The sequence below is a fragment of the Falco biarmicus genome, chromosome 9, assembly GCF_023638135.1.
Source record: "Falco biarmicus isolate bFalBia1 chromosome 9, bFalBia1.pri, whole genome shotgun sequence".
Taxonomy (NCBI): Eukaryota; Metazoa; Chordata; class Aves; order Falconiformes; family Falconidae; genus Falco; species Falco biarmicus.
Window position 1 is genome coordinate 28,037,978 of NC_079296.1, and position 117,479 is coordinate 28,155,456.

The window sequence follows — 117,479 nt, forward strand, 5'->3', positions numbered from 1 at the left end:
GGGCACCTGGCTCAAGGAAAGAAGGTCAACACGACTAGGTGATAACTTCAGTGCTCAGTACAAACCCAGCGAGGATGGCTCACAGGTCCAGGTTCCCTAAACGAAGTCAGTATCTAGACAGATATTAACATGTACAAAAACAAGCTATTCTATTAATGTGATTAGAAAAAAATTAGATTGGACAAAAACACTAGCACCTTGAGCAAGTGTGTTGGTAGAATTTTAAGATGTTCATTGAGCATCAAACTAGTTTAATTACTCAAAATCAGGGGGCAAAATCTCTGCTGAACCCCAAATTCCCTGTGTGAGGTGCAAAGCCCTCCAGCCTGACCTAACACCAAAATTCCTGTTCTGTTCCTGACACACACAACCCAGGACCCTCCTGCCAACACCTGTTTGGAGCAGTTTGGAAGCATCCTCAGGATTCCTGGTAAGACTGAGGGTGCAGGACTGCCTGGCCAAGGAGCATGAACCTCAGCTTCTCCGGTGCGGTCACAACTCACGCCAGCAGCAAGCAATGGGCCACAAGCCAAAGGGGATGGGGACCACCTTCCTCCCTGCAGATGGCCAGGGTGGCTGAGCCAGGCAGGCCCTCTCCTCCCACCGCCACCCCCAGACGCCGCTTCCCTTCACCCCCTGGCACCTATCAGCTCAGCACTGGGCCCAGTCAGAAAGGCGCAGTGCTGGGAGCTGGGCCATGTGGGATAAGAAAGGGCCATGAGGATAGAGCAGAACTGTTTTTATTGGAAGTGTCAAGAGCAGGAACAAAACCAAACCTACAGTCTCCCCTCAAGTGCCATCCTCCCCTCCCCTCCCCACCACCACCGGGGCAGTCAGCATCACGTGTGCGTGCTACAAGACAACGGCAAGGCTTACGCTTTGCTTCAGCCAAGAGCCAGACAAAGCCCCCAGCATACCAGCCAGTGCCACCTCCCTGCCCCCTCCTTGGTGGCTGTGAGCTCAGCTTGGCCCTGCCAGAGGCAAGGTAGGACATTCACCTTCTCCTCAGAGGAGGGGCAATTTGCATGAGAGGAGGCTTTGGTTAAGGGAAGGACAGGAGCACAGCTCCACTGAAGTGCCAGGGGATGTGACCGGGGCTGCAGCTCCCAGCAGGACATCTTGGACTACCCTGGGAGAGAACAAGCCGCGCTGCCTGAGCAGAACTGCAGCAGCCACAGGCAAAAACTGGCATCACTAAACCCCAAAGGGCTTCGCTGCCCCCTCTTGTCAACACAAACCAAACCAAAAGGGAGAGGGGTCAGAAGACAAACCAGGGGGGGAGTTGAAGCAGGTCTGGAACAGCATTTGGCTCTGGATCACTTCCCAGCCCGCCGCTCCTCCTGGCGCTTGGTGAGGATGTATTTGAAGAACTCGTACACGGACCAGGCAATTGCTGTTGAGGGCATCTGATAAATGACTCTTGCCTGGACCCCTCTGAAGTAGGCGGTCACGCCGCCCACTTGGTACACCGTCCTGAAGGCATTGGCCATGCCTGTGATGTGTCCGCTGATGTTGGAGCTCAAGGCCAGGGACTCCTGGGTGTTGAGCAGTGTTTTGCAAACGTCCAAAGGTGTAGTGGCAGCAGCAGCAACAGCCCCTGCGCAGGCTCCAGAGACCACATGGGAGCCTGGGTTGTACTGTCTGTGGGGGTTGAGCTGCTCTTGCAAGAACTCGTAGGTCATGAAGTGAATGGCTTGGAAGGGGATGTTCATGGTGAGCTGGGTGGTGTAGCTGCGGTAGAAAGCTCCAGCCCCTTCGTTGCGCCACACAGCCCGCACACAGTCCGTCACACGCTGGTAAGGCGAGTTGTACATCTGCATCCTCTGCTTGACCACTTGGGACAGACGGCAGCAGCCAACAGCAGCAGCCCGGACCCAGGCACGGAGGGGAAAAGGGGAGAGAAGGGTAAGTGCACAGCCAGGTTTCCTCCCAGGTGCCCGGAGTTTGGTCACGCTGGCTTAAGAGCTAATGATGGACAACTCAGACCAGCAGTGCCCTACATGTCCTGCAGGCAGGACTGCAGCCGTTTATATCTGCTGGACCACCTGCAAGCCCCACAGCTGCGGCAACCCCAGCAAACATCCCAATACCCAGGCACTTATTGTACACATCCACCCTCGCTCCCAAATGACCGATGTCTCCCCATCCACCACTGCAGAGCTACTGTGCAGTCAGAAGCACCCCCTTCCATCTATTATCTTCCAGACAGCCCTCAATTTGGACAAGCCTGTCCCTCCCCAACCACCCCCAATGTAGCCCAGAATAACCACAGCACATCGCAGAGCCCACCAGCCAGTGATCATTAGCAGCTGCTGCTGAAATGCAGCCACTCCGGGGCAACAACCAGATGCCCTCAACACATCCAAAAGTAGGGCGGGAGAGCCCAGAGTGCAGTCTGCTGCTGTCCTGCCTCCCTCTATTTCTACAGGGCCACAAGAAGCTAAAAATGATACAACAGCTACAGCTGTGATAAGAAGCCGGGCTCCAGGGAAGGAATGATAACAATCTGGCCATGCAGCTGCCTGCTCCTCAGGGCCCCAGCCAGGCAGTGGGCTGGCAGAAGCCTTGCTGGGCCCAGATCAGCTGGAACCTGCACTGTCACAAGCCCTCGTTTTAAGAAGAAAAAATGTGTTCATGACTGGCCTTTCCTTGTTATTCCTCCTTCTCCCACCATGTTCACAGAAGTTGTAATAATTACAAACTCCCTCTGCCTTTTTCATACATACCAGGCTCAAGAAAATAGGTACCTTCCAGACCCAGACATTCCACAAGAAAAGATCTCCCTTCTCCTGACATCTCAAGCATGCTTCTCATACCCCATTCTTTTCACTTCCTTCTTGAACACAGGCCCAGAACTATACCACATCTTTCTGAGATCTCACCACAGTAATGCCAAATTCCCACACACTGAGAATAACTTCAGTGGTACAGATCACACCTCTCTTCCCTTTTCTCCTGCTCAGCCAAACCCCTAGGTGAAAGGCTGGTGCCCTCCTGGCTCCTCAGAAACTGGGGTTTGCTGTGGTCCCCAGAATTAATCTCTTCTACCTACCCCCACCATAATGGGCAGCCACAGGGCTCCCTAACCAGAGCCACAGCCCCCAGCGGTTCCTTGCAGTTGGGTAAGCACTGAGGAAAGCACCCTCCATGCCGCAGAGGGGACCCAAGCGGCCTGGGCAGACCCTGATCCTCCCCTCCCTGGCAGGCCAGGACCATCGTTACCTTCGGCAGGGTTCATGGCTGCATCGTGGAGCAACGTTGCTACACACCCGGCTGCACCTGCAAAACAAGAACTGCCACATGTGAGGGGGGGTGTGCGTGTGTGAGGGACCCCGAGGCTCCACCACAGCCCCGAGTCCCCTGCCGAGGGACAGGAGGAGGCCCCTGGAAGAGGGCGAGATATGAAAGCGGCTTCCGTCTCCCCTCCAAGAGGCTGGCCAGTCCTCAGCAGTTCCCACCCGGAGAGAGCTCAAGAAAGAGAGGGAGAGGATTGTGACAGGCTGTCAAGTCCTGTGGGCTGACCGGGACTTACTCGGGCCCAGCCCTTGGGGGACAGGCCAATGCCACCTGCTGGCAGGGGCCCCGAGGATGGCCAGTGTCCCCAAGCCCCACAGCAGAGACACGCGCCGGCACTCCGGCACACGCCTGCCGAGGGCATGCTGTGCCCCGCTCCCCTCAGCCCCACGCCTTCCCCACCGTGGCGGCTCCATGAGACGAGTGACGGGCACCGAGGCGCGATGGGCTCCAAAACCATGTGGCACTCCTGGGGCGAGCTTGGGCACGACCAACCCATGGGGCCGCGGCCGGTCCCAGCTCATCTGCGGGCAGCTCCCGTCCACCGGTACCCTTCCGAGCCGGGGCCACTGACCTGCTTCGAGCCAGACACCTGGAAGCGGCCACAGCAGGTGCGGGACCAGCACATCCCCCTGCCCGGTGCCAGGCCAGCAGGCACCGTGCAGCCAGCTGGCAGATAGGGAGAGCGCAGGGCTTCGGCGGGGCCGTGGCACCCCGGCCCCGCAGGGGCTGATGCCCCGCGGCCCAGTGGGACGGGCCCAGCCCTCCCTGCCGCTCCCCACCCCGCTCCCCGGCCCGGCCCGGCGGGGGGCGGCCCCCGGTAGCCCCCACGGCCCGGCGGGGCGTCGGGAGCAGTACCGTTGGCCACATGGCTATTGCCCCCCGCGTGGATAACGTTGCTCAGCGTCTTTTTTAACTTTTCGTAGCAGGCGAAGTAGAGGGCGTGGGCTGGGCCGGCGCCGGTGGCGGTGATGTTCAGGCCCCGCATGGGTCGCCAGACCCCCTCGGTGCGGGCGATGCGCCACAGGGCCTCCAGCACGTTCCGGTAGCGGGCGGCGGGCTCCGGCCGCAGGCTCTGCATCCGCGTCTGCAACACAAGGCCCCGGCGGACGGCCGTCACCCCCGCGGGCCCGGCGCGGCCTAGCCGGGGCAGCCCCCGCCTCCCTCCCCCGCCAGGCCCCAGTCCACCGCCCCCTTCGCGGCCCCGCCGCGCCCCCCACCGGTGCCGGCACCTTGACGCAGTCGACGGGGTACATCACGCAGTGCTCCATAACGCCCGCCACGGCGCCCGCCAGCATGTGCGTAGAGACGGCGGCGCCCTGCGGCAGCGCCTCGTAGTCGGGGGCGGGTGGGGAGCGCGGCTCGGGACTCCGCGCCGCCTCGGGCCCTCCCGGGCCGGCACCGGGACCCGGCTCTGCCTCCGTCTCCGCGCCGCCCCGCCGCGCCCGGCCCGCGCCGCCGCCGCCCATCAGCAGCAGCAGGACGCGGCCCGACTCCGCACCACCCCGCGCGCCGGGGCCCGCGCCCGCCCCCGCGCCCGCCCCCAGCTCCATGGCGCCGCCGCCGCCGCTGCCGCCGCCGCCGCCCCGGCCCCGCGCAGCGCCGCCCCGCCCCGCGCCAGCAGCTCCGCCCCGCCCTGCCGCACCCATTGGCCGCCACCGCCCGTCGCCCACCCCCGCCGCACGCCCATTGGCTCGGCCCGCCGCCCACCGCTCCCGGGCACCACGCTCATTGGCCGCCGCCGCCGCGGCTCGAACGCCGCCACTGGCGGCCGCTCCCTCCGGCGCGCTCGGGCGGGCTGCCAGTTGGCTGCCCGTAGTCCCCGCCCCGCCGACGCGCGCCGCCCATTGGGTACCTCAACTTCTCGCCCCGCCCCGCCGCGCAGCCCATTGGGCGACGGGCCCGCGACCTTTGCCCGCTCTCGGTGCCTCTCTGCAGGGCCGGGGAGCCGCCATTGGCCGCCGCTCCCGCCGCTCCGGCTCTCGGCGCGTGTTGTTTATTTGGGCGCTCCGGATTGGCTGGGCACTGGCGGTAGGCGGTCTCTAGGTGACGTCGTCCGGCGAAGGTCGGACCAGGGAGCAAGAACGAAGCCAGGCGCGCCCTCGGCCGCCTGGGGGCGCCTTCCCGCCCCGAGCCGATTGGGCGCCGCTGCCTCGGGGGGCGGAGCGCCGCCCGGCGGGGCTCGGCTGCGGGGGGCCTCTATTGGCCGCGCCGGCGGCTCCTGGTGACGTGGCCGCCGGTGCGGGCGGCGGGTGCCGGCAGCGGGGCGATGCGCGGGCGGGCAGCGGCAGACGCGCATGGCCAGGTGAGCGGGGCCGGCCCGGGGGGCTGGGGCCGGGGCCGACCCGGGGCCGGTGCTGGTGCTGAGCAGTGGCCTCTACCCGTAGGATCGGCGTTTCCTGCCCGTCGTGGCGGTCGGCGGGACCCTGCCCGTGCCCGGGGCCGCGGCAGCGCCTGGCCGCGCTGGGAGCGGCCCTCGCCGTGGGGCTGCTGCTGCTGCTGGCGGCTGCCGCCCCCCGCCGCTGGGCCGCGCCGCCCCGCGCTGCCCGGCGCGACGAGAGGTGAGCGGGGACCGGGGGCTGCCGGGGGACCGGGACTCAGCGTTGCTCGCCGGGTCTGAGGCGCCCTGTCCCGTGTCCCCCCCCGCTCCCCCGGGCCGCAGGTATCTGGCGCGGGCAGAGGAGCTGACGGCCACCGACACGGAGGACCCGGCCCTTAACTACGGGGTGGTCGTCGACTGCGGGAGCAGCGGGTCCCGGGTCTTCGTCTACTTCTGGCCCCCGCACAACGGGAACCCCCACGACCTGCTGGACATCAGGCAGATGAGGGACCGGAGCAGCCGCCCCGTCGTCAAGAAAATTAAGCCAGGTCGGTGCCGCCGGTCTCTGCTGCAGCCCGCGGTGGGGCTGGCCGGCTCACCGCCCCCCTTCCCCGGGCAGGCATCTCGGCAGCGGCCCCCACGCAAGCTACGCCCTACCTGCGCCCGCTGCTTCAGTTCGCCGCAGCCCACATCCCTGCGCAGAAGCACAAGGAAACGCCGCTCTACATCCTGTGCACGGCGGGCATGCGGCTGCTGCCCGAGGGGTGAGCTCCTCTGGCCTCGTCCGGGGTGGCCAGGGACCTGCTGGGATCCCTCAGCCGTGAGAAGCAGGGGGACAGCTTCCCCGTCTTGATCCTTGTGGGAGAATTAGGAATCCGGGGGGGGGATGTTGGAGAAAGGAAAGGGTGCGTTTTTGGGGCAAGCGGCAAGGGCTGCGGGAGGAGAGTCTGAACACGCTGGGAGGGAGCTGAGAGGAGACGCATTTTACTGAAGCCTCAGATGAATAGATCTAGTTCCTCGTGTCCAAAGTGCAGTGGGTGCAGCAGCAGGACTTGTGGGGCTGGACATGGGGTGTATTGCAGAGGGATTCCTGCTGTCTCTTGTGCTCCCCCAAAGGAGTGTCACTGGTGAAGGTCCTTCAGTGTGTGCCCCTCTCCTGTGCTCTTGCAGGCACCAAGCTGCAATCCTGGAGAACTTGGTGAGAAACGTGCCCCTGGAGTTTGATTTCCTCTTCTCCAAATCACACGCAGAAGTGATCTCGGGGAAACAGGAAGGTAGGAGCTGCCACAAAGCACTGCTTGGTTCCGTTTAGTCTATTGCTGTAATGACCCTTTCTGTCTCATGCAGGTGTCTATGCTTGGATCGGCATCAACTTTGTCCTGGGCCGGTTTGATCATGAGGATGGTGAGTCTGGCTGCTCATAGAGCAGCTGGGAAGGTCTGAGTGCCCCAGCACTGGAGCTAAGAGCAAGCTCTGGAGCAGGCAGTGTCTGCCCCTCTGGTCAGGCAATACCTGATCCAGCCACATGTGTGAAACTCTCCTGAACCTGGAGGGGCACCTGCTCCTGTCACAGGAACAAGTCCCTGTGTCAGGGGAGCACCTGCAGCATTTTGGGAGAAGAACCTGGGAGAGAGGGTTTGTAGCGGTGTTCCTGTGGTGGCTTCCAACAGTGGATGCTTTGGGGGAACCTACAAAGCCGGGGGGCAGCCAGCTCCAAGTGCCAGAACGTGCTGCCCTGCAAGTGGTCCCTGGGGGCTGCTTGCAGGGGTGGAGGAGTCCCATGAGGCTGCTGGGGGGCGTAACGGTGGAAGGGAGGAGATACTGCCCCAGGTCCTACCCATCGCTGACATGCTGCTGTGGGTTGCAGAGGAGGATGTGGTGGTCACTGTAGCGCTGGGGGACCAGGGAGAGTCCCTGGTTCGGAAACGAACGGTTGGGATCCTGGACATGGGGGGTGCCTCCCTGCAGATTGCCTATGAAGTGCCCAACTCTGGAGCCTTCTCCCTGCAGCAGGTGCGTGTCTGGCTGGCCAGCCTTAAGAGCAGCCCCTGCCTTCCCTGGGTCGTTGCTGATCAGGGACCTCTCTGTGTTCCCAGGAGGAGGCTGCGAAGAGCTTGCTGGCAGAATTCAACCTGGGCTGTGATGTGCAGCATACTGGCCACATGTACCGTGTCTATGTCAACACCTTTCTCGGCTTTGGGGGCAATTTTGCTCGGCAGCGCTATGAGGAGCTTGTGCTGAACCAGACCTATGTGCACAACCGGTATTGCTGCCTCACCTAGTGGTGCCCCTGCTGCAGCATTGCAAAATGGGGTGCTGGTTCCTTCAGGCCACCCTCTCCCCCTTGGATTTGCCCCAAGAGCCGCCCGTGGCGATAACAGCTTCTTAGTCACAGTGGCAGCAGCAGATGCCTGGGCTGGCACAGGGTGTGCGGGTGCTGCCCTTCTCCAAGCCCAGCACGCATTATCAGCACTGCAGCTCCCTGCATTCCTCTTCCTTCCCTCGTGGCAGGCTGCGGAGGGGCCCCTCTGGTGGCTTTTGGCTTTTCCTGCTCTGACTTTTCCTGCTCTGACTTTCCCCCTCCTTCTTCAGCACTACTGATTCACTCAGCACATCTTTCCATTGCATCCCAACCTCGAGCTCTCCGTCTCCTGTCTCTCCTTCCCTTCCCAGAGTGCTACGTGAAGCTGTCGCCAGAGGTGGAGAGGTTTGGTGCTCAGGTACTCCTGTGCCAGGAGCAAACCCTGCCTCCAGATCCACAGGGGCTGCACAGGGGCACAGATCCCCGTGAGCTGGGTGGGGTGGGCTGTGCCTTGTTACACCTCGCAGGTGCTTGGGGCACATGGCCACCGGTCAGTGTGACAGCTTTGGCAAGTTTGGCCTTGGCAGGAGGTGGCAGGGTGGGTGCCAGCACTGCTGGGATACAAAGGGGCGCAGCCTGGTCTGGTGCAGGGGGTATATGGATGCAGGGCAGTGCTAGACTGGGCTTCTGGGGGGTGGTACAGGACCTCTTGTGCAATCATCTTTCTTTCCTGGCCTGTTTTCCAGCCTGCATGGCCAGCAGACAGGGCTGAGCCCTGAGACACCCTTCCTGGACCCCTGCCTGCCTGTAGGGTTGGAGGACACGGTGGTGAGGGGCGGGCGAACCCTGTACGTGCGGGGGCGAGGGGACTGGTCAGCCTGTGCAGAGCTGCTGCAGCCCCTCCTGGCTGGGCCCAACAGCAGCCAGGCCTCCCTGGTGGGGGCCTACAAAGCGCCCATCGACTTCAGCAACAGTGAGTTTTATGGCTTCTCTGAGTTCTTCTACTGCACCGAGGACGTGCTGCGCCTGGGCGGCCACTACAGTGCCCCCACCTTCACATCTGCTGCCCAGGTGGGTGCTGCCCCAGCCTGGGGCTGGGGAGCTGCTGTGCTTGCAGCTGGGAGGGAGCAGGGGCTGTTTCACTGCTGAGCCCCAACTCCTTCCCCCAGGAGTACTGCAGCCAGCGATGGCAGGTGTTGACCCAGCGCTTCCGTGGCGGCCTCTACTCTGCGCACGCTGATGAGCACCGGCTGAAGTGAGCAGCTTTGCTGGGCGAGTGCCATGGCTCAACCTCCTGTGGGGGGCTTTCACTGGGGTAAGGGACCACGGTGTAGGTGGCAACATCTGGCTGATGCTCCCGCGTGCCGTGCCTGCAGGTATCAGTGCTTCAAATCGGCCTGGATGTACCAAGTCCTTCACCAGGGCTTCCGCTTCCCCCTGGACTACCCCAGCCTACGCACGGCCCAGCTGGTGTATGACCGGGAGGTGCAGTGGACGCTGGGAGCCATCCTCTACAAGACACGGTTTCTGCCACTCAGGTACCATGGGCTCGCCGATGGCATTGCTTGGATGGAAGGGTGCTTGGGGAGGAGCTGGAGTTACCGTGCTGGGTGAGGGCTTTGCCACCCCCAGTAAGGGGAGTGGGAGTGGCGGTGCAGACCCTGGTAGTACCCCATGGCATCTCACAGCCGGTCCTGACTTTCCACAGGGATCTCCGACAGGAGAGCATCCGGCAAGCACATGCCTCCTGGCTGCGACTCTCTTTTGTCTACAACCATTATCTCTTCTTCGCCTGCATCCTGGTTGTAGTGCTGGCCATAGTCCTCTACCTCCTGCGGCTGCGCCGCATCCACCGCCGGCAGCTGCGCTCGGCCCAGCTCTCCCTGCTCTGGCTGGACAAGGTGGTGGTGCCCCTGGGCCAGGGCAATGGGCCGTGATGCCGGTGAAACCCACCATGCAGTTGCACCAGCAGAACTAGGACTGGCTGACAGCTGGGGCTCTGAGGGCTTGGACTCTTCCCATCTCGACTGCGCTCCATCTCCACATCAGAACCAGAGCCTGTGGGCTGAGGCAGCTACAGACACCAGGGCTTTCCCTCTCTGCCTCACCCCAGTGCTAATCTTTGCATTCCCTGGCCTCTGGCCTTTGCCTCAATATGCGGTGTAGAGCAAAGTCCTCTGCTGCCAGCAGGCTCAAGGCTGCAGCCCTGGCAGGTCCCTCAGATAAGCAGGACACTATCATAGATGCGGCCAGCCCACGACTGTGGCCTGAAGCACTGGGCCACCCCATGACTCAGCCACCAGCTGGCAGAGCCAACCTGGTGGGTTGTGCTGTAGCTCATCACCTGGGACGGCCTTTCTGCGGTCCCTCACAAGCCCAAAGACTGGGAATGGCAGTCAGCTGCGAAGTTACTGCAGGAACCAGGTGAGCTGAGTCCCACCAAGCTGTTCTGCCCAGCCGGGCCCCTCTCTGAGCATTCCCTGGGACACGTCCTGCTCTTTGCCATGTCTTCCTGTCCTAGTCAATGTCCCAGGCACAGTCCTGAGGGCTCAGAGGTTGGTTCCTAAGGTACCACCTAACTGAGCTGCCTTTCCTTTCACGCATTTCCTCCTGGGCATGTCTGCCCTGTGGCATCCCATGTTAATCGGGCACTACCACCAAGACATGTCGTTCTCTCCCGTGAGTGCGGGCTGGGCCTGCCCATGGGGGAAGCACCTCACTCCAGCCCAGCTCACTGCCCCAGGGCAGGTCTAGGCTGTGGCTGTACACACAGGCACAAGCCTTCCTCCCCTGGGGCTGAAGCCCACCAATGACCCAATGAAGTTTGTCACTTTTTACTTGAACTCAGCTGTTCTCACTCCTGTTGCAATAAAACAACCCCCTTGAGCCATCCAGCACTAGTCTCGTTTTCTAGCAAGTACCTCCCCAGCAGTGACAGCTCCCACCCGGTGGCATGACTGGGGTCCAGTCTGTCTTCACAGCATTGCTTTGTACCACCACAGTGGGACGATGGAGCTGCTTTCTTGCCAGCAGACTGACAGCTGAGCTCAGCTGCAAAGCTAATAGTGGCAAGGGAAGCTCTGATCCAAACTGAACTGTTTGATCCCTGGAGATGGCATCCTTTACTGCCCTCCTCCCTTCTCTTAAGTGGAAAAGCCAGGAGCCCCGGAAGATGTTGCTCTCTGCCATTTTACCTTATTCCTCATCCCAGTCTTGTGGAGCTGCCTGGGAAAGTGACCACTAAGCTTCCCCAGCTGCTGCATGGCCATGGGGATGGCCTCAGCACAGCTGCCTATCACAAGAGAGGCTGGGCAGGTACCCAATTCTCCCTCTAGCACATGCAGTTGCCTACCTGTGATCCTGGTCCGACAGGACAAGTGCACAGGTGGCATCAAGGATAAAACCTTCCATGCACCACTGTGCTGCCAACCACCTGCTCAACAGCTGAGGATGCCAGCCTTGTTCTCATGGTGCAAGAGCACGGTTAGGGGGAAGGGAAGAAGACTGAATAAAGCCAAGACTGTTCCCCAGCCTCAAAGCAGCAATTAACTCAGTCTCCAGCATCACTTACTAGAAAAAGGATTTATTTCCACAACACAAATTTAACACAGACAAATAAATACATACAGGCGAATTGTCTAATAAATAAGGGGAAACATAAAACACAACGCCCTATTCTGTTCTCAGAACCTGAACACAGATTGGGAGGTGGTGGTGATACCTAGACACTACCGCAGCTCCCTCGCTGCTGGGAGGGATGGGAGGAGACATAGCACCTCCCTAATCCCCTCCAGCAGGCTGCCAAACAGAACCCCCTGCCCTGTACCCCAGCACCTCCCTCATCACACCCAGGGGGATCTGCATGCTCCTCTGGTGTCAGCCCTCCCTTCTCCCACTCACAGCTAGAACCTGTCTTAGCAAGGACCACCCCTACTGCAGGGAACTCATCATACTACAGAGGATGCAATGGGCTCCTGCCTTCTCAGAGAGGCAGCCAGTGCCTGAAATGACCACGGATATGGTAACCAGTTGGGCAGCTTGGGCTACGAGCAGGGGGTTCACTCGAGGGGATAGGACTGAGTGTACTGGAGGGAGCAGGGCAAGCACTGCAGGGACAGGATCTGGTGGCACTACACACAGATCTCTCTCAGGATGGTGCTCAGCGTCAGTGACTGCAGCACTCTGACAGCTGAGGGGATCTCTCCCTGGTAGCGTGGCTGCTCCCAGGGCAGGGCTTACTAGGACCTTGTCCCAGGGGCACTGCCTGCCATGCTCAGGGCCCCAGCCATCACTGGTCCAGGTTGCAGTGTTCAGGGTACACTGGGGCAGCGGGTCCAGCCTCTGTCCCAGCACCTCTGGGGGCTGCCAGGTACAGGAGGGTAGAGGCTGGAACAGCAGCAAGAGCTGGGGAAGGGAGAAAGGAGAAGTTAGCACTAAACTGCACCCACAAGGGAGCCTCCACAAGTCTAGAGAACCCCCGGGGCAAGTGCTCAGTTTGCTCAGGCCCAGCACAGAGCCAGCCGCTCCACATGGAGACCAGCTGCCCACAACCGCAATGTGCAAAGGCCAAAGCATCTCCCACCCAGCAAAAGCCAGGCTGTAGCTCCCACCCCAGCCAGATATGAGCAGGCAAGCAAGGCCATCTCTGCCACCCCAGCCCTCTGCCCACTCACGGTGACAATTCTGGTGGTGGGGGGTCTCTGTTCAGGTGCCGGCCACCGGGGACTGCTCACTCCCAGAGGAATCGCACATACCAGATGGTTTCGTTCTTCAGTTGCGGCCCGAACAGGGGGTTGGCCTGGGCCAGGATGGCGATGAGCCAGCTGCAAAGGGACCCAACCTGCCATCAGCCCGGTAGCATGGGGGCAGGGCCTAGGATGCCCAGACGCTGCCGCCTCAAGGGGGGGGGCTGGCAGAGGGCCTGCTGCCCCGGGGGGTGAATACCCGGGAGGGAAGCAGGCCACGGCCCGGGGGCAGCCCCATTAATTTACGGGCAGGAAGCTAAGCGGCAGCCACCGGTCCCGGCAGGGGGGGTGTACCGAGGCCCGGTCCGCAGTACTCACAAGAGGTAGCAGCACACGGCGGTGGTGATCAGCATCGTGATGATCACCCTGCGGAGACACCGACGTCAGGCCGGGGAGGCCCGGTCCCGGCCCCGCCCCCCCCGCATCCCTCCGAGTCCCTCACTTACCCACGGTTCGGCCCCTTGGGCACGAACCAGGGGGCGGCGATGCCCACCAGGCCCCAGAAGGCGGAGAAGAGGACGAGCGGCAGCGCGAAGCTGTGCGCCGTCATGGCCGCCGCGCACCGCCAGGCCCCGCCGCCGCCGCCGCACCGGAAGCCGCTGTGCCCACTGCCGCGCGCGCCGCCGAATCCACGGCGCCCTGACGCCACGCCGCCTCCCATTGGCGGAGCCGCGCAGCCGCGCGTACGCCGGCCCGCCGGCAGGGGGCGCCACGGGGAGCCTGCCGCCGCCCGCAACCCGCCCCCCCGCCGCCGCCGGGGCTCCCGTACCCCTCCTCGCCTCACCCCGGAAGGAGGCACCCAGCCAGACACCAGCCGCTCCGTAAAAACGCCTTTATGTTACAAAGTTCGCACTCACACCTGCCGCCGCCGCCTCCCTGCGCGCAGCCCGGCCGGGCGCGCAGCCCACCGTGCACCCGGGGTGTGTGGGGTCTCTGCCGGCTCCGGACCCAGCAGCGCAGCTCCCCCGGGGGTCTCTCCCTCTGTCCGGTTACTTGGGGACCCGCCGGAGCTCGCTCATGAGCCAGAGCGCCATGCTGAGCAGCGCCAGGGAGCCTGACTGGTGTGTGGCGGCCAGTGGCGTGGGGACATACAGCAGCAGGGTGCTGATGCCCAGGCCCACCTGCCGAGAAGGAAGAAGGGGTAAGAGCTGCCGTGGGTGCATCACCGACACACAGCCCTGGCCACAGCCAGGCCTCCCACCCTGGTGTTCAGACTGCACGCAGCTCTCGGCAGCTCCACCCTCACAGCTCCAGGACCCTGCAGCCAGCACAGAGCCAAGCTGGGGACAGCTCTGTCTTGCAAATATGCTACAAAGGACTATGGGGAGAAAAGTAAAATAGATAGGGGGGAGGAAAAAACAAACCAAACCAAAAGAGAGACAGTACCTGCATATAAGCCACAACCAATAAGGAAGTCACTGCCATTCTGGTCCTGCGAGGGAGTGGGATCTTCCTCGAGAAGAGGTACAGCGCTGTGACAGCAGTGACTGAGGTGATTCCCTACAGAAGGGAAGAGAAACAACCACTCTTCGAGAAAAGTTCAAAGAAAGTGTGTGCAGTGGCCTTTGGCTGCACCTTCCATGCAGCACTCTTTCTTCCACTCTTCATTCTGTGAGCAATATTTAACTGTAGAAATGTGTTAAGGGCCATGACCAAGTCCTGGAATTTCCACACCCACCAGGTTAATGACCCAGAAATGTAACTAGTTATAGAGAGCTCTGTTTTTCTCCAAATTAATGCTTCACCTTCCAACAGCTTTTCCTCATTTCTTCAAGTCATTAGGGATTATTTCTGCTCTCTCCCTATCTGTCACCTTGACAACTGAAGGTGGAAGATGTCATCTAGAAAACTGATCTCATTTTCACCACTTGGCTGTAGTTCGCCAGCATAATCTTGCTGTGCAGGGTCACCCCAGGTGATGCCTCTTCTAAGCCACCTAATCTTCCTTTGCAGTCTTAGCGATGGCTTAGTCCACAGCAGTGCCGACAGTGGTATTTAGTATCTGGATTGCTCTAACTAACCAAGATATTTTCACAGGGTGCTATGGGTGTAAACCAAGTTCAGAAATGCTGGAGGAAGCATTCAATATTGGGATTTCCAAGTTTTATTTCACACAACTTTCCCACACATTTCAATAGCAAGGGCTACCCTGGTCTGTAGCTCACGTTACGGAAAGAGAAGTCACGAAGAAACAAGGTCTGTAACTTGTGCAGGAAGATGTCCTTAAGGAAGGAGACCACATTGAAACTAAGAGTGCTAAACTTCCTCTTTTCTGCAGAAGCAAACTGGTAACATGCTCTCAGGACCTCTGGACACCCTGGATATCACTCAAGCTGACAGAATTACAGCCAAAAGAGAACACCCTGGCTGCAGGAGGCAACAGAGAAGCTGCACAGACATAGCAGGAAGACAGCACTTACCAAGATCCTGTGATCAAACTGTACAGTTGTAGGATTCTCAAAGATATTTCTCAGCACAGGGGAGAAGGCAAGGAGATCATCTGGGATCCAGCGCTCCCCCATTTTGGGGAAGGAATTGTACACAAGGCCAGCATCTAGCCCTGCCACAAAGGCACCTGCAATTCCAGAGCAGAAAATGACTACTAGAGTAGGCAAAGGTGGCACTCCGGGTTGCGCAACTCTGACTCAAGAGCTCAGCTTGACCCTTTCTTTCAGAAACACATACAGAGATCAAACAGCAACAGGCAGGCTGGAAGATGCACCTCTGCTTGCTCAGGAAAGACTGGTAAGGGATGTTCTCAACTGTAAGCTTCCTGGCAGCAACAAAGATTTCCCACAGAACATGATCGGGTTGTTCACAGACCCTGCCAGACTAGGGGAGGAGGGGGAAGGCAGAGAGGAATGAGCTGCAGATGTGACAGCAGAAACAGTCTTACCTGAAAGAGCAGTAAGAAAAATAAGAGCCGTAGTGCCGTGAGCATATTGTCTCAAGCGAAGGAGCTGATGGGTTTCAGGTAACTGTAAAAGTAAGAAGAAAAAAAAAAAAAAGAAAAAGAAAAAAACCAAGGCAAAGCATTTCCAGTGCTGTCTGCAGCAGGTAAGAAAAGCCTTCACTGCATATATAGGCTAAGGTGTTGGCCTGTATTTTACAGGAGAAATCTGGACACCACCACACAGCAGTCACACTTCAGTGGTTGCTCAAAACCACGACTATTCAAGTCCAGCCCTGTGCAGAAACTGAAGTGGCCACTGGACAGTTGCTGCCACAAGCCATTTAGCCCAGTCAGACACACCCCTGCCCGAGCTTGCAGAGGCTCTGAGACTCGTCACTTTTGAGCAGAACCACCAAGTCAAAGGAAACGTCCCATAACCATGAAGTTTACAGAAACGGTATTTTGTAGCACAGTATTAGACCAGAGTCAGGAACAAAGACTAAAACAGAAGTACCATCACCCTCACCTCAGCCCTCTGAATTGACACTACCCTGTGCTTTTGACTCCTGACATGTCATCTGTACCTTGTGTCGTGGAAGCAGCAATGACAGCCCTGTCCACAGGCTAGCAGAGTACAGAACCAGTGCGGAACCGAGATGTGCTGCGAGACGGTACTGACTGACCCTAGGAATGTCGTAGGAGTCTGGCTTCTCTTCCAGCCCGCTCTTTACCATATACCATCCCAGCAGCCCCTGACAAAACAGGAGAGGTGTTATAGCCAGACAGGGCAGCAGCAACTGCATAGACCAGATAAACATTAGGGGCAAAGCAACTTGCTTCTTCCACTTTCAACCAGCTACTAGCACCAACACCCCCCAAGCTTTCACAAATCTCACAGTCTCAACTACACTTAATCAGAAGATATTCACAGAAGATGCTGCTGCTAACCCCTGTGGCTGCAGAGCTTGCTCACCTGGAAGCACACCAGCCCGCAGAGTGCAAGGACGCAGCCCTTCATGGGGCGGCTGAGCCAGCCCTTTCGCCAAAAGTAGCTGGCAGGCAGAATGTATGCCAAACCCACAACACGGCCCCACATACGGTGCGAATACTCCATGTACCAAATGAACTTGAACTCTGTCAGTGTCATGTCATGATTCAGGCTGTTAAAGACAGCAAAAAGAAAGAACTGTTTTATGTAATGCATAGTCCTGTACTGTACTTTACACGACACAGGATCACCTTCCTCAGAGAAAGGAAGCGACAGCAGATGAGCCACAGCCAGACAGGCTTAGCGTGCCTTCCCAGTGATGTTAGAAAACATTTTCCTTCTTACTAGAGGTCCTTGAGTGGTTCAGTCACAGGAGAGATGCTCCCAGCCCACCCTTCTTCCACTTTTGCACGCTCACATTTTAAATTCTGGGAACTTCTGGTACTTCTGGAACTCGGCTTCCCACTCCTGCTGCGTTCTCGGGGGTTTCATCTCTTTCACCAGGTGCCAGTCAACCATTGAAAGGCCTGATTCTGTCAGCCTGAGAGCAGAGACACAATCAGGCACAATTCACTCCCTGACAGTGTGCAAATCTACCAAACTGCAGCAAGAGCTGTTGGCTGCACCAGTCAGCTCTTATGCTCAGTCAGGAACAGGATGGAGCACACGGAGCGAGTGACCAAACAGGCCGAAAGTTACCAGGAACGTGTAAGAGTTACTGCCAGCTGGCACCAACGCGCCATGGCCAGTCTCCCCAGTACTCCCAGCCCTGCCCTACGGTGCCCCTTTGCAGCCAAAAGGTCGCTAAAGGAGCTCTCGCAGCCGTACTCGGGCGGGCTCCGAGCGTGGGGCAGCTGCAGGCCACAGGGGGGGCCTAAGCGGGTCACCAGCGGCGGGGACCGCTGCGTCCTCACGGCCAGAACTGTGAGCCCCCGCAGGGGCCGCGGCTCGGTGCCGCCGGGCTGGGGGTGCCGCGCTCACCTGGTGACGCCGCCCAGCACCACGGCACCGGCCACGGCGCCGCTGCAGACCAGGAGCCATCGCCCCACGGCGGGCGGGGCGGCGGGCGGCGGCGCCTGCTGCAGGAGCCGCCGCTGGAGGCACCGCTGCGTAGGGAGGCGGGAGTGGGCCGGCGGGGCGGCCGCAGGGCCCAGGCCCCGTGCCGGCACCCCCCACCCCCCCGCAGCGCCGCCGGACAGCAGGAGCCGGACACTGCCGCCCGCCGCACGCAGCATCCCGAGTGACCCCGGAAGTGGCGTGCGCCGCCGGAAGCAGGGCGAACACTTCCGGACACACCTGGGCGTCACCATGACAATCCCCGGCACGTGACCGAGAGCCAGCAGCGACCCCCGCGCGCCGCCAGCGCAGGTGAGGGCGCGTGCGAGGCGGGGGCGGGGCCCGGGCAGCGGCGGGGGCGGGGCCGCGGCGGCGGGGGCGGGGCTTGCGCCGCAGCGCGCGAGCGAGGCGCGCCGGCTCTGCCCCCCGCCTCCATCCTCCTGCGCCCGCCCTCGCGCCCGCGGGCGGTGCGGGCCCGGGCCGCGAGAGGCGAGGCCGGAAGCAGGAGCGAGGGGGCGGGGCCCGCGCCGGAAGTGGGGCGGGGCCGCGGCGGAGCGGAGCGGGGTGGCCGCCATGGGCGTCGGTTGGCTGACGGTGCCGCTCTCCGCCAGGTATGGACGATGGCTTCCTCATGGAGGTGTGCGTGGACTCGGTGGAGTCCGCCGTCAACGCAGAGCGCGGAGGTAAGGCGCGGGGGAGCGGGCGGCGTGGCGGCGGGCCCCGGCGGGGCCGGTTCTAACGTGTGTCTCCCCAGGTGCCGGCCGGATCGAGCTGTGCGCGGGCCTCGTGGAAGGAGGGACCACGCCGAGCATGGGTGAGCCTCGTCCGCCCGTCCGGGGGCCGCCTGCCCGCCGCCCTTCCCGGGCTCCCTTCCCTTCGCCGCCTCCTGCCAGCCTCGCTTCCCCCTGTCCCGCGTACCCCGCCCCGCTGCCTCGCCGCGGCTGGGTGCTGGGGTGCCGCAGCTGAGTGCTGAGGTGCCTCTTTCCCTGCCCTGCCCAGGACTCCTGCAGGTGGTGAAGCAGTGCGTGCGGGTCCCCGTGTTCGTGATGATCCGACCCCGCGGCGGCGATTTCCTCTACTCGGACCGGGAGGTGGAAGTGATGAAGGCTGATATCCGCCTGGCCAAGCTGCATGGGGCTGACGGGCTGGTGTTTGGAGCCCTCACCGAGGATGGGCGCATCGACACGGAGCTCTGCACGGCGTTGCTGGGTAAGGGTGTCTCTGGTCAGCGGTGCTCTGCTGAGCTCGGTGCCATATCTGTGCTGTGACTGTGGGCATGAGTTCAGTGCTGCTCAGGCTGATGAGGTGGAAAGAACTGTGCAGGGTGTTTTGGTCTGCATGTCTTGTCGTCTCTCTCCACCATCTTCGCTTTCATTTATTGTGATACCTGTGAGACATTAAATCGGTAAAAAGCTTTGCAGACTAAGGGCTGCTACCACCTGGGATGCAATAGCAAAGTCTAAGAACGGTACAAGGTGAGCTGCTTTAGGGGCATCAGTATATTAAGCTTTTGGATTTTCTTTCTCTTTCATTTTCTTTGCCCTTTGTTCTTTTCGTTACATCCTTGCCATAGGTGTCTAGGATATGTCTTTCATGGGCTTTGGCCTCGTGAGTAGCTGGCAGCTCATCTTCGTTTTTTCCTCTAACACACTCAGGAAAGTTAATGGGAGAGAGGTGGAAATATATAAAAGGCTACTGAAGCTGCACTGGAAAATTGTTAGCCCAGACCTCTAATAGGTAGAAAGAAAGACAATTTGTTTCCACATCTTTTCTGTGAGCTACAGCTAAAGCAGGCTGAGCCTTTTCCTGGTGGTGTGGTGCTGAGGTTCTCTCATGAAGATGAATGTGCAGCAGAGAGTGCAGCAAAAGAGAGGGGTCTTGTCAGGATTTGCCTCCAGAGGCAGAAGGATTTCTTTTCATAGAAAAAACTGAGCTTTGCACAGTCAGTCAATAGAGCACCTCTGCTAAAGTTTGCTGTGGTCTGAGAGCAGAAGTTCTAGGTAGCTAAATAAATCACGAAAATCAGCTCTACTGTTTTCAGAGAGCACTGGTCCTGTCCCTTCTCCAGGTAGATGATACAAATTCCCTGTTTCCTTCCTGCAGAGAAAGACGTTTCTGGTGGGAATGAGGGTTCTGCATGATCTAGATGAGGTGGGGGATTTTGGTGTTTCTCATAAAAACAAAGATTTGTTGTTTTGTCAAAGGGCAGAAGAACTCTCTCGCAACAACGAGCAGCAGCTGTGTTGTTCCAGCAAGTACCGCAACTCTTTTGAGCTCCCCAGGAATGGCCTGAGAAGCCTTTGTCCTCTTTCATCTCGTGTGCTTTTCTGGTTCTAGCACAAGGGACTCTCTGTGCCAGCCCTGACTGACCGTATGTCTTCTTATTGCAGCGGTGTGTCGTCCCCTGCCAGTTACATTTCACCGAGGTGAGTCACCTGGGACACTGGCCCTGGCAGAGACCAGCCTCTGCCCCGCTGCCAGGGGAAGGTGGGACGGGAAGGGAGCTGATCGTAATGTACTTTGGTGTTTTTCTGGAGGGGGGAAAGCTCTGTGTGCTGTGCAAGAGCAGGCTGTGGCTGTGCTGTTCCCCCAGGAGGGGAAGGGTCCAGGCTTGGTCACTGCCCTGGGTGGAGAGGAGGTGTCTGAGGGCTGAGCATCGTGGCCCTGCCACTGCTGCAAGGGGGACGTTATAGTCAGGAGCTGTGGCTCCCTGTGGGGTTGGCCAGCTGTGAGAAGTAGCCTTCCTATTGTTGTCTCCTGGGCTCCTGAGCCGGCTGGGGGACAGAGCTTGAGCACGATTAGTTGAGTGATTTCTGAGTTGTTGTGTTGGTCTCCCAGCTTTCGACATGGTGCACGACCCTCTGGTGGCACTGGAGACCCTGATTTCTCTGGGGTTTGAGCGGGTATTGACGAGTGGCTGTGACAGCTCAGCACTGGAAGGATTGTCCTTAATTAAGAGGCTTGCGGAACAGGTAAGTGTTCCCAGTGCTCCTCTGGGTTGCTATGGCTGCTTCTGGGCATTGCCTGGGGGCAGCTCCTCTATGATAAACCTATTTCCATAAGGGAACTTCTGTCAAGGAGCGATTGCCCTCCCTCTCTGGCTTGGCCTTAATGTGTATTCTCAAGGCCATGTGGACTAGACCCCAGAGTCTCTTACAGCAAAGACTGATTGGCTTGTTCTTGCCCTCAGTGGGAGGAGGGCATAGGAATTGGTTTCAGCAGCTGGTGTGATTAACCCACACAAACAGCAAAGTGAAGTCCCTGCTGGGGGGGTCTCACAGTTCCTGTTTAGAAAATGCAACGGATATACCTAAGAGGTAGTCAGATGGGATAGAAAGATAGGAGGAAATGGTGTCAAGTTTTCTTAGCTGTAACTGCAAATTCTTTTCCACTTTTTCTTGTAAAACTTGAGTAGTACAAAACAGATGGGTAAGAATGCACGAACTGTAAGCCATGGTGACATCCATGGCTTACGGAAGGCAATGCACATAAGGTTTCTTTGCTGCTCCACAAATGCACGTGTGGCTGTAGTGCTGAGCAATATCACCAACATGTTATTCTTCTTTCAGGCGAAGGGCAGAATTGTGGTGGTGCCAGGTAATGCTTTTTTGTCATCTGTAACAGCTCCTGTAGTCCCTAGCCCCTGCTTCCTGGGCTCTTGCCCTGGGTTACACTGTTTTGATGCACCCGGATCTCCATTGTCCCAAGGGCTGTCTTTTTTTCCCTTCAGTGTAGATACTGTGTTTGTCCCTTAGGGTATAGGGCCCGGGTGATGTCAGGTCTGGGACAGTGCCATCTGGGCTGTGTGTGACATCGGGATTCTTCCCGCCAGGGGGTGGCATCACAGAGCGGAACCTGCAGAGGATTCTGGAAGGCTCTACTGCTTCTGAGTTTCACTGCTCTGCTCGCTCAGCCCGTGACTCAGGGATGAAGTTCAGGTAACTGATTATGTTTTAGCAGAACTGTGAAAGAAAAGCTGGATTAATGTGGACATGAGTTTGTGGAACAGGCATAAATTTCAAACAGCTTCGTGGGTGCTAATTGCACTGTTGTGGTTGGGATCATGATGCCTGGCTCTGTGTTCTGCAGTGTATGAATCTAGCGGCGCTCATCATCTGGACATGAGCTCCGTGCAGAACTGGGTTCTTGGGGCGTTTCTACTGCTACTGCTGCCCCAGGACTTGTGAGTGTACTGGTGTGGCACTTGGGAAGGCAGGTTGAGGTGTAGTTCCTTAGGCGTTTAACACAAGCATGTAGGATTTGGGATGCCTGCAGGATGTGCCAGAGGAGTGAGGGAGGAATGGCTTACATTTGTCCACAGGTCTGCGCTTCGGTTCTGTTGATGCTGTTGTTTCTTTGGATTATTCTTGTATTACTGTCTCACCTTTGGTTTGGGTGGCACCAGGAGGTTCTCTGGCTGCTGCTGAGATTAGGGAAGACAGTGGGTTTTTCTTTGTGTGTCTTACTTATCTGTATCACCTGCAGATAGTAACCTGTGGTTTTCCTGACAGAAATCCGAACGTTGCCATGGGAGCGTCCTTCTCGGCCCCTGAATACTCCATAAAGGTGGCAGATGTGGCCAAAGTGCGGACCCTGAATGCAATCGCAAAGAACATTCTGTAGTGGAAGGCACTGTGCTGGGACAAGAGCACTGAGACTCCAGGGTCTTCCCTGCCACATGGACAGATGGGTACTGCTTCCATCCTCAGGCTGCAGAGGATGTGAACTAGGTGATGAAGCCTGACACCTCTTCCCTTGGCTTCCCCTGAATGACCAGTCCCTGGCCTGGAAACTTACGTTGGCCATTTTAAATAAAAGGACTTATTCCCAGGTGTTGCGGCAGCAAGCTGTTCAGCAGTATTTGGGAGGAAGGGAGCTGAGCAAGTAGGGGGACTGAATTGTGTAGCACTGCATGTGATTGTCAAATAAACACTGCAGCTGCCTCCCTCTGCTGTGCTTTTGAAAAAATTATTTATATTTTACAGGTAAGACCATGATCTGTGTTGCATAGCCTGAATTAATTGGGCCCCTACTGCACCAGAGGAAAATGCCATCACATCCAGAATGCCAAGGAGGGAAACATCATAGCCACAGCTGGAAAACAAGGCCTGCTGTGGTCAGCCAGGAGGATAGCTGGGCGTTAGCAGCACAGCAGCTGCTGGGTGGAGAGAAGTGCATTGATACACAGAGGTTTTAAGACCTCTCTACTATTAAGACAACTTAATGAACACATTAAGTTCTAATGGGAAGGAGCTTATAACTGCCTGACTGATGAGGTGAGGAAGTTGTGAGGCATCCTGGGCTGTGGGTGGTGAGTGCTTGAGGTGGGGTGATTGTATGATGAGATTCCTTGGGGGAGGCTAAGGCGCTTTTTTTAAGGAAGTTTCCAGGTCTTTCAACGTGAAGCACAAACTGTTTGTTCTCCAGACATTTCTCAGGGGAATGTGCCTGTTGGGTTATGCTGCCTAACAGAATTGAAGCCTTAGGCTCATCTCAGTTACCCTGCAAAATATCTAACAAAAGATCTGAGCAGCATCTGGGTGGTCCATTAAAAGAGTAGATACCCAGAGATAAAGCACCTTTGTTCTTGCTGCCTGCTCCTCTAAAAGGTCCGCAAAGCTGAAGAGAAATCCCCTTGACAGCAGAGATAGCAGACCTTAGGAAGCAAAGTACAGGGTTCAGATTTATCTGCCTGTCTGCAGTAGTGTACAGCCTGTGAGGATGTACAGGAAAATGTACTGTTTGACAAGGTGGCAGCATCTTTTGTCACCTTAAGCAGAATCAGGTCACTGAAAACCTATCACCAAGACTAACGACATATCATCAGCTCAGAGGGTACATCCACCTTTTCACATGGATCCGTCAGAGGTATTGCAGTTTCCCAAAACACACCTCGGGAACATATGTATTAGTTCTCAACATTGAGCTGGGAAGGAGATGGCTGCTTAGTGCTGGTGTCAGACCCTGCTTCAGTGCTGACGTGCAGGCAGTAGTAAGGATCCAAACTTGGAAGACAAAATGATTAAATTTGTGGTTATAGTCAGTATAGTTCAGAATACCTGATCTAAGAGTTCATGGCTTATGTTGTGAGTTTTCATGAGTCATGGTGATGATTAAGATATTGGTAGCTCAACATGAATATTCTGCTGACCCAGCTCCCCCACCCCTCATAAACAGAGAATTTGGTTGTCTCTTTTTGTGTAAAGATTAAAAAAACAAAACAACAACAAAAAAAAGGCTTTTGAACTCATGGGGTTACAGCGTAACAAAGCAGAGAAACAAACCCTTCAGAAACAGAGATGAGCAGTGAGGGTGGGACTGATCTGTAGATTGCCTTGCAGAAGCCTCTGTCCTGGACCAGGCTGTGCGTAAGATGGACAGTTGAAAACTTACATTTCCAACAAGATGATGGACAACAGATGGGTAAAGGCAGGGGAGCACGGGGAAATGCTGTGGTATTGTTGGCCAAAGGTGCCGAACTGCTTTGATTAGCTTGGTCCCAGTCAACATCATCTGGGTATTGTAGTGAAGGAAGCTTTATGTAAGGAGCTGAAGGACAATGTGGTAGCTTGGTGGGTTTTTAGGAGTAGAATATCGCAGGTATGAGGGTAGAGAAAGTGGGGGTGTGCCTGCTTTGAACATTAAAGATAGCTGGGGTCTGGTGCTGAGCAAAGCACTTGTGCTCTGCTTGAGACCAAAGATGGGGTGAGGATGGGGCTGTGACATCTACTGAAAACAGACCAGCGTATGGGACAGAGCATTAAATAGGAAGGTGTCATGAGCAAGTGGTCCCCTTGGCAGAAGCGCTCCAGGTGGGTACAAGCAAGGCCAGAGGGCACCTGTGCCAGTGAAAAGAAAGAAGACATGTCACCACTCTGGATGGAGAAGGACTGAGGAAGTGACTGCTCCATTCATTTTCTTATCAGTTACATCAAATTGCTGCTCTCACCTCAGTGTATTGGTTCCAGCCCGGAGGACCTAGCACTACGAGTAACTTTTACAAAAACAAGTGGATTTAATCAGACAAGCCAATAATAATTAACCAGTGAGCTGGACGTTGAACCTTTCTTTGCTGTTGATGGTGAGGGGGTTGTTCCTGAGCAATTATTCATTGTGTCACCCTTGACTTCTGAGCTGTCAACTAACTCCATGAACAATGAGACAGCAGAATCCTTGTGGTCACCCTGCTGTCCCCTTCTACCTAGTGCTCCTCAAGAGCATGCGTGATAAAGCAAATTCAGTTCCAGCCTTAGAGCAGCACCATTCTCACCTGCCCCCACACCACCTTTCTAAGCAGCAGGGTGATGATTTAGTGGCAGTCACGCTTTCTGGGGATGGTCCTCTGGCTGTCTCAGATGTTGGGGGTTGCTTTAGAATGAAAATGCAAAGTCTCTTTTAGGTTTTGTGGTCAGCTAGTTGCCAGAACATGCAGACCACACTGACATGGGAAAGGGAGAGCTGGGAAAGTCTCCAGGCTCTGCAGCCCAGAATAAATTGCTAAAAGGAACACGGATCCTGGGGACTCGGACCACTGCAGCATGCGGTCTGCTGGGCTTCCAGATGTTGCAAGTTCTCAGGCCTGTAGCACTGCTGGTGTCCTGGGCTTCCTTGCTGGATGGCACGTGAGGAAAAGGGTGCTGTCATCTTTGACTCCTGAGAGACCAGCCTTTGCTGGACCTTTTGGCAACGTTAAGCAGGCTTGTTCTGGCAGGAGAGATCTGCTGCACTGAAGTAGCATCTGTAGTGGGTCCATATGAGCTTGTCTCTGCTGGTATGCACTGTTGAAGGCTGTGATTTCTGAGCAACGGCTGTGATGTCCTGCAGTGACTCCACAACAGCAGCTTCCCTGCATCTCCCCTTTGGCCTCTTCCTTGGATCTTCCTCTCCTCCCTTCCCCAGAGCCCGTGCAGTTTCCAAAGCCCTCGTGGTCACTGCTGTGGTCTGTAGTGTTGTGCAATAGCATCAAGTTAACAATTAACTGTGTGTCATCGGGGATTTTGTCCCAACACCACTTGAGGGTGTGTGGGGACTTTTGTCCTAAACATCCACCCAGGACATTCACAGCCAGGCAGAGTGAGGGGAAGAAGCTGCTGTCTCTTCTGCCCTGAGCCATGTCGGCAGCCCTGGAGGAGTTCTGCGGCTCCGTCTTTTGGGTGAGTGGCTGCATCACCCCCACTGCCTGTTCTTGGGGTAGGAGGCTTAGTGGAAGGGGAGAGCAGTAGTTCCCAAGACTCACGGTTTGTTCAGCCAGGGAGACCCAACTGGCAGTGGTCAGCAGAGGTTCTGCTATTTATCCAGGACTGCCATGGCACTGAGCGCTGTGCACAGCCTGCGTAGTATCTGCGAGCTAAAGATGAGTGACAGCTTCTGGAGTGAGCCCTGTCCTATTTTAGACCTGCAGCCCAGCTGGGAACATGGGACATCCTGCATGGACCTCTCAGGGAATGATCTGGGTCCAGCTTGGGGTGGTTGTGGGCGAGGCCCTCCCAAGTTCAGGCAGATACATGGGTAGGGGCACATCACCTGGGACCTTGGCTGAGTGCTGCAATGCTCAGCCAGGGAGGTGGTTGTTGAGGAAAGGGGGTGTGATGGGGTGGAGCAGGGTGGGCAGGAGCTGTGGGACTGCTGGCTTTTGTGCTGTGAACCAGGTGAGGGTCAAGTCATACCAAGTGACTTGGTTGTCTGTCCTTGCTGCCCCCAGAATGCCTCCTACCTTGCTCGTCCAGATGCCGACCTGCCTGTGTGCTTCCAGCAGACTGTGCTGGTCTGGGTCCCCCTTGGCTTCTTCTGGATTTTGGCTCCTTGGCAGCTCTTGCCCATGTGCAAATCCAGAACTAAGAAATCTTCTGTGACCAAACTCTACATCATCAAACAGGTAGAGTGGGACTGAGGGGGCGTGGAGGGCAGGCTGGAGCAGCCTGGGCTGGAGGGGTGGTGAGTGGAAAAGCCTCTGGGCTGGAGTCAGGTGTGGGCTGGGGAGATGAGAAGCGTATGGGCTGGGGCACCATCTGGGACAGAAATGTAAAGAGGAACCCAGAACTAAGGTGTATCTGGGACAGAGGGATTAGCAGGGCTGGGATGCACTGGGAGGGAGGGCAGAGGTGTGTACTGGGGCCTCTCACCTTGTGGGCTGTTTTCCTCAAAGCTTAAAATGATGGCAGTGCTCCTGTGGAAGTGCTGCAGCTTCACAGGGCCCTAGAAAGCTCTCCCAAGCCAGGTTTGTGTGGAAAGGGTATAATGCTGTACGGGGAACAGTGCTTTTATGCCCAGCTGTGTTGTCTCCCAGTGGTTTCCAGTGCCCACAATAGGCTGGGTCTCCCCTCACGGCTGCCCCGCTGTCCCATAGGTGCTGGCTACCTTGCTGATGCTGACGGCAGTGGTGGAGTTGGCCCTGACGTTCGTAGAGGACACAGAGCAGGACCCCCTGCCAGCTGTCCAGTACACAAACCCCAGCCTGTACATCGCCACCTGGGTAAGGGATCAGTGGGTAAATGTGCTGTGTGTCACCAAAGAGACAGGTGTGAGACTGTGGGGTCAAGCAGCAGAAAACTTTCCTAGCACAGAGATTAGCAGGAAGCCGTGTCCATGAGGGAAGCATAGCCTGGAAAATGGGTAGGGACCAGCCCTGAACACGTGCAGGTGGTGCACAAGGGCGACAGGTTGCAGGCAGGTGTCTGGTTGTACAGTGCTCCCTCCCTTTGTCCTTAAGACTGGGAGAGGTATTATGCCTGCGTATGTGTGTATATATACACATATGTGTACATGTGTACGAGTGTAGCTGAGCTTTCTGGCAGGAGCCTCAGCAGCAGCAGTGTGGGCTTTGCAGGACTGATTGCACAGCGTGAACATCAGACCATGGCTCGCTGCTCTGATGTCTCACAGCTTCCCATGGGTTGCTGCTCAGTTTTGTGCAGTCGGGAAGTGCCACAGGATTCCCAGGCAGAGGAGAAAGCTGAGGATGTAGAGGCTGTTAGCTTGATGGAATATGTGCGTGGAAGCTGCAGATATCTTGTGTGAGACATGGGATATTCTAGCAATCTTAATAAAGCCAAAATGCTCAGCAGCTACAAGCAAAAGCAGCACCCCCGTTTGCTATCCTCCGTATTTTGTCATGTTGTTTAGTTACATGTGCAGAGTTCACGTGAAATTCTAAGCAAGAGGACTGCCCAGAGAGGTGCGCTGCTGGCACTCTGACCTGGCTTTAGTTCCAGGTCTGGAGGCAATACACAGGAGGCAGGGTGTGACCCCTCACAGCTGGGCACATCTGAGAATTTAAGGTGAGAACAGCTAAAAAGAGAAACAGTGCCCTGCTGCGTTGTCGGGGTGCCTTCAGACCTTGCTTTTCTGATGAGGATCCTGATATGTCTTCCTGAAATAAACCTTTGCCCTATGCAATTAACTCTGAAGTTTCTTTAGGGTTGGCAGTAAGCTCAGTGTCTTCAAGGCAGTGAATCCCAGCAGAACACGTGTGCTGGCATCCCAGGAGACATGTCCCAAAGGCACGTTTAGAGCCCAGACCTAGTCCTGCAGCCCTACCTGAACCTCTGACTGATCTTTCTTCCCCCAGCTCCTGGTCCTGTTGATCCATGATGTGCGGCGCTTCTGCTTGTGCAGAGACTCAGGGATACTTTTCTGCTTCTGGACACTCTCCCTCCTCTGTGGGATATTGCCGTTCCAGTCGCTCCTCCGGAGAGCCCTGCAGGTTGGGTTTGTTCAGCAGGAAGCTTTGTGCTTCCCCACAGTCTTGTTCTGTCCTCAAAGAAAGTCCCTTCAGACTTCATCTCTTGACAAGCTCTCAGTGGTATCACTGAGGTCCCAGCTGCTCTAGGAACCAGAAGAGACCTGAGAAGTAACTGCTGTTTGAATTCATCCTGTTTCTTTGAGGGAGGCATAAGCTTTCCAGGACAAATTTCTCCCCTTACAGACCTATGAGAGGAGGGCAGGGAGGGGTGGCAAAGGGAAGCTGAGTCAGGACCCAGAGCAAGTTTTGCATGGCCCTGTTGGGCTCAGCCACATTCACTGTCCTGGGGATGGATCTTGTCTCTAAGCACCAGATGGCCTTGAGACAAACCCCCAGCAGTCTCTCTGGGCTCTCCATTCCTGCAGGCATCAATCTCCGATGTGCCACGGTTTGTCCTTTTCTTCATCTCCTACGGGCTCCAGCTGCTGCTCTTCCTTGTCTCAGGCTTCTCAGATATTGCCCCAGAAACAAAGGAAATCAGGAAGAAGGTGTGACATCCATGCGGGACTGTGCTTGGGGCTCGGGTACCACATCCTGGCTCGTGTGGCATGGGGGTAGGGTGAGCTCCATGCAAAGACTCCTGGCCCCTGTGGGAAGGAAGACCTGAGAGCTTCAGCGAGAGCCACGGCAAGAGCTGGAGCTTGCAGCCTGGGGCATCTGCTTGTATGTCCAAGGGGTGATGCTTCTGGGTGTGAGGTGGGGTTCCTGGGGCTGGAGCTGGCACAGTTTGAAATTTCTGGGGTCCTTAATGGCAGGGGGTGCTGAGTCAATTCTTGTCAACGCTACCCCTCATCATCTCTTGGTACCCATTTTGTTTTGTACCCTAGAACCCGGAGGTGACAGCCTCCTTCCTGAGCTCCATCACCTTTGAATGGTACACCAGGTGAGCTGGGCTCTGTGGGAGGTTGGGCTGGCGAAATGTAGGGGTGCTTTTGGGCTGGCCCATCCCTTTTTGGGGAAGCCTGCAGCACAGGCTGCTTGGAGTTAGTCATGAGAGGCACTGCATTCGGTGCAGCCCGAACTCAGGGCCAGGCTGGGTGTGAAGGCTCTGCGTTTGCAGCAAGGACTTGCCAACAGGTGTAGTGTGGGAAGCTTGCTGAGAGGAGATTTCTCTGCTCCACAGCATGGTTTTCAAGGGCTATCGCAAACCCTTGGAGATAGAGGATATCTGGGAATTGAAAGATAAAGACAAGACGCAGGCTATTTATGCTGGTTTGGAGAAGAACATGAAGACTGCTGTGAGGAAGGCCCAAGCAGAACTGGAGAAACGGAAACGCAAGAAAAGATCCCGGGAAGGTGACCCGGACCACGGGAACAACATAAGCAAGGCACAGAGCCAAGACATCCTGGTGCTGGTAAATCCCTTCCTACTCTTGGCCTTGCATGGGACTGAGAGATCCAGGTCCAGCCCTGGGCAGTAGGGTCATCTTGCCTCCCTGCAGCTCCCTTTGCTGGGTTTTCCCCTCTGATTCTGCAGGGCTGTGGGCAAGGATGGAGGAACTCATGACAGGGTACATGACATGCCCTGTACTTGGCAGATCCCCATGTTTTGAGAGACCAAGAGAGTCTTCATCCTTCTGCCCTGCAGAAGGACAGCAACCACCCTCAAGTCTGCAGTACAAGCAGCTCCCTTATTTCTGTCAGAAATAAGGCCAGATACCTCCAAGCAATGAGGTCAGAGTGAACATCACTCTGTGATCACCCCCGGTCTCAGATTCTTCCTGGGATGTCTGATTTTTGGAGAGATTCAGACTGGTCTGGGGTTTGCAACAATTGTCTTTGACAGACAAGAGAGGTGTTACTGCTGGGGGTGTATGACCTGAGCAGAGATCAGCGAGAGGGAACACAACAGGAGATAAATCTAAGGCTTCATTTGGGATGCCTGACCTGGGGGGTCTGTGGTGCTGCCCTGGAAGCATCCTTCCAAGTGCAGGAAGCCTGCACGACCAGCTCCTTTACTTCTGTGTGGGGTTCCCTCTAGGAGGAGAAGCAGCCCAAGAGGAAGAAGAAGGGAGACAAAGGGGACTCTGCCCCTCGCAAGGATTTCCCCAGGGGCTGGTTGATAAAAACTCTGGGCAAGACCTTCTGGCAGAACCTCCTGCTAGCAGTGGCTTTCAAGCTGGTGCATGATGGACTTGTGTTTGTCAGCCCCCAGCTGCTGAAGTGAGTCCTTTCTCTCTGCCCCTGTCCGTTCCCTGCCTTGGCTTTGCACCCAGCCCCACCACCTCTCTATGTGCACTGCATCCAACCCCACCATCTCCATAGGGGTATTTCTCCCAGCCCCACACTCTGGGGACTTCTTGTGTCCTCACCAAAGGCGTGAGAACGTGTTGGGTTAGTATAGTGAAGAACTGATCTGAGCTGGCTGCCAGCTCTTGCAGGGGATATCTTGCTCCCTGCTCCCAACATCGTTCATTATGCAGTCCTACTCCCTCCCTGGAGACAGTTCTGGCTCTTCTTTGGGGCCCTTCATGAGTCAGTCCAGCTCAGCCCTGGATTTGTTTTGCAGAGCTGCACAGTTTCTGTGGATGATCTGACCTTAGTGACCCATTGCTGTATGTGAGATGCAGGTCCCTGGCAGAACAGGGACACCCAGCAAAACAGGGGTCCCCAGCTGGCTGAGCACTGAGCCAGCTGTCTGGCACAGGGTCTCTGTCACTGCTCTTGTGAGGGTGCTCTCCCTGTGTTTTTTTGGGGCATCTTGCTTAGGTCTGTCTCAGTAGGGTGGGGGTCTCATGGGCTCCTTTATTCTCCAGGCTGCTGATTGCCTTTGTGTCGGATGAGGAGTCCTTTCCCTGGCAGGGCTATCTGTACTCCATCCTACTCTTCCTGACAGCGCTGATCCAGTCCCTCTGCCTGCAGCAGTACTTCAGCTTGTGCTTCCATCTTGGCATAAATGTGCGTGCCGGTCTCATTGCTGCCATCTACAAGAAGGTTGGTATGGCCCTGTCATCACCCCTGCTGGCTTTCCTCCAGCTGGGGATACCGGCATCCGTTGCCTGCCCCATCAACCTGGGACCACTGGAGTGTGCGCCCTTCACTTCCCAGGAAGGCGCAGGGAGAACTCTGCTTGTGGGACACTGTGGGTGCTAGTTCTGCCTGGGACCTGCGTGCTGCAGCCATGTGTTTGATAGCGACCAGGGGCTGAGGGAGGTTTCTCTTCAAAGCAGCGCAACACCTGGGGCAGCAGCCACTAGCATCCCTGCCTGGGAATGTGTTTCTTTCCTCCAGCATCCAGTGGTTCCTGGTGTGCAGGCAGTAATGACAGCACCTGTGGCCAGCAGAGAGGCACCAGGAGCAAACTCTGTGACCCAGCCTGGCCTGCTAATTCCCTGCTCTATGCCATGCTGCTAGCAGCCAGGCTGCTCCCAGATTGGCTTGCAGCGACTATGCTTTCTCTCTCCAGGCACTCACCATGTCCAGTGCCACCCGCAAGGAGTCCACAGTGGGAGAGACTGTGAATCTGATGTCAGCTGATGCCCAGAGATTCATGGACATGGCCAACTTTGTTCACCAGCTGTGGTCATCCCCCCTGCAAATTATCCTGTCCATCGTCTTCCTCTGGGGAGAGCTGGGCCCCTCTGTCCTAGCTGGCATTGCAGTCATGGTGCTGCTCATCCCCATAAATGGGTTCCTGGTTGCCAAGGCCAAAGCCATCCAGGTCAGTGGTGGGTGCAGGATCCTCCTTGGCCTCCCACTCCTGAGGCCCACTGTTAATCCCCTCACTTGTTTTCCACACTCCCCAACCCTTTCCTGATATGCTGTGGATCTTCTCCAGCCTGGGAAGCTCATCTGACTTGGGCTGGGGGTGCCTCTAGCCTGAGCCAAGGGGTGATCAGCTGAGATGAACAGGAGGCAGGTGAGACCTGTTATACCATCACAGCTGAACTTGAACAGGGCTGGGTGCAGCCTTGAGGACTGAAAATGAGATTTTGCCAACCATCAAATAAAGCTTTAGCTTCTACCTGATAACAGGTTGCTGTTTTTCCCAGGTTGTCCAGAGCCCCAGGGGCCAAGGTCCAGCCCACCCTTCCCATTCCTGTGGCAGCCCAGACGTATTTCCAAGGGTGAGTTGCTATCTGGTTTAGGTGATCTCTGGCTCTTCTGTTTGTAGGTGAGAAATATGAAGAACAAGGATGAACGCATGAAAATAATGAGTGAAATCCTCAATGGAATCAAGGTGAGCTGTGGAGTGGAGACCCCCTGGGAAGTTGCTGCACTGCTTTTCTTGGTGTACTCTACCTGGAGGCAGCACATCTGTATAACCCTGTAGCACCAGCGTTACAGTGTAGTTTGGGGCCCCTGTGTCTGGGATAGCCAAGCCTCAGTCTCTGCAGCTCCCTTGGCTTCCGTGCCTTCCTCACCTTTTGAAAGGTTGGCTGGGGAGGAGCTCTGGGTACCTGGACCAAGACTTGGGAGCCAAAAGAAGGTTTTCTGGGGGTTTCCTGCATTGCTGTGGTGGTGAGCAGGCTGCCGTGGTGGCAGAGGGGCTGGCAGTGACAAGTAAGCCGAGGATGAGGGAATGGGAATGCTGTGGAGAAGTGCTGTAAGCCATGGGGCAGGACAGGAGGGAGGAAATGCAGTAACCAAGCAAGGTTCCGATCGAGCCAGGAGCTGGAGATATGGATGTGCTGGCCACCAGTGAGCTGAGTGTGCAGATGGGCATTCCTGTGAGGCTGGCACCTGCTCACCCTGCTCATCCCACAGATTCTGAAGCTTTTTGCCTGGGAGCCCTCCTTTGAGAAGCAAGTCAGTGAGATCCGGGCACAAGAGCTCAAGAACTTGGTGAAATTCAGTTACTTGCAGTCAATCTCTATCTTCGTGTTTACGTGTGCCCCCTTCCTGGTGAGTGCCAGCAGGCCTGGGGAGGGCTGCATCTTCCTCAGAGCTGGGGATGGGAAAGATTGGGAACCTCAGCTGGAGTGCTCCTGCAGCGAGGAAGGGGCTGGCTGGCAGATGCCTGGGATGCAGAGTATGGTCCTAGTTGCTGGCAGGAGAGCTGTGGTGGAAAGGGATCCCATCAGGGTGGTGAGGCGGGACTCAGTGGAGAAGGGAAGCAGGAGGGGAAAAGGTCCCCAGTGGGAAGGCACTGCTGAGGGCTTAGGGGAGCATGAGGGGCTGGGCTGTGCACAACCATATTGATGGTGGCTTTCCCTGCTGTCTGTCCTAGGTCTCCTTGGCCAGCTTTGCTGTCTACGTGCTAGTGGATGAGAACAACATCCTGGATGCACAGAAGGCCTTTACTGCCATTTCCCTTTTCAATGTGCTGCGCTTCCCCATGGCCATGCTGCCCTTGGTCCTCTCTTCCCTGGTGCAGGTCAGCCCTTACATAGGGCAGGGGGTGCAGGGAGATCTTATGATACTTCTGTCCAATCCAGCACATGGGGCTCAGGTGTGTGATGGACCTGGGCCTTGGACACCCAGGGGCCAGTGCACGGGACTCTGCTGGCAGTGGGGTGGGACAGGACTCATACGTGACACAGGCTTGGTGCTCAGAGGTTGGGGTGGGGGCTGTGTGTATGGGGTGCTCTGCTTAGGGGGGTCCTGCCAGCCCACCCAGCTGTGCCCCGTGCCCACATGCCATCCTCTTTCTGCCATGGCAGACCAATGTGTCGACTGAGAGGCTGGAGCGCTACCTGGGAGGAGAAGACCTGAAGACCTCAGCTATCCACCACAACCCCATTGCAGGCAGGTGAACCTCCAGGTTACTCCCTGTGGGTCACAGGCTGGCCCAGCCCCGGGCTTTCCCAGCCCTGAGGGACGGCTCTCTGCTGGCAGGCAGCGCTGTGCGTTTCTCGGAGGCCACCTTTGCCTGGGAGCAGGACGGCATCGCTGCGATAAGAGAGTGAGTGCTCCATGCCATGCTGGGGACGGGCGGCTGGGGAGAGGGGGTCTTTCTGTGGTGTCAGCCAGGGGTGGCAGCCACCTCTCGCAGTGCTGCTAGAAGCGTGTGCCCCAGGGGCACTGCTCCGTGCTGGTCCCACGCAGGAGCTGCCAGATGAGCTGGCAGTGCTCAGCCCTCATGTTGTTGCAGTGTCACCCTGGACATCGCACCTGGGAGCCTGGTGGCTGTGGTGGGTGCTGTGGGCTCAGGCAAATCTTCACTGGTGTCAGCCATGCTTGGGGAGATGGAGAACATCAAGGGGCACATCAACATCCAGGTGAGAGGAGCTGGCTGGCACAGCGGGCTGTGAGGGCTGCTTGGGAGCCCAGCAGGGGGGCAGCAGGGCAGGGCTGGTCACAGCGTGGTGGCTCAGGGCAAGGCCAGGCTGCAGGAGGTGGCAGTGCTCAGGCAGATGCTCTGAAGGTAGCTGGTTGCACGTCTCTCTTTTCAGGGCTCCCTGGCATATGTCCCCCAGCAGGCCTGGATCCAGAATGCCACACTGAAAGACAACATCCTTTTTGGGTCAGAACTGGATGAAGCCAGGTATCAGCAGGTCATCAAGGCTTGTGCTCTCCTTCCAGACCTGGAATTGCTGCCTGCGGGTGACCAGACAGAGATCGGGGAGAAGGTATTAGCCCTGGGCACTATGGGTTTCCCACAGCCCGTACAGCAGAGGACAGAGCTGTTGCCCTGTGCCAGCCCAGTGCTCAGGGAGATCCCGTCCCTTCCAGGGCATTAACCTCAGTGGGGGCCAGAAGCAGCGAGTCAGCCTGGCCCGGGCAGTGTACAGCAACGCAGACATCTACATCCTGGACGACCCATTGTCTGCCGTAGATGCTCACGTTGGCAAGTACCTCTTTGACCACGTGCTGGGGCCAAAAGGGCTGTTGCAAAAGAAGGTGAGCGCCCGTGCCCTCCCCACCACCACCCAGCCAGGCAGGAATGGCACTAGCCTGGTGTTGACCATCCAGGGAAATCTGAGGTTGCTTGCTTGGGACAGAGAGGGGTCCTGTGGCTTTCCTGTGGGGCTGCAGCAATCAGGAGAGGCCTCCGTGGGTCCCCAGAAGGGTGCCCCATGTCCCCATAGCCAGGAATTGATAAGCAGAGGGGTCCCCAAGTAGGGATGGAAAGCCTGCAGGCCCATGGATGGGGAACAAGGGGTGCTCTGATGCTCACTACCCTGCAACCACTTTGTTGCAGACACGGATCTTGGTGACACACAGTATCAGTTTCCTGCCCCAGGTCGATAACATCGTGGTGCTGGTGGAAGGAGCAGTGTCTGAGCATGGCTCCTACAGCACCCTGCTTGCAAACAGGGGGGCCTTTGCCCAGTTTCTGAACTTGTATGGCAGCCAGGAGGAGGATGCTTCAGAGAAAAATACCACAGGTACTGGAACACAATGGGGCTGTGGCAGTTAGAGGGGCTGCGTGTGACCTGATCTGTCAGCCTGACCTGGCTTTATCCAGCCCAGGCACCAGTGGTGGCTGCTGTGAGTCCTTCCCAGCTTCTGGCAATCAGCAGCACAAGGACTTTCTGCTTCAGATTGGCATCCAGACGTGATGTTGAACAGCCAGCAAAGGACCTGTCTATTTTTTTACTTCCTTTTTAGTTTATTTATGTTTGTGGGTCCCATAATTTTATGTGGCAACAGGCTCCCTACCTTAGTGATGCTGGGGTGAGAAAGATCCTTTGGTTTATTCTAAATGTGCTGTTGGATAACGTTTCATCTCTATCATGTCCCCCTGCGCTATGGGGCGGAGAGGTGTCTGGTCAGGCAGATGCTCACCTTGCCTGGGCTCAGCCTGGTTGCTCAGCTGGAGCCTGGCTATTCCCAGTCTGTTGCCACAGGACCCATCTCCACCTGCTCAAAAGGATGCTCCTGAACTGGAGTGATATGACCTACTAAACTAGCATAGATATCTGCTTGGGGTCCCACCAGTGGTACTGGTACATCAGCAGCAGGAACTGCCTCCATGCAGTGGAGCCCTGTGTCAGTTCTCCTGCCAGCACAATGGATTTCTTCCTCCTGCTGTATTGGGCTTGCAGCAGGGCTGGAGAAGGTGTGATGTGTAGTGGTAGGACACAGCCTGGGCCTGGGGTGTGGGATGGAGCTGGGTGCAGCAGAGGTGTGGTGCATGGGATCTGCTTTCTCCTCCCTACCTTCCCTCATCCTTGTGCTTGTAGCTGTTGCTTTAGCTGAGGATGAAGAGCAGGGTGATGAAGACGTTGAGCCCTGTGTGGAAGACGGCCCTGATGATGTGGTGACCATGACCCTGAAGCGAGAGGCCAGCATCCATCAGAGGGAGTTCAGTCGCAGGTGGGACTTGACCTGAGCTCTCAGCTCTCCCTCCTGCCTCCTGCACTGCTTCCCTGCAAAAAGGGGTCTGGGGGCTTCCCGCTGGGACTTTCTCTACCTGCTCCTACACTAGCTGGGCTGGGTCAGGAGCATCTGATCTTGCCTTTACTCGTGTTAGTGTGTCACAGCCTTAACTCTGTGGTCTTCCCTGAAACTCATGCTGCTGTCTGGTTCTGCTTTTGGGGATGAGTGCGATGATTTCAAGGCTGCAAATGACTAGGGCTTCCACAAGGCTCTTTCAAAGCTGCTCCAGTTAGGACATTATTTCCCAGAGGGCTCCAGCACTGTAGTCCCAGGGCAGCATAGGGATGGACCCCCAGGAGAGTAGGACCCATCCAGCACCCTGTGACTAACAACACCTCCCTGCAGCCTTAGTAAAAGCAGCACCAATTCCTGGAAGAAGACCCAGGAGGATCCCCCCAAGAAGCTGAAGGGTCAGCAACTGATTGAAAAAGAAGCTGTGGAAACCGGCAAGGTGAGGAGGATGGATGGATGGATGGATGGATGGATGGATGGATGGATGGATGGATGAAGCACAGGTACAAGACCCCGACTGTGTCTCAGAGAAGCTGGTGCTAGCTATCTGTGGTCCCACTGCAGCCAAGAGACACTGAAGTAGGCAGAGCTGCCTGGGACTGGTGGGCAAGGTGGTGGAGGGGAGCACTGTGGGCAGCAAGGTGGGAGCCCCGAGGCTGTGCCGGGGTGTCATTGGCCACAGTTTGCTGGGCAGTGGTGATGGGCTGAATCGGTTCACAGGTGAAGTTCTCCATGTACCTGCGGTACCTGCGTGCTGTTGGCTTGTGGTATTCTTTCTGGGTTGCCATGGGCTATGTTGGGCAGTATGTCGCCTTTGTGGGGACCAACCTGTGGCTCAGTGCCTGGACTGATGATGCACAGCGCTACCTGAACCAGACCTATCCCGTGGAGCAGCGAGACCTGCGGATTGGTGTCTTTGGGGCGCTGGGGGTGTCACAAGGTGAGCGTGGGAGCACAGGGGGTCCCACTCACCTCAGCTGTGTGGCCATAAGGGATATGGCTTGCAAGGCCTGCAGCCAGGGATGCAGCAAGGGGCAGGGGAGCCAGCACTGCGCTCATTTGCCTGCTGCTGCCTTCCTTCTGGTTCCTGGCTGAACTGAGGGCAGAGATCAGTCTGAAACCAGCATAAATTGCCCCAAGAAGTCACCGTCCTTAATCAGTTTGGAGATAGTGCTATGGCTCAAGGCCTTCCAAAGGGTTAGCGTTCCTCCCCTGTGGTGGAACACAATTACTGGGGCCTCCCAAGAAGGTGGGATGCTGGGCTATCACAGTGGCTCGCTGCAGAGCTGCTGGCTTGGAGCTCCTTGATGTGTCCCTTGAGCCAAAGGGTGCCTGGGGCCAGAGTCACACATGAGCTGGTGATGACCGCCTTGTGCTCTCCTTGCAGCTCTCTTCCTACTCTTTGCAACCATCCTTTCTGCTCATGGTGCCATGCGAGCCTCCCGGGTCATGCATCAGCAACTGCTCGGCAACATCCTGCGTGTGCCCATGAGCTTTTTTGACACGACCCCGACTGGCCGCATTGTCAATAGGTTTGCCAAGGTAAGAGAACAGCCCCAACATGAAGAAAGTGTTCCAGCAGGTCTGGAGAGCATTGGGTGGTGGCATAACTCTGTTGCTGTTCAACACTGCACAGATGAGCCCAGATCAGGGCCTGGAAGGGACAAGAAGGGCATGGTGGATGTGAGGCTGGCTGTGAGGCAAACGACATCTTGGGCTATACCAGGAGGAGAGTGGCCAGCAAGTTGCAGGAGTTGTTATCTCCTCGGCTCAGTGCTAGGGAGGCCACACCTGGATACTGTGTCTTGTTCTGGGGCCACCTGGTCTAGAGGGATGTTGAGAAATTGAAGAGGTCCAGAGTAGTTTACCAAGAGAGGTGGGAGCCTAGAGCTCATGTCACACACTGACATGTCCTGGTTATGGACTTTCAGCAAAATATATGTTCTTTGTTATGTAAATGAAGCTCATTAAAAAAAAAAAAAGAGAAAATGAGAAAGGAGGGAGAACACAAACAGGTAGTTTCAAGTGTGCTGCTACTCCACTTCCTCCTTTGGTGCCACCACTTGATTTTTGGAAACAAAAATTGCTCTTGAGATCAAACCTATGGGCCTGCTTGGTTTACTCTGAGATGAGGGAGTTTGTGGTGCCCAGCTAGGAGACGGATGATGACTAGCTGGAGACCTGGGTGCACCTGCGTGGACCTGGAGTCAGCCCTGTCCCTCTTTCTGCCTCAATTCCTGCTCATGCATCCTGGGTCCAGATGAAGATATAGTTTCCAAAGCTGGTCTGTGCTACAGGGGAATATTATAGAAAGCTTGTCTGTTAAACCAGCCGTTCCCAAGCTAAGAGCTATGGCCCTAAATGGGGTTGTGATTCTAACACCAACTCACTGTCATCCAATATTTTTGCAAGTGTCTAGCACTGTGTTGATGAGCATGTAGGAACCCTGTAGGTTTGGGGCCTGTGGGTTTCTCCCTCTCGCTGGGATTACTGACTGCTTCTCCCTACTTCTTTGAATGCTCCAGGACATCTTCACAATAGATGAGACCATTCCCATGTCCTTTCGCAGCTGGCTCTCCTGTTTCATGGCCATCATTAGCACATTGCTCATGATTTCCTTGGCCACCCCATTCTTCGCTCTCATTATTATTCCTTTGAGCATCTTCTACTATTTTGTGCTGGTGAGTAACCAGAGCTTGGGAAAAGCTTCTTCCCTGCTTATAGCAGTATCTTTTGTTGCTGTCAGGCTTTGTGTTGGTAACCAAGCTGTGTCCTTCATTTCAGCGCTTCTATGTCTCCACGTCACGCCAGCTACGGCGTCTGGATTCTGTCACCAGGTCTCCCATCTACTCCCACTTCGGTGAGACAGTGTCAGGGCTTTCCGTGATACGTGCCTACGGACACCAAGAACGGTTCCTGAAGCAAAATGAGAGCACCATGGACATAAATCAGAAAAGTGTTTACTCCTGGATAATCTCAAATCGGTGAGTTTTATTTCTTATGCCACAGCACAGCCTGCAGCACCTCTGTCCATGGGCTTCTGGGTCTTGAGGGAGGTCCCTGAGATGCTGCAGTCCTCCCTCTTGATCTTAGGACAGAAGGTCTGTGTAGGAACTGGGGAGCTTGGGATTGGGACACCATCTGTGGGAAGGGGACATTTTAGGGTGATTTTGAAAACGAGAGTGTTGCCCCCCACAAAGTGCCCAGAGCCTGAGCAGGTTGAGCTGCACTGTCAAGGGCTGAGATGCTCTCAGTGGGTTCAGGGAAGAGGCCAGGTGGCGGTGCCATGGGGGCACTGTGGTGTTGATATATTACTGGTAGATGCTTTGGATGTTTGAGGGTTGTACAGCTGGGGCTCCTCTGAAACATGGCATTATCAGCACAGGAGGTTATGTGTGAGACACGGGGGGACTGACAGATGCAATGAATCTGCTTGCAGAATTGGCCACAAATCACATGCTGTGTGGGTGCAGGTACCATGTGTACAGCGCTGGGCTCGGGGCTGGATGCGCAGGGATGGTGGTGGGGTGCTGGACTTACTGGCGGGCCCTGTGTTGATGATTGATGCCTCTCCCACCACCCCTCAGCTATCCTCTCCTGGTACAGGTGGCTGGCCATCCGTCTGGAGTTTGTTGGGAGCCTGGTGGTCTTCTTCTCTGCACTTCTGGCAGTGATTTCAAAGGGCACTTTGGAAGGCGGCATTGTGGGTCTTTCTGTCTCTTCTGCCCTCAATGTGAGTCAACGAAAGCTTTTTCTGACTCCAGGACAGGACTGTTCCTGGGAGCTCTGGCCTGGCTGCAGGATGTCTCCAGCTTTGATCCATGGAGAGGACATTAGTTGGGGTGTCCCATCATCTGGGGAGCTGCTATGGAACCAGGGGAAAACACATCCCAGTGTGAGGGGGATACTTGCTGCTGTGGGGAGGAGCATGGTCCTGTTGGGATCAGAGAAGCTGCAGCAAAGCTTTTGAGGGGCTGGGGAGAGGGGGCTGTTGCTGGGGAGTGGAGAGTTAGGGGCCAGGCCAGGGATGCTCGCACCCAGGCTGAGTCCCTCAGCTGAGGTGGGAGGTGGTTGTTCCTGGGTCCCACTGAGCTCTGCATCTTCTGGCTGTGCCATGCAGGTGACGCAGACACTGAACTGGCTGGTGCGGACCTCTTCAGAGCTGGAGACGAACATTGTGGCTGTGGAGCGTGTACATGAGTACACGAAGGTGAAGAACGAGGTGAGGAGACCAGGGTCCAGACAAACACCTGCTGCACAGCTTGGTGCTAGCCAGTATCACAGGGTGCAACCCCTCTAATGCTCTTATGCCTCCAGGCTCCATGGGTGACAGAAAAGCGACCACCTCCTGGCTGGCCCAGCAAAGGTGAGATCCAGTTCATTGACTACAAGGTTCGCTACCGACCTGAGCTGGATCTGGTTCTTCAGGAGATCACCTGCACTATTGGGAGCACTGAGAAGGTGAGGACCTCTCTGCCTTCACTCCACTCTTTCCAGAGCAACACTGTGTTGAAGTTGTTTCTCTCCTCTTGGTTTCAGTCTGTAGGCTGGGGAGGGATGGTGACAGGATTGTGACTCCTGGGAACTCGAGCTGCAGGGCAGGGACCAGAGACCATCTGGGAGATGGTGATTTCAGATGCAGGGCTGGAAGTCCCACCAGACCAAGATGGAGAGCATATGCTCTGCTTCCTTTAACCCTGTCAGCTGGTCTAAGTAGCTGCTTCCACAGGTTGGGGTTGTGGGCCGGACTGGGGCTGGAAAATCCTCCCTCACCAACTGCCTATTCCGTGTGCTGGAGGCTGCTGGAGGGACAATCATCATTGACGAGGTGGACATAGCGACAATTGGCCTCCATGACCTGCGCCAGAACCTCACCATCATCCCCCAGGTGAGCTGATCCCTGCCTTTCCATGTTCCACTGCTGCACAGCCTCCCTGGCTTTGTTCCCTGGGGATGCGTTGCCCTTAGTGCATTCCTGGGTGCTGCAGAGACTCCAAGGGCCTGTGAGCATGGCACCACCACCTCCTGCCCAGCTGCAGCAGCGGTGTGGGCAGGATGGAGCCAGCCTCGGGGGCCTGGAGCCGTCGCCCCTGCTGAATGGCTGTGGTGTGACTGAACACGGTGCTGTCCCTGGCAGGACCCCATCCTCTTTACTGGCACCCTGCGGATGAACCTGGACCCTTTTGACCAGTACACAGACGAGGAGGTCTGGAAGGCCCTTGAGCTAGCCCACCTGAAGACATATGTGCAAGACCTTCCTGAGGGGCTGCTGCATGTTGTGAGCGAGGGAGGGGAGAACCTGAGGTGAGCAGAGCAGTGGAGGCATGCCCAGCTCCCGCCCTTCCCTGGGTCCCAGGGACCAGCCTGGGACAGCAGCCTCCAGTAGAGTGTCTGCCCAGGACAAGGGCACAGAAGCTTCTGGGAGGTGAAGGTGGGAGAAAAGGGTCCAGGAGTCAGAGCTCTCACAGAGTAGTGTGAGCTAACCCTTCCATGGTGTGGTGGCCCAGAGAGCAAGATGCTGAGGGACACGGTGCGCAGGGTGGCTGATGATCAGCTGGGGGAAGGCCGGGCAGGCATGGTGGTGGGCTCAGGGCAGCATGTGGCAGTAGGCTTGCAGAAGCCGTGCTGGTGTCTGCCTAGTAATTCATGTTCTCCATGTCATCCCAGTGTTGGGCAGAGGCAGCTGGTGTGCCTGGCCCGGGCCCTTCTCCGCAAAGCCAAGATCCTCATCCTGGACGAAGCAACAGCAGCTGTAGATCTGGAAACAGATCACTTAATTCAGACAACAATCCGGAACGCGTTTGCAGACTGCACTGTCCTCACTATTGCCCACCGCCTCCACACCATCATGGACAGCAACAGGTACCGTGGGGCAGCATGGTGGGGCAAGGGTCGGGATCAAGGATGCAGCCAGAGGGGCAGGGGTGGATGCAGTGCCCGGGACAGCAATATACAGAGGTTCTAGGAGAGAACAGAGGGATGACAAGGATGGCCATGCAGTAGTTACGCCTTTGTGGCGAGAAACATTTCTGGCGATCCTTCTTTACAGCAACAGGCCATAGAGGTGTTTGCTGTTGACACCTTAAGTGTGTCACCCTGCTGGCACAGGAAGGAGAGCTGTGCCTCGCCTCTGTGCCGAGATGAACCGCATGACGTGGCTGTCGGAGTGAGGGTCGGTGGGGCCGTGGTGCTTGTGCCAGCGCTGCTACCAGCTCAGATCCCGGGAGCTCAGGCCCTTTTTGTTCCTGCTGCCAGGGTGATGGTGCTGCAGGCTGGGAGGATTGTGGAATACGACAGCCCTGAGGAGCTGCTCAAGAAGCAGGGTGTCTTCTCCGCAATGGCAAAGGATGCCGGCATCATGAACACAGAAACCACCATGCTGTAGGTGGAGCAGAGCAGTGTGTGGGTGCTTGCACGGGCAGCTCCCTCCCACTGGCACTCACCAAGTAGGCACCGGTGTCTCCCTGCAGCCAGGCAGCGGAGAGGGTGGCTTCTCTGGCGGTCAGGGACAGAGGACCTGGACCCAAGCGAGCTGTTAACCTTGTTACCTTGCACGCAAGGGTCTGGAGCTGCATAATTTATTCCGGTATAAAGGGAAAAAGTTACCTTCCAGGCAGGGAGACCACGACCCCCTTGGGGGTCTTAGTTTTTGTATTTCACCATGCCAGGGGAACCTAGCTGAGAGATGCTTCAGCACTGTAGAATGAATTGTACGGTTTTAATCTAAGAGTGAATGTTACCATTTATTTACTTTTTTGTAACTTTTTAGTGTTCCAACTAAAAGTCTGACTTTAAGGCATGCTAAATAAGCCCTGGTTTAGCTTGAAACCTAGCCAGTGTTTGGGGGAAGCTGCTAACACAGGTCTGGCAGACGAACGTGGGTGGGGAGTCCCAATCAAGTAGCAAAGCTATACCCAGGTATGAACACTACTCTCTGGCAGTGGAGGTGGAGAAGCCAGAGCCTGCCTGCCTTCCCTGTGGCTACAGCTCCCTTTGCTTGTAGTGCAAATAAATGAGGAAGTCCCTGGAGCTATTGTAACCACTAATGGGGCAGATTTTGGGCTGTGGCTCCAGACTACAAACCTGATGGTGGTGGAGACAAGTTGGGGAGGTGCAGGCTCATGTATGTGCTACACTGACATGTACACACGCAAAATACAGTGGTTACTGTTGACAGACTCTTGACCCTTCCCTGTTCTTGGGCAGGAAAGCCGGGAGCTGTATCAGTGACATCGGCTGGCATGCAGGCAGCCTGTGCCCATGTGCGTGCTGCCCACCCCACTCACAGCAGGGCAAACCCCTTCACCCCTGGCTGGTGGTAGGAAAGCCCAAAGCCACCTGCAGCCCCAGCTGAGTCATGTAACACACAGTGGGGGGAGAAAGCAGTGCAACCGCTTCATTTTAATGAACTTTCCTCTGAGTGTTTCCTAGTGCCTGAGCTGCAGCTGGCACAAACACCAAGGCAGAAGCATGCTGGACCCCACCGAAAGGTACATGTTCTTCCTGGCCCTGCAGGGTCTGCATGAAGTCTGTGGGCTTTGCCCCGAGCCCAGAACTGGCCAGGCACTCCTCCCGACTGTCCCGACACTTGCACAGGCACCTCCTATACACAAGGGCAAATCTTTATTTACAGAGCAGCAGTACAGGGGATACAAACACTACCCCAAGAGAAGGGAGCTTCCCGCTTCCCTCCTTCAGGGCACGGCAGCAGCGGGTAAGACACACCACGCCAGCAAAGGGCACCGCATTCCCTCCCAGCATGTCAGCAGTGTCTCCGGTGCCCTGCAGGAAGGCACAGGCTAGACAACCCTGGTCAGAGCCCCCAGAAAATCAGGCTGTGATTTTTCTGAAACACAAAGCCTGTGCTTTGCCTTCTGCCCTGCTCCAGCCCAGGGATACCAGTGTGAAGACAAGTAGGTCTTGGGCACTGGAGATACTGTGCTGTCAAGGGAAGATGGTGTTCTGGACCTCTGGCCCACCTGGAGGGTGAGAATGCAATGGCTGCTGCTAGCAGCAGAGCTGAGAGAGGCCCAAGCCCCTGGGAGACAAAGCACAGGGATGAAGCACCTGCTGTAGGGGGTTTCGGAGGCTGGGCCCATCCCAGCCCTGCAGCTCAATTACTCCCACAGAACCTCAGAGCTGATTCTCCAGGCAGCGTGCGGATGTCCCATGCCGAAGTCCTGCACGGACAGGCGAGACCAGGCTTCTGCTGCTGCTGCCAAGAAGACACAGGGACCACATTCAAAGGGCCCTGGTTGCTTTTAACACTACTGGGCTGAAGACGGGCTCCAGAAACTCAGCATTAATCTTCCACAATTTAAACCTACAGCAGCTCCTCAGCCCTGGTGGAGCCTTACCCTCCTGGGTCATGGCCCCAGGCTTTGCTCCCCTGCTCCTGGACAGACACAGGAGACTCAAACAGCATAGGTGAACTCACCCCTGCCCTCACAGAAGCTGCATGCTCCTGCCTGCCCTGCCAGCCCACCCTTCTTCCTTCCCAGAAGAGCAAGTGGCAGCCAGCATGCTGGGGCCCAGGATCACTGCAAGGCTGCGAGGGACACAGCCTCAAGGCAAGCAGTAGAGGCTGCAGGGCTGGCCAGCCTCCCTGAGGCCCCTGGCAGTCCTGGCAGGAACAAGGTATGGGGTGCAGGCTCCTGCCCGCTGCCTCACGTGTACTCTGTCTTCCGGATGTAACTGGAGGGCACATAGCCCTGTTTCCCATGCGCCTCGGCCAGCCACCACTCCTGATTGCCTGTGATGTCCTCAAACTGCAGGATCCTGAGTCTTTGGTTAGCTGACACACTCAGCTCGTTGGTGTTTCGGCCTTTGAAGGTGTAGAGAGCATAATAGACCTGCCAGACAGAGGGAGAGTGTCAGCTGCATGGCCGTGCAGGGTCTGCATGAAGTCTGTGGGCTTTGCCCCCAGCCCAGCCTTGCTGTGGCATTGCACAGGATGTGTCAGTTTTTGTTCCTCTCCCCAAACAGCGACACCACAACCCTGTCTTGGCCTCTGCCAGAGCTGCCCTGCCTTCACGTGCCCACCCCCATTTGCAGCCTAGCTCTCTGCCTCTGCACTTCTGCCACTAGGAGAAAAGGTCCCATCCTCCATCTCAGCCTTTTGGGACAAAATAGCCTCCAAGTCCCACCTCTCCCTGGTCACTGCCAGGGAGGAGGATGATTCAGCCCCCACTCAAGCAATAGGACCAGTCCTTGGCATCCCCAGCTGCCTGGGGAGGTTGAGGGGCCTCACCTGGTTGCCTTCTGACTCACTGCTCTCCAGCCCAGAGTCTCTGTCTTCCACCAAGGCTGCGGGCCTGAGATGTGCTTTGGTGAGGTGCCCGTTGCGAGAGCTGGGGCTGCAGCTCAGTTCAGGGCGGCTGTAGCGGCGCTGAGATGTCACTGTACCAGCTTCTAGTGGGGCTGTCCTGTCACCAGAGCCAAGCTGGGGCAGAGAGGGGGAGTCCACCTCCGTGGCAGGCTGTGGGGACTGGTAAAGGTCTGCCAGGGAGGCTGAGTCCTGCAGGGGTTTCTGAGTGAAGGTGACGGCCGCCCCACTGGGGCTGAAGGTCAGTGTGGTGTTGCTCTGGGGAGAGGAGCTGCTGTGCTCTGACTCGTTCGAAGAATGGCTGCCAACAGAGACATCTGACTGGCTGCGGCGTGGGTTGTAAGGCTTCAGAAAGGAGCTGTACACAAAGCCCTTGGTCACTGCAGAGAGGGAGAGGAAGGGAGTTCAGACTGGGGCACAGGGGGACCAGAGGAGGGGACACACAGCAGGTGCCAAGGGCAGGGAGCAGCCACCTACCCCCGTTGTCTATGAGCCAGCGATTCTGGCTGCCCATGGGGTCCTTCTTCTTGATGACACCCACAATGTCTCCCTCCAGCAGTGAGACATCCAAGTCTTGGGCAGCATTGAAATTGCGGTCTGCCTGGAAGAGACTGTCTGGGGGATAGCGGGCCAGGAGGGCAGCTCGGATGTCATCTGACTGCAGGAGGTAGCTAGGCTGCAGAGGAACAAGGTGGGCATGAGCGGCTGCCCTGGGCAATGCAAGCCCTGACACGGGGCAGAGGGAACTCACCAAACCAACAAGGGGCTGCCGCCGGGCAGACTGCCGCTCCACACTCTTCCTTTCAAAAGGCTTCTTGGGAGCCGCCTGGGACTCTGGGAAGAAGGTGAAGGACTGAAGCTGCTGGAGGACTCGACTGTGCTCATCCTGGAAGATAGCAATGAGGTTCCCCTCCCTGCTGGACACCTTCAGTAACTGGAACCAGAGCAAGTTTGGAGGTCATGGTTAGGTGACAGATGCTGGGAGAAGTGTTCAAGAGCTACAGCAGAGACCACATTAGCTCCCAGGCCAGGCAGGGCTCTGAGTCTTGCCTGTGACTTGCATCAGGCCCACATTTGCAGTCCTGTCTTGACCCAGCTCTGAGTTCTCCCCAAACTCATGACCTGAGATTCTCCCAGGCAAATCCTCTCCTGCCACTGCTCCAGGAACAGCCACAGCATTCACCATCTCTGTGCACAACTGCATTGTGACCCCACAATCCCTGCCCTGAGAGCATCCCACAGCAGCCCTCCCCAAGGCACTTGGGACCTGAAACTGCAGCAGCAGCTTCCCCCGCAATTGGACGAGTCCCAGGGAGGCTCGGGGACAAGCCCCACGCAGGGATTAGCACTGCCCTGAGCCCAGAGTGCTGGCTGTGCTCCAGGAACCCACCGACAACAGGGGTCTCAGCTCCTCCAAGGCCAGGCGCACAAAGTCACAGTGTGCCTCAGCATAGCCCCGCACGCAGCTGGCAAACAGCTCCTTGGCGAAGCGCAGGAACTTGGGCAGCTCGTCCAGCAGCTGGGCGTTGAGGGCCTCATAGTTGTTGCGGGCTGACTGCAGCTCCTCCAGCGTTCGCTTGTCCTTCAGCTTCTCCGCTCGCTCCGTGCAGTTGTGGAAGTCAAGGAGCTTGTCAAAGCGTTTCTGCACCAGCTTGTGGGGCCCCGCAAACATGCTCAGCAGCTGGTTCAGGGGTGAGCTCACCAGCCGCTCTGTCCGCTCTTTCTGGTGGGCAGAGATGCAGAGACCAGGTGAGTCAAGGTGCGCTCTCTCACTGTGCAGTGAACAGAGCAGCTCACCCTCCAGCACAAAACCTCCTCAGGGCACACGGGGTCCATCTTCCTGATGGCACCCACCAGAGCTCCACAGTCCTTCCAACAGGAACTATTCTACAATCTTACATAAATATGCCAGTGTGGGCAACTCTATGGGAAGTACCTGAACCACTCACGTAATGAGCTGTAACATTTCAGTTAGGGCTGAAAAAATGTGTAACAGGCACACTCAATATACATCACAAACCCACAGGCATCAAAGCTCTCAGGAGGGAAGAGCCAAACAGGAGCACTCACACCTCTTTCACACTGTGTTAATTCTCCCTGCAGCCTCCCAGGGGCTGCCCATCTGCAGCCGGCCCCCAGGGAGGCCCCAGAAGGGTGCCCCCAGCACACTAGAACACAGCCTCACTCACAAAGTCGGAGAAGAGCTGGTCGCTGATGAGCCGATTCACTTTCTGGAACTGGTCCAAGTCCCCACTGCCCTTCTCTGTGCACAGGTCCCACATGCTCACTGCTGCCAGGGCCTTCATGCAAGCTGACTCCTGCACCAGGGACACACAGTCAGCACAGCCATGCTTGCTGCCCAGGAGAAAAGGCCTCCCAGGGCAGCCCAGACTCTCAGAGACCACCCCAGTCGCAGGGCTGAGGGCAGGAGCACTGGCCACACACCATGCAGGCAGGAGGGGCAGTGCACAGCAAGCCCCGTGGGTTGGGCATCACACCCAGACTGACTCACCCGGACGTGCTGCAGGTAGAGGGAAAGGTCCCGGATGAAGGACTTGATCAGCCGCTCCTGCATTCGGAAATTTTTCTCTGTCTCTTCAAAGGCTTCATCCTTCAGCTGTGAGAGAAAACATCTCAAGGGAGGCAATGCAGGACTCCAGCACCCCGCAGAGTGCAAGATGTGGGGCCTCCTGCTCACAAGCCAGACAGCAGAGATGGGTGGTTCAGACCCTAAGCTCACTCTGCCTTGCTGGCCAGGATCAGAGTCACTCATCGGGGAAGTAGCAGGTGTAGGGGGACAGCAGATACCACCACAGAAGCACTGCAGGGTGTAAGTGCACTTGGCAGTTGATGTAAATTACCTGGGGTGCAAAGCCTGTGAGATGCTTGAGGTGGCTGCTCACACGGTTGGACTTCTTGATGATAGAGTGGAAGTTGAGCTTGGAGATCTTCTCCATAAGGCTATCCTCATCCCCTTTGCGGTACTTTAGTACTAAAGAGATTGATGTAGAAATCAGAACCCTTGTCAGCACAACACCCATGTCTTCCAGTGCCTCATCAACAATTGCCTTGCTGGCTCTCCCCTTCCCTAAGCCTTTACAGTGCCAGGTACCCCACATATCATCACAGAATCATGGAATGGGTTGGGTTGGGAGGGACACTAAAGGTCATCTAGTTCCAACCCCGCTGCCATGGGCAGGAACATCTTCCACTAGACCAGGTTGCTCAAAGCCCCATCCAACCTGGTCTTGAACACCTTCAGGGATGGGGCATCCACAGCTTCTCTAGGCAACCTGTTCCAGCGCCTCACCACCCTCACAGTAAAGCATTTCATCCTTGCATCTAATCTAAATCTACCCTCTTCCAGTTTAAAGCCATTATCTCTTGTCCTATCACTACATGCCCATGTAAAATATCGTATCATACCATACATCATCTTGAAATCCAGCACTGTGCCACCTGTATTACCCTTTTTGGCTCCTGATATGCCCTACAGTTTGTAGAACCACCACTCAAATTCTTAAATAGGATTATGCATAGTGTTAATGTAAGATGACATAGGAGATGGTGTACAATAACCACTGTACACACAGAAGGTATTTATTTTGCTTCTTTAGCAAACATAAGCAAGCTTTACAGGCAGCATATGTCCTCTCAGCTTCAGTGGAGCTATGTGGAAAGAGTAAAGTGTTAGACTTGTGTAAGTCAAGAGCTTCAAAGGGAAAACAGGAAGGGTGGCTGGCAGGTCAAAGGAAATAGTTTTCTCCCTCTGTTCAGTTCAAGGAGGCTGCACTTGGATACCATGTTCAGTTTTGGTGCCCCCAGGTCAAGAGAGATATGGGGGAGTCAGGTGGGCTCAGCCTGGGAGAAGGCAGAGTGGGATCTGCTCACATCCAGCAGCCACTTGAATGGCAGCTACACAGATAATGAAGCTGAACTCTTCTGAGCAGTGCCAGGCAACACAAGGAGGGGCAATGGCCACATATGGCAGCTTGGGAGCTTCAGGGTAGATCAGGGAGCACAACTTCACCGCTTCACCCTAAAGGTGGTGCAGCCCCGGCACAAGAAAGCAGAGGCTGTGAAAGCTCCATCCTTGGGGGTCAGTGAGAATCTGCTGGAGGGAGCGATGGCTGATCAGAGCCAGCGTTGGGGACAATCCTGCTCAAAGCAGGAAGAGGTTGGACCGCAGACCTCAGAGAGCTCTTGCTGCCAGCCCCTCTGTGATTCTGTCCTGTCTACAGACATTCCTTCAAATTTAAGTCTCCAAATATCAGTAACACAGAGACTGCCCTAGCAGATTAATTCCCTGCTTGTGTTGTTTAAAACTGCATTTTTAAACTTTAAATATATATTCTTTTGTCTTCTCATTATTTTTGTTTTCATTTAATAGTCATATGAACAGCAACTGCATACGTTACATATCCCTGTACCACAAGAAACAGCTGAAGTCAGATGTATGCTGCATTACTTTAAGTATTGTACTCATGCTCAGGTTTTTTAAATGCAACTCTTCCACTGCCCTTCTGTGAGTGCACAGACTTTGGGAGCAGATTCCTTCCACGACTGTGGTTGCCAGCCAAGGCTCAGGAGCCAGCAGACACCAATCTCAACACAGCCACTCCTGTCTCCCCCTAGTACTACCCAGCTACTCACCCAGGTCCTTCCGGCGCTTGTACTCATTGATGTTGACGTTGATTTCTTTGACTGCGAGGACAGCAGCTGTGAGTGGTGCCTTGTCAGGGTGAGCCTCAGGGGTGGCATTCAGCAGCTCCATCAGCAGCAGTGGGTACCTCATCACCCTTTGCACTGGCTTGATGAGGAAGGAGCCTAAGTTAATGTAGTTTGTGCAGCCCCTGGGAAGGTGGGACAAAGGAGATGCACCAGGTTTCAGTCCAGCTCTGCCACACAAATTCTGCCCCCTCGAACCAATGCCAACCAGACCCAGAACACCAATGCCTCTAAACCCACCATACTCCCTAAGTCACGCCACCCTCACCTCCAAACTCACGGCACTCCTGAACTCTCAGATGCTCTCACTCATAGGTGCTCCCAGATCAACCCCAGGTTTTCAGACCTCACTCACACCAAGTGACCCTTCCCAGTCAGGATCCTCTCCATTACCAGACCCACCGTGAAATCCCACATAGGTACAGTTACCACAGTTACCAGAACACAACTTGCTTCAGACTGTCCCACTATTCAACTGCCCAGATCTGTCCCCCAGTGCAGGACAGACCGACTGTGTTCAGGACCACAGTCAGTGCAGGGCCTTCCTGGCTCCTTGGGGCTGATGGCTCCCAAAACCTGTTTCCTGCCCAAGACGTCCCCTCACTTCATCATCTGTGCTGCCTGCCTGTGTAGCCCACCCATTGCTTCTGCTGTGATCATGCCCCAGACATCCCACTCCTCCCAGACGTGCCTCCACTAGGCACAGTTAGGGCCCCCCAGTGTGCACCTAGCCGGTGGTAGGAGGTTAGTTACAAGGGAGCAGCCAGGCTAAGACAGACAAGCAGGGGACTAAAAGGAAGGATGCACTTACCACTCACTGTACAGGCTCCTGCAGGCCCACAGAGTGCCAAAAAGCAAAGAAAAGCAATGGGTTAATGGGGTGGCAGGCGTGCAATCCTGCAGCCAGAGCCTTCTCCCTGTCCCACAGTGACGCTGCCAGGGCAGTGGGCAGCCCTGTCCCCCCAGAGCAGCAGCCAGTGTTGCTGGCTCCTGGGGCATTAACCTCCACAAGCTGGAGCTCTAGCAGTCACTGAGCCAGGCAAAGCGGCTCCTTCCTCACCAGCCATGGTGGGGTAGGGCTTAAGAAACAGGAGCCCTCAATCCAGGACGTGCCACCTTCTCTGTACCTTGGTGGCTTCTGCTCAGAGCTTTAGGGGGCCTACAGGTGTCCCAGCACCTGTGCATTGGGGCAGGGAGCTACCTGAACCCAGAGCCTGGTCAACTATGCAGTGACACAGCCAGCCTCCCTCTCTGTTACCACCTGAACTGTCCAAGCACTGCTAGTAGAGGGGCAGGGACGTTGGAGACTAACCCCCCTAGCCCAGCCTGTTGGCTGCCACAGCCAGAGGCTCCAACCTGAGACTATCCAGCAGGTCCAGGAGTAGTTTCTGCATCTTCTCATCCTTCTCATAGGTTTCCAGCAGTGCGATGGCCTCATCATGGTTCTGGCAATACACCCTGTAGACGCTCTCCAACTCTGCACGCTGTGCCAGGAACACTGGCCCTGCAGACAGCAGCAAGGCAGTATTTCAGTGACTCCTGGTCCCCAGCTGCCTCCAGCAACACCAGCACGTCTCATGGTGAGACACCCAGTATCCTCATTCCACACAGAAACTCAAGAAGACAGTGCTACTAGAGCACCCAGAATGTCTCCTGATCACCCACTAGTACAGACAGCTCAATTGATCCAGGTCTCCCAGGGGTGAGAAGTGGGGACACTGGCCACTGGAATCACACAGAGAGCAAAGGCACAGGTTGCCCAAGGCCTGAGTAGCAAAACCTGGGGCTCGCGTTGGGGCAAGGGGCCACGGAGGGCCACAGGCACCATGCTTCTCAACATAGCAACTCATGGGGCAACACAGATCTCCTTGGCTTCTTCGCTGGATGAGTGGCAATGGGGACCAATGGGGAGGAAGCCCAACCCCAGTGATCCTCTCCCACCATTTACATTTTTCTGCCCCAACACTAGCAAAACCCATCCCAATCTACTGAGAAAAGCTAACAGCAGAATTCATACCGACGGCATCTGAAGCCTCCAAGGTGGACAGCAGCTGCTTGGAGAAGCTAATTACCATGTGGATGTTTCCAAAAAGACCCTCAAAGTCTATGTTCTGCATCTGGGGAACGGGAAGAGAGACGTCCTGGATGGGGGAACATGTCCCCATCAGACTCAACAGCCCCCTCCTTGCCCTCCTGCAACCCATCAGTCCTCAGTTTCATAGCAGCCACCTGATGTGACCTCCTCCCATCACAGTGACTTCTGCACTCACTCCCTGATCCCCTAAGTGCACTGAAACTTGCAGTCCTTATGCATCCTTCCAGAGTGTCCTCTTTCCCAGCAATTTCATCCCTGCCTCTGTTCACCTGTCATTCTCCCTTTCCTCTCACCAACTCTGTCCCTATACCAAGACCCCGTATTTTCTTTCTCCTGACAATGAATTTAATCTACAAACCAAATGAAAAGGAACATTTCCTGCCCCAGAAAATAAATCTGTGCTACTTTCTGCCAGGTCTCTTGCTCTCAGCAACAGTGAACTCAGCAGGATCCCAAAACAGATGGGACTATTGCTATGAGTGCAGGGAGCAGTGAGAACCATCCTGCTCCCCTCAGCATAGCCGAGTTTCCTCCATGGGTTCCCATCCTGCTGCCTGGCTGCCTCTAAGAACAAAGTGCACTCAGTATCCTTACCCCATCCCATTAGTGCCACACCATAGTTTGTCCCCCCTGCTCCCACCTGCGCCTGCTGCAGGGGCACCATGATCCTCTCCACACACATCTCCAGGTCTCTGATATAGTCCCGCTCTGTCTGGAGCAGCTCCTCAATAACCTTGGATCTCTTCTCCAGCATCCTTTGCTCTGGGCTCTCAGTGGCAGCTGAGGATTCCAGTGATGGTGTCTGGGAGGACAGGAGAGTCATCTCTGCAAGACAGACAAGTAAGATGAGCATCCTCCGAGAGGAATGCAAGGACAGGAGACAAGTAGCACCTGAACTATGCCACACTCAAATCTACGAGACTGCCAAACATGACTGTTAGAGTGCAAGACCGTCCATCCAAGGACTTTTCCAGAGAGGCCATCCCTGGCACTCCCAGGCAGCCCCCACAGCTTGCCCCCGCAGCACCAGCAATGCTGCCATGTCCCTGGCGCCAGGACAGCGGGCACCAGGCAGCACTGCGCTGCCCCAGGCCCCGGCCCCAGATGACTGTGCGGGCCCCTCTCCCACCTCCGCTCCCCAGCTCTGCCGCTCCCGCAGGCGCCGTGGGGCCGCGCAGCCCCGCTCCCCTCCTCACCGCCCTCCCAGCCGGGCAATGGCGGCCGCCCCCTCCCCTCAGGCTGGGAACAGGGTCTCCGCTCTCCAGCCCCGGGGCATTTCCATCTGAATGGCCGAAGGCGGCCTCGGGCACCCACAATAGTGCTGCCGGCGGCAAAGCCCGGAGCTGGAGCCCTCGCTGGGCCCGGAAGGCCGGGGTGGGCACTCGGCGGCGCGGCCTGGCCGGATGCACCCCACGGGCGGCCACGCTGCCGGGGCGGGCGGCCCCGGGGCGGGGAGGCCCCCAGCACAGCCCCGGGGCCCGCTCCGTGCCTGGGCCGCCGCCCCGCCCGCAGCAGCCCCCACAGGCCGCCGGGGCGCGGAGCGGATGCCCGCGGCTCCCAGGGGTGCCGGCAGCCGGCCGCCCTCCTCCCCGGCCTGGGGCCCCGGCAGCGGCTTCTCTCCTGGTTTTCCGTCCCACCTGCGGCTCTCGGGCGGCCCAGCCCCCTCCCGGTTTCACCGAGACATTTTATCCCCCAGCAGACTCCTGGGCCCCAGCTACTTTCTACCCCACCTGCCCGCTTTGGAAAGCGTGTGCCCCCCGGCCAAAGGCGCAGCACCGGCGCACCCCCGCTCACCCCCCAGCGCAGGCAGCACCCCCGCAGCAGCACTGCCCGGACCCCCGCGGCAGGCCCCGGGTACCGACCCAAGGCCGACGGCTGAGCGGACAAACGCCCGCCTGTTCCAGCCGTCTCCCACGGATCCCCGCTGCTCTCTCTCCACGGGATTTTATTAAGGGTTGCTGGCATGCTCCAGCTCAGGCATTTGTAAAAATATTTTTGCCGGACAGGCACTTCCAGATCCCCACCTCCCTCACCTCTCTGGTTACAGCCTCAGGCAACAGCCGCCCAGCCTGGGGGGGTCCCGGGGACACCCCGCAGGGCTCGGGACATACCCTGGTACCCCGGCACCCACCGAGCACAGCCCCCAGAGACCTCTGTGCTCCCAGGCGCTGGGCAGGCCCTGCTCCGGCAGGCAGCCCCCAGCCGTGCCCTGTGGGGCGATGGCCGGAACCAGCAGCAGCATGAAACATGGGATGGGAAAGTGCTGCCTCTGCACAAGCATCCTGCCTGCTGCCCTGCCAGGCTGGGGGTTTTGCACTGAAATGACCTAGGAAAGAAAAGAAACATGGCTGAGATGAGACAGCGACTCAGCCCATACCTAACCGAAACCACGCAGGCCTTCCCTGCTGCAGAGCAGCAGCAACAGACACCACCAGCACTGGCATCAAACAGCAACTTCTCGCAGCTACCTGGGCTGCAGATGAACTGCTGTGCCTCTTGCAGAAAGAACAACTTTGAAATCAGTCCCAGGCACCTCCCCAGCCACAGCAAATGGGAAACCCAGCTGAAACCCCACTCAGAAAACGTCCAGAGAAAATACCTGTCTCTCTAAGCTGTTGGCTGCTGCTCTGCCTTGAAATTGAGCCTGGGGAGAGCCAAAAGGGGCAGCTCCATGGAGGAAGATTTAGCAGCACAACCAGCACTACATTTAGCAAGCAATTCTTGAGAAAAGCAGGCTTCACCGATTCCTATCAGCAAGTATCCTTAAAACTACCCCCCAACAGAGCCAAACTGCATAAGCGAAAAGGGGAGGTTCAGCCAAGCCAATGGCTGTCTTGGCTCCCCACCAGGTAAGTCCCCAGTGATGAACTTTATCAACTCATATGCAACAGAAGCCCTTGAGGAGGGCCTGGGAGCAGCTGCTGGGTTTAACATTTGCTGTTTGCATTTCCACAGCATCTGCAAAGCCTCATTAGCAGACTGTGCCCTGCCGTGCAAGGCCCTCCACAAACATCCAACAGCGATATCCTTCCCAAGACACAGCGCTTGGAGCCTGAAGAGACAAGACACATGTACAGGAGGGACAAAGAAACACCAAGACAATTCAGTCAGCAGGTCTCTGCAGCTGAAAGAGTTCAGAAAGTAACAAGTCATTTTAAAGAAGGATACTTTTTTTTTAAGGAATGGCATTTGTTTTGTGGGAGAGCAAGCTCAAGTGGGAAGGCAACCTGGAAGAAGCAGGAAGGTGTTAATTTACAATGCAAACAGGCATGTGAAACCCAGAGGAGGTGGGTGGATGAGCTGACACTGAGGCACCGGGTGGCCTGAGAAAAATCTTGAAGACTCGCCAGAACAACAGCCAGAAATGACCCATGCAGCAGCGTTTGGGAAGACAAATGGAAAAGACTACATCTGCTTGGCCAAAGAATAGGATTTTGCATTTATCTCCAGGCAAAATGCCACCAGATGAAGCTTCGTACAGGACATCTTGGGGGTTTACCACCAAACAACCCTGCTGTTCTTCCAGCTTTTGCCATAGCTAAATTGCAGCCACATGATGTATCTGGCTCCAGCTCACCAAAATGTAGATGGGGATGCCCAGTGCTGCTGGCAAATGCAGCAGGTCCCCACGCTCCACCAAGCAAACCCCAGGCAAGTAAATCTAGGTCAGGCCCTTTCAGAAAGCGCCCTGCAGTGAGGATTTGACTGACACTCGTGAGACTGCCAGCTCTGTGACACCCTTCCTCTGCAAGTCTCAAATCCCTGCCTGTGGAAGGGAAATTAAAACCTTCCCTGCACAGGTTTTAAGCCCACAGTAGTCATCAGCTCAGCCTGCCTGACCTGGCATGATGTAGCCATCCGTTCTACACTCTTACACCGTATTGGTATTCACGTTATTTTGAAAACTCCTATAAATTAATTCTACTCTGGCCTTCTTGCTGTTTCTGAATATTTCAAGATTCTTTTAAAAACAAGGCTACACTGCAGCCAAGTCTCTTAGGACTCTTGCTGTTTATCACTAGTCCAGCATCCTCCTTCAGCGATGAACTCAAAAGTCATCCTGCCTCTTTCCAAACACTAGCAGTTCAAAAAATTCAAGTACCGAATTTGTTTTTAATATTTGGCTCTTCTATCTGACCAATATGTGTAATACTTAGGATTTGTTTCTGGCACCTTTAAAAACTCTCATTTTTTGTATTTCATACCATCTCTGTTGTTTGCCATCAATTTCTTTTTTCCTGTTTGTCACACATTCTTGCATCTCTAGTAGCAGTTTTCCCTAAATTAGGCTTATTAAGCATTTGACTAAAACCACCCATTTCACAGCTGTGGGTTTTGGTCATCTAGTAAATGCTTTTTAAACAGATCCCCATTTTACTTCACAGATTTTCTATGTAAATGTTACCTTTCAATCTGAGTCATCATGCCCATCAGCTTTGGAGGCACAAAGACACACACCACAGCTGGAATGGGCCCCACTAGCCTGCAGGAATGAGACTGGTATTTCTAATGAAGCCACCAAATTCCAAACCAGTGACAAATTTGTGTTTACCCATGACACAGATGCCAAACAGACATTCAGAAATACCCTTCCAAAAACAATGTTCTCAATCACCATTTTCAGAGACTCAATTCTCTTGTAGGTTGCGTGAGCTCTGCAATCTGCCTCTCTAAATTAAAACTTCTAATAACATCATTTTCTCTAGTCCCTTTAGCGAATTTGCAACAAGTCTTTGGCTCTCTGGAATGGTCTGATGGTCTGTGACAGCCTCCCAGGAGTGCCTGCTTTTGAGCTTTGCTAATTCCCCCACTGACACATGGGAGATTCAACACCAAGCTGTAACCCAGCCCCTGGCAGCGAGGTGTCAAGATGCAGCACACTCCCACTTCTGTCCTTCCTGTAGAGGCCATGATTTACTATCGCAATCACACGGCTCATTCTGCTTGTCTCAGAAATGCCACTGTCACCAACTTTCTTTCCATTAACCTGCTAATTCTTATTACCTACCCCCTAGTGGGAGCACACGCATGATTAGAGGTTTTCTCCCTGCCCCACTCTAGAAGCATAGTTGACCCATGAAGACCAGATCCAACAGGATGCATGTCCATCACACACGGGCTCGGGAGCTCACCCAAAGGGCTACATCGCCCGCCAACTCCTCGTCATCGGGGCTCACCTGCCAGCATCCCCTGCAGCACGACACGGCGCACCCTTGCAGGGCACCCAGGCTGCTAACACAATCTGGAGAGGGATGTGCTGCCCATCAGCACTGAGGACAACCCCTCGCACCAGCTCCCTAAGCATGAACCTCTGACGGGAGCTGCACCCAGCTGCAAGACATGCCCAGCCCCGGGTTCACAGCTCAGCAGAGTCAAGCAGTGACTCAGGACAAAACAAACCAGCTGCAAATATTTGAAGTATGTGGACGCCAGGAGGGGAGGAGCCACTGCCTACCAAGAGAGGAGAGGGGATGAAACTAGGGCAGGGAATAATTAATCTGAGGGAAAGGCTAAAACTCGCTGCCAGGAGCACGATCTGGCTCGGCTGAAAACTCTCACTCTGGACATTGGTAATAAGCCTGTAACAGAATACATCCACTGCTCCGAAAGCAACGGACTGAATATATTCAGTGTCTCATTGCTCCTTAGAAGGAAGCCGGGGGTGCAGAAGACAGGTGCAATGTTAAAAGAGGATTTCAGCCCACAGGAGTGAATTCAGCCTTGGCAGAGTCCTGAGACCACGCAGCAGGAGATAAATCCAGACAAACCATAAAAATGAGCTGAAAAGGAACAGAACAGGGACACTTCTCCAGGGCCACTGGAACTGCTTGATGTCTCAAAGATGTCTGGTGCAGAGCCTGCTTGGTGGGGATGTCCCTATGTCATACAGGATTACAACCATCAACCCAAACAGCCTGTGGTTGTCCAGCCCCACTGCATTCTGTGTGAACAGAGGATGGTCCCAAGCTACGATGCAGAAAAAAAGTGAAGTAATATGGTGGTGTACAAATGGCAAAAAGGCAAAATTAAACAATAAATATTCTGTTTCTTTCCTCTAAAAGGAAAAGACAAGACCTTGCTAACTGGTACCCTGAAAAGCTACTGCCAGTGGAGAACATCCATAAAAGAGGGCACTCCTAATCAGGTTCTCCAGGGACTGTATTTAGGCTTGATCCTACATAGTATTTCTGAAGTAAATGGAAAATCACTGCTGTCATGTAGAGAACTGAACATCAGTTCAACAGAATCACAACTAAAGATGAGGCATATGAGTCACTGAGTGACCCAGGGTATCCTAAATGAGATGGAGTTATCCAAACCAAGCAGGTTTATCGCAGACAAATTCATTAATGTATTAATGGGGACAAGAAATGCAGCCACATGCAGGACTATCCTGGGGAGTAATGTTTCTACTTGGTTGGCCAAAACTCAGCAGGAGTTCCTCAAGCGCTGCAAAGCCAGACTGGGGTCCTTGAACAAGGGCACAGGAGTGCAGCAAGGTAAACCTCTGTTCCAGCAAGTGCTGACACCCACCCAGAATGCTTCACGCAGCTCTGAAGTCCACTATTTTAGAAGCATCTGAACTGAAAAATGAGCGAGCATCAGAAGAATAAATACTGAAGGGTCTTCCTGTGAGACTTTGCCATGACTATTTTAAGACTCTATTCGATACAAAGAACTGAAGACTGAAAAATAACTTAATTACAGTACATGTCTGAGAAGAATATCAACTAAAAAGCTCTAATTTAGTAGAAAAAGGTTGGGGTTCAGAGCTGAAATGCAACACATTAACATGCAAAACCTTTAAGAGTGATGGTGACTAAGCAGCAAAGCTATGACAGGTGGGTTCTCCTTCTGTTGATGTGGCAGGCAGACAGACACATCTGAGTCTCATCCCTGAAGAGATGCTCTAACCAAGTAGCTGTCGCCAGGCTGCACCACAGAGAAATCTGTAAGAAGTGTAATAACTCTGCTTACAGAAAACATCAGACCATCTCATCTCTACTGGGGCTTTCAGATCCTAAATTCTGTTACACTGCGGACAGGAGGAGGAACCTGGGAGAGAAGCAGAGCATTGTAAAAGGTGCCCAGAGCAAACACAGAGGGAAAAACAGAGCCAACTTTTTCCTACCAGCTGAGCAGGAGGGTGGGTGTCTGCTGCTAAGTGTGATGGAAGGGCATTTGGGGAGGCTCCCAGGTGCTGGAGAGGTCTTACATTGAGGCAGCTACAGCAGCAAAGCCTATATGCCAAGGAGGGCTGCTGGTGGTCCTCCAGCAGGGCAGGAGGACGAACATAACAGGAACGTAACAGCAACCAGAAATGGGCCACACGACAGTGTCTCAAAACACCTGGAGCCTTCCTCCCACCTTTCCTGCTGTGGGACACTGGCCCTGATGGTGAGGGCATCCTGCCCTGCACCTCCCACAGTCATTCCTGCGCTCCTGAGCCTGCCACAACAGAGAATAAAATCCAGCACCCCCTCCCAGCGCACACATGGGTGTACACAGCATCTCATTTAACATCAGAGGAGTGAAGGCTCTCACCCGGCATCACAGTCTGTCCCTCCGACTCTCGCAAAAGCTGGCCAGGCTGGCACTGCTCCAGCCTCCTAAGGCTCTGTGGGCTGTTTCCCTCCCCACTTTGTTCCTGGCTCCTCCTAGCTTCCCCACTGCTCTTTGGACATCCTGGCACTGCAAAACCTCTCCCTTCCCTCACCCTGGGGACGCAGCTGAGCAAAGTCCCACCCTACCAGGGCAGCTGGTGGAGCCTGCTTAATCAAATACCTCCAGAGGACAGATTTCATGCTAAGCTGACAGGCAGCCACAGCCTCCAGCTCTGCCATCAATTTGGCTGTTGTACTGTGGTGCTGTTGTCCTCTGCATTTCAATCCCCCTTCATGGACGATTCACACACAGGTGCCTGCTGGCAGAAAGGGTGCAGGCGCAAACTGGTTTTCAGACACTTGGCTGCCCAGCAGGGAGGCCTGCCTACCAAGAAGGGCTCCTTTGGTCCCTCTGCCCAGACCCTACCATCTAGCTGCCCCTTCCCCAACACATATTAATATTCTTGCAACAGCGAGCCAAGCCCCACAAAGCTGTCTGCAGCTGACTCTGTCCCAGCCACAGCATCAATGGAATGATTTTGCCCATGCCAAGACAGCCTGAGCCCTCCAGCTCTTCTATCTCTCCAGCTCCAGGGGTGCTGGCTGATGGGACTGGAGACCCACGGATGGCTCAGGGACACAGGGCACACAATTGCTGTAGCACAGGCAAGGGACCACTTGGTATACCAAGGGGCTGGAGATGCAGGAGGTACCACTGCCATCTGTGACAGCCCCTGACACACAACTGCCTCAATGTCCTGCCCATGTGTAGTTATGCAACCACAAGTACTTGTCCTCCACGTATGTTTCAGTGCTAAAACAACTTCCTCTATTTCCTGCTTTGCGCTGCCTGTGAAAAGCTGCCATACCTGCCCTCTGGAAGGTCAGGAATTGATTCCTACACACAGAATGTGTTCACGATGGCTTATAAAGCAGGCAGTGGAAATAATCCCAGCACCTCACCCTTTCCTCCATGAGGAACCTTCTCAGGGCCCTGAGAGAGCAGATGAATCAGCTCCACAGGTTTTAGAGTGTACCCAAAACACTTCGGGCACAGATGACAGAGCGACCGAAAGGATGGCAGTAAGCTGTGGGTCTGTGCTGCCTGTGCTTCCCTCCCACCTCGGCCTCTGTGAACGGGGAGCAAAAGCCCTTGCAGGGCAGACTGATGACTGTACAGAGGGGTAACGATAATGATGCCCATCTCAGCAAGCCCCAGGGTTTCCCATGAGAGCCCGGCTGTGCTGGCCACCCACCTGTGCCAGACTCCTGGTGCTGCCCAGGTGCCAAGGCAAGGCAAAGGCACACCCAAGGCAACCGCTCAGCATTTCCCCACATACCTTGCTGCTTCTTCCTGGTCTGCACAAACTCTGAGTGCCGTAGGGCACTGGGAGCCGTCCGTCTGTAGAAGCTGTTTCGCTGCAGCATGGAGCCCACCCTATTTGTTTCCTCGGCCTCCTGTTCCCAGACCTGGCTCCAGTCTGGCCGGCCCGTGCGCACCCTCGAGCGCTCTGCTCTGCTGCTGCTCCTGGCTGACATCCTGGGTCCTGCGGCTGCTTCTTCCAGCTCCCCACAGCCATAATTGTTGATATCCTGTGTCTTGGACTGTGTGTAGCAGGTGCCTGACTGCAGGCTCACACTACTGTCTCCTGAGGACCAGACCACAAATGTAGGAGCTTCACAACCTCTGTCCAGACTGCTGTGGTCCATGACATGGCCTTTGGACTGCCTGTGTCGCTCAGTGTCTTCTTGGTCTGCTTGGTCCCTGACACCTATATACCACCTTTCCTGCTCTTCATATGCCTCAGAGCCTCCACCCTCTCTATACCAGTTTTCCCCTTCCCTATATACTTGATTGCCTCCATCCTCTCTATACTGCCTTCTCCCCTCCCTGTATTTCCCAGGTACTCTGTCCATTCTGTACCACCCTTCTCTTATCTCAGAACTGCAGTCTCTGTATTGAACATCCTCCCTCTCATACACCCTATAGTTTCTACCATCTATATCCTGGCTTTTGCCTTCCCAAGCACCATCTGCTCTCCTGCAGTCCTTATACTGGATATCCCCCTTCCAAAAACCTCCGCAGTCTCCGTTCATGCTCCATTGGTCCACAGAGATGCCTTCCCCTCTCCTGTAACGGCCCCAGCCACTGTCTGCTTGCTGGCAGCCTGCACACTGCCTCTTCGCCCCGGGTTTGTCACTGCCGCAAACCTCTCTCCACACAGCACAACAGCCCTCATAGTCACAGCCAAGGAGCCGTGGCTCCTGCCTCAGATCCTCCACACCGTGCTTCGTCCCAGGATAAGTGCACATAGTCCTGCCAGGTGCGGTGCAGGGCCTGAGTTCCTTTGCTACCTGCTCCAGAAGCCCAAGCCTGGGCTGACGCCACTTCTCCGCTCTGCTCCAGTGCTCCTGTCCCAAATTTCTCCGCTCTGCTCCAGCGCTCCTGTCCCAAACTTCTCCACTCTGCTTCCGTGCTCCCGTCCCAAACTTCTTTGCTCTGCTCCAGCGCTCCCGTCCCAAACTTCTCTGCTCTGCTCCAGCGCTCCCGTCCCGTCCCAAGTCCCAAGCGAAACGCAGGTACTGCTTCCTGAGAGCAGCCACCAAGGGTACGCAGAGGCACAAGGGCCAATCGCTGCCAGCCCTGGCCTCCTCCACCTGCTGCCCCAAGTAATCAGTAACCAGCCCCGAGGAGGGAGGCCGGGGCTGGGCTGGGCAGCCTCTCACCGCCCAAACCGGCTCCGCAGCTTTGCCAAAGCCTCTCCAGAGGCGGCTCACAGGCAGGGAAAAGGAGGGCACTGGAGCATGTGGAGGCCCAGCCCCAAGACCAACGTCCTCAGGGAAGGGAAACAGTGAGACCGCAGGAAGCCACAAACCAGAGAGGGAATACCACATCTCCTTCCACTGTCTTCATGCTCCCGTTGGCATGGAGGCTGAACGATGTGGTCTAGCAGAGGCTGGGCTCTGCTCCACACCTCACCGGGGGAAACCGAGGCCTTCAAGCTGCCTCTGGCTCAAAGCTGGTGCTGAGCCCATCTTTTTCCCAGCCCTCACCCACAGGTCCTGGGAAAAGCAGGAGAGGAGCAGCTCTCTGCATGATAAGAGCATCCCCAAGCAGCATCTACACAGTGCCATGCAGCCACAGCTGCCATGTTCCATGCTCCAGGGCAAAAGGCTGGTCTGATAGGACCAGGAACACTGACAGGAACAGGCTTGAAAGGACTATCTGCGTTATGGAGTCCAGTGCCAACACACAATAAAAGTTTCCAGGGGGCATAGAAACACACACTCCAGTAACACCTCTCACTGTAGGGCACAACATATTCCCAGTTTTCCATGCCAAATGCAGGAGCTCCTCTAAGAAACCACTACACGCCCTAGACAGAAAGCAGCAGAGTCCATGAATACCACCCACATCTTAGGTTCTTGCAACATTTGTTAGGAATGCCCAGCCAATACTCCCAGTTGGTAGAAGACAAAACCAATGGACCCACCTATTCCAACTGCAGGAGTGCAAGCACTAACCCTGCCCAAGCCTGGTGAGCAGTGAAACCTTTAGCGTGCACACAAGATGCACCCAAAAAGCAACCTGCAGATTTCACACATGTATTTTAGAAAACCACGTATCTTCTGCTCTTCCTTTGGCTCTCCAAAGGATACACCAAGGGGCTGGGTTCCCCCAGGACCATGCAGCCCTACACTGGTTGCTGGTCAATGCTTAGTGAAAACTTTTCTCCCTCCAGCGTGCCTCCATGCTTCCCTAATGGTGACAAGGTAGAGGCTATGCTTTAGGCATGCTGCAAACATGTTTTGCTGAGCTGATCCAACACCGCATTACTGATCTGGCCTGCTGCACTAAAGCTGGGCTAGCAGGCCTGAGGCATGCTCCCTGGCGATGCTCAGATGTGCTAGGAGGGATGTGACAGAGCTTGGGTAGGGCACATCTTTATCACAGGACCAGAGAGGTTACACATAAATCCTCAGGTCTCTTGAAGCTGTGAAAAATTCTCCAGGACTGCCAAGGGGTAAGTTGATGGGTAGGATGTCTCAGGATAGTTTCTCAGATAGTTTAGTGCCTGACTAAAACTTCCAGTTCCAGTAACTAACAGAGCACAGGTTCCGCAGGATCCATCCTCTGTCAGGAGGCACCAGGACAGCAGGAGACATGTCCCAGCAAGACCCATCCCATCAGAAATTTTCCCTTGAGACCCAGCCTAGATTTTCGTCTTCCTACCTTCAAGCTATTTCACCTAGCCTCAAATCCCCAAAGTCTCCTTCCAAGCATCCCTCTCGCATGCTACTGATGTGGAGGTTGTCTGTCACCCTGTTTCCCTGGTACACCCGTATCAGCCTTCATTCCCATGTGCTCTGCATCAGACACGATCCTGCAGCAAAGCGCCTGTGCTCCTCAGCACTGATTAAGCAGTGGGAGGATGGAGGCAATGAAGTCAGAGTGAGTAATCTCCAGGCAGGAGCTGGCATTTCACTCCACCTCCTGCATGCAGTGCCCACATTTCCTGCACATCGTGGGTTTCGGTAACAGAACTGCTATGCCAGAGCTCCTGGGAGAAGCTGGGACAGGGTCTGTGGGAGATGTACGTGATCCCGTCTTTCCACTTTGTGTACTGTAATATCAAGTATAACACAATTAACAGCACTGACCTTTATATGGCATCTTTGGGTTTCAGAGCCCAAATGTGCTGATATAATGATGGCAAATTCCTCCTCCCTGAGTAATTTTTCTGGGCTGCATGGACAAAATTCACCTTTTCAGCTACAGACATGCCACAATTAAAAGCTCCTTCTGGATATTACAAACAGTGCAGCATCATTTTCCTGTCCTGGACTCCACAGGTGGCAGGAACACAGGGGCAGGCTTTACTTTTTGCCTACTAACCCATCCCACTCCCAGGTCAGGTTCAGTGCCCTTCTGTGCATTCCCTCTGATTTGTGTGGTAAGTTCCCACAGGTCTGTATCACCACCAGAGCAGAAACCACAGGACACCCAGTGCCCTGACAGGCTGAGGGCAGTCACACCACAGACATCAACTCAAATCTCAACTGCAGGACCATCAGCAAAGCCACTCTGACGCTCCTGCTCACTCCCCTACAGCTAAGAGGGGATGAGGCAGGGGGGCTGAAGAAGCACCAGCTGTGTTTTTGCTTGAGAGCAAGGACACACTAGGGAATGGATCAGATGAGGGCTCTGGATGTATGGTGGGACTAGAAGGGGAGATAGGAGAGATGGAAGCAAAAGGGGTGGGGAAAGCCAGGGCTGAGAGAGGTCCAGAGAATGGCACTGTGGTTCTCTTGAGGCAAAATCATGATGATTTGTATTGCAACAATACTTACAAAATTACCAAAATCAGAAATTAAAGAAAGGAAGAGAAGCCTATTTCCAACAGTGCCTGTATGCAGCATAGGCCAGCCGTCCCTCTGAAGCACTCCCATCCCATGCCACTGCAGACTTACCTCTCAGCTCCTGCAGCTCCACGCTGAGGCTCTCGATGTTGGAGTCACAGAACTCAAGGTTCTCCAGGGTCTCTGCCCTCACCAGCTCATCCTGCTGCTCCTCCAGCATCAGGCTTAGCTCAGTGCGGGTCTTGCCATAAGCCTCCAGGTCTCGCTCCACCTCTCCGATCCTCATCAGCAGAATGGAGCAGGGGGAAGCTGATCCTGCCTGTGTCAAGTCCTCGCATCCCTCCTCCACTCTCTGCTCCTGGGTGCTGGGCTGAAGCTGCGCAGGGGCCATGTTTTTCCGCTGGTTGCTTGACGGAGGCCGGGGTGCAGGCCGGGAGGGCTTGACTGAGAAGGACAGAGACCTGCCTTTGGGCACCTGGCCATCCAGCACGTGCACAGGAGTTGTTGCGAGGCTGCTGGGCCGAGGAGGAGGTGGCCTCAGGGCCTTCCTCCTCTCCGGCTGCCTGGCGTGGGGTGCAGACTCAGGAGACCCACGGACAATGTCCTTCTCAGAGCTGTAGTCCAGGATAGAGAAATGGCGGGAGACTTTGTCCTGCTCAGCACCAGTACTCGACAGACTCTTCTCAAACTGCGCCAGCTGCTCTGTCAGTTTGGAGTCGAGGTCCGTGCAGCTGTCCCCCTGCACTGTGAGCAGGCAGCATTCCCCCCAGCTCCCAGCCCATGTGTCCAGGCCCACCTGAGCACCTCCCAAGCTGGAGGAACCAGGTTTGGACTTCTCCTGTTGACCGTCCACCCAATTGTCCAGATCCCGGGCACTGCTCTGGCTCTCCTTGGGCTCCGACACCACCCAGCTGTTAGAAGAAATCACCTGGCTCCCACAGGAATCTTGCGGGGAGCGAGGAGCCTGCGGGGTCACAGTGGGACTACCTCCATCATGCTCAGGCAGGGCGTGAGTTTCTGAGTTTCCTGAGGGGGCTGAAACAGTCTCCTCATGCTCCAACCCACCCACCTGGCCAGGCCTGTTGCCCTGTTGGGGAGGCAGCTGAACAGAGGGGAGAAGGCCATTGACTGCCTTCATGCTGTCAAAGGGGAGGGAGTCCGCTGTGCCTTTGGGACATGGCCCTTGGTGTCCTGTGCTGGGCAAGGCCTGATGCTGTCTCAAGTCAATGCCAAGGGGATCCTCCGACCTCCCCGCCTTGTGAGACAGTATGTTGTCAGGCTCAGGGTATGCAGCTGAGCCATCCTCCTTCTCCCTGCCATCCTTCCCCAGCAAAGGAAGAGCTTTGGAGCAGGTGCTTTCTGGGCCTTGATGGATGGTCACTCCACAGCTGCCTCCACCCTGGGGATCCCCAGCACCTGCTTTTTCCATGCAAGCCTCAGAGGCTTCCAGCCGCACAAATCTGTGTGGAAAGATGCCATGTTTCCCTCTCAGCTCCCCCTCCAGCCACCCATCCTCCAGAATGCCTACGATCCGAATTCTGTCACCCACATCAAAATCCAGTTCCTTGGACTCCAGGGCTTGGAACTGATAGAGGGCAACGCCATAAGTGCTCCCTGGCTCCTCCTCCTCCTCTTTGCGGGGCATCTCCACTGTCCCATTGGTGTCACAAGCCTCTGTGGGCTCTGGATCTGCTGAGGTTCCTGATGCTCGCAGAGGAGTAAGCAGTTCCACAAAACCTTCTGGGAAGATGCCCCTGCGCCCTCTGAGCTCGCCCTCGAACCAGCCAGGCTCTGGAACACCAACAATGTTGATCACATCCCCTTCCCTGAAGTCCAGTTCCTCCTCCAGCTGAGCAGACAGGTCCATCAGAGCCCGGGCTTGGCCCAGTGAGTAGGCAGGTACCTCCAGAAGAGTGCTCTGGGACAGCTGACGGCTCTGAACTGAAAGGCACAGCTCCCGTACACATGATGAGGGGAAAAAGCCCTTGGAACCCCAGCTGCTTCGGCCCTGGAGCCAGCTGGAGGCCAAGGACCCTCCCAGAATCACCAGGTCTCCTGCAAGGAATGAGACACACTAGTTCAAAACTGCCCTCACGATTGCTTCCCACCTCTTATTACTGCCTCCCTGTGTCCCTCCTGGCTACGGGTGAGGTCTGGCACTCTGCACAGAGCGTAGTGCATGCTAGGGATGCAGAAGAGAACAGAATGGGGGTAGGGCATGAAGCATCAGCAGCCTGTTGCACACACATATCTAAGATACATGCTTCTGGCTGCAGAGCCATGAAGGTGCACCAAAGCTTTGATTTCTACCTCAAATGCAAGTCTAAGATTTGGGGATTGGAGGGCAGTTAAAATGCAGCTGTAAGTTTACGTGATCGGACAATCCAGATTTTTGGAGTTTCAAGAGTAGTGATAGATCATGAAAAACCAGTATCAGAGTGGCAGAAGCCTGAAGGTCCACAGTAGATTTGACATGGCCCATGTCATGAGGTATTAGGAAATTCCCCTCTCTCTCCCATCACTCTAGGCAAGATGCTGTGACTAGGTTCATGCTTCTGGAAAGACAGCTGAGGGCTGTGAGATGCAAAGCAAAGGAAGGGAACAGAAATTACCTCTCTGCAATGACAAGCTCCCTGGCTCTTGAGATGTGAAGTCACTGGTACAAACAAACAGTTTTTCCCCCTCCTTCAAAGGGGGAATATCCACAGGTTCCACAAAGCTGCTAGGAAACTGTCCTAAAATGAGAAGCAGTTGTCAGTGATGAGTCTTTCCTGTAGCCCACCACCACTCCCTCCACGCTTCTTACAGATTTTGGGATCTATTCATCTCTTGCTAAAGGAAAATACCCAGCTACCCAGGGCGCCTCAATAGCATGGTGGAAGAGGAACAAGTTTGAGAGTCAGGAATTCCTGAGGTTTTAAATACTTGAGAGCTAACAGAGAACAAAAAGCTTTGTGCCCTTGGCTCAGTCCAGGCAACCAACAGGCTGTGTTCATTGCTGGGACTGTGCCACCAGCATGGAGTTAGTGGGAACAGACATACTAGGTTTTCTCTGCTTTCATTGCTTGCTTCCCAACTCAGAGCCATGATGAGGACTGAGAGACCCAATAATGCTGGATCATGAGTCTTCTGACTGGGCACATCCATCTGGTGCTCCTCACTCTGTAAAGCTTGGGCCCTATGTGGCCTCAGCACAGAAATCAGGTCACAACACTCGGGATGACCACATCTGTGAGTGACAGGCTCTGTCACAGCTTCAGTGTTGCTGAGTCTCCAGAGGCCTTCCCCACTTTATCACCTCTGTGCACCTACTTCACCATGGCACCCATTGCTGGATGCCCAGCATTGCGAGAAGGCCACAGCAAGACGGGGCAGTGCACACTTGTCGGCCATCATAAGATAGCACTCAGCTACTAATTTCAGTCTGTACGTGACGTGGCAGAGCCCACTGCAAAGGTCACTAAAAATGTGATTCCCATCTTTTGTAATTTGTGGCAATAGAGTACGATAGAGTATGGGCTAGTAGGACTTCTGGCATTCACTCTTGATGACCTCATATGGCATCCACGCTGTTCAGTAAAACCTGGAGACACCATATCCTAGACACCCATAACTTTGCACTGGGTTTAGGCAGTTTGGCATCTGCTGTCATTAACCTGAGGTGCAATGAGCATCCCACAGGCTGCTAACCTCAGCGGCTTCCTTCACAGTTTTAACCAACTCTACTTCTTTTTCCATGTCTTTAGTTTCCTGCTGTGTACATGGAAACAACCTAATGCTGTTACAAAGAAAGTCACAGAGCTACATTAGTTATCCCCCACAGAGTTCTAAGTATTATTATTGGTAGACTGCAGCACCTCCACAGTTTCTATTCAAAAGTGCTTTTTCAATTCCCTACAACTTCAGCTTAGAAAACTGGGCAGAAAACTACAACAGCTGTTCCACAGGAAAGCAGGAATGCAAGTGGGTTTTGAGTTACAGGTCATTAAAAACCATTTGGTTTGACTTTAGCATGTTTCTTGATCTTTGAGCTATGACACACATCTGTTTATTGTTCCTTAATAGCTTCATCTTCTTGACAACAAGCACATCAGTTATGCTGGGAGACAAAACTGTGGTGAAGAAGATACTGGTGATTTCTACAGAAGTAATTTGTGCCCAGTGACTTCAGCAGCAGCAGCAGGATCAGGTGCCCATTCATTCAGTGCCATTTATCAGCTACATGGAGCACAGGAGAGAAGTCCCTCTCTTCACTTTTGCTCCTGTCCATCTCTGTTTTAGCCAGGAGACGACAGCTCATGGCTGTTAGCAGCAGCCAAACTGCTGCTGCAATAGCAGCCCCATCTCCATGGCCAGGCATGAAACTCCAGTCCCACCCTCATGCTGAACACAGGCTTATGCTTTGAAGTGGCCTGGTTTTCATCTCCCTGAGAGCTCACATATCCTCTCAACATGAGTATTAAGATGAGAAAGAGCTGCTTAAACAGAGACCACAAGACTTGAAGTGTTTCACTAAGAGCAGTTTGCTGCTTCAGAAGTTTCTCACACCCCTCCAAAAATTTAAGAGACTTGCACACTATTTCAGGTGCCCAGATATTGATGGCAGCTTGTGCAGGAAAGTGCTTTAACGTGGAAAGGAGGAAGTGGAGCTAAGTCAGAGTGCTTGGAGGGACACATGGACTCTGTTGCTGCATCTCCCACTGACTTGACCTGACAAGGTCACTTGGATGTGGATGCATTTCCGCTCTCAGTGCATCTGTTTCCTCTCTCCCCTTCCACTGCCACAGCAGATCAGCACATAAACTAGTCAGGAAATGGGCTGTCTCCCCACAGAGGACAGAGCAACTAGTACTGTGAAGCTCTCACCTCCTTGAGAACTGACCCTCCACTAATCTCTCTCAAAAAACAACAAATGAGCAGTATGAATAGCTGACACAAACCTGGCAGGAGACCAGTAGCAGCAACCCATGCCCTCAGTCCCAAGCAAAGTCCTTTGAAAGATTTAGTAAATCAGATCTGGTCCTGCACAGTGCTGGCCAAGGGGAGGTGTGCTCATGAAGTGGATGTTTAGCTGGCACATTATGGATCCAGGTACAGGCATTTTCAGCTCTTACCTGTGACACCTTCCTTCTTGCCGAGGAGCCAGAACTCATCCACCACGGCCAGCACCTCAATGACATCTCCCACAAAGAGGGGCAGCTCTTCAGAGACGCTGGGACAGAAATCAAAGACTGCTCGTACCACGGAGCCAGCCTCCATTGTGTGGAGTCTGAAGGCGGATCAGTACCTCAGGCTGAGACACAGAGAGAAGTTTGTTAGCAGCCAGAAACACCTGAAATTATCACATATATGCTCAGAAAGTAAAACCCTTCCTGAGCACAAAAGGCAGGAACAGTGTGAGGGGGTTCTGTCCTGAGCTCCCTGAAACCCCTTGCCATGTGAAGCATGCTGCAGGAACCAAGGGTCTCCAGCAATGCAGCCCCCATGGTCTAACATGCCTTGTGTAGCCCCACTGGCTATCTCTGTGCGGACACGTGGTTTTGCTGCAGCGGGGGGAGAAACAGCAAGAAAATTGGAAGTGAATTCCCATCAGGAAGGAAGCAAGAGGAGGGGAGGAAGCTCAGCATTTCCCTGACATGCAGGGCAGGGCCCTGAGCCTGCCAGGGCCAGGTGGGCAGAGAGCACCACTCACTCACATGATCCCACCATGTATGCTCTGGCAGGATGGGCACAGGCATCCCCCTCCCCATGCCATCAGTTGGGGCCACAGGAACCATGTGCTGGAGCAGCGTCATACTTCTGCCCAGCAAGAGAAGAGGCACAAAGTCCATTCAGGCAAGCTCACTCCACCATCCTCTTCCTGTCTCTGCTTGGGTCCACCCAGCCTGGGCATCCTCAGACCTGGCTGAAAATGCCCCTTCTGCCTTCTAGGTACCACGCTCAGCCATGCCCTGGGAGGCCTCACCACAGCTTTTGGTAGAAGCCAGGCTGAGATGAGGGTGCAGACCCTGTCCAAGCCTCTGGAAGCCAAGGCTGAAATGCCTTCCGGCAGGGGACCTGAAGGCAGGCAAAGACATCCTCATCAAGGGCTATGTCCTGAACTCCCCCTTCCTCTGGAAGCAGCTGGCAAGCCAGGACACTTTACTGTATCATCTTTGCTTTGTACCAAGCAGCCTTACACACCAAGGCAGCAACAGTCCTGCAGCTTCAGCTGCTCCTTCCCCTCGTCCCAGACCCCTCGGGAGGGGAACGGAAAGGTGCATCTGTCCAAGGCAACCAGAAACACTAAGATTATTCCTCTACATCTGCACCTCAGATCAGTGAGTGCTTCCCTTCATCTTCCTGTCCCACTGCAATTACAGGCAAAGCACGACACTGCTGACACTTCTCCAACGTGCTTTCAGAGCCCAGCCCTGTGAAACACTGGGACGTCAGCATGCCCCCACCAGCCCCCCCCCCTACACAGCCTGCTTTCCTCCAGCATTACAAGCAGAGTCTCTGCTCCATCCGGTCAGGCACAACTTCCCTGCAATGGGACCCAATGTCCTTCCCTCCCAAAATGCCTCCGCGCACGGTGGACGGTCACCCTCCAAGTGCCACCCAGCCAGTGACACCCTTCCCTTACTCAGCATGGCTCGTCAAACCTTCCTGCCTAGCTAACAGCAGAAAAAGCACAGTGACAACACACAGCACCACCCACAGCAAACACACAGGGCCCCCGGGGACCCCATTTGTCCATAAGCCGCGCATGGCCCACCTGAGCCCGGGAGAGTCAGGAAGAAGGGAAGCTAACACAGGGAGGAGAAAAACATTCCCGATGATGAGGTGCAGCCAACTTCCAGTGAGAGTGCCAGTGGGGGAGCCAGCCAGGGAAAGGCTTTCTGCTGACAGGACCACTCTGTTTATCCAGTCCAACTCACCTCCTGGGAACAAAGCGGGTTTGTGCTCGGCAGGAACAGCTTCCTCAGCACGTCCCTCCCCACCCCCAGTGTGTCCCTGCTGCAGCCAGCACGCTGCACCGCGGCCCCTGGCCACCCTCACCTCTGCCGTCCTGCCCGCCACTCCGATTGCTTTCCACTGCCTTTCCCGTAGCGTGTGGGCTCCTTGGGGCACAGGCTGTCCCTTTGTAGCCAGCGTTGTGCTGGCTGTACAAACAAAGAGCCCAATATCCAGCAGCCGACAGCACTTCGCCACCAAAAAGAGATGAATGGACTGGAGTGAATCAGGAGCACAAAGAGCTGCAGTTCAGGGTAGCAGGAACCTACTGAGGCAGAAGGAGTAACAGTATTAAAAACATGACTATGTGGAGCAGGGAAAAAGATGGAAGAGCCATCAATTAGCTTGGAAACACTAAAGACAAACACTGAAGAAAGGATCATTGCCCTGTTCAAGGTGGGGTGGCTGCGACAGGCTGCTACATGCTCTGACAGCAGCAGCAACAGGCATAGCAGTAGCAGCCCCTTGCAGGCACCTGGGGCTGCGCTGCACCCTGCAGATCGGCTGCCAGCTGAGCTCAGGGTCCTAGGAATCCTTGCTATACTCTGAATATGAAAACTTCACAACTGCACTGGGCAAAGGAGGAAAAAAGTACTGCAGATGTAATTGCTGCCATGGAGTAGTTTCTCCAGGCGCACATGATGGTACAGCGAGATTTCTTGCATTTCTTCTGACCAAAGATGTAAGAGTGGACTAAGGATTGCAAGGATTACAGCCCATGTGCTGCAGACCCAAACCCTGGCTTTGCTGCAGATACTGGGGCTGAGGATACAGCCTTCCCACTGCCCAGGGCTCAGTTCCTGCCCCTGAAAACAGCAGTATCACTTCCTTAACTCACCTGCAGCTCTGGGGACCATTAAAATGTGCAAGGTTTTCCAACAAAACAGAGGATCCAAGATGGGGCAGGCAGGATTGCAGCTGTTCTGCCATTAAAATATGGGCACTAACATATTCATGTGAAAAGCATTCCCTGACAGGCACTCCATGAGGTAAGAAAGCGTGATGTAACTTCTGAAACTGCCAAAAAAAGAATCCCAACAAGATTGTGCTCCCTCAGCAGTATGAAGAAGAGCAGGATCACTCCCTGACTCCATCTGAGTCTAGACACTATGCCCCTATTTTGAAAGCAGTGAATCAGTCTTGCTCCATAACATGAACTGGACACAAAATAATATGTTTTTCAGGACCTTCAGCTTGTCTTACTCCTTGAAGAGCTGCCTGCCAATGTTTTCTCAAAGCCTTCACCTCGAGAAGGAAGCCTCCCAGCATCTTCCAGACTAGAAACTTACTGAGACCAACTCTTCTGGCTTAATGGTAGACGCAACCTTCTCCCCGATCCACCCTAGATCTGGTGAAAACAAACATTCAGGAACAGCTCGCGAAGAGGCTCCAGCAGGAAAGGAAGACTGCAGGGAGAGCTGGGCTCCGCCTGTGATCCCCAGTGAGTCACGGCTTCTGACAGCCGGCCAAGTACCATCCCCTCTCACCTCAAGGATGGGTGATCCCTGCCTGCTAGGGGGAGGGGGGGAGGGAGGACTCCACAACTGAGCAAACACTGGGACTTCAGGCTGCTGGCAGAGGTCAGGACTGCGAATTACAGGATTCCTGCCCCCGCCTAGCAGCAGACCCACATCCAAAGAGAGCCTCACTGTGCAAGTATGAAGCTGCAGCGCAGCAGCGAGTGAGCCCCGCTGAGAACACACTGTCTCGCTGCCTGGTCCTGCACAAACTAGGTAACACATGTTCCTGGCGCGCAACTGCAGCCTGCCTGGTGCCAAACTCCAGCCCTGACACAACAGCATTGTGCAGCAAGGCAGAGAGTGGATTCCCAGGGCATTAATCACTCCTCCCAGCCTGCCTGCCTGCATGCTCAGCACACATTAACGTTACCTCCATGAAAGACTGCCTATCCCATTTTGCTGCTAGCTCTGGAGCCTGTCTGGCCTGATGAAAGGAGGGTCCAGAACCAAACGACGGCTATTAACTGTTACGATATTGTTTTGAGACCTTCAGCACAGACTGGGTCAAGCCACAGCAGCCAAGAGAAGGCATTTACATACTGACTCTTGACATCATCTTGTATCCCTCCTCTCTTTTTGCAGCAGAAATTGGGCAGGGTAAGAAGTCTCAGACAATGGACTCACCAGCACCAAATAATTATCAGGCACTTGCTCGAAGCGCCATCACTTAGATGGAAGCAGACTACTGAAAATAGTGACATAAATGCCCTTTTTGCATCCTTTTGATGGTAAGGGTGAGCAAATGAGTCTGGTGAGTTTCTGTACCTTAAAAATGGGAGTTCTGTCTTCCCTATTTTTGCTGAGAGATGCTGAACCAAGGATTTCAAGCATTTAAAGAGATAAGGCAGCAACATGAAGAGACCATTTTAGGCTGATTACAAAAAGTTATTAACAGACCCCGTAAAAGGAGAGACACAAAATGTTTGCAGACAGCTAATCTGCAGACATAATGAAAGTGCTGATCAGATCATGAGATAAACAGTACTAATGGATAGATACCACAAATTTAGCAGCAAGAAAACCAGACTTCACAGGCACTACCACCAGTTGTTTCCCTCTAAATAATACTTTTTTCAGCTTCTCACTCAAGAAGCAGTGCTGTTAGCTATGTATGGTCAGCATAATAGCACTGTAACTGAAAAACTAACATTTCACCAGACTGACCAAAACTGCAGTATGGGCTTCCACAGGCACAATTGGTTTGCACAAGAGGGACAAGTGAATTCTTGTGCAGCACACGCCTCAATCTCTATAAAAACTTTCGAGCCTGTCTGAGCAGCAGACCAGGAAGGAGTCAGATTTCCAGAAATGTTCCTAAGTCATTTGTTGCAGAATTATTAAAGAAATTAATATTAAAAATATTAAACAAATACTGCCAGTGAACTTTTTTTTTAAAATTTAAAAACTCCATCAGTTTCACCAAGGTCTTTTCATGACTCCTTCCACTCATTATAGCTCAATGCCTGTTCACTGAAAATGCAATCCATCCCCAGAGCTGGAGACCCCTTTGGCCCCGTTCAGCGCACCCTCCAGCTGCTGGGTCCGGTTTCAACAACAGATCTGCTGCAGCTCTTGCTGTGCTCTAGGCTGCAGGATCAGTACCTAACATGCAGTGGGAGGAAACCAGGAGTGACACTTGCCTTCCCACATCATTGTGACAAGCACAGAAGCTTACCAACTCCATGCCAAGGCATTCCTACCCTTTCCTGCTGTTGCTCCCTGTGGTCTCCAAATCTGGACAGCCCTCTTTCCCTCCTCCTTATCCCACTGCATCTGCCCAGCCCGCACAGTCCTCATCCACACTTCAAGAGTAGGACATTGCCTGCACATCAGCATGCCCCAACTGTTCACACCAGCCTTCAGAGCTGCCATCACCCACAGTCACTCCCCCTGCTCGGAGCAGAACATGTCACTCTGTAACTCCCGGAGGTCCTTGCTCGCCTGCACATTCCTGGGTGGAATAAGCCTGTTGAGCCAGGCTGCCTGGGCCCTGGCTGGAGATAGTGCCAGTGCAGGACTGGGGCTCCAGCAAACTGCAGAGCTGACCCTATAAATCCTGACAGAACGGCCAACACAGCAAGCAGGGCAAAACCCCAACTAATGGTGTAGAGGAAAGGAGCCTTCTCTCACCAGGGAAATACTGACCGCTGCAGCCTCTTGTTACGAACTCTTTGCCTCAGCAGATCCCAGAGTCCCTCCGCTGAGCTTCACACAGTGGGAAACATGAGATCTCTTCTACACTCCACATCCTAACCCCATATGGCTCACAGGAGGAAGAAGAATCTCCTCACTTTAAAAATAAATAGTTTCTTTTGCTTCATCTGTGATCTGCTATACAAAAATCATTGAAATTAACAGCTCTAGGTTGGATCATCAAGCCCTCCAGATCCAGGACAACCAAGGACAAGGGCTGCTTAAGCAAGCTGTGGCTTCCCACCACACATGTGCAATGGTTTGGGGTATTTGCCACAGGAGGTCTGCCACATACCACACAAATCGTTCAAACCACTTCTCTCCAGTTGGGCCCTGGCTGTCACAGTGTTTTCACCTGATCCACTGCAGGACGTGGCTGAGGACACGCTGGTGGCATTTGCATGGGGTAAGCGTAGCGTGGGGAGGAAGGAAGAAGAGCTTGTGCTGGGCCAGACAACAAGCAAATGAAAGTCATCTGGAAAGTAGAGCACAGCATCAATTTTTAATGCAAAGCAGAACACCTTGCCAAAACATGTGAGCAAGGAGACTGTGATGGATATTTAATCTCTGGCACTGGGGACCCAAGCACGCAAAGGCCAGAAGACCAGCTCAGGAGACAGGAGTTTCCCAAATTCTGTGTGGAGTGGCTGCAGGCACCTTTACAGACCCTGTTACAGAGTCCTGTTTTCTCCCACCCTGAGGCACATGGCTGTCTCTCTTGCCATTTTTTCAGACAGGCTACAATGACACAACTTACAATCAGGAACAGACAAAACCCCAAGAGCAGCACCACTTCTGCTGTGCAGTACCATGGCAGGGCTACTGGGGGTAAGTAGTATACAAATGCAAAATTAGTCATTATACCTTGAGTACATATCCAAAACAGGTTGAACTGGGGCTACAAGGACATTCCTTAACACTGGAGCACTTGACTTTGCACCCTGAACCATATTTTTCAAGATAGCTTTTGGACAGAAGCCCATTATGGTGCTTTGGTTGCTGGGCAGGGAGTCCAGAAATCTGGAAATTACTTGAGTTTGACTTTGAAGCTCTGCTCTTTGCCTGCCATCACTCCTGTTCTGTGCTGCTCATTATCTCCAAACAACCTAAATCCCTGGCAGGGATTCTGCTGATACCTGGTAACACGTGTACCTCTTCCTTTCAGAGCCCCTAGGTGCTCCTGAGAAGAAAGCAATAGATTTTATTTCCCAACCGAACGGTTCTAAAAATAAAAGCTGTGTCACTCAGAAGTGGGGTTAAGCAATCCTTAGAACATGATTAGAAAAATACTTTTGCTGGAGGTCAAGGGGAAATTATCAGTTAAGGTAGTGAAGTGCAAAGGTAATCACAATTCAGGCTGTCCCACCCAAGCTCACATCACCACCATCACGAAGTCTGTCTGAACAGTCATCCACTGCAGGGACACCTCAACTGCGTATAGAACCCCGAGACGTCACACAGCCATGCTTCCACAATGGCTAGCAGAGCCAGTGCTCTGCAGACTGCAAGTGTCACTCCTTTCCTCTCCCCTACTGCTCAGTTCCTCCTGTCCCATTACCAAGTTAACATTTCTCTAAAATCATTGTATGTTTGTATTGGTTTTTAACATCACTGCTAATCCTAAGCAGAACATCTGGAGAGAGAACTGAAACCTTTGGCCTTGGCAGAGCAGAGATTTCAAGAACAGGACAGCAGAAGCCCGCTTGGAGCTGTGGGCATTATCAGCACTGTGCAGGGCCTCACAAACAAGCAGGACACATGCAGACACAATGCCCAGCATGACTTCCAGCCAGAGGAGTGAGTCAAGATGAGGGGGATGATGGTGACATCCTATAGCACAGTACAGAGGCTGTATTTGGCAAAGCATCTGCACAACTGCAAATTCCGTCTACAAACTCTTTCATGCCTTTTGCAGAAGAAAAGACAGAACCACAATGGAAGCGGAGGAGAGCATGGCAGAGGCAAAGGGAGAGAAAGCCTTTTCAGAAGAAACTAAAACTTATGGAAACGTGGCAAACCTCAAAACAGATTTAATGCTCATGACACAGCTACAGCCTCCCGAGATACTGTGGCAAGGAGGACAAGATGTGAAAGGACAGAGGTGGGGGAAGTACTTCAATCGTGAGGAACTGCAGCAGAGACATTTGAACCCAGAGGCCAAATTGTGTCAAGGATGGGGATCAGCTGAGGCACTGCTCAGGGTCAGTACAGGAGCAGCAGCAGCCTCTGAGGTGCTGAGCGTTAGCAAAGCCTCTATCCCCTGGCGAGGCCACTGGATTCTAATTCATCTCTGTTACAAAGTACAAGGCGAGGGTGTCATGCTGGTGGCAATGCAGGGGGATTTGCATTTGCCGGTGAGAACCAACGGGGAACTCTTGTGAGTTTCTCTTCTCAGGCTGACCAAGCAGAGCAGATGCTCTTCAAGGACCACCTGGGGAAGGCGCAGCGCTGCAGCCTGCGGCTTCTGCTCTGTGTGCAACCACCTCTGCCACCCTTCACCAGCGCTACCACCCCTGGCTCATGGTGCCAGACCACTCAAAGTCCCGCACACCCCCACTGCTTCCACAAGGCCAGGTGCTCCCCGGGCAACAAGCAGCCCAGGCAGCGCCAGCTACCACCCGCTGCACGCCTGCCCGGTGGTGGGTCATCCCCCGGAACCGGTGCCCGCACGGACATAGCCAGAGGCCAAAATCCCTGCGGATGCCAGGCAGGACACACACAGGTGGGCAGCCCCCGCTGTAGCCCACCGCTGCTCCACGCTGCCGAAGTGCCCCAAGTACCCCCAGGGCAGCGCGGGCGCCGTGGGACGGAGCCGGCGGGCACGGCGAGCACCCAGCTGGGCGCCCTGGGCTGCGGGGCCTCAGCCCGGCTGCCGGCACCGGGGGCGAGCACCCACCTGCGGCAGCGGCGCCCACCCGGGGGAGCAGCGCTCCGGCCAGGGGAACCCGCCACCCCCGGGCCGGCCAGGCGGCCCAGGGCAGCCCCCGGGACCGGCAGGGCCTCGGCCTCGGCGGGACGGCGCGGGGGGAGCGTGCCGGTACGGCGTGCGACGGCTGGAGGCGCCAGGCGGGGCGGGAGGCGGCGGGCGGAGGCGGGGGCCGCGGCAGAGGCGGGGGGGCGGGCCGCGCCGGGAGCCCGGCGGAGGCGCAGGCCGGGCGGCCGCGGGGGCGCGCGGGGCGGGGGGAGGCGGGCGGGCGGGCGGCGGGGGCGCGCGTAGGACGGGCGGCGGCGGGCAGGGAGCGCCCGGCTCCCCCCGACCGCTCCAGCGGGTCCCTACCTTCTCCCGGCCCGTCCGGGCGCCGCGGCCGCTCCGACCCTGCGGGTCCCGCTCCCGCCTCCGCCCCCCGCCGCCCTCTAGCCCCGCCCGGGCCCCGGCCGGCCCGGCCCCCCAGTGCCCGCCCGGCCTCGCAGGGCCCCGCCCGGGCCCGCCGCCTGGCTCCCTCCGCAGGGCCCGGCCCGCGGCTGGGAGGCTGCGGGCAGGGCTGGCGGGACGGGCTTGGTGCTGCTGCGCGGGGCCTGGCCCGCAACCTGGGGATCCCGGGACCCCGGGTGTCATGGGGACATAGAATCACATAGAACGGTTGGGTTTGGAAGGGACCTCTGGAGGTCATCCAGTCCAACCCTCTGCTAAAGCAGGTTCACCCACAGCAGGCTGCACACCGTCACGTCCAGGCTGGGTTGCCAATGTCTCCACAGAAGGAGATGCCACAGCCTCTCTGGGCAGCCTGTCCCAGGGCTCGGTCACCCTCAGAGTAAAGAAGTGTTCCCTGATATTCACATGGAAGTTCCTTCTTGTGTTGTAGTTTGTGCCCATTGCCCCTTGTCCTGTCACTGGGGAAGAGGGGCATCCCCCTTTCCAGCGCCACTCGCCCCCCCTGGCGGCCCACAGGGACACCCCGACATGGGACAATGCCCAGGGTAGGGTGCCAGGTGCGGGGACATGGGGTGCAGACACCCCCGTGGCCACCAGGCCGGGAATAGCACCTGTGCACCAGGCACCCGTGCTAGGGTGCTGGCAGAGCACCCGGGGCCCGGTGCGGAGCAAGGCAGGCAGTTGCCTGCGCAAACCCTCTCTGACTTTTTCAAAGCGCTGCTGCCTTGCAGACACGAGCAGTGCCGGGGCCTCCCTTCCCTGCTGTTGCTTTCTCCTGGGAGTCTCTTGCTGCCTTGTGGGCTTCAGCTTCGGCAGCAGCCGACGAGTAGGTCTACGCTGTCCATCTGGTGCAGTCTCAGTTTTACTGCTAGGAGCTGGCTTGGCTGCTTAGATACACCGTGAGATCATGCCAGAGCACCAAGATGAAGAAAACCAAATAGCTCCCCAGCAGAAAACTGTGACAGGGAAGGCCAGTTTGTGCATCACATGGGTTGGGCACACCGAGGACAGTAGGTCCTGCACTGGTTTTCCTGGTAGGCCAAAAAAAGCCTCTATGCCCCAAGGGATACCATCCCTCAGCAACACGCTGTAAAGCCCCTAGTCTCTCAGTCCCCAGAACAGTTATCGCTGTTTGGCACTTGTTTGTGCATTTAGCTACACTTCTCCATAGCAACCACCCAGATCCCAGCTTGGCTTGCTACCAGCTAGGCGCGGGGTGTGCAGAGCACGTTGCACGCACTGCTGTCAGTCGTGTCGGTATGTGCACAGGCTGGGAGCTGACTCCCCGTCTGCTCTCCTGAGGCGGCGACCCACACTGCTGTCATGGTGCGATGCTGTTGATGGCGTCACATCCACCCTCCCCACTGGGGTTTCTGCTCATCCCACAGCTTTGATTGTAAGAGTTTTGGTTCATTCTTCTGGGACTGGCTTCGCTTTGTTTACATGGTTCTCCAGCATCTGCATACAGTTCTGGTCTCCTCATCTCAGAAAGGTTAAAAGAGAATGGAATAAGGTTTGGAGGCAGGCAGTAAGGATGCTCAGGGGCATGGGAACAGACTGTACAGTGAACAACTGTGTAGGCTGGGACTCTTCAGCTTGGAAGAAGGACGCAGTGTGGAGGAAGAGGTCTACAAAATCATGAGTGGCCCAGAGAGGATGGGGAGGACTGTTCGCTGTGTCTTCTGACACAAACCCGTCAACTGCTTTTGCCTTGACTGGAGCCTCAAAAGAATGTGAAACCACTGCACTGCAGATGTTGCGTCCAAGGGTTTAGCTCCCTATTTTGCCTACACTTGCAACATTGGGGGCCAAGTTCATGGCAAGTCTTTGAGAGCCCTGCTTAAGAGAGTGCTGCCTCAGAAACATTTTGTAACCATGTTTTCATGTGGAGAGCTCGGCCATGGGCAAGTGGAGCATTACCAAACTGTTCAACACAAAAATATTCAGAGCTGGGAGGAGAATGAGCTGAACAAATCCCACCCCAGAGAGAGACAGTCCTCCAGAAGGTTGTATCTCATAGGAACCCTCTTCTAGGGGAAAAAGCATGCAAGTGAGACTAATTTTACTGCTGCACTGCCAACCCCACAGCAGCCTCTGAGGGTGAGTGTTGTGGCCTCCTGGGTTGGCTGTCCTGTTCTAGAGAAGAAATCCTTCTCCTCTGACTATGCTGGAAAGTTAAGGGGAGTTGAGATGGTCCTACATATTCTAGGACCACAAGAGGGCAACATGAGAGCACCCTGCAGCCAAGAGGCTCAGCTAGGCAACCCATGACACTGCTGGGATGCGGGTGGCATGGGCAGCTCTGTGCAGGCTGAGCATCACTCTGTCCAGGGACAGCCTAGCTGAATTAGCCAACTTAAGGCCTCTCCCTGGGAGCCCTTTCCTTGCTCTCAGCTTCATACGCATCCTCAGAGGTGAGCAGTTAGCTCAGCCCCCTGAGCTGGTGCCATGGTTGGGGGCAGCAATATCTTCCCACATGTGGGTCAGACACATGGTAACAGCAGACCCTTCTGCATACTGCATGGGGCCAAGCTGTGGAATGCAAGGTGGTCTCCCTCACTGTGCCTGCACATCCACCAGGAAATCTTTTGGGTGAATGTGCACTGACACATGGCTTCAAACAGGAGGGTCCAGCATCTGGAGCGATGCTGTTGGGCTTGTCCAGGGGAAAGAGGTGTTAAACCACATAGAACAGGGGTCCTCAAACTACGGCCCGCGGGCCGGATACGGCCCCCCAGGGTCCTCAGTCTGGCCCCCGGTATTTACAGAGCACCCCCCCCCCCCCCCCCCCCCCCCGCCGGAGGCTGGGAGGGGAAACAAGCAGCCACATATGACTACCTGCCTCTTCATCTGCGCACCGGCCCCGTTTAAAAAGTTTGAGGACCCCTGACATAGAAGTTTGAACATCTCAGTCCCACCATCGTTTTTCACTTCCTTCTGTCACCAAAAGACACAAAATTAGAGAATCTGAATTCAGCTTTGGTTGCACATGTGGAACTGGCCAGTGTCTCCAGCCCATACTGGCCTCTGCAGACTGAAATCACTCACAGCCAGGGTTAAACGCTTTACCGTTCCTGGCACTTTTTTGTAATAGCCTGTATAAATACCCTGCAAGGGACAGTTTGCTCTGCCTTTCCAAGAACAGACATGACAGAGAAACAGCTTCTGTTAGCAGGCAGAGCTACAAGAGAGTGTGTGTATGCTTCTAGGGCTGAAAATGCCACTAGCATCTTGTAGCAGAGACAGAGGAGGAGGTGACAGTGAGGGATGAAGTGCAGAACATTGCCTATGCGGTAGGGTGGTAGAGGTTGCTCACAAGAGATGAAAAGGTGTTTGCAGAACAGGAGGAGCAAGGGGATGTCTGGGAGACACTTTCTGGACAGGCTTGAGACATGGAGAGAACCAGTGCAATGAAGGGCTGTATGGGGGAGACTGGGAAAACGAAATTGCTGGGGTACATGGGTGGGACTGTTTATCCCTCTGGAGTTACTTATTTTCTATGGAGAATGCTAGAAGGGTTTTGCCTGCTTAAGATATTTTCACCATGGAAATAACCAGCTTTGTTTCTGCTCTTGCTCCCACTCCAAACCCGCCCACACAGACTAAGCAGCATTTTAAGACCCAGCCTGTAGTACCCCACCTCACTGAACTACGGATCATGTCTTCCCTAATCCAATCACAACTTATGTGGCTTGTGCTGTCCCTGTACAGAACACTGCTGGCATCCAGTGTCCACACTTTCCTGTTGCACATTGACAGGACCAAGGTTCAGGGTATTTACCTCAAAGGAACATCAAATCAGCTGACTTGCACTCCTACTCATCACTAGTTGCCAGACTTCACCTGGTTGCTCCTGTGCTCAGACCAATAGTTTGTGTTGGCTGAAGCAGATCCTTCAGCAAGCCATGTGCTTTGGGTCTGAAGACATAAGGATATAGGACAATCCTTGGCTTTTGCCAGTGTGTATCATTTTAACCTGTCTGACTACAAATAATCCAAACCAGCTACCAGAAAGTCCCATCGACACATCAAGATAAATGTGACATCAGCCAGGAGACCACACCTCCCAATGCTGTGTTCCTACTTGTGGAATTGCCAACCAGCAATGGCTGTGCTACGTGTGGGACAAGCTGTGTTCAGAGCTGGTCACATCACCGACTGCTTTAAAACTGACCTCCCCCTAACTTCATCGTCAACAGGCAGCAAGTGTCCTTACCTGAGGGAGAAGCATGGCACTCACACCCAGAGGACCAGTGCCAGGATTCATGTGCCCAGCTTGTGAATGCAGCAGGTCAAAGACCAGGGCCTGGATTCATCCTCCCTGGTATGCACTAGTGTCTGAGCATCTCATGGGGGCTGTAGCAACTGAGTCCAGGAGTAAAGGGAGCAGAGCTCTCCAAGATGGAGCGAGTGCAGAAGAAGAGCTCAGCAGCTACAGACACACTGCCTGGGGAATGGTAGCCCAGGCACATTTTGTTGAGAATGACTTCACGATTTGCTCAGGGATTAAATACTTCCTCGTTTAATATCATAATAATTTGGGCTAGTTTCATGCTGGACTGTTGGAAAGTTCACTGGCTGGAGTCATCAGCCAAGCCTCGTATAAATGGCTTCCCCCAGCTCTCAGCCAAGTGAGCTGTCCTCATCTTTGGGTCCCCCGGCGGGTAGCTCTTGGCACTACCTTCTTCTGAAGGGCTTTGTTGTTTGTGCGTGTGCCTGAGGTTTTACGCTCCAGGGGCTTCCTCACCACGTCTTGTTTGAGCTGGAAATGCACCTGGAGAAAGAACAAAAATAACTGTATAACAGTGTGTGTGCTCTGCTGGCTCAGGGGTCTACAGGACCTGCCTCCGCTGCTAGCCTTCAAAGCTGACTCTTGGGTCAAGACAAGCAATAAGGGGCCTCAGCCAGTGTTACGATACAATGGGAACTTACTTTTTAAATAAGCTGGAAACTTTTTTTCCTGTGGAAAATGTTGTGCCAACAATCAGCTACATTTCTTATGCAGAGTTGCTCCCGTGGCAATGTGATGTCCTAGGATGGTTTGGAAGATGTGCTGTGAAAGGCAAGGGACTGGTCTATGCTCTTTCTTCATCTTTTCTCACCAGAGAGTAGAGAAATAGCATTGCTTTGCATCTCTGTGAATATTTAATACACAGGATGGTTTAGGACAGACAGTCCTTTTTCAACTGTATCTCGTTAGCTGAAATCTGTTTAGTCAGTCTTTCGGCAACCAGTGCTTCCAGTAGATGCAGGAAAAAAAATTCCAGGAAAGAAACCTCCATCCACTATAGCCATGCAAACAGGTACGAGAGGGAGAAGGGGAGAAGGAACATGCAGGACACAGCATCAGATAAATGGGCATACAGAAAGGTGAAACTGGAATGGGGCTATGTGGGCTTCCTGGCGGAGGGATGGGCTGAATGGTGGGTATAGGAGCTGCTGCAGAGGCAGAGGGAAATGGTCACAAAAAGGCTGCTGTGAGGTGAGATCCTCAAAAATCAGACCATCAGGGAACAAATGAGTCCTCTACAGCAACAGGGTAAAAGGAAAATCTATTTCTAAAAGGAAAGCCAAAGAGCTGGGTGCTTAACCTAGCAAAACAAAAGGCTAGGACTGGGCTTCACAGCTCTATAAATACATCAGGGAATAAATACCAGAGAAGAAGAGCAGCTATTTAAAGCAAAACACTGGCATAAGAACAAATAAGGATAAACTGACCATAAATAAATTTAGGACGAAAATTAGAAGGTTTATAATCCTGAGAAAAGGGCAGCTCTGGAAGAACTTCAGAGGCTGGGTAGGGTGGGATGAAGAGACGGAGGGTGGGAGAATCACCGCAGTGTATTTACAGCAAAGCCTGTCCAGTGTGCATGCAGTGAAGCAAATGATGTGCCAAGATGCCGCAGCCAGGGGGTTCTTGCTGGTCCTTAGAGGAGGCTGTGGTGCCACCATGTCCACAAGGCAACAGCAGGGGCAGGAATCACCGCGCGTTTTTTTTTATAACCAATTTCTAGTTGTCCAGCCTGCCTTCAGAAAGGCACTGTAGGGGTCAAGAACACTTCATCTCCCAAAAGTGCTTTGTCCGTTCCTTGTTGGCACCCAGTTCTCATCTGTCTTGGGTGCTCTTAGCGGAATGAAAGGCAGACTTCAGTCTCTTGCTACATGATACATGTTTGGTCCCAGGCAGGATGCAGATGATAGCAGAGTACTGAAACCTACAGAACCAGGAGGATAACGGGACCTCAGGGAACAGATGCTGTCTCCACATCATCATGTCCTGGAGAGTGTGGAGGTTGGAGGGAGAGCTAAAGAGGAGCAGCCCCGGTTGGCTGGGGGCTTTCCCCATGGCCAAAAGACAGAGGGACACAGGAGCTGGCATGGCAGCCCAGTGCAGCTGTGAGCCCTCAGTAAGGAAACAAGAGGCACATGGCATTGCCTTCACCCTGTCCCTCTCTGTGAGCTGCAGGGAGCCCCGTGTCAGCCAAAGCAGACAGCCTGTAGCCACTGGCAATACTCTACATCCCATCTCCTTTCTCTGCTACTCACTAGGCATCCCCCACTGCATTTCTTTCTCCCTTGGTGAAGACATTTTGAGACACCCTCATGACTATGCAGCCTGACTCACCAGTGAAGGTGCAGCTGGGCCAACTGTTGTGGTCACTGTCTGTGGCTGGTACCCCTCTGCAGAGGCAGTGACAGTGTAAGTGCCAGGCAGCAGCAGCCGGAAATAATCCCCTGTATCACCTGGAACACAAGGTGGGAAGAGAAAGCACTCAGGATGCACAGGGAGCACAACAAAAGATATTCCAGTAAGTCTTGCTGAGTATACTTCCTCAAGGATGTGTGGCCTTCAAAACCCAGGCATTTTTTGGCCTTCCTTCCAAATCTGCTGGACACTGCAAGGCTGGATTCAGATTGGTAGACTGCAAGTGATGTCTCATTAAGTGCCATGGAGGAGCAGTCAGTCGGTATGTAAATGCCGAATGAAAGGGGATGGTACAGCAGCACTGGCTGTGCCTGTGCAGGGAGGCTGCAAATCTGAGCACTTGCCAGCCAGGCAGCAGCAGACCCAAGGGCAATCACAGCTCCAGTCTGACTCCTTATGCACAATGCAGTCTCTAATTCCTGTCATACACAATTTTGCCAGGTTTGGGTTATCAGTAGGGTTTTAAATGCTCATCAGTTCAGCTGCTCCCTGATTCTCCCTGCATAAGGAAGCCCCAGGAGCACTTTGATGGCCTGTGTACTGCTGTGGTTAGGGACAGGGGACAGGGAGGCAGCAGCACATTGCTGATTACTTTGACGATTTGAGTATATTCCCATCTATGGAACTGGATGGGTATTGCAAATTTGAGTAATCATTACAGGCAGCCTGTGTTATTTTGGCTCAGGTGGGGCTAACTGGACACACATGAGCCAGGGGCTTCCAAGGGAAAAGGGGGAGGGTGTCTGGCAGGTCAAAGGGAGTAATTTTCTCCCTCTGTTCAGTCCCAGGGAGGCAATGTTGTGGACAATCCCACTCCAAGCAGGAAGCTGGACAGGAGACCCCAGAGAGCACTTTGCAGCCAGCGCCTCTGGGATTCTGTGATCTTTTGCACACTCCCCTTTCCTATGCAGGCTGGCATAGTAAGTGCCAAGTATTAGAGTGTTACTGAGTCACAGACCTATGGCCAGAAGGAGTGTTGATGATTTCACAGTCTGACCTCTGAAGAGCTGGAATATCAGCTATTTTCTGCAGCCAGTCTGTAACGTCTGGTCCAGTTGGAGAAGGATGTTTATGAAAAGGAGGTTAAAATTGTTGAGCAAATGAGAAACCACCACAACTTGGATAAACTAAAGTGGCACTTCATTCACAGTCTAAATTTATCTGGCTTGAACTTTCAGTCTTTCATCTTGTTCTGCCATTGTGTTCTTTGCTATCAGCTATTTCAGCTCTGCGTAGATATGATACTTGAGTAGATTATTCCCTCAGTCTTCTCTTTGGTTATATACAAATGCATTTTCTCTCTCTTTCAGGTGATAGTAGCTGACTTTCTGAAGTCCTTTAAAATAAGGTTGCAATCCAGTTCTCACCTCTTTCTTTCCTAAACTTTCCTCAGACCTCCCTGGTCCAGGCTGCACAGGGAACATTTCTCACAGCTAGTGTTTTTGGGAAGCAAACCATGCTGGCCACACATACTACAGCCTTGCCTGCTAACCTCCTCCCACATATCCAGATAGCCTCCGAGAGGCTGTATCCAAAAGGGACAGCATGCAAGGGGACTGACAACCCACCAGAGGTGATGTCATGGCTGATTCCCTGGACAGAAATCACTGCTCCTGCAATGCCGTTGTTGTTCTCATCTGACACCAGACCTTTGATGCCCTGGTGAACCTGCAGGGAGGGAGACAGACTGCTGGGTCAAGGACCTTCCTTTGCTCAAGAGGATATTGCCGAGCACTGGAAGAGGGCAGAGCCCTGGTGACAACCCCACCTTTCCCCAAGCCCTTGGCTCTCCTCTTTCTCCCTGGCACAGCCAGTCTAGGACACAACAGTATCCCCAAAGACTACCAACTAGAGCACCCAGCGAGCTCCATGACCACCTCCCTTCCACCTCTAGTGCCTCCTGGTCCCCTACTATCAGGGCCCATGGGGGCTTGCAGAAGGGTGTAGGTCTCAGAACTTCCCCCCTACCTCTTCAATGAAAGCAACAAGGGCCTCTCGGTTGGCCATCCACTGCCGCTCCAGGTCCTCCTCAGGGGGGAATTTATTGCAGCTCAGTTCCAGGGTGATTTCAAAGCAGTTGGTATAGAGGTAATTGAAGTCCTGCATGCCTGGAAGAGAAAAACAGCATCCAGGGGGATGCAAGGCTCCCCTCCCTCCCCAGTCCCATGTCCAGGCATCCTGGCCCCTATCTTCAGCCAGAACCGAACTGCTTTTCCTCTTTGCTCTGCAGGTGCATCCTCCTCCCTCCATGACAGTGTGACTAGAGCCTTCTCTACGCAGCCCTCTCCCCTTTTGGCTGCCCAACTCTCTCCTTCAGCTGGATCACCCTCCACTCTGCCTTCAAGAAGCTCAGGGAGGTTGGGTACCACAGGGGCTATGTATCTCTTTCCAGTTCCTCTTCAATTTTTTTTTCTACCCTAAACTGCTGATTTTCAGTTTCCTCGTTGTACCTTTCTTAATCAGAGTTTTCAGGAGCCAGCAGCTACAAGAAATGTCTTCCCTTTGGTCACAGTTTTGGGTCTTCATGGAGTTACACCACAGCATTTTCAAATATGCTAACAGATTAATGCTTCCTTTGTCCAGCAGCAGACAGCAGGTCTCTACAGATCTTGGCTATTTCTGTGGCTCTTTCCCAAGCCACTTCCAGTCTTCCCAAGCCACTTCCTGGTCTGAGATGTAGACCTCAGAATGATGTCTAGTAATGGGCATGGTGCTATCACCACAGCTCTCCAACCCATCCTGAGGTTTCTCACCTATCCCTTCACCTCTCTTCAGCTCAGCACCTTGCTGTGGGTGGTGCCCAGCCCTTACCTTTGCTGAGTGAGTACCAGGATGCCCCATTCGTGATGCCATCAGCAAAGTAGTCCCCGCAGTTCCAGCCACGGTGCATCCAGCCGTGGGCATACGAGTAGGTCTTGGCCAGCTAGAGAGAGAGCAGCTGGTCGTCACCACTCCAGCCCCACATAGCTAGGGAGCTTGCCCCGCTCTGGGCAAAACATCCTCCTTCCCACACAGGCTTTGCTGGGGAGCGTGGGAGTGAAGTCAGACAGGAGACAGCTCCTGCATTTTACTGCCACGAAACACTATACCATAATACGAGGTGGTCAGGACCTCTACAAAACATATGCAAATGAAGGTGGAGAAGGAAGAGGAGAAATCTGGCAAGCTGGAGGCTTGCTGATGGCACAGGTGGCTTCTGCCCTGCTCCTGATGAGATGAGGAGGAGTGGAGGGCACTGGGCCCACACAGGGGCACCCAGCCCCATTGGAGCTGGACCCCACACAACAAATGGCACTAAGAGGGGAAGAAGATATGTGAGGAAAAATAACCAGTACAAGCCCTGATGCAAATGCCATATATATCATGGGAATTTGGATTAGGAAAGAGTTTGGGCAACTTACTGGTTCTAGCAACCACTTGTTTATTGCCCTTATTAAAATTACTGCTTATTTTTAGACATGAAGGCAGGGCTAAAATTGGGCCACTGCACTGAAAGCCTGTCCTTTGCATAAGACACAGTTTAAGAGAGACCAGAGTTTGCATTAGAAAATGCAAACTCTGGTCTCTCTTAGAGTTTTGCAAACTCTAAGTTTAGAGAAAATGCAAACTCTATACCCTTGTATTATGGTTCAGATGCTGGTGTAATCTTGTTCTGTCAGCAGGAAAACAGTTACTTCACTACATTTCTGACTTCTGAGGCTATGTGGGTATCATTAGCCTACGCCCCAGACTGCAGCCTCTCTACATCTGGGTCCGAGCACGGCCCTAATCCCAGCAGGTCCTGGCAAGCCCCTGCACAGCCTCTGCTTCCAGAGAAGGTTGAACTCCAGCTCAGACTTATTTTTCTCATTAACTGTTCTAATGCAGACTTGCTTTTTCTTGTGCTGGGTATTTCCTAATGGAAGCAGTGACTGAAGGCACTGTTTTCTGGGACATTTTAACAATGGAGAAAAACCACAGGTTTCAGCTAGTGCTAGCAGGATCAGCAGCATAGACCTACACATTCCCTGATGTCTGCCTATGCTCCTGGTGCGCTTTTTGTTGTATTTCTTATTCTTCAGGTCCCTGCTGGGCACCCACCTCCTTTATCCTGCTCTCAATAGACCCCCATCCAGACCCTGCCACACCTCTAGGAAAAAACCCACACACACGTTACAATGGTGCAGCAAAGCTGGGGGCAGGCTCCAGCTCTGGAAGAGCAGGATGGTACTGAAGACACTGGTGGTACTGGGGTTATGGGGAACCCAAGCACGGTATGGATGAGGAAGGGGCTCCTGAGAGTTAAGACTGGCCTGTCCATGTGGTGGGACTAGATCATGGTGGGACTGCCCGAACCTGGCTCATGAGCCGTTGGCTGGCAGAAATGCCATAGTCTGCCAATGTTATGTCCAACATGTTTCTTGGCTCAGCTCCTGCATGAGGCAGTGACCAGAGACTTCTGTGCCAGCTCTCACATGCTGCACCCTGCCGAGGCTGCAGGAATGCCCTCGCCTGCTGGGGCTGTGCTCACCTTCTGGAACAACTTGTCATCAGGGGTAGGTGTGTTGACTGTGCGCCGGTGGCTCCTGAACCGCTGGTCCTGAGACTTATCGTAGGGGTAATTTGCCACCACTGCTCCACCATGGAGATTGGCTGAGAGCACAAAGTTGTAGCTGCTGATCCACTGGATCACAGCCAACGTCTCTGGCTCCACCTGTGAGGAGAAGAAGGATGGGGACAGGGAGAAGAGCTCAGCCAGCTCTGGCCTAGCTGCTGCTCCACGCTGGATTGCAGCATGATCAGTCATGTCAGATCCTGCCCTGCAATATGCCTGCTTCAGCCCTTGCAGCCTCCTCCATTCTCCGCTGCCTGCACTGACACTCAGAGCAGGCTCCCCCCGTGCATGCCCTGCTACAGCTCTCCCGGCACAGCCCCAAAAACTGAGGCACAGGTGTTAGCCAGCATGTGCCACCTCCTCTGCCCTGTGCATTGCAAATTTCTCCCCAAGCTGGCTGTGGTGCCAGCCTCTCCTCCTGGCAGAGGTGGAAGCTGTGATATGGGACAGGATTACATTGTTTCTCTGCAGGCAGAAGGCATAGAGAAGGAGACAAGCACAGCAAGCCAAAGGAGAGCATATTAGCTTGCACGCTTAGCCACTCTAAGAGGATGCTGTAGCTCTCACAGCATCCCAGACTGGTACCTGGCTTTTCCAGTTGTCGGGCAGCGGGATGTGGTGATTTGGCCCACTGATTTCCCCACTGTAGTACATGAATGTGTTGAGGTCAGGGAAGTTGCGGTTCAAGTCCACTCCATTGGCGTTGTTCCTCCCCGTCAAGTACCCATTGCTGTCTGGGCCCTGCAGGGCAAAGGTGCATCACGGGGGTGAGTACAGGGTGGGCGCAGGCAGGCTGAGTGTCAGGGCGGCAGGGACCGGCCATCGTAACGGCACTTCAGTGCCTTTGAGTCACAACATGCATGTTATTGCTGGCAGAAGAATAAAGAATATTGCACTGACAGGGAAGGTCAGTAACAGTATCTTCATTTTCCAGGGTGACAGAGCAAAGCACAAACCAAATAAACAATTTGCCTCAACTGAAAGAGCCATGAATAAAATATTTGTCTGAGTTCTAGCAGTATAAAGGAACTGGTGAAGTTCTGGGGGAGAACTAGAGGGCTTCCCTCCCAGCCCTCATGCCGCTGCCTGCTCACGACAGGGGCATTCAGCTGCCACCTCCCCATCCTGGGGCAGGGGATTTGCAGTGACCCTCCTGTGACAAATAACTCCCGGGGAAAGTAAGACAGATGTAGGAAGCTTCCTCCATCACCTGCCAGGGCTGCCTGTGGCAGGACACACGACGCAAGCCCTTGGCATGGAGGTGAGAAGCAGCAACACCAGTTGAGTGGGGCGAATTTGGCAGGGCATGGAAAGGAAGGATGTCCCCTCCCCATAGCCACAATGAAGGGGATCCTGCAGGGATCTGAAGGGCTTTCTGCCTCTACCCAACTGGAGGAGGCAATCGCTGCCTGGTACCTGCTTGGCAGCCACTTCGTACCCGTCGGGGTTCATGGAGGGCATGATGTGGATGCGTGTGTCGTGGATGAGGTGGGTGATCCGCTCGTTGCCCCGGCGGTACTCCTCACACAGGAACTCAGAGAGCTGCAGCAGCAGCTCACGGCCCAGCACCTCGTTCCCATGCATGTTCCCAACATACTTGAACTCCGGCTCCACTGGAGAGAACAAGAGAGTGATACCATCAGCCAGGGCTGGAATGGGGGGAAGAACCAATTCCTACTGCAGGGAGCCTGGGCAAACCCAAGAGACTCCTGATAAATGGTGTGAAATGGCCCTTTCCCTTGAAAAATGCAAACCTCAACAATGGAGGGTAGCATGGTTCTCATATCGCTCCCCTTTGTTTTGTCACAGCATCCCTGGGAGCAGCTCAGGCTCTCCACTGGGATGCTGCTCACCTTCGGAGCGCACAAGAGGATGTATCTGCAGGTGTTTGGTCTTGGGCTGGGAGAGGCAGCACAGAGGGAGCAGGGAGCGCAGGCAGGATTGCTGCTGCCCCGAGCCCCAGGGTGACGGGGCCTCCCAGCTCTGCAATGGGTGGCAGTGGAGGGGACAGGCCGTTTCTCCCACCTCTGCCCTTCACAGTTTGCTTTCAGTGCCTCTCACCAGCATGGCACATTCCTGGCTCTGCATGCTTTAAGGAGCTTTTCATTACTCTGCAGGAAAAAAACCAACCCCTGGCTTGGGGCGACCTGTGCTCTTCCACTGGCAGGACACGGTTGCCTTGACTGCTGCTGTCAGCCCCTGACTCCTGTGCTGGTGGGAGGCAGCAGTGGTTTCCTCTCTCCCTCCCCTTTACCTGCCTCCAAGGAAAAGGTTTAGGGGCTTCCTCACCTTCAAGGGACAGGGACAAAAGCCTGGACAAACCCTCAGCAACTGAGTTGAATATGGATCAAACTGTCCCTCAGGCAGCTCCAATATGAGCCAAAAGATCTCTTGCCACTGACTTTGGTAAAAATAAGGTCTTGAAAAACAGACTTAGAGACCACAGACAGTGCCCAGAGCAGGACTCGCTGCTTTGCTGAAAGAGAGGCAGCACACATGAAAGCCAGGTTACACTTTCCCAGAGGGTCTTTTAAAGCAGTTACTTGTGGGAAAATAGAATGTCCCATTGCAGGCTGGAGTCAGCACAGGTCAGGACGAGAGACACCAGGGGAATTCAGTTAAAAAGGGAGCCTGACTTTCACATGAAAGGGTCAGGAAAAAAATAGGTTGTCATTACAAATGTTGCCTTGCCAGAGTTTGAGACTCCCATTGCACTGTGAGTTTTCTGGCCCCTAGCAGCGATCAGCCTCGCAGTGGCAGCGTGCTGCCCTCAGCCTCAGGACCCCTGGGGTAAAACGCATTGCAGCCCCATGTCCAAAATTCCCTGCACCTTCACTGTGTGGGAAGGAGACACTGCGGTCAGACGTGCTGAAAATAGATTCTAAAAAAAAAATCTAAATTTGGCAAAAGATTTTGCTTTTCTGTATCTTTTGATCGCTATGCCTCAGCACTGGACACCACAGGTGGGCAACGTGTTTTGACATGGTTAGATTTTCAGGGACATGAGAACTGATTTAATTAGGTAATCCAGTTATAAAAACTATAAAAATGTCCTGGGGATATGTGCAGCATTTATTTTAAAAAAATAATGTCTCAGCAGGGATTCTCCTTTTCTGCTTTGTTTGAGTCTGCAGTAGGACTCGTCAGCCTTTTTTGATATGCAGACCCCTAAACATTATCCACATGGACACATAAGCCCTAATTACTGCATGTAAGCTCACTGACTCTAGGCTTCCTTTTCCGTGGCCTTCGAGGGAACCCAGTTTCCCAAAGTCCTTGAGCTACAAGCTGAAAGAGCCAGCCTGAGGGTGGCCCATGCTACAAGCAGGGCCACAGGTCCACACTGCCTGCCTGGGGCAGGGGAGATCTTGGTCACCTTCCAGCTGCTCTCCTGTGGTCCTGCAAGTCTAAAATCCAGTGGTGCATTGCCAGTGCCTGTTGCTCACTCCTTGCTTTGAATCAGCCCCTGATGTGCTGTGGAGGTGCCTGAGGTGTCCTCAGCACTGTGCAGGTTTCCCTCTACTGAACGGGGCTGGTGTGAAGGTGGCCATGGTGAGAAACCACCCGTGCTGCCTCCCAGCACCCCTGAAGGTGATACTCTGGGCCACAGGAGGGGAGCAGCATGCCCCCAGTGCAGCACATACTTGGGCAAGCTGCTGCCAGGCATGGGGTGCTGTGAGGTGTGCGGGGGTTACTCTGCTGAGGGGGGCACAGGTATGGGTCCTGCTCACCCCTGCAGTGCTGCCAGCAGTTTTCCACAGGACTAGGCTGCTTGGACTTGTCAGACCCTACATTTAACCACACTGCTCAGGATTTGAAAAGGCAAAAGACACTGCAAAAAGCAGGCAGAGCCCTGTCCTCACCTGCAGCCCAGGGGCACAAGGCGGGGAAGCAAGGGAGCCCACAGCCTGGAGAGCCAGCTGGTCCCCGCTCCCCCAGGGGCACTTGGCTGCCAGCAAGGTCTGGCTTGGCGGCGGTGTCTCCGTGCTGCACGGGCAGCAGCTCAAGGGGCCATTGCTGCCAAGGCTCCACAGGGCCACGTGGCAGCAGGTAAAGACCTCTGAGACCGCCTGTCACAGGAGCTGCACAGCTGGCACGGATGGCGGGGCTGCAGCAGCCCAGCACCCGCTCTGCTGGGGTCCCTCGCTCACTGCCCCCCCAGCTTTGGGGTCTGGGGGAGGAAGGGCCAAACTCTTCCCTCCTGCCACTATCCAGCAGCAAAGGATGGAGGGTGGGTGCTGCCTCTCCCCACCTGCACAACGCTGTTTCGGAGGGAGAGGGTGGCAGGGCAGGTGGGGTGCTGGGATGGACGTGCCTGGGTGCTCGTGTTAGCTTGCACTGAAAAATCAGAGCTCTGTCCAAAGTACGCGCCTGGGCCACGCCGCAGCTCAGGCAAGCGTGGTGCATGCATGTGGGTTTTGCCTGAGCGTCCCAAGGCTGGCCGCCGCGGCCCCTGCTGGAGCTGGCATCCCCTGACAGCCCAGCATCGCTGGGGCTCCTGCTTGGAAAGGGAGATACCCCCGGCCCCGTGCCCCCACGGTGCCGCGTGGCACGGAGCATGGCCACGAAGCCTGGCCTCTCCGAACCGCCGTCCCCATCCCCCCCTACTCACGGGGCTCGTGGATGCCCGGGTAGTCGCTGAACTCCAGCACGTAGAGGTGTCGGCCCTCGACGCTGCGGCCGATGCTGTAGATGCGGGTGATGTAGGGGCACTGGCTCTGCACACGGAACAGGGCCTGCACCATCTCCTCGTAGCGATGGTGGAGGAAGCTGAGGGCGGCTGCCCCCTCGAGCAGCAGCAGGGCTCCCGCCAGGGACCGCAGCCACCGAGCCATCCTCCCGCGGCGCCGGGCGCCCAGACCCGCTCCCAGCCCCCGGCTCCCTCCCAGCCGGGAGCTTAAAGTGCAAACTCCAACCAGCTCTTTCCAGTTCCCGAGCGCCAGCCCCCTGCACCTGCGGGCGGGGGGCAGCGGCAGCGGGGCGCGCCGGGGCCCCGCGGGGCAGGAATGCTCCCCCCGCCCGCCCGCCCGCCGGGCCCGCTCTCCGCCGTCGGGGAAGTTCCCCCCGCCCCGGCTCACTTATTAACCGGACAGCAAACAGGCCCCCGCGGCCACTGGCTGTCACCGCAGAAGAAGCGCAGGGCTGGAAAACTGGCTGCGGAGGGCGTGGGGGCTGCCAAGCGCACGGCGAGCGGCGGGGCGGGGGAGAGGAGGGGGGCGGGGGGTGCCCGGCGCCGGGCCCGGCCGCGGGGCGAGAGCCGGGTGCGTGGGGACGGCGCCGGGGCGGCCCCGCATGGCTCCCGCCGCCGGCAGCTCCCGCCGCTCCTCCCCGGGTCCCGGCCGCCAGCCCCGAGCCGCGCCTGCTCCCCTGCCCCGTCTCCTGGGGAAGCAGACGGAGGCGCCGCCAGGGGCTCCGGGGGCCGCCGGCAGAGGCACCGCACCGGCCGCCCCGCCGCTCCCGGGAGAGCCAGAGGCACCGCACCGGCCGCCCCGCCGGGTCAGCGCGTCGCGGAGGGAGGGCAGGGCGACGCGGGGGCTGATGCGGGAGCTGTCTGCTGAGCAGGTGCCAGCACGGAGAGCGCTGCTTAGAGCCCCGCTACCGCCCCGCTGTGCCCCGGCACCAGGCGTGGTAACGAGCCCCGCAGGCACCGGGTAACTGGCAGCAGAAGAGAGCCCAACGGCCTAAAGGCAGGTGACTATGCCCCGCTGTCTGTTAACAGAGTTGCTGACTGTTTCCTGGTTTGGGGGAAGCTGGTTCCTCTCCACCACTCTGCCACGCACATCCTTGAGCCGGTGGGCAGCACCCACCTCAGGGTCTCTGCGCTCTGCCCACGGACAGTGGCAGCCGCGGGAGGCAGCCTTCCCTCGTGGGACTAAAACTCCAGCAGCTCTGACAGATGTTCATTAGGACATCCCTCACAGAGCCCAAATGTGAGCACAAAGAGCCAAAAGATTTACCATCACGGCTGCACGTGCCAGGAGAAAGGCTCCCTTTGGTAACATGAGCATGCCACGCTGCTCTGCCCAGGCCATGCTAGAAAGGAGCTCCTCCTGCCATCAGAAATGGGCTTCTCGGGATACTTGGTGCCATGCTAAACACCTGCCTTCCCTTCATCCTTGAAGCGGATCCACGCTGCATTGCTCTAACCCCTGTGACAAGGCTTGCTCTAGCTGCCTCTTCCCCCAGCAAAGCATCCTCTCCCAGTGTTGCCCAGCACCACTGCTTTCCTACCTGCCCTCCACACCTGCTTTGGCTGCCAACTGCCTTTCTGCCTCAGTTTCCCAGGAAGCAAATTGATAAAACCAGAGAGACGCTGTTTATACCCTCTAACGCAAACAGTGCAGGCTGGAGGACAAAGGACGTGGCTTTGCCTGCTGCTGGCTTGGCTTACTCAGGCTTTCCCACTTCCAATTTTCTTCTACCCCAGTCCCACCATAGTGTTCCTTTCTCTGCTTGTCTCTGTTCCTTCTTGGTCTTCTGCCCCATCTGCACAGTGCTCTCCTCTCAGTTATGGCCCCTATCAAAAAAAAGTGTAAAAGTCCTGGTTTTGAACAAATATCTTTAGAAGACATGATCAGAAAATGAAGGATATTATACATACATAAAGCTAACAGTAGTCATAATAACCACTTCTCCCCATTAAACTTCATCCTCACTTGTCAGTGCTTCAGGAGCTGGCACGGCATTGCAGCCATCTGTGATCAGGTAACAAGAAACTGTGCTGGAGGTCCAGCTTCTCCCAGCACTTGCAGGAAACCAAGCAAAACTAGCCGAGGCTGTGGTGGGGCATGGGGGGCATGGGTATAGTTATAATTAGCATGGGTATGGGAGCTTTTATCTTTAGAGCAAGCCACGTCTGGTGGTATTCTGTGGTGCTGGCAGCCCATACAGCAGAGGGACATGCCCTCGTCTCCTTCACATCGTGCTCCCAGGGCTCCTGGGTTCCTGTGGAGCTTCTCTCTCCCCGCTTTCAGCAACCAAGGCAATGCAAAAGAGGTGGGCAGGTTTCCAGCACTAGCCAGTGTTACTTGTCAGCCAGAGAACACTAGGCAGGGCTATAGTAAAATAGCACAAATCCTGTGTTTGGGCTGCCTCCCCCCTCCCCTTTGCCTTCCTAGGCTGTTTTCAGTAGCCTGGGACAGCAGTGGCGGAGTTGAAGCTGCAGTGCTGCCAAGGGACGCATGCAACAAGCTCTCACTTTCCTATGGAGACAAGCAACACTGATGTGAGAAACAACAGGAAAAAAAGAAATGCCAGACTGTTAGATCCTAAAAAGGAGCCATGAGCAAAACCTGGGGTGGGCGAAGAACACATCTCACACGCTACTAGGTCTGCAGAATTAGTCAGCGCTATCTGTAGCATAGGGATGAAGGCAATCTGTTATCAGGCAGCAGGTTTAAATCAAATAAAAGGAAATAATTTTGCACGTAAGGCACAATGAAATTACTTTGTCTAAACTGAAAGTTAAATGAGTGCAGAGAACTGGTGCAACTACAGCTATTAATTATGCAGATCCAGAAGCAATCACTTGATCACCAATTTCCTACACCCTGGTGGCTAGAAGCAAAGGCTCATACCTTTTCCCTAACTATCCATCTCAATTCTTGCCCACTGCGCAGCTGGAGACAAGCGCCAGTGTGCTGCCTGTCCGATCTGACCTAGCGTGTCTCTTACTACATTCTAGGAAAACAACATGCTAATGAAGCTTTAAGCCAATAATAAGTTTGGACATGTTGAACAACACTGATGAAAGCAGAAACAAACAATATAAGACATTAGCTCTTAGAAACAGTACAGGAAGTAAACAAAGACTTAATTTGGAAAATGCAGCTAATACATCTGGGATGGATCATCCCCCTCCCTCCCCCCTAGATGTTCAAAGATGGAGAGACCTTGAGGCAGCAGGAGAAAGAGGGCAAGCAGGAATGTTCTGTGCCACGGTGGTGAGAGTGAGAGGAACGCGAATGCGAGCCCCATCCTCTCCTTCGTGGTGCTGCCAAGGGTCACAGGCAGCAAGGAGCTGCTTCCTCCAGAGCCGGCCATGGAAAGACTCCACCTGGTGCATTCGTTTTAATTCTGGCTGTATTGTTACCAGAGGAAGATTGGAAAATCTGAGGAAAGCTGCAAGCTAAGAGCTGTAAGAATGAGCAAACTGGGGAGAGTGCATGCTGAAAGGAAAACGATGAACCATGACAAGCATGTTTGCCTTGGCAGAGGTACAGCTGCGGCTGCATGCAGAGGCATGCAGTCAGCGTGAGCGTGGGGCGCAGGCCTCCTGCCCTTCACCTGCTTTGGGGGGCTCACAGTGCCACTATGATGCCAGTGGTGCTGCCTGTGGGAGGGAGAGGGAAAATGAAGACAGAGGACTGCAGCTATCCAGCACACGGCAGGGGAGAACAAGCTCCTTTGGGGAGGTCAGAGTGAAGCTAAAGCAAGGAAAGATGGGTTTGGGCACTAGCAGCCTTCCTGGGAGTAAGACCACCCGTGTGAGGTGCCCGGAGCCTGGGAAGGACCACAGTGCCTTTCCCCGCCAGGAGGGGATGCTGCCCATCCACCGGGAACTTCAGATCTAACCCAGGAGAACAGCAGGGAACTGGCAACAGAGGAAATCCCATCCCGGGACTTTTCCATGTTTAGTGCCAGGAGCTCCATTCCACTACTGCCAAGTTCCCATCTTCTGGAAAGCAGTGCAAAACTTTTCTGGCACCAGTTCAGAACTCTTTATTGTGACAAGGATGCAGAGATTTGTGCGTGCATCAAAATGAAGATCTATTTCATTGGGCTGAGCTGCGAAAAGAACGTGCATGGGCCAGCTGGCAGGAGCTGTTGTCCTTGGTGTGTCACCCCCAGCCCCTCCTGAACAGGCTCTTGAGCCCCATGATGCAACTGGCAGCCCTGCAGAGCCTGCACGTCCCCTGGCACAGAGCACGGGAAGAACTGGGATGGAGAAGGAAGGGGCATGTGTCCAGCTGAGAGCTGCTCTTGGAGAAGCTGGGGAGCCCCAGCCAGCACCAACACTGCAAATCAGCCTCTCACCGCAGAGGTGATGGCCCCGCTTCTGAGAGCTTTCTTCCAAGTGGAGGCTGCAGTGTGCTTTGCTGTAGGGCCAGAGAAATCAGCTGTAGCCCACGCACAGAGAAGAGCTGGCTGTGTCGGTGAGGAGAGCAAAGGGTACTTCGAGCCTGTGGCGGGGACTGGTTATTTTCTGAAAGAGATGAGCGTGCTGTGGACACCCAGCCTTTCTCTTCTGAGAAGTTCTGATAGTTTTGCCTCACACCTGATGCTTGGGTGAATACCATGGAAGTCATCAGTCCCAGAGAGACCAGACTGCTTCTGTACACGGCAAAGCTATCACACCCCCCTGCAAGGAGCCTTCCCAAAAATGGACCAGTCAATATTTGAACCCAACGAGAAACACTCATCCCACCTTGCTGCAACACACCTCAGGGCTTCCTGTGGCAAAATAGGAGAGACCAAGGTCTGGAATCTCAGCAGCCCAGCAGAGCTGATCAGCGAACAAATATTTGCAAGACTAGAACATCAGGTGTTAAAAGATGCTTTAACGCAGAAGAGCAAAACTATGCAGGAGCCAGTGGTTGGAAATTAAAGCCAGAAGCTATCAAATTAGAAATAAGGCACGGATAATTATCAGTGAGGCAGATCAACTGCATTAACAAGAGAAGTGAGACCATATTACCGGCATATTTGGAAATTCCCCCCACTGTCATTAATGGCCTTCACACATGCATTGGGTGGCTCCGGAACACACATTTGAGCTCCATACAGCTGTGTCAGATGCAGCACAGAAGCAAAGAAATGAATGTTCATTAAACTTGAACTCTTTGACCAAGTATTTTGAGTGGCCTCCATGGGTAGAATCCTGCAATAGCAGGAGAAATGAGGAGAAAAAAATCATATGCTTTTCTGGGAAGGTTCAAGTACAGCCAGTGATGTGCAAGGGTCTCACCTGGACAGGATGCCATCAGTCAACCAACTCCCAGAGTCTCAGCCTGCTCAAGTGATTTTTAAATAACATGTCTGGTCTCACTTTAGAATTCTAGCTCTGGAAAGACTGACTTATAAATGTGGTCTAAAAGTCTTAAGGTTTAAAAATAATGTAACATATTTTGTATTTATTTTAGTTTTAGGCCCTTAGGTTGCATCCAAGTCACATTTACAGCTTTAAAAAAGAACATGAAACCCAACCCCCAAAAAACCAAGAGAAGGCAGGAGAGAGTAAACAAAGATATCAGCTGATTACCTGACTCCAGAATTAAGAGCTAACAACATTAATACTATGGGACTTGCAATAAAGATATAAAACATTGCTAAGGCTCTTCTCCCAGGTTCTGTATTTGATCTTTCCCTTTGGCATAAACCCTTAGCAGAGACCAGAAGAGCAGTCTGGCACAGGCATTCTCTCCACACCAATTTCCACATGGAGTTTCTGCACCAACTTCTGAAGTGTCTCAATGGATCTGACAGTTCCAGCATCACAGATACAACTAAGCAGCTGCCAGATCCCTGAGGAGGTCTCTGGAGAGAAATTATGATTCTGCAGGTTTCCACACTGTTCATGGGGAGCAAGGATGCACCAGCTCGTGTGGGGAGCTTCTACAGGACACCTGCTCTGCTACGAAGACTCCGTATGCAAGGAAGGTAGCACAGGATGGGTGTGTTGGAAGTGGGGCTGACTGGGAGCTGAAGCAGCTCTGATCACACACGCTCTTGCTGCCTGCCTTCCAGCCCTGACCAAAAACTGCTGTTAACCTCCCATCCACCTGTCTGCTGAAAACAACAGGAGGAAGACTCCACCTCCAGGTGAATCCAACATCTCCATATATTTGCAGATAAAACAAGACCTGATAAATGGACAAACAGTATCAGGAAGCATCATTTGTGGGTTGATCTGGATCACTTGCTTGGGGGAATATTCCTTGAATAGTACGTGTTTCAGTGGAGCCACGTGGAAGGCAAAGCGGCTCACGGTAAGGGACAGTGATGTATGGTGTGAGACAGCAGCCATTCTGGAATGCAATGACTGCAAAAAAGACCAAGTTGCAATAGTCCAACTGGACAAAACAGCCCCCAAACCTTCCTTTAAGTGAGAAGACCTGACCCCGAGATATACAAATGGGGAACATAGAGTATAGGTCAAAACCAGAAGGTATTGCTTTCATATACACAATTAGCAACTCTAACACCCTCTGCTGAAAACTTTGGTGTCCAGATTTCAGAAATACACAAAAATATTCAAAGTGGAGTCAAGAGCTACAAGTGAGGTCAGCACAGAGCACTTTACAGACTAAAGTTCAATCTATTTAATAAGATAAAACGATGACTTGCAAGCACCACAAGGAAAAAGGGATTTTGACAGCAGAGAGTTACTCAGTCTTTCTGAAATGGGCAGAACAAGATCCAACAGAAGCTGAAGCCAGCTAATTCAGAGAAAAAATAGGACACAGATTTTTGGAAGAACAATGAGCTGCCCAAAGGTCTTACCACAAGACAGAGTAGATTTTTCCCTTACCTTTAGGTCCTTCAATATGTTACGGCTCCTACTTCCAAGCATGAAGTAGAAATAACTGGGGGACATTTTCCAGCCTGCACTGTGCAGAGGGACAGGCTGGGAGACCATGAAAACCCCGAGCTCTGTGTGCTTGCCTAAAGGAGAAGACTTTACTGGGGTTGCACATCCTGATCTCCTTCATGCCTTCTACAGCTCTGCTTTGGGAAACAGGTGAAGGTGGGTACTTGTCATGCCTTTCTCTCCACAATATCTGCTTTCTTCTGGCCTCCAGCACTTACAGGTGATGATAACAGATTTCCAAGATTTCACGGGAGGTAGACAGGCACCAGTGGTTTCCAAGTGTTTTTATAAAAATGGATTTCTGACTTACCTCTCCTTTTTTTCTTTTTTTTTTTCTTTCCTTATTTTTATTTTTTTTTTTTTTTTCTGACCAAGGAATGGATAATGGAAGAAAGTGATTTATAAACCTGATCAGTGGCATTGCCCTCGTTGTGTACTATAACATGGGCTGCAGTGTGTACATTCACTAAGCTCTGGGTCTTACGGTCACGGATAAACCTAAGCCATAAGGGAAGGCAAATTTTCACTGATTTTGCTGGCAGAAAGAGTGGTTCAATCTGTGCATGCTCATGATGGTTAACTGCTGCCAGCTGTCTATAAAGGAACACGACCTAATAAACATTTTCCCTCGATTGGAGGCTGCTGTATGATCAGCATAGTGACTCTGGATTGCTTTAGTAGGTGTATACCTGTAGGTACGCTGATCACACCAGAGACCCTGTAAAGTCAGCAATGGCTGGCCAGGAACTCGTGTCTTGATGTACCCTAGGGACATGGGAATGGCTCAGTGTAACAGTGAGCCAGCTTTGGTCCAGCAACAACATCAGGAAGACATGGGAAAGAGGCTTCTTGCCACCTGCAAAATGAGCAGACAGCCACCAGAGCCCAGCTAAGGGCTGACAACCACCAGCACACTCGGTTTCTTCATCCTCATCCCTTCTATTCCCAGAGTGGCATTTGGGAGCCCGGCCAGTGTCTGGGGCCCAGCTGGGTGCAGATGGCCATACCCAGCTGTAGGGTTGTGAGGGCTCAGGGTGCGGGCAGGCGAGCAGAGGTGTGCTGGTGCAGGAAGGGCTCTCGGGACCGACTTCAGTAGAGGAGGAGCAGGATCATCCTGTCTGTGATCGCTCCCAAGAGCTCAGTGGGATGTGTGACCCTGAGATTACCCTTGCAGGAGCACTGGCTCCCAAAGATTGCTGCCGCTTTTCTCTCTATAATGCTGTGCACAAGGCAAAAAACAACAAGCAGCAAAGTTTCATTGAATGAGAATATGACCCATTCAAGGAGGGGACACCCGCTTGTCTGTCCTTGTCAGAGAGAGGTGGCGAGCCTGATGTCCCAATGTCTGTCAGTGCAAGTGTGAGTCAGAAGAAATAAATGCCCTTGTTGTACACAGTCAGTAGCTTCAGTGAGAGGCGAGAAGGTCTCTGCAGTTCAGCCTGCTCTGCTGGGGTCTCCTAGCCCTGAGCGGCCAGGGGGACTTGGCCCGTCTCCCCACAAGGCTCTTCCTAAACAATCCCCTTCTGCAGGCACTTGGGCTTGTGGAAAAGAAGCCAGGCGAACAAGAGCACAGACACCAGCACGAGGGAGCACAGCACCATCAGCCCCACGTAGCTGCCATGGGAAAGAGGGGGCACAGCGGGCTCCTCTGCGGGGATCATGTTGGTCAGGTTCAGCATATAGCCCAGGGTCCAGCCTGCATCGCTGCTGCCGATCTGAAATGGGAGAGGAGCGGAATCGGCACTGAGAGGTGCAAGGAATGCTTGCAGCATTGCCAGGGCAGTGGCACCCCTGGGGAAAAAGGGCCGGGTTGTGCAGCAGAGGTTGAAGTTAGCTGCTGGGGTAGAGCCCTCCCCACCACGATACACACCTTTCCAAGGAAGTGGATCCTTTGCCAGTTCTCTTGCGTGAATTCATAGCCATTTTCCAGGAGAGAGAGGATGTAGGCTCCAGAGAAGCAATACTCACTCAGGTACTTCTCTTTTATTTGGTGGTACGCTGCCTTCACCTAGGGAAGGAGGGAGTCACCAGGCAGTTAATCACAGGTTCCTGCTGTTCCAGCCTGCACCTGAACATCCACTGCTGGTGCTGGGGGGGATCTTCCCCCTTTTGCCTTGGAAGTTATCCCCAGCCACTTATCCTACAGAAAAACATCAGCAGCTCTGGCCACATGGCAGCATCCGCCCACTACCACAAGCACTGCTCACCTCATGCCAAGGCCGGGCACAGAAGCTCTCAATGGTGCTGGTCACTTTGTCCAGGGCAATGGGGCTTTGTTCGCTGGTCAGGTTCAAGAAGTTCATCACAAAGTAGAATGCAGAAAAAGCCTGAAGGAGAAAGAATATTTTAATCTGACTGGGTTTCAGCATGAGCAGGACAGCAGAAATCCCACAAAAGAAAATGGTCTTGTTTAGAGATAGAGCAATATAAGAAGCAATGTCACACACACAAAAGTACGTATATGTTCAAGAGTGATGTCATTTTGAGACACACCCCTCAGAGCTGATGAGAGCTAAGGACACCAAAAGGAAGGTGGAGTTGGAAATTCAATGGCCACAATATCCTGAAGACCTTTAGGAAATCTCTCTCCTCTATGCACTGGTGCCAGAGCAGCACACGGTGAAGACTGCTTGCCATCACAGCCATGATCCCATTTTGGCAACTGAACGAGATGAGCTTGCAGTCAACATTGCCACAAAGAGCAGAGGTGATGGTCTGAAAAGACTGTGCACAGCCCCAGCATATAACCCAAAATCCAGAAAACCCATCCCTGACCTTGGCCAACAGCCGACAGGTAGGGGGCAGTTTATGAGCAGGGCAAGGGAGTATTAACAATTTCCCCCAGAAAGCTGCAAAAACACTGAAGTGTTGCAGCTCTAGGGCTGATGATCAACGTGGTGTCACACATGACGTGTTCAGACCAAGCGCTGTCTCTGCTTGCCAAACTTGATGGGACAGGTGACCTGACTGATTGGTTTCAGTAGCGCTCACACACTGCAAGATGAATTTCAGATCTGGTATGACCATTGAACTCAGGAGAAAAGGTTTGCAGCAGCAGTGTATCATGCACAGACTGCAGCAGGCTCTCCTGCCTCTGGTGCTGGTCATCAAAGTAGGACTGCTTGAAAAATGAATCAGTAAGTGGAGCACTCCAAGGAGACGCCTGCAGGAGATGGGTTAGAATGGGAACAGTGCGGTACCCAGTAGAACACACGTCCAAAAAGCCATCTTGTAAATGATTTTTTGCCCCAGCCATGGATAATATACTCTAGCATTACTCTGAGTTTCTGCTTTTTTGATATTCTCAATTGCAGAGAGTTGAAGAATGTGAAGACTTACCCCAAAATCCCCTTGTAATGGAGGTAGGTATATCCCATTGAAGGAGCAGCTGGAGTAAGGACAACTGGTTTTGTTAAAGAGTTTCTGGATGTTTCTTCGGCACTTTTGATAATTCCCCTCTCCCTGTATGTACAACTGGCTGAAAGGGAATTGCTTTTTCTTGGCTGATGTACAAGGGTTTTTGAAGAGGTCACTTATATTTACAGTCCTCTGATACCCCTGGTGAAAGCACGGATCAAGCAGGCTGCTGTTCTCCACGGTCTGAAAGTAAAATCAACCCAAGTTGTTACAGTTCACTCTAGAGTAACACCCTGGGAAAGAGCCATGAGGAAGGGTGGCCACAACATACTTGTCACAGTGCATCACACCAAGACACACACATTGGGTCAAAATGATGAGGATGGTTTAAGGCACTGGCTGCGATTTGGGAGATGTGGGTACTGCCACAGCCTCCCTGTAGGACCCTGGGAAAATTATTTTCAGCCACATTTTGTGAAGCTGCTGTTGATTTGGGATTCTCAGAGATGGTGAAATGTCTTTCCCTCGAGTACTTCAGTTAGGCATAGTATTCCTGCTATCCCATACCCAAGAATCAAGGCAACTCAAACTGGTAGTATTTTTGAAAATGTTGACTGCCATCCCTTTGGCCATCTGCCCAGTCTTTATGGAGGATGACCTTTCCCAAACCCAGACCAAGGGATGAGACATTTAGCTGGGATACAGCAACTTTTACAGCAGCAGTATGTCAAAACTGGGAGGGTCCAGGATCTCCACCTGCAATTACAGATGCACTTGCCTGTAGGTCCCTGGCCAGTTTCTGTTGCAGAGCCTGGTCCTTCCCGTAGCAGAGAAAGCTGTGCGTGTACACTAGGTAATCCTTGCCATAGAGACGAAAGTTGAGCAGGTTCTTTGGGGACTCAGAAGACAGTTCATTTGGTACAAAAGTAATCTGCGTTGAGGCTCCTCCGAGGTCTAGTGCTCCTGATGTCTCACTTACGGATTTCAGGGAATGTAGAAGTTTTGTCCAGCCAGACTTTAAAAAAAAAATAAATAAAAAAATCCAAAGTAAACCAGATACATCAGGCATGGAGAAGGTTTATTTAAGGGAGAGAGATATATATAGAGATATCTATGAGGAGAGAAGCAGAAGCACAGAACACAGGAAAGGCAGGAAGACCTGAAGGGAGGCATGAAATGAGAACTGGAACAAGGTACAAGAAAGATGCAGGCTTGGAAAAGCAGAAGATAGATCATGTCTATTTGTAGGAGGATTAAGAATATGAAATCTAATACAATTGCTATGAGATAAAATGGTTACTTACTGTTTCAGCTCCCAAATGATTTATAAGCTCAATAGTAAAGCAGCATAGTCAAACTTTGCAGGCACAGAAATATTTTAGATCAGGAAGTGAGGAGGATGCTACACCCAGGCAAAGTTATTGAAGATGCTGGTGTTTTATTTCAATACTTTAAGCCTGACTACAGTGGCACATCCTGATACTGACTGGTATCAGGATATACTCACATAACCGCTGAGGCAGGATGTGCAGCTTCCTGGTCTCTGGTAAATGGCTCACGTGGGAAACTAGTGCCTGTGACACCCTCCTACAAGGCATGACTTACAAAGTGCTGCCAGCCAACGATTCAGATACGGACTTGCCGTTGGTACAGTACCTGCTTGAAATTGCCCAGCAGGTAGTTAATGGTGATCCATCCATAGGCTCCTTCTTCCTGACCACTGATGATTCTGGCACCCTGGAAGTTGAAGGGAGCTGAGCGTAGCGTCTTCTCTACTGAGGACAAGACTTTGTCAGCTGCACTTTCATTCTCCAAGCTGGATGAACGAAAGAAAGGATGGAGTGACTCTGGCTGACAGCTCTCTGCAGCCTATGGGCTTTGTTCCGAGTAAGCAGGCTGCAACTCCCCACCAAGCATTAATTGTAACAGAACAGTCATTCATACGGGTACATCCAGCTCTAACTGGCCACATCCCTCTCTGTCACACCTTGACAGCACAGCTGCCACCAGCTCTGACACTTACAGACCCCACAGCTGAGAGTGATACCTGGAGCAGAGACCAGAGCTGAGCTGTTCTCCTGGAGCACGTGCCCTGGTAGGGATTGCACCATGGAGACCCATAGAATCATTTAGGTTGAAAAACACCTTTAAGATTATCAAGTTCAAGCACTAAACCATGTCCCTAAGCATTGCATCTACGTGTTCTCTGAATCCCTCCAGGGATGGTGATTCCACCATGTCCCTGGGCAACTTGTTCCAATGCTTGATAACCCTTTTAATGAAGAAATTTTCCTAACATTCAATCTAAACCTCCCCTGGCTCAACTTGAGACCATTTTCTCTTGTCCTATTGCTTGTTACCTGGGAGAAAAGAACTGCTCCCGCTTGCCTACAGCCTCCTTTCAGGTAGTTGTAGAGAGCAATAAGGTCCCCCCTGAGTCTCCTCTTCTCCAGAATAAACCACCCCAGCCCTCTCAGCTGCTCCTCATCAGACTTGTGCTCCAGACCCTTTACCAGCCCTCTTGCCCTTCTCTGGACATGCTCCAGCACCTCAATGTCTGTCTTGTAGTAAGTGGCCCAAAGCTAAATGCAGAATTTGAGGCGCAGCCTCACCACTGTTGAGTACAGGGGGATGATCACTGCCCTAGTCCTGCTGGCCACAGTATTTCAGATACAGGCCAGGATTCGTCTCACTCTTCACCATCACCATTTACAGAAGAAATCCATGCCCTCTGGTATCCCCCCAGGGAGATTTCCCAGACAATACAGACATAAAATCAGCTCCCTGTCCCAGCCACGCAAGAGGTCTGCAGCACCCCCATAAAAATCACAAATTGGAATTAAAGGAGGATATGATTATAAAGTTACCTTAGCTCTGATGGTCTTGGGCTGAGTCAAGGTATGCGGGGAGTCACAACATGGTTGGGCTCAAAAATCCTGGGTCAGGCCTAATACCAGACTGTAGGGGATGTCTGAGCATCCCCTTGATGTGGGGGATGTCTGAGCATCCCCTGAGCATCAGCTTGGGCACTTGCTACCCTCCTGGTGTCTCTGCGCTGCATATGGGTGCTGGAGATGATGGAAAGTTGGAGTGAGTGGAAATGAACCTGCTGGGCAAGAAGGGGAAGACCCCAGGGAGACTCAGGGCTCAGAGAGGCCAGTGGCAGAAGAGGGTTTCTGGGCAAAGTGTGAGCTGGCAGCATTTCCAAGGACTCTGTCCAAGAGGCTCCCACTGAGCATCCATGGCAATCTCAGGTGCAGTGCTGCAGGAGAAGGGGACAAGCCGTGCAGTACCTGAGAAGCCGCATGCCGGCAGTTGCTCCGAGGTAGACAGGTGTCTCTTGGTGCTGCTTTGAGGGAATCACCTCTTCTGCTTGCCGTAGGCACTGTGCCAGAGAGGGACCGGCCTTCTCCGTGGCATGGGAGTAACCTGAGATCCCAGGGCCTGCAAGAAATAAGGACACTCCATTGCTCAAACGCCAAGCATAACCCCAGAGTGCTGTCACGAGCAGTCATGACAAACCATGCTACTATCACAGGCAGCAACATCAGATTCAACCACCCCATTTCTAAGGAGTTTTAGAAACCTACAGCATCAGCTAAGCCCGATGCACACACGGATGGCCATGGCGCCCAGCATTTGCCACCCGCTCTCTGTGAGGCAGGCTGTGAACTAGCGATGAGGGCTGCGGTGGGACAGATCTTTTGCTTAGTATGCCCTGGACACCTGCACACTCATCTCTGTCTCTGCCTGGGTGTACCCCGGATCTGTGCCTGAAAATCCCTGACCCTTCATTGCGCTGGGTCCTTCTGAGGGAAGATGCTGTCATTTGTGTACTGTATGCTCACACTACAGCATTAAGTGTTTTGCAGCTATCCCCTTTCGTGCTAACCCAAAGAAAAATTCATTGTCCCTCCCGGCCACATGTCCCCTGGTGAACGGACCGCCCCCAGGACCAGTGCCTGCAAGGGCAGCAGTGCAGCCCACTCTGCATTTGCCTCAGCATGCTGCTCATGGCGGCACGCTGCAGCACCCAGCAGCTGCTGCAGCAGGTTGGGAACAGCGTGGCTGTCCCCTGCACTGCAGGCAGGCCTGAAAAGGCTCCAGGCGGGCTGTGACAACACCTCCCCACAGAGTGCAGTGATCCACGATGGTCTAACTCTGTTCCTTGTTACGTGTATCCTTGGGCTTCATTTATGCTTCCTAAACCATACAACACCTACACAGCTGTTAAGTAGAATAAGAAATAAACCATGACACGCGTAAGTTGAGCAACCTTGTCCTGCAAGCCCAGTGCCTAGGTTGCACAGAAGCCTGGAAAAAGAGCAAACCATGCCTTCCCCTCTAGCTGCCTGACATTCGTCGGCACTTCAGCAAGGGTGCATGCAAATATTTTATTTAAGTACATTCTTTGGTGTAGTTCTTCCCAAAAAGGCAAATGTTTTATTTAAGTACATTCTTTGGTGTAGTTCTTCCCAAAAAGCACTTACTTCCAAGCATCCTAAAAACAAAGGAAAAAGTGGATCCAGCTTTCCTCCCAGGAGGTCAGGCACATACATCTATCCATGGGAAGTGGTGGGATATAAATTAGCTCACAGATACAACACCGTTTTCACTATTGGCCTCTTCCTCCAGGTTTCTCCTCCCCCCACATTAGTTGCATTATCTCTTCTTCATCCATGCCCCTTCCACAACTCTCTTTTTCTCTTACCTTCGACTTTACACACCTCCACCTGCTGTACCACCCCAGTGTCGTTTTCCTTCTCTGCTGGCCACTCGTATACATACAGGTTAGTGTGGGATGACCCCGCATCCAGCACGATCCCATACTGTGGGCAAAACAGAGCTGTCATTGCACCTGAGGCACCAAACCAGAACAGCATATGCCAGTCTCCACACACAGGGGGACCAGAAACGAACAGCCTATCTCTGGCAGCTGTGGGAACATGCTCTCCTCGGTAGTGCTTCAGTGCAAAGTTTCCATCAAAGGATGCAAGAGCAGAGAAGCAGCAAAATAGGGACTGATTACTGAGGAGATGATCCCCTGTGAAGCTGTATCTGTTTTTATCACAAAGATGTAAAATGAGATGTTGAGGAGCATGGAGCCAGAGAGAGAGGTTAGCCAGACCCAGCAAGGGCAGCAACATGTCCTGGAGCATTATTCACACCTAACCCCCCAGTCTGGCTTCTTTTCCTGTAAGAGTCCCAGCATGCAATACCTTAATGTTCTTCGGAAGTGGCTTGTTTTGGGTCACTGCTACAGCAATTAAAGCAATTACAGCCAAAGCAGAGAGGAGTCCCAGGATGAGTAGAATCTTTCTTGTCCAGGACATCTTTGGTTTGGTACCTGTGACTAGAGCAGAAAAAGGATGTTAATATCCCTGTAGCCCATCTTACCTCACACCCCAAAGGTCTTCAGGCACGTTCCTGCAGTTCCTTTCCACCACAAAGCACCTGTTTTTGCCCATCCCTGCCCCGTGTTCTCACACAGGATTTCTTAGAGGCAGAACTCAGCGCTGGTGTCCTGCAGATTTGCTCTCATGAGCCATGACACATTTCCATGGGCTGCCCTGCCCTGTGCCAGGTGGTGATGAAGGAGGACCTCAAGATGTAGCTTGTGGTTAGCCTGTCCTTGAGATACCTGCAGGTGACTGAGCCACTATATAGCAAGAGCATCTGTTTGAGGCAAACACCAACTTCTATAGCTCTGCATTTGGCTTAATAATCCCAAGAAGCTGAAAGAACAGACAGCTAATATATAAACTGTGTAACCTTGTGGAACCCAAAGCTTTAACTCCTGTGACATTTTGTCCTAGTATACTTTGCACTTCAGTTTTTGACAATGTATATAACAAATTACAACACTAGTAATGCACTTAGGAAGTCTAACGCTAACATTTCAGTATGCAGCAGTCAGTCCAAACAATGCCATCCTGCAACTTGGCAATGCTACATAGAAAACATGATCTGCAAATCTATGGAGATTTTTGATGCCAGTTCTCACAAGGCCACTAAATTATGAACAGCCTGTATTTGCAGAATTGGTATAATATGTTTAAAAATCACACACTTTGCAAAACTTGTACCAGTCTGATTCCTTAACTGTTACTGATATATTTGGTATGACCTATCTAACAAATTAAGATTTTTGCAGTTTAAAATACATGGTTAGCAGTAGAATACTGAAAAAAAAAAAAAAAGCCACTTATGGCTGATGGAAATAGTTCACAACTGATACGGCATTTGAACTTTCAGAACCAATATACATATACATGCATTTGTTAGTGGCTAGCATGATGCTGTCTTTGACATTTTGCTGATTTGGATTCTCCTTCGTATATTCCATGGTGGAAATCTCACTTCACAACTTAGGATCAGCCAGTTTTGGTGTTGTTTAATAAGATACCATCTTACAATGAAGTTCTAGAAAGGGTATCAGCAAAAGTATTTTTCCGGATTTATAATCTAGCTGTAAATTTAACACTTAGAATTAACAAATAGCTTCAGCACTCTGGGGGACATACCTGTTCCCATTATGACATGAAATCCATTTTGACCCACACTGATGCTCCATACTCAAAAGCACTGACTGTCTGGCTGCTCACACGGGTACTAATTTGTCTGCTCCTTACACAGATATATTCTAGGAGATGTTTAGAAATATACTACAGGTCATCCAGGGTGATAATACCTCTGTGCAACCACATCAACTATCTTCATGCTCCAAAAAGGTAAGGTGACTGAACCTGCTCTGCACCTGCATGCCAGTGCTGGAGTTCCATAGGTCATTCTCCAGCCCTCAGGTGGTACTGGGTCAATGTTCCAAATCCATCCTGGCACCCACATCATGCATGCGAATACGAAAAGCATTCATCTCCTGGACAGGGCCATCTTCTAACCACTCTGGTTTCACATGAAAGTGGTCCCACGTGCCAGTACTATACAAAGTGTTACCCAGTATTACAAATAACCCCAAACCATAGAGTTATTTTCAGAAGTTAGCCCAAGTGAAAAAAAGCAATGCACCTTTGGAAATCTCTAACTGTAGGCAAACAACATCTTCCCACCTACCCAGAGAAAACGGAGCCTAAAAGTGCCAAGAGAACTTGCTTTGAAGATCTCCCCGCAGGCAGGTCCATGGAAACCTGACACTGACCTGGAGCTCTCTGCTCCCTCTCATCACGCTTATGTGTAAATCTGCTGAGGCTAACTGTGAAATTTGGAAGCTAGTTATGCTCGCATTTTATGAGTGCCTACTAGAGACACAGCACGCTTGCCAATAGCTCCAAGAATGCAGCTTAAAAAAATAGTCTAGTGCACATACCAGACAGTGGGAGGTAAGAATGCATTTTATACAGCTTTATTCAGAAAGGTCCCAGAACTCGTGGCTTGAAGTTATTAGAAACAGCAAAGCATGACAGCTGGGAGACTTTTCTTCTTATTGGAGAGAGTAGCTGGCTCAGATTATGATAGCACTGAGCATCTCTGTTGAACACAAATCATATTAATGCTAGAAAAATGAATAAAACCACATACTATAATGTAGAATGAGCTGCACAGTGTAGATATGAAGCTAGCATGCTTGAAAACTGAAACTTCTGCTGACAGTTGCACAGCACATCCATGTAATTACAGCCACCCTTATTCTAAGATCTTGCCTAGAGGCAGCCACAGCTTTGTTGGGTGTTCACTGTCACAGAAACAAAGGATGGGTAACTTTGCATCACTTCTACGATTTCCAAACTTCCTGTTGTGATGGGTGTTGTCTGTTTGCTGTATCTTTTAGCAGCTGATCTGAAAATAGCAGCATTAACAGCAAAGCAGGAACAATTTTCTCACTGTAATGGAACATTCCAATAAACGGCTGTAGAAATCCCTTATCTGTAGGCAGAGGCATAACTTTAATTGTCTGCATCCCACCTGCAACCTGAGATTAGTCATTTTTTTTTCCAAGGCACAGTATTTTCTTAACCCTGAACATGCCTTTTGCCTGAATTTTAGCTCAGTATCATGAGAACTTTTCAGGACTCTGGGGGTTGTAGATATGTGATTTCATTGCTGTATCCCACACCAGAGCATCCATCTGTGTGAACTCTAATGCTACCAAGCAGCATTTTGTTGAAATCTTTCATACAAGAAAAGGTAGCAAATTATAAGCATAATCCAGAAGGCAACCTAACAAAACAATAACCTTCCAAACAGCACTCAAAGCATACAGGTTTGAATACTTGATGACTCAAAAAGACCAAACCACAACATTGCAAATCCAGATAAAGAATTCAATGTAATTAAAATAAAACTCACCTGCCATTTGCTCACAAAGGTATTTGAACAAGTTCCCTTTTCTGCACACTTGGTTATCTCCATCAGCTCTACACACAACTGCAGATTCCACAGTGGCTAAAGAATTAAATTATTCCCCAGACTCCTCCAGATCCTTTGTACCCCACGTTCATGTTGCTGAATGCTGTGCAAACACCCCTCAGTCTCCACTAAGCAGGGCAGTACTTGCCTCTCTAGCACCTCTGATTGCCAGGCCCAGGACTTTTCTTCCACTAGCAGTTTTCCTCAGCTAAAGATGAAATAAGCATGATCTCTCTCTGTGCCCAGCCAGAACCCAAATAGAGACAGATCTCCGCTCTTCTTCCCATACTGCCCAGTGTAAGTGGCGATAAAAACATCATGTAAGGATGTAAGCAGGCATAGAAATGATGCTGCTTTTCTTCTTCCCTGCCCCAAAGCTCAGAGCCACCTGGTGCTGGAGCCCTGCACAGCCGCACAGGCATAAGAACTCTACAGATGTTGGAGCACAGTCCAGCTGCTCAGGCATCTCCGTCTGTTTCTAATTTTGGTTTCTTTGTTTTTTTGTAGGGGCTACTACTGGTTCCATACAGTGATTGGTGCAGGTCCCAGAACATAAACAATTCTAACATCCTTTCTGTCTCTAAGTTAGCTATCAACCGAGAATGACTTTGGCAGCCACTACAACTAACAGCAGTTTTGCTGCAGACACCCTGTTGCTCTTGGTGAATAACCCAGGAAGGACCACACTAGCATGAGATGCAGCTCTGTGTGAAGGGAAGGAAGCAGGATTGTTCTCAGCGTCTTCTAGAGCCGCAAGACAAATAGGAAACTGCTCCTCCAGCTGACATCACACTAAGTCACTGGCAGCTCTGTATGCCAGGAGATGTCACTCACAGCCAAGGCTGCCCGCCTCCCAACTTCTTTCTCACCAAACAAGACTTAGCAACAAATGTTAAAAGGATTCAGGCAACCAGCTGCTTTTAGAGATGCAATAAGTAGAGGCTAAGGCTGGCTTAAGGACTGAAATTAGGATTGCAAAGCAGAAAAGGAGAGATGCTGTGCATAGTCCAAAACCATGCTCAGTTCAGATAACCTCAGTGTGACCCATTGTCTCTAATAAATACAAACACTGCTGTAAGCTCTGGCTTAGCACAACAGCTACAGTTTGCTCTTTCCTTTGGATGCTCATGCTCAGCCTGTTACACAAGAGGCTGTAACACAAGGCCATCACTATTCTACTGCAAGAGTGCCACCCGGACAGAGGCAGCTCCCACTGTCACCTTTATGCTCTCAGCACACCTCTGTACGGTGAGAAACATTCTCATTTTCAGCTTTAATTTATTTATGGCCAGTCTATTCTCTGTCCTTGTTCCACCTCTGTCTCATAACTTCTGCAACACCCAATCCTCCTGGAATTTATTCTCTTAACCAACTCATAAGCAATGATCTTTTCTGGATTTTTGTCTTTCCAGACTTTTCCATCTATCTGAACAGTCCAGCAGCCCTTTTCTGCATACAGAATAATCTGCTTTTATTTTCCTTAAGCACTCTGACCACAGCTGCAATAAGACTAGCCTTATATTGTAACATACCTGTTACACCAGGAGGTGATACAAGTCCCAGCCTAAACAAAGTGAGGTTGGGACTTGTACTACCTCAGACACACGATCACCTACCATCACAGCCCACGCTAAGTCAACCCAGCAACTCTATTTGATCGTATTTAAATGAATTAGCCCTGCTACACGCTGTAAGCAAAGGGAGTTCCAAGACACATTGCCTGCTGCCCACGAGGCTTGGAGTGACAGCAGAATAAGACAGTGTCTTATGAATCCTGCCCATCAGCTGGCAGCTACCTCTGCTGCTGATCACCCACATTGCTGCTGCAGTCTGTTGGGAGTCTCTCCAATAACTGGTTTCCTAAGCACATGTCCAGTCTTTGGGGGGGAGCTGCTGGATGCTCTTGTAATCACGTAGCTCAGCAAATGGGAATATAGTCTGCAGAGCTCCTGAACCTAAACATATCAGAGAGACACAACACAGTGCTGAGAAGCCACTGAATTATGATCCATCACAAAAGGATGCAGGCATAATTGAAGACAGAGAAAATGAGAACAGTATGAATTGAAACGAGTCAGATGCCAAGGTATCTTCACAGCAAGAAGCCAACCTGCCTGCCTGACTGCCAGCTGAAAGAGCACAGGAGCCCATGGCTGAAGGGTGCCTGAATCCATCAGCCATCTGAAAGCATCCAGCACCTGTGACTGGCTCTGTGACACAGGGTGGGCAGCCTGGGCAGAAGGGGCATCTGTTGGGGCAAGTGCTTGCAGACAAAGAACATCCAGGTCAGCAGAGTGCCCAGTAGACAGGGCTCTGGCAACACAGTCCATGCACATTTATTAACTGGCAGGAATTCGTATTTACAAAGTTCTGCTGGCAGGGAAAGGGGATGGGAGCAGTCAGTGCTGCTATTTTTCGAGGTGGATAGCGGGAACGCATGTTATCCTCCTGCTGAGGAAAAACGCTATTTTGGTAGTCATGAAGTTTATCAGTTTGAATTGCACACTCACTGAGGCTGCTGAACTTGCATCAGGTTTTGAGTTACACTACCTAAATGGCACTCCTGTCTTCAGATTCACCACAACCAAACATCTGAGTCCATAAACACTCAGAAATGCCACACTGATTCATTTACCAACCCTTTTCGGAAATCTTCTCTGTCCCCATCTGACTTCTTACTCATTCTTCATCTGCCTTTTTCATTCAGACATGCTCTTGTTCAAGTTACCTAGGAAATTCTTGCTGCAAAGCAATGTAAACCACCTGTTTCAGGCCAACATATTAGAAAACATATTCTTAGGCTGGCGAGAAGCTCAGGTTTGTCTTAGAATACCCATACAAGTGCATATAGAGTAAGTGAATTGCTTTGGTTTAAGAGGTTTTATTTCAAAATACCAGGGCAAGACACTGAACATGCTGAAGTTAGAATTCAAGCTCCAGATCAGGATTTTACATCACTTTTTACAGCTGTTACATGAAACAGTGTGGGAGGCTCTGCTCCAAGTTTTAGTTATTCATGTGGCAAAGATCATGGCCTAAATACTGGTCTGATCTCTG

The 117,479-nt window shown here is 53.7% G+C and overlaps 9 protein-coding genes across 16 annotated transcripts; 3 read left to right on the forward strand and 6 right to left on the reverse strand.

Annotated features, from left to right (window-relative positions):
- Window positions 1–724: 724 nt before the first annotated feature.
- Window positions 725–4,958, reverse strand: SLC25A28 (solute carrier family 25 member 28). The gene is made up of 4 exons (XM_056352956.1): window positions 4,527–4,958; window positions 4,153–4,381; window positions 3,223–3,279; window positions 725–1,834 (listed from the first exon to the last, which is right to left on the reverse strand). Exons 1-4 carry the CDS (start codon window positions 4,941–4,943, stop codon window positions 1,317–1,319), a joined length of 1,221 nt encoding a protein of 406 aa, XP_056208931.1. The 5' UTR covers window positions 4,944–4,958; the 3' UTR covers window positions 725–1,316.
- Window positions 4,959–5,450: 492 nt separating this feature from the next.
- Window positions 5,451–10,810, forward strand: ENTPD7 (ectonucleoside triphosphate diphosphohydrolase 7). The gene is made up of 12 exons (XM_056352954.1): window positions 5,451–5,599; window positions 5,682–5,855; window positions 5,957–6,162; window positions 6,234–6,378; window positions 6,785–6,888; window positions 6,962–7,018; window positions 7,482–7,627; window positions 7,711–7,877; window positions 8,663–8,987; window positions 9,086–9,171; window positions 9,293–9,454; window positions 9,625–10,810. Exons 1-12 carry the CDS (start codon window positions 5,592–5,594, stop codon window positions 9,851–9,853), a joined length of 1,809 nt encoding a protein of 602 aa, XP_056208929.1. The 5' UTR covers window positions 5,451–5,591; the 3' UTR covers window positions 9,854–10,810.
- Window positions 10,811–11,483: 673 nt separating this feature from the next.
- On the reverse strand, window positions 11,484–13,389 carry ATP6V0E2 (ATPase H+ transporting V0 subunit e2). Its single transcript, XM_056352959.1, has 4 exons — window positions 13,108–13,389; window positions 12,980–13,027; window positions 12,590–12,739; window positions 11,484–12,320 (listed from the first exon to the last, which is right to left on the reverse strand). The coding sequence occupies exons 1-3, from the start codon at window positions 13,320–13,322 to the stop codon at window positions 12,646–12,648; spliced, it is 357 nt and encodes a 118-aa protein (XP_056208934.1). The 5' UTR covers window positions 13,323–13,389; the 3' UTR covers window positions 11,484–12,320; window positions 12,590–12,645.
- On the reverse strand, window positions 12,652–17,852 carry LOC130155562 (cytochrome c oxidase assembly protein COX15 homolog). The gene is made up of 10 exons (XM_056352955.1): window positions 17,524–17,852; window positions 16,961–17,083; window positions 16,528–16,714; window positions 16,139–16,306; window positions 15,558–15,639; window positions 15,082–15,236; window positions 14,048–14,161; window positions 13,519–13,782; window positions 12,980–13,027; window positions 12,652–12,739 (listed from the first exon to the last, which is right to left on the reverse strand). The coding sequence occupies exons 1-8, from the start codon at window positions 17,850–17,852 to the stop codon at window positions 13,651–13,653; spliced, it is 1,290 nt and encodes a 429-aa protein (XP_056208930.1). The 3' UTR covers window positions 12,652–12,739; window positions 12,980–13,027; window positions 13,519–13,650.
- On the forward strand, window positions 17,795–22,548 carry CUTC (cutC copper transporter). 2 transcript variants are annotated; one of them, XM_056352958.1, is made up of 9 exons: window positions 17,795–17,910; window positions 18,210–18,281; window positions 18,353–18,412; window positions 18,598–18,807; window positions 19,989–20,024; window positions 20,437–20,570; window positions 21,168–21,195; window positions 21,431–21,536; window positions 22,110–22,548. In XM_056352958.1, exons 2-9 carry the CDS (start codon window positions 18,212–18,214, stop codon window positions 22,219–22,221), a joined length of 756 nt encoding a protein of 251 aa, XP_056208933.1. In that variant the 5' UTR covers window positions 17,795–17,910; window positions 18,210–18,211; the 3' UTR covers window positions 22,222–22,548. The 2 variants fall into 2 exon arrangements, with proteins under 2 accessions (XP_056208933.1, XP_056208932.1); XM_056352957.1 differs by lacking the exons at window positions 17,795–17,910; window positions 18,210–18,281 and adding an exon at window positions 18,134–18,209.
- Window positions 22,549–24,676: 2,128 nt separating this feature from the next.
- Window positions 24,677–43,794, forward strand: ABCC2 (ATP binding cassette subfamily C member 2). Of its 3 annotated transcripts, XM_056352946.1 has the most exons (32): window positions 24,678–25,751; window positions 26,300–26,473; window positions 26,945–27,070; window positions 28,166–28,300; window positions 28,705–28,827; window positions 29,167–29,222; window positions 29,463–29,694; window positions 30,321–30,502; window positions 31,096–31,273; window positions 31,746–32,000; window positions 32,454–32,519; window positions 33,047–33,184; window positions 33,510–33,656; window positions 33,943–34,031; window positions 34,122–34,184; window positions 34,374–34,500; window positions 34,675–34,851; window positions 34,955–35,122; window positions 35,424–35,610; window positions 36,409–36,541; window positions 36,950–37,055; window positions 37,337–37,556; window positions 38,004–38,158; window positions 39,142–39,297; window positions 39,401–39,600; window positions 40,223–40,349; window positions 40,737–40,838; window positions 40,934–41,077; window positions 41,346–41,504; window positions 41,754–41,920; window positions 42,284–42,478; window positions 42,872–43,794. In XM_056352946.1, the coding sequence occupies exons 1-32, from the start codon at window positions 25,710–25,712 to the stop codon at window positions 42,999–43,001; spliced, it is 4,659 nt and encodes a 1,552-aa protein (XP_056208921.1). In that variant the 5' UTR covers window positions 24,678–25,709; the 3' UTR covers window positions 43,002–43,794. The 3 variants fall into 3 exon arrangements, with proteins under 3 accessions (XP_056208923.1, XP_056208921.1, XP_056208922.1); XM_056352948.1 differs by lacking the exon at window positions 26,945–27,070 and having other exon boundaries at window positions 24,677–25,751; XM_056352947.1 differs by lacking the exon at window positions 28,705–28,827.
- Window positions 43,795–44,222: 428 nt separating this feature from the next.
- Window positions 44,223–79,771, reverse strand: DNMBP (dynamin binding protein). 4 transcript variants are annotated; one of them, XM_056352949.1, is made up of 18 exons: window positions 72,771–74,145; window positions 72,487–72,652; window positions 70,844–71,022; window positions 68,342–68,464; window positions 65,841–67,784; window positions 53,405–53,589; window positions 52,687–52,810; window positions 52,026–52,173; window positions 51,481–51,498; window positions 50,595–50,794; window positions 48,803–48,933; window positions 48,454–48,558; window positions 48,131–48,259; window positions 47,332–47,664; window positions 46,693–46,875; window positions 46,419–46,617; window positions 45,867–46,321; window positions 44,223–45,468 (listed from the first exon to the last, which is right to left on the reverse strand). In XM_056352949.1, the coding sequence occupies exons 3-18, from the start codon at window positions 70,986–70,988 to the stop codon at window positions 45,283–45,285; spliced, it is 4,608 nt and encodes a 1,535-aa protein (XP_056208924.1). In that variant the 5' UTR covers window positions 70,989–71,022; window positions 72,487–72,652; window positions 72,771–74,145; the 3' UTR covers window positions 44,223–45,282. The 4 variants fall into 4 exon arrangements, with proteins under 4 accessions (XP_056208924.1, XP_056208928.1, XP_056208925.1 ...); XM_056352953.1 differs by having other exon boundaries at window positions 52,687–52,786; window positions 72,771–74,136; XM_056352950.1 differs by lacking the exons at window positions 72,487–72,652; window positions 72,771–74,145 and adding an exon at window positions 79,716–79,771.
- A 4,546-nt stretch (window positions 79,772–84,317) lies between these two features.
- CPN1 (carboxypeptidase N subunit 1) lies at window positions 84,318–96,142 on the reverse strand. Of its 2 annotated transcripts, XM_056351216.1 has the most exons (9): window positions 95,724–96,139; window positions 92,528–92,724; window positions 91,697–91,852; window positions 91,028–91,210; window positions 89,329–89,440; window positions 88,486–88,625; window positions 88,086–88,185; window positions 86,437–86,555; window positions 84,318–84,585 (listed from the first exon to the last, which is right to left on the reverse strand). In XM_056351216.1, the coding sequence occupies exons 1-9, from the start codon at window positions 95,944–95,946 to the stop codon at window positions 84,454–84,456; spliced, it is 1,362 nt and encodes a 453-aa protein (XP_056207191.1). In that variant the 5' UTR covers window positions 95,947–96,139; the 3' UTR covers window positions 84,318–84,453. The 2 variants fall into 2 exon arrangements, with proteins under 2 accessions (XP_056207191.1, XP_056207192.1); XM_056351217.1 differs by lacking the exon at window positions 88,086–88,185 and having other exon boundaries at window positions 84,450–84,585; window positions 95,724–96,142.
- A 6,275-nt stretch (window positions 96,143–102,417) lies between these two features.
- On the reverse strand, window positions 102,418–117,105 carry LOC130155091 (ectonucleoside triphosphate diphosphohydrolase 1-like). The gene is given in 12 exon segments (XM_056352041.1): window positions 102,418–104,416; window positions 104,572–104,709; window positions 104,909–105,028; window positions 106,041–106,301; window positions 106,837–107,073; window positions 107,715–107,874; window positions 109,352–109,502; window positions 110,770–110,887; window positions 111,278–111,439; window positions 116,730–116,768; window positions 116,770–116,830; window positions 117,062–117,105. Coding segments are annotated over 12 exon segments (1,698 nt in total). The 3' UTR covers window positions 102,418–104,209.
- Window positions 117,106–117,479: the final 374 nt, after the last annotated feature.

Excerpts from the sequence above, each read along its gene's own strand:
- CUTC (XM_056352958.1), top strand. The coding sequence starts at position 18,212 with ATGGACGATGGCTTCCTCATGGAGGTGTGCGTGGACTCGGTGGAGTCC. Across the intron at positions 18,413-18,597 it reads AGGGACCACGCCGAGCATGG|GACTCCTGCAGGTGGTGAAG; the intron begins GTGAGCCTCGTC and ends TGCCCTGCCCAG. Across the intron at positions 21,537-22,109 it reads GACTCAGGGATGAAGTTCAG|AAATCCGAACGTTGCCATGG; the intron begins GTAACTGATTAT and ends TTTTCCTGACAG.
- ABCC2 (XM_056352946.1), top strand. The coding sequence starts at position 25,710 with ATGTCGGCAGCCCTGGAGGAGTTCTGCGGCTCCGTCTTTTGG. Across the intron at positions 32,520-33,046 it reads AAATCCTCAATGGAATCAAG|ATTCTGAAGCTTTTTGCCTG; the intron begins GTGAGCTGTGGA and ends CTCATCCCACAG. Across the intron at positions 38,159-39,141 it reads TTGTCAATAGGTTTGCCAAG|GACATCTTCACAATAGATGA; the intron begins GTAAGAGAACAG and ends TGAATGCTCCAG.
- LOC130155562 (XM_056352955.1), bottom strand. The coding sequence starts at position 17,852 with ATGGTGACGCCCAGGTGTGTCCGGAAGTGTTCGCCCTGCTTCCGGCGG. Across the intron at positions 15,237-15,557 it reads TTTTCTTACTGCTCTTTCAG|GTGCCTTTGTGGCAGGGCTA; the intron begins GTAAGACTGTTT and ends CTGGAATTGCAG. Across the intron at positions 14,162-15,081 it reads AGTTTGATCACAGGATCTTG|GGAATCACCTCAGTCACTGC; the intron begins GTAAGTGCTGTC and ends TCCCTTCTGTAG.
- ENTPD7 (XM_056352954.1), top strand. Across the intron at positions 6,379-6,784 it reads ATGCGGCTGCTGCCCGAGGG|GCACCAAGCTGCAATCCTGG; the intron begins GTGAGCTCCTCT and ends GTGCTCTTGCAG. Across the intron at positions 6,889-6,961 it reads GATCTCGGGGAAACAGGAAG|GTGTCTATGCTTGGATCGGC; the intron begins GTAGGAGCTGCC and ends TGTCTCATGCAG.
- SLC25A28 (XM_056352956.1), bottom strand. The coding sequence starts at position 4,943 with ATGGGTGCGGCAGGGCGGGGCGGAGCTGCTGGCGCGGGGCGGGGCGGC. Across the intron at positions 4,382-4,526 it reads ACCCCGTCGACTGCGTCAAG|ACGCGGATGCAGAGCCTGCG; the intron begins GTGCCGGCACCG and ends CTTGTGTTGCAG. Across the intron at positions 1,835-3,222 it reads AGCCATGAACCCTGCCGAAG|TGGTCAAGCAGAGGATGCAG; the intron begins GTAACGATGGTC and ends GTCTGTCCCAAG.
- DNMBP (XM_056352950.1), bottom strand. The coding sequence starts at position 70,988 with ATGGAGGCTGGCTCCGTGGTACGAGCAGTCTTTGATTTCTGTCCCAGC. Across the intron at positions 52,174-52,686 it reads GGAGGCTTCAGATGCCGTCG|GGCCAGTGTTCCTGGCACAG; the intron begins GTATGAATTCTG and ends TGCTGTCTGCAG. Across the intron at positions 46,876-47,331 it reads AGCTGAGACCCCTGTTGTCG|TTACTGAAGGTGTCCAGCAG; the intron begins GTGGGTTCCTGG and ends CTCTGGTTCCAG.
- ATP6V0E2 (XM_056352959.1), bottom strand. The coding sequence starts at position 13,322 with ATGGGAGGCGGCGTGGCGTCAGGGCGCCGTGGATTCGGCGGCGCGCGC. Across the intron at positions 13,028-13,107 it reads CCCAAGGGGCCGAACCGTGG|GGTGATCATCACGATGCTGA; the intron begins GTAAGTGAGGGA and ends GTGTCTCCGCAG. Across the intron at positions 12,740-12,979 it reads GCCGTGTGCTGCTACCTCTT|CTGGCTCATCGCCATCCTGG; the intron begins GTGAGTACTGCG and ends GTCCCTTTGCAG.
- CPN1 (XM_056351216.1), bottom strand. The coding sequence starts at position 95,946 with ATGGCTCGGTGGCTGCGGTCCCTGGCGGGAGCCCTGCTGCTGCTCGAG. Across the intron at positions 88,186-88,485 it reads TTGTTGCTTTCATTGAAGAG|GTTCACCAGGGCATCAAAGG; the intron begins GTAGGGGGGAAG and ends CCCTCCCTGCAG. Across the intron at positions 86,556-88,085 it reads CAGCCATGACATCACCTCTG|GTGATACAGGGGATTATTTC; the intron begins GTGGGTTGTCAG and ends CTTGTGTTCCAG.